Below are 138,395 nucleotides of genomic sequence, written 5' to 3' on the forward strand. Positions count from 1 at the left end.
CGAACCCGGGTCTCCCACCTTGCAGAGATGCTTTACCGTCTGAACGTATAGATGCGGCCCAATCTGTTGCTTGCAGGGTGAATGACTGCCCTTGTATAACCATCAGAGACTTGGGGAGGGAAAGAGTCCCCAGCAAAGCTCCCCGCCTAACAGGAGAGGGGTTGTTGAGTAATGACTACCTCGCAGAGTAACTGGAAGAAATCTATGTTTCATTCTCTCCCTTAAGTAAAATGCTCTGAAATGCTCTCCGGGGGTCAAACACTGTGTCGGGACGGGGATGGCAGTCCAGTTAGCCTCTGATGAGCTGCTTGGCTCCCCTCTCGCTACCCCTAGGTCCCCTCGTATCCACGCAGGGCTCCGCGCCCCGCTTCCAGGCGACTGTGGGGCCCTTCCCGGGCCGCAGGTGAGCGGGAGCGACGGGGAGAGGGCCCGCAGCTGCGGCGCCTCCGCGGCCGTGTCCCCTCCGCGGCTGGTCCTCACCGCGCACGGAGGCGTAACCACCACGCCCCCTGCTTCCCTCCCCAGCTGCTTGACGAACAATGACGGCAGCCGCCCCGCCCGCCTTTGACGTCACGGTCAAACTGCACCCCCCCCCCCCCCCGCCCTTGACTACAAGTCCCAGAGGGCCAAGCGGCGGCGAGAGCGCGACCGCTCGGGTACAACTACATCTCCCAGAGGGCCTCGCGCGGCCGCGCCTTCCCTACTGCGCAAGTGCGGAAACGTTTGTTTCCGGCGTGGTCTCGGTGAGCGGGTCTGGCTTCTGGGCTTAGGTCCTGTGTTCTTGGTTTACAGGTTTGAGCTCGTGGCTGTACAGGTGAGGTAGTAAGTTCAGGATCGCAACCGCCGCCTCCTTAGAGCCTGCGGAGATTTCTGTGCCTGGGGAGGCTGGGACGAATGCTAGACCTGGAGCTGCGATCTGCATCGGAGATAATTCTTTGCTGTTCCTCGGCGCTTTCTAATTTTTTTTCTTTCCCTCCGACCATCCCGGTTAACCCCCAGAACAGCACTTTAGGGGAACTGTAAGCGCCTCCAGTTGACAGTGGAGGAAAAGGTTTAGACGAGCTAAGTGATTTGTTTAAAGACACTGCTAGTGGTTGCTGAACGGTTTCCTTGATGCTGTTTGCTTCTGAGTCCCAACTCGGTATTCTCTGCTCTGCCTCCAGATTTCTGACTCCCTTTTTTGTTGACCCAAGGGTTAGGGACTGGGCATCTGTAGCTTTTTCAAGTCTGGAGTACCCGAAAGCGTGGTAGTGACGAAGGGAGCAACAAAGGCGCTGTAACCAAGTCTGCGGGTATGTAGGTATCTTGTTTTCCGCCGACGCCTGAGTCAGTTATTCACTCGGTGTTTTTAGAGAGGTGCCTTTTGGTGTCAGGCTCTATTTTAGGTACTGGAGTTACGGGCAGCAAACAAAAATGCCCAACCCTTACCTTCTAGTGAGGGTGGATAGACAATAATCAGATATATAGTGGGTCAGGTGGTGATGAGAGATAAGGGGGGAGAATAAAGCAAAGTAAGGAGAAACATCCTCTGGAGGATTTTGAACCGAGTCCTAACTTCTGTTTAGATCTGATTTTGGTGTTCCAGACAAAAGCAGCCACACGGGAAAGATGGGAGAGGAGGCCAATGATGACAAGAAGCCAACAACTAAATTTGAACTGGAGCGGGAGACAGAGCTTCGCTTTGAGGTGGAGGCGTCGCAGTCAGTTCAGTTGGAGCTGCTGGCTGGCATGGCAGAAATCTTCGGCACAGAGCTGACCCGAAACAAGAAGTTCACCTTTGATGCTGGCGCCAAGGTGGCTGTCTTCACTTGGCACGGCTGTTCGCTGCAGCTCAGTGGGCGCACCGAGGTGGCTTACGTTTCCAAGGACACCCCAATGTTGCTTTATCTCAACACACATACGGCCTTGGAGCAGATGCGGAGGCAGGCCGAGAAGGAGGAGGAGCGGGGCCCCCGGGTGATGGTCGTGGGCCCCACGGACGTGGGCAAGTCCACCGTGTGCCGTCTGCTGCTCAACTACGCGGTGCGTCTGGGCCGCCGTCCCACGTACGTGGAGCTGGATGTGGGCCAGGGCTCTGTGTCCATCCCCGGCACGATGGGGGCCCTCTACATCGAGCGGCCGGCGGACGTTGAGGAGGGGTTCTCCATCCAGGCCCCGCTGGTGTACCACTTCGGCTCCACCACGCCTGGCACCAACATCAAGCTTTATAATAAGGTCGGAGCCCGGGGCAAGGTGGGGTGGAGGGAGGGGGCCGGCGTTTGCTGGTTGAAACTCTCTGTCCCCTCTCAGTGGCTATCACTTCCACGGTGATGGGTTTTGGTAAAGACCGTTTCAAAAATAGTTCAATCTCAGATGGTCAAAACGTTTCTAGGGACCTATTCTTAAGTAGGTCCTATTCTTCCCTGGTGGCTCAGACGGTAAAGCGTCTGCCTACAGTGTGGGAGACCCGGGTTCAGTCCCTGGGTTGGGAAGATGGGAAGATTCCCCTGGTGGAGGGCATGGCAACCCACTCCAGTACTCTTGCCTGGAGAATCCCATGCACGGAGGAAGCTGGCAGGCTACAGCCCATGGGGTCGCAAAATGTCGGACACGACTGAGCGACTTCACTTCACTTCACTCTTAAGTAATTTATTACATTTCAACTTGGGACATGAAACACCACTGCCATTAAGAATGTCCTTTTCCCTGAACCTGATACCACTTAGGCTCAGGAAGGATTGTGTGGCCGAGGGTTGGTTTTGTGCCTTTTCTTTCTCACCTGGACCCTTTCTTCTGCAGATTACATCTCGTTTAGCCGATGTGTTCAACCAAAGGTGTGAAGTGAACCGCAGGGCCTCGGTGAGCGGCTGTGTCATTAACACCTGTGGCTGGGTCAAGGGCTCTGGTTACCAGGCCCTGGTCCACGCAGCCTCAGCCTTTGAGGTGGATGTCGTCGTGGTTCTGGATCAAGAACGGCTGTACAACGAGCTGAAGCGGGACCTGCCTCACTTTGTCCGCACGGTGCTGCTCCCCAAGTCGGGGGGTGTGGTGGAGCGCTCCAAGGACTTCCGGCGGGAATGCCGGGATGAGCGCATCCGTGAGTATTTCTATGGGTTCCGGGGCTGTTTTTATCCCCATGCCTTCAACGTCAAATTTTCAGATGTGAAAATCTACAAAGTCGGGGCACCCACCATCCCAGACTCCTGCCTGCCTCTGGGCATGTCTCAGGAGGACAATCAGCTCAAGCTGGTGCCCGTCACCCCCGGCCGAGATATGGTACACCACCTGCTGAGCGTCAGCACCGCCGAGGGCGCGGAGGAGAGCCTCTCGGAGACCAGCGTGGCGGGCTTCATTGTGGTGACCAGCGTGGACCTGGAGCACCAGGTGTTCACCGTCCTCTCCCCCGCCCCCCGCCCGCTGCCCAAGAACTTCCTACTCATCATGGATATCCGGTTCATGGATCTTAAGTAGTGATCCGCAGGCAGCCTTGCTGCCTGGGGCCTGAAGGCCTTCTGGCCATCACCAAGGGCAGACGGGCTGAGGGATGAGCACCTCCTGCGGCCAGGCTGCTCGGTAAATGGTGGACTACTGGAAAGCATATGTTCTACCTCTTAAAAACAGGTGGTGGCCACCTAACTCTTCCAGTTGTGAGCCAGAGGTTTCTTGGGTCCCCTAAGGCTCCACCAGAGAAGCCCCCTTTCTTGCACTGTGCCACCATATGGGCTCATTTATCACCATTTTAGATTCTGCATATACTGCTTATCTCGTTTGTTTGGGATGAAAGAGTGAATTCAAAGGACTCCTCCCAATTAAGTTCATACTTGGAAAAAAAGAAAAAACTATTTTAATAAATATTTTTGCCATAGCACAGGAGTTGGTATAATTTTTTAAAGCTTGGGTTTTTTTCCCCCTAAGCATTATAGAAACATTATTGGAATGATTTATTACTGAATGCCTAGAGAAGAAGAAAGCCAAGAGCCCACCTGTGAGCTAAGCAGGTAAATGTTTATGATGGTTTCCTTTACCTCTGCACTTGGGTACATAGATCCTAAATCTGTTGTCAGTGATCGGTTTACTATGAGGAACTAAACAGGTGGTGGTAAACTTGGGGTGAGATTTCAGATTTGATATTATCCAGAGGTAGCTCATTTTCTCTCAGCTACAGCTCTCTGCTTTCTTTCCTGTTGTCTGTTTAATTGGAATCCGATCCCAAGTCAAAAAGTAAATTTGAGCTTTCAGGTGATAAGCTGGAACAGCCCATTCTCTTTGATCTCTTGCAAATAATTGGTTTCTCTAGTATGGACTTGTATTATTGAGTAAGTATCATGATGACCTTATCCATTGATTCTTTCCACAAATTTTTATCATGCACCTACTATGTGACAGGGACCTTTCTAGACGGGGGATGAGCTGGACAGTCTTACAGAGCTTATAGTAAACATAAAAAGTGAGGTGCTGTGCAGAGAGGCTTAAGATCGGGCCATAGGAGGTGGAATGGCCAGGAGGCTTTTTAAATCAGGTGGTCAGGAAAGGCCTCTTTGGAATGGCTGTGTGCAATTGGGACAGAATCTTCCTGGTGGAGGAAGCAGTGCAAAACCCTAAGAAAGGAGCAAGATGAGTGTGTTGGATAAAGGGAAAGGCCAGCATGGTGGGAGTGATACAGCAAATCAAGGGGAGAGGGAAAAACTCAGGCCGAGGTGGGAGGCAGCAAAGACCAGATAGTGTAGGGCTTTTGTAATCCAAGAAGAGTGGGAAATGATGGAGAGGCGTAAGAAGCTCCAATACTCTGGCCATCTGACGCGAAGAGCTGACTCACTGGAAAGACCTGATGCTGGGAAAGACTGAAGGAAAAGGAAGAAGAGGGTGGCAGAGGATGAGATGGTCAGATACCATCACCTACCCACTCACTCAATGGACATGAAATTGAGCATACTCTTGGGAGATAGTCAAGGACAGAGGAGCCTGGTGTGCTGCAGTCCATGGGATTGTGAGAATCAGACACGATTTAGGGACTGAACAACAACAAAAACACGGACTGGGTAACTTAGAAACATCTGAAAATGGTCAGGTTTCTGAAGGCTGGAAAGGCCAAATTCAAGGCACCCAGCATAGTCATGCTCTGCCAAGGGCTCTCTTTCTTCCAAGTTGCAGATGGCCTGCTTCAACTGTGTCCTCACAGAGTGAGAGGGGCGGGGAACTCTCTGGAGCCTTGTTTATAAAAGCACTAATCCCATTCATGAAGGTTTACATTCATGATCTAAGCATCTTTCAAAGGGTCATCTAATATTGGGGATTTCGGCATAAGAACTGCGGGGGTGGGGGCCCCAAAATTCATACCATTGCAGGTGGTAGAACACAGGAATGGCATGTTTTAATTTACATTGAAAAGATTACTGCTGGGCAGAAAATGGATTATAGAGGCAAGGAAAGAAGCAAGAACACAAGTTGGACTTTTGAGGTAGGGTCAATGTGAAAATTAATGATTCAGAAGAGGGCAGCAGAGAGAGTTGAGTAGATTGCCTCGGGAGATTTTGGAGGTAAAATTGATAGGACTTGCTGATGGGAGTGGTAAGGAAAGGCACCTTTGGAATCAAAGGTGATACCCACATTTTTTACTTGAGCATCTAGATTGGATCTGAGATTGAGGAAACTTTGGGAGAGAGGATAAAAAAGTACAGATACTTTGAAAAAGTACTGATAAACTACACCAGGAAAAACTCTGCGGTATTACTTGACGTACAAAGCAAAGTAATGTATTTGAAGTTTGGTGGTCTGGATATCTCATTGTCTTCGTCTAGATTTTACTTCGAAATACTTTTCAGAAGTGGCTATCAATTTAAATCTTGTGTTCTATTAAACATCCTTTCCAGGAAATATCTTGCACAATTCTAAGGAAAATTGGAAAAGAAAATGGAATCTCTCTCTAAGCCTGGGATAGTGATTATGCCACTGGCAGTACTCATCCAGCTAAGAGCTTGGCATTCAGTAATCCGGTGTCCTAGGGGAGTTTAGTATATGTGATTGGTCAGTGGAATGTCCAACGCTTATTTCCATTTAGCACTGTCTAGCCAAGAGACAAAACAATTTATAGGTTCTTAGACTGTTGAAAGTGGGAAAAGGAAAATGCCTAATTTGTGAACTTGGAGAAATGAAGTCTTAAAAGTCCAAGAAAAAGGACTTCCCTGACAGTTCAGTGGTCAAGACTCCATTCTTCCAGTGCAGGGGGCACAGGCCCGATCCCTGACTGGGGAACCAGAATTCTGCAGGGTGTGCCAGGTAGCCAAAAAATAATAACAACAAACCCAAGAAAAATACAGATAAATGAACTTTTATCTTTCCCTAAGGAAACAAATTAAGCTGGTTTACAAATAGGAAAGCCTCTACAAATATTTTATCTCCAATAAACTTTACATACCATAAGGCAGAAAGTTAAAAAATTTTTCATTTTTAAAAAGTACACACTCACTAAGAGAACTCTCCACTGTGCTGCAAGAAATGGTAGATGAAGCCTTTAGCCGGAATGAACGACAGCCTGTTAACGCATGCCATGCCAGAAAAGGAACTAGGCTAGACCTCAGAAGACAGAAGGCAGACCTTCTCCTCTCCCTTGCTGCTCAGCTTCTAAACATCAGAGCAGTTAAAGCAGCAACATGTGACACCAAAGCCGAGGACGGGCAGCAGGATTTAGAATCACACTTCACAGGTGAGAACCCTTGGCTTCGGAGAACTGGCTGGTGGAACCCTGTTTTTGAAAGACTATTATGTAACAGCCAGAGCAGAAATGGCCTTGAGCTAAATCGGGAGAGAACACGGGGCCTTGCTCTTGGGTTCACAGCTGTGTAGGACTAATTGGGGCAAACCCTGGCCATGAGATCTAGGCGGAAATGGCCAGCAGCTTGCCATGGACAGTGCCTTCTGGAGAACCTTCTCCTTCCTTTGGCCTGTATTTCCGGACTGCCCAAGGTTAGGCATGAGGTCGTCCAACCCCTGTGCTACAGCGAAACACTAAGGGAATTAAGCGAGGCCCAACCAGTCCATCCTAAAGATCAGTCCTGGGTGTTCTTTGGAAGGACTGATGCTGAAGCTCAAACTCCAATACTTTGGCCACCTGATGTGAAGAACTAACTCATTGGAAAAGACCCTGATGCTGGGAAAGATTGAGGGCAGGAGGAGAAGGGGACAACAGAGGATGAGATGGTTGGATGGCATCACCAACTCAATGGACACAGGTTTGGGTGGACTCTGGGAGTTGGTGATGGACAGGGAGGCCTGGAGTGCTGCTGTCCATGGGGTCACAGTGTCCCACAAGACTGAGAGACTGAACTGAACTGAGTTTCAGGTGTACAGCAAAGTAATTGAGTTATACATATACACATATCTCTGGTGGCTCAGATGGTAAAGAATGTGCCTGCAATGCAGGAGACCTGGGTTTGATTCTTGGGTCAGGAAGATCCCCTGGAGAAGGAAAGGGCTTACTCACTCCAGTATTCTTGCCTGGAGAATTCCATGGACAGAGCGCCCTGGTGGGCTACAGTCCATGGGGTCGCAAAGAGTTGGACACGACTGAGTGAACGAACTGAACTGAAACTCTTACTCCAGGGGCCGAGGCTGCCTCCACGCGCACTTCCGGCGCCCCCTCCCACGGGTGGCCCTGGGGCCCCAAGGCTGTTGCCCGCTCTCCTCTCTCTTCTTCCCGGGTCTTTGGCTGGAACTTCGCCCTTCTTAATAGCTCAGCTGGTGAAGAATCCGCCTGCGATGCACGAGACCCCGGTTTGATTCCTGGGTCTGAAGAGCCGTTGGAGAAGGGATAGGCTACCCACTCCAGTATTCTTGGGTTTCTCTGGTGGCTTAGCTGGTAAAGAATCCCTGGGCGTCCTGGGTTCGATCCCTGGGAGGGGAAGATCCCCTGGGGAAGGGAACGGCTGCCCACTCCAGTATTCTGGCCTGGAGAATCCCATGGACAGGGGAGCCTGAAGGGTCCATGGGGGTCACAAAGAGTCAGACACGACTGAGTGACTAACACTAACTCACTCGTCCTCTAAACTGACTCTTCCAGTCGCGGCAGACCCTCCAAGCAGAAGCGACAGCCCAGGCCTTGCCATCATCCTGCACCTCTGCTGGTACCGGGGAACTCGCGGACTGGGTATGGCGACATCAAGATTGTTTTAAATAAAGTTTTCTCCATCAAAAAGGGGCGGGGTGGCCGGGTTGGCCAATGCACAGAGGGGCTGAAAGAGGAAGACGCCGGGGCCCGAGGGTGATTGGTTACCTCAGAAGCCTGTCTGGCTGGTACCACAGTTATGGGGGTGGGGGGGGTTGGCGACTTCGGGAAGGTAGCGGCTTGTTCTTGAGAACTTTCAGGAGACATAACTATATTTTGCTTCTGAGGCTTTCTGCGTCTATACAGGAGGGGCGGAAAGTGGGACGCAGGAAAGCGGGAACTACTCGCCCGGCCATTCCCCCATTTCTGACTCCCGCGCAGTACGCCCACCCTCCACGGGCGGTCGCCGGCGGAGCCCGACGGCCCTGCGCGCGGGCGCTCTCGTGTGTTCTCGCGTGGCGCGGCGCTCCGCGCCCGCAGCCAATCAGGCCGCGAGGTCGCCGCGGTCGCCGGGGTGAGCGCGCACGCACTAGGGCGGCGTGGAGGGTGGGGGCCGCACGGTGAATGGGAGCGCGCGCGGGGGCGGGCGCGGCGGCGTGAGCCGCATGAATGAGAGAAACGCGCCCCGCGCGAGACGCAACGCGCGCCCCCGGCGCCAGGAGCCAATGGGAGCGCAGGGAGGGCGGGCGACCCGGCCCTGAGGGCAACGGCCGCGCGCCGGCTGGAAGGCGAGCGTCGCGGGGCGGGCGCGGAGCGTGCGGGGGCCGCGCGCTGCCTCTCAGAGGCCGGACGGCACTGCCGGGAGGCGGCGGCGGCGGCGGCGACGCGGGGCCGGCCGCGGGTGAGTGCCGGGGCCGCTGGCCCCTGCGGAAGCGGAAGTGCGGGGTCCGGGGGTGGGAGGGGAGCGTGACCTCTAGGGAAGGGGTACCGAGGAGGGGCGGCGGTGGGAGTCCCCGCTCCGTGTCCGGGCCGGGTCCTCCGGCCGCGGCTGGACCTTCGGGCCCCGGGGAAGGGCGACCGGCAGAGGCCGGGGCTCCCCTCAGGGCCGGGTCGTGAGGGGACCCCGGCCCCCGCGGGCCCCCTCAGCCCCGGGGGCCCCTGCGGCTGCCGACCCGGTCCTCTCGGTGTGGGCCGGCCCTGCCCCGGACGGCGACCCTCGGCGCCCCGGCCCCGGGATGGGGACTGGGCGCCGCTCTCTCCCTGCGGCTCGAGTCCGTCGCCCCGCTCTGCCGACCCTCGTTCTGGTCCAAGCCTCATCCTGTTACCTGTCCCCTCGCATCCGCCCGCTTCCATCCCTACCCCCACCAGCCTGGAGCTCCCTGCTTCCAGTACTTTGTACTTTTCACGAGTGGGAGCTCCACTGCGCTGGCCATTATTTTGCCTATAGGAATCCCGTGGGGCAGGAAGGTTGAAAGTGTTTCACCTACCTGGCCAAATGGAGACGTCGAAATGAGAAGTAAAAGTTCTGGAAGGAGGTGTGGGATCAGATACAAGTTATTCTCTAGACAGCGTCTCTGCCTTGGCGTTTTCGCTTCTTGGTTAATGCCATCTTGTCTAGGTTGACCTTATATTCGCCTCCCTTATTATTATTATTTTTTAATCCCAGGATCCCTTTGTACAATATTAAGTCTCTTCAGAGTAGTCATTATAACCTAGTCGTTAAAACCCACCTAATACTTGCAAGATTTGTATTGCCACGTACCTTGCTACCTCGATTTATGACGATCACACCCATATTAAACCTCTGACTGTTCAGCGGGTGTCTTGACATGTGGATTATTCCACATGTACTGACAACTTTGTCTTCGGATTTACAGCGTTACACTATTATGCCGCTTCATCTTCACAAGCAGGACTTGGCGCTGTCAGGCTTGCGCCCTGTCCATCCTCCCTTTAAGGAGGTGCTTGTGTGAAAGCTCGCCTGAAGCCTTGAAGCACAACAGTGCGCGTGGTCGCCTTCCGTAGAGCACTCCGCCTGGCGGGGTCCCACACGCGCTTGTCCGCCTTGGTTGCACGGGTGTGGGTCCAGACTGCTGGTTCTGCTGAACCGCACGCGCCCTGCAGCCTCATCTCGTTACTCACAGAACGTCCTTCTGCTCTGGCCTGGTGCGTCTTCAGTGGCCCCAGTGCCTCCTCAGGTTTTGTCTTGTCGCTTCTAATATATATCCTCTAAATATCTCAGGCTGATCATTTTTGTTTCCTAGTACTGTCCTCCCCAAATGGCTTGGCCTTTTATGACTCTGAATTACTTTGGCAATATTAGCCCATGTGACTTTTTTCCTGTCAGAAAAATATAATCTGAAATAACATATGGTATCTAAATGATATCCTACCCTAGATTAAATATAAGCAGTGCAGTTTTCCATCTTCCCTAATCTTGGAGGCTTTGAGGGAAAAGTTTAATAGTACTGTCTGCAAACTAAGAATTTGCTCCTCACTGTTAACAAAGTTACCGAGGCCTAAATTCAGAAAGTTTGGCTTTGACTCCTGCAGTAATCAGTCTATTCTGATAATGCTGTGTGGCCCTCTAAAACTACATTTTGTGTGTGTGAGAGAGAGCACGAGCGCATCTTGAAGGAAGATTTGTCTCCCATGCCATGGAAAGGAGGAAGTGATCGATTCCAGGGTACATTCATATTTCACTATTCAAAACTTCTGATATTTTCATCTCTGTCTTTGGTATACCACACCTCTTGGATGGGAAAAAAAACAAACAAACCTTAAGTAAAATGTTTGGTCTGCAGATTCCAAGTTGTCTTTAGCGGACAGGTAGTGTAGTAGATGAGAAAGGTAGGAAGGGTTTGCTTTGGCAGAGGGGCCCTGTGAACTGTGAGTTCTGAACCTGACTAGTTAGTAGATGGCTGCAGGTGTTCTCTCACCTTCAGTTTTATGGAGTGGGATAAGGAACTGTGTCATCAGATAATGTGAGTTAAGTGCTTTGACATCACTGGATGAAAAGCATCCCATACAATGCAAAGTGTTATTTTGCTGCTACCATCAACAGAAATAATTGCTATTCTTAACCATATCAGGGAAGGTGGAGTCCCTTAACTTCCTATTAGGCCAGTACAGTAGCAGCAAACTGTTGACTTGGGAAGAGAAAGACCAGCCCCTCTGGTTGACTCAGTTTCTCTTAGAGGGCATCTCACCTTTCAGTGCAGGGACATTTCTTATCCAGGTCTTTTCATGAGTTATTTCAGAAGACCAGAAGTTCAGCTTTCGCCTCTCTTAGGGTTGGAACTAGAAAGCGTGGAATGATAAGAGCGAGAGAGTCGTGCGCAGAAAGGAAATGGGACCTGTCCTGATTTAGTCCTACTTTTTTCATTGTAGCAATGAGTGTTCTCTTTGTTCAAAGGGAAATCTCTTTTCTAGGACTGCCCTTCTCTGCTGTGCCTCTGTTTGTTTTCAGATTTTGATATTCTTGGTATTTGTTACTGGCCATCGGTATCGGCGGAGAAGGCAATGGCACCCCACTTCAGTACTCTTGCCTGGAAAATCCCATGGACGGAGGAGCCTGGTAGGGTGCAGTCCATGGGGTCGCTAAGAGTTGGACACTACCGAGTGACTTCACTTTCACTTTTCACTGTCATGCATTGGAGAAGGAAATGGCAACCCACTCCAGTGTTCTTGCCTGGAGAATCCCAGGGACGGGGGCCCTGGTGGGCTGCCGTCTGTGGGGTCGCACAGAGTCGGGCGCGACTGAAGCGACTTGGCAGCAGCAGTGGTGTCAGGTGGGACGGGCCCCATCTGTGTTGAGAGCTCGTTCTCTGATGATCTTAGGCCAGGTGAAGCCATGTTTTTCTTTCTTCAACATGAAGAGCACTTGGAAGAGGGAAGAATTCTGAGCCCACTGCCCTCCCAGTTCAGAGTCCTTCCCACATACACATAGTGAAGTGGAAAATCATCTTTCAGAGGGCACATTTTAATAGAATACCTTATGAGGTGTTAGCCTCAGTGTTCCTAAGAAATGCTGTGAAAAAATTTCTCTTATCAAGGTATTTCTTTTTCTCCAGGTGAGGCACTGTAACCCCGTTGAACTCTGTATCTAGAAAGCCCAAGGTTAAAGAAGATCAGAGACGCTGACCAGCCTGGAGACAGGGGCCTCTTGGGGATTTTGCTGTCACCCACCGTGACCTTTCAAAAGTATCATCAAGTGGAATTGATTGTCTTCATTTTATTTTGCTTATTGGAAAGAACATGGCTTCGGGAATGTTGTGTCTCCGTTCAGTTTTGCATGAGCTCTGCAGGAAGCGGAGCCCTTGAAGGGTTTGGGAGTAACAAGGAGAGACTGAAGACGGACAAGCTTGTGCTCGTTCACACTCTCGGCTCTGTTTTCCCTCCCCCCCTTCAAAGAAAAGGATTTACAACTCAACCTTGTAACAGCTGCTGCCCAGCTTTAGCCATCAAGAGAAAGTAAATAAAATTAAACCGCGACTGCCGGACGACAAGCCCTGAAGTCAAGGTGTGGGAGTGGTGGCGTTGAGAAAACTGCCTGAGAGGGACAGGACTGCAGTGACGTCGGTTTCTCTTTAAAGCCGGGAGGGGCCCCAGGTCCCTTCTTGGATTAAAAGAGAAACACAGGGCACCCCTCTCTCGGGTGCTGCTCACCCTCCAGTGGGAGTGAGGTGGTCGTGGTGTCTCCTCCGAAGACATTTTCCTCGCGAGAGGTGTTCTGTGCTCCCCGCCTCCTCCCCTCTCCCCTTCGGAGGACCTGCCTCCCTCCGCGCGCTGCGCCCGGCCTGTCCAGCTGCCCGGGTTCTCTCCCTGCAGCCGTCTGCATGCGTGCGGCCTCCTGTGTGTCTGCGGTTTTTAAACTGTGCCGCTTGTGTTTCTTAATCGCTCCTTCTGCCTTGTTCTGGGGAGGTGGTTATTCATCATCTGGAGTCACCTTTCCCCCTCCCATGTGCTTTCCTTCCTTGGAGATCTCTTGACCTTTGGTTTTATTTGGGAGGGGGAAGGGTGGTGATTCTAAGTCCCCTGTGTCCCTGGTTTCCTTCGGCCCTCTGCCCTCCGTGGCCACCCTCGCCCCGTTTTCTGGTCTGTCCTGCCGCTGTGCGGGCCTGTGCTATGCGGCAGGGCAGGTCTCCCAGCAGAGCGCCAACATGCCCGCAGAGTCTGCAAAGAGATTCAAACCCAGCAAGTATGTTCCCGTCTCAGCAGCCGCCATCTTCTTAGTGGGAGCCACAACCCTCTTCTTTGCCTTTACGTGAGTTTCCTCCCAGCAGTGGTGTGGGGAGGGGTGGGGAGGGGGTATGTTTCCTCTTGAGTTGGGCTCCTTACTGGCAACGCCGAGTGACTGAGAGAGTCCGAGGTCTGATACAGGTAAAGGAAACCCAGAGGGGTGGTAAGAAGCGGTGAGGCCAGGCCCACCTCCCTGCTCGGTCCTCTGCCTTCCCTGCCTCCCTTCCTCTGGAATCACAGATGTCTTCCTCTTTCCCTACCCATATTCATCGTTAGACGATTCTGAACTAGAAAGGAGGTGGGAGGGAGTGACCGGAGAGGATGAAGCAGCCTCGGCAGTCAGTTCTGTGAGGGAACTGCACTCGACAGAAGGTTCGTCAAGTAGTCGTTGGTTTTCCCACGGCTCAGGTTTGCCATTGTGGGGACTCAGAGTCCTGGAGAATCTCAGGCCTGATTTAGAAGGTCTCCCACTGAGATGGTTTTGGCCTTTAGTGTTGCTCAGGTGGTTTCCGTGGTGGTGGTGGTGGTGTGGGTGTGGTTTTAACTGCTGTGTGATGTGCAAGATGGTTCCCCGGCCAGGGATCGAACCCAGGCCCCACGGTGCAGGCACTGAGTCCTCGGCCCTCAGCCCCCGGGGAAGCCCTGGCTTTCCTCGTGTTCTTAAGGGCCGAAGCTGGAGAAGTGAAGGCCGCTGGGAAAGAGCAGGTCTCGTTTAAGAAGAGAGGCCTAGGAGGCTTCCTTTACTTGGGCTCCTGCTGAAGGGGATGGCAGGCGGGTCTCCCCTTCCATGGTCCTTTAGGAAAGCAGTTGGCGTTGAAAGACTTCGCACTTGGGTATTCAGCCTTTGTTCATCTGCTTGTTCCTGGAGGGCATCTGAATGGTGTGTCTTCGTTCTTTCCCTGTTACTTCAGCTGTCGACTACCTGGCAAGCATCTCTGCTGTCACCTGTTCATGGTCTAACATGCACCAGGCTTCTGAGCCTTAAACTGTTGAGTCACTGAGTTAGTGTTCCAGTCGTAGCTCTCGGAGCAATCGGAGCATGCTAGGTTTTCTGAAGGGTTGACTCTGCTGTGATTCGGGCTCAAACCTGATTGTGGGGTGCTGGTTAGAGCCAGTGTGAGGTGGCTGGCAAGAAGAAGATGCATTGGAGTGATCTGGAATAAAAGCAGTTTGGACTCACTGAAGGGTGACTGAGGCGGGCAGTTACTGTTATGGGGAGAAAGTAGAACAGAAATTAAGTCTGTGATAAGAGGGAAGGAACCACCTCCTTCCAAATAGAGCTTCTGATGCCAAAAGGAATTCTCCAAAGTGGGTTGTTTGGCCAAAAGAGTAATAATGCAGGAGTAGGGTAAATGCAGTGGTTTTCTCTTTGGTCTTTAAACCAGGGAAGGGTGAACCTGTTACCTAAGGTATGAGCATCATCCCGCCTCCCACCTCACCCTTGGAAGAGCAGACAGGTCACAGATTCTCTGGGCCCGGCTCTTCGGCCTGAGCACACCTGTGGAGTCCCTCAGGGGTTCGACCCCGCCTTCCAAAAAGGAGGACTGAGTCTCCGGTGTCAGGCTTGTTTTGGTCTCTGCTGTTAGGACCACCGCGTGGAGTCGGCGTTTTAACCGAGGGATGAGATCTTAGTATCTTTGTTGGAATTGTGGTGCTGTCAGGAGGGACAGGTTCAAGACTAATCTGACACCTTCCGACCCGCCTCATGGGAGAGGGAGTGTTTTCCTTTAAGAGGCAAAGCCTTTGGGAAGTGAAGAAACTGGGGACTGGCTCTGTGGTTTCTCTTTCAACCTATCCATTCCTGAGTTGGGGCGAGCAGAATCCTCGAATCCTCGGTCTTAATTTGCTCCTCTGGAGCCATTGAAGTGTTTGGCTGGTTCTGCCAGTTTTGCCACTAAGAGTTGTCCTGCCAGAGGCATTTTCTCAACTGATAGTTGAGGCTGCCTAACCTACTTTCCTGTTGCCTGGTGCCAGAAAAGCCAGGGCCCCTCCTCACTACCTGCACTCTCAGCTCGAGGAGAAAGGGCTCTGGAGGACAGGCTGGACTCTTCCTTGCGTTGTCGCCTCTAACCCGAAGTGAGAAGCGCGTTCGGACTTCACTCGAGTTCCCCCGGCAGGCTCCGGGACGCGGGTCTGGCTGGCCTTTGCGCTCCGGGTTCGCCCCGCCCGCTTCGTGGATGTGATGGACGCCCCGTGTGTCTCACGCCCCTGGCGCTTGTGGCCTCTGCAGTGCTCTTCTCTGCATCTGACCGTCGCAGCACCTGTGCAAGCAGGTGCCTGGCTCGAGGTAGCACTCTTCTCCCGAACCTCCCTGTCCCTTCTGAGGTTCAGTGCTCCTTTTAAAACCATATACAGCCTCGAAAAGACTGCTATTAGATAGGCTGCAGGAAGGCCCTTCTGGAACCAGCCCCTGCTGCACCTCGAGTCGGCCCCTGCTGCCACCCCGCTCCCCTCCCCAGGCTGCCGCTGTCTGTCCTCACGTCAGGGCAGGCCCCAGGTGAGAGCTCCTCTGGGGCCTACAGGCCTGGGAAGAGGAAGACGGGCCCTCTCGATTGGCAGGTGTAGTTCGTGGAGAACTAGGCGCGGTTCACCCTCCGTGTTTCTTTGTCAAGCAGGGAAAGCTGAGCAGAAATTAGCAGTTGGGTGTGGTCAGCAAGATGTGATGTTCTGCTCCAGAGGAGCTCGCCTGGAATTGCTGAGGTCTCCCCTGTGACCTCTCATTTACAGCCTTTGTCCAGCACTGAAACCAAGCAGGGGCTGTCGGGGACCCTGTGGCTCTTCACTCTTTCCTCTGTTTGGGAAGTCAGGGGCCTGCTAAAGGAACCTCCCGGGCCCGGTTAGGTAATAGACCTTGCATTTAAGGTCACCGGCCTGGACCCCACCTGGCTTCGCTGAGTCTCCTTTTGTGATGGGCAGCGGGCAATTCCAGGGGAGAGGAATTAGCCCTGTTTGGGGAAGCTGGCTCTGGTAAAGTCGGTTAGCTGTTGCGGGCCTCTGTCTTCTCTGTATAATGAGGAAGTTGACCTAGAGTTTATTTAAGCAATATGCCCTTGTTTTTTTTTCCCCCCACTGAGCTCTTCTGTGGAACCCAGTATATAAAGTGTAAAGGTAGGACTGCTCTGGATCAAGAGAGGCTGGCGCATAGAGGCCCAGACCCTGGGTATCTCCTCTTTGCCTTCCTGGGGACCCCGAGACCTCCTTGGGACTCCTAGCAATACCATTAGAAATAAGTCCCTGAATCGTATCCTCTAAAGTCTCCTTGAGCTGTGGTGTTATGTCAGCTGGTGTCCGAGGTGTCTGTTTCTAAAACCGGTGGGGCAGGCATGGGGGTAAAGTCTGGGCCGCAAGTCATCCTCTGCAGGAAGGGAAGTCAGGGTTGTCCAGAAACCCGTGCTGGTCCTACCAAGGCCCCAGCTGAGGAGGAGCTTCCGCCTTTCCCGTCGCTGCGTCTCGCCCCTCCAGCGTCTCACCCACTGAGCTGGGCAACCTCGGTGACTCTCCCTCTGGGTTTCTTTTTCATGACTGCAGAGGTGCTGGCACCTGATTTGAGTGGGAGCAGCCGCGTGATCTAGGGCATTAATTGAGCAGTGGCGGTTCTTTTCCTTCCCACGTTGTTTTCTCATCCAGGAGTACGTGCCCAAGTCCTGCACCTTGTACTGGGCTGCTTGGCAGTCTGCAGAAGACAGGACAAACCCAGTTTCATGAGAACTTTACCCTCCTAGAAGGGAAGGGGTCTTGAGGATCCCCCGGGGCAAGAAGTGGGCTGTTCTTTCTAGGCTTGCCTCGTCACCAAGGAACACTCCACTTATGCTTGGAGTAGGTGCTAGGCATGGCAGGAATGCGTAGACCTGTGCTTTAGGAGCAAATACCTCTGTTGTGTTCTTGAGTTTGATACCTCAGACCGAGGAAGTGCAGTTAGGGAGGGAGGCGGGGCTGGAATGATAATTGATGATGATGGAGATGGTTAATAATGTTTTTTTTGTTTGCTGCTTCTGTCTTGTGAATGCTTATATTAAGCCAGCTAGTTTAGGGAATTGTAAGCTCTTCTCAGACACTGTCTCTTTCATTCTCAGATCTGTATGATGTAGCTGACGCAACAAGCTTGCAGAGTTTCCTGTCAATCACCTAAGGCTACACTAGCAAAGCATGGGTGAAGACAGGACTGGAATCCAAAGCCCCCTGCCTCCTACTCTAGCGTTCTCACCAGGAATTTAGTTATGTGTATAGATTAGGAAGAGTCAGGGCTGGGGAGCAGGTCTTCAGTGCTGTGAGTATTGAAACCCAGTCTCCCAGTTTTGGAGAAGGAAATGGCAACCCACTCTAGTATTCTTGGCTGGAGAATCCCAGGAACGGAGGAGCCTGGTGGGCTGCTGTCTATGGGGTCGCACAGAGTTGGATACGACTGAAGTGACTTAGCAGCAGCAGCAGCAGCAGCTTCCAGCTTTATTTGGCCTTGGAAACAGGAGTGCTGCAGCGGCGGGCAGAAGAACCTGTTCTCCCCGGGGTGGTGTAGGTCTGGGAAACTCACCCGTGAGTCAGCCAGCCTTCTGAGCGACGCCACTCCCTGCGCTCGGAGCTCTGTGATTACCGCCGTCGGCGGAGGACGAGCCCCAACAGCTCCTCAGCTCAGGTCTCACCTCCTCCCATCAAAGGCAGCAGATTGAGACAGGCCACTTGAGGAGGTCACCTAGGAATCTAGCAAAGTACTGTAGCAACGGCAAGCCCCTCCTGGAGCCAGGCAGAATGTGGGGTATGGCAGGAGCAGGCCCTGCTCTCAAGGCCTCTCCTTGGTGGGAGGTTCCTGACTTGGAGTGCTCAGGTTGGAAGCAGTAGTCTTTGATTTGAATCTAGGAGCAAGGCTCCCCCATGCCATGGAGTTATTTGCATCCTTTCTAGATACTTGCCACAGTGGGGATCGGCTTTATTTTGGAACTTTTATTTTTTATTTTGGAACAGACATGGAAACTTGATTCTAGAGTCATACACTTCAGCTGGGAGGGGTTGATATGCAGACGGTTGTAAGGGGTGAAGTCCTTTACCTAGGGGCTGGTGGTTGGCAGGCTGTCCTCGGAAAGCAGCGACTCTCCCCATTCGCGTCTGTGTGCACCAGTCGTTTCGCTCAGATGAGGGACCCTTACTGTTCCCAAAGCTCCAGAGGCCACAGATGCCAGTTCTAGGAATGAGACTTCTAAATCACAGAGACCTCGGTGTTCTAAGGAGTTAATTCCTTTTTCCCTTCTAATTATCTTCCCAGGCTGTAGGAGTCGAGTCACCCTTTCTCCTCTTCCCTGGGCGGAAATTGAAGTGACAGCTCAGAAGCAGGGAGGGGCTCTGACCTGGATGACTGGTTTTCAGTTTCTCTACCCCTCTCCGAGGAGCCTAGGAGGTCATGCTTTGGGTGGGGCTGTGTGAAGACTCTGCCTTCTTGCTTGTGTTCCACCCCAAACCCTGCCAAGGTGTGGGGTCAGCTTTTTTGAATCAGCCCCCAGAGGAAGAGGCTTCCTAGGAGACTTTGGCAGAATAAAAGTAGAGCTGTGTCTGGGGGTCTGTTTTCCTTGACGTCACTGCCCTCGCTGTAGCTTCATGGTTTTGTGTCCCAAGTAGGTACTGGCCCAGCAAGAGAGGCAGAGTTAACTGATGGTTACTATCTAAACAAGCCTGGCCCATCGTGAATGTTCACTTCAGTCTTTTTCTGATGGCTGGCTAAATGGGATTTGGATCGATAGACGGTGGTGGTAGAGGCCCGTGAGGCGCTCTGTGGCATCGGCTTGCCCTCTTGCCATCGGTTTGCTGTTGTGTTGTTGAGTTGCTCTTAATAGCTGGCTAAATGGACTTGGGACCAGTAGACGGTGGTGGCAGAGGCTCGTGAGGCGCTCTGTGGCATCAGCTTGGCCTCTCATCATTGGTTTGCTGTCGTGTTGTTGAGTTGCTCAGTTGCATCCGAGTCTTTTGCAGCCTTGTGGGCTGCGGCCCGCCAGGCCCCTCTGTCCATGGGATTTCCCCAGGCAAGCATCCTGGAGTGGTTTGCCATGTCCTTCTCCAGCGGATGTTGCCAGCCAGGGATCGAACCCGCGTCTCCTGCGTTCGCAGGTGGACTCTCTATTGCTGAGCCACCAGGGAAGCCCTGTTGTCGGCTTACTCCTCACTGAGGAGCTCTGCTCGTTTGAGCTCAGGGCTGTGCTGCTGTTCGGATGGAGGCAGATCCGCTCTCAGCAGGATCCAGGCCTGCCGTGGACCAAGTCTCCGGAGTCATTTGCTGTCTTGCTCTGCTCGCGCCTCTTTCTTTCCTTCAGCGAGCTCTCCCTCTCCTTCCGGCTGCGCTGGGTGAAGGGGGACGGGGACAGATGCTGGCCTAATTCTGGAGATTAAGTTCTCAGCCACAGAGCAGATCAGGGTGTTCAGCCACTGTCTTGTAGTGGGAAGTTCTTCTGAGCTGAGCCGGAAGAGAGGGTGTTGGATACCAGGGACCCCGCAGGCAGCTCATCAGCTGTTCTCCTGACACTTGCAGGAACCACCCTCGGGGAAAGGGAGAGCGGGCTGCATTCCTGAGGCTTCTGTCCTGACGGAAGCCGAGGGCCCGGCTCGCTCTTAGTGTCAAGGAGAAGTTCCCTAGAGCCTCTCGTGGTTTGAACCTGGACTACTCGATAACGTGTGGCCCGTTTCTTTTCCCTGCAGGATTTAGGGCCACTTTGGTCTGGTACCTTCTCTCTCTCTCTCTTTTCGCCTCCACTCTCTGCTTCATTTATTGATCTCAGGGTCTTGGTATCCTTCCTTATCTATGAGTGGTTTCCTTTTGTTTACCCTGAGAACTAGCCTCTAGTTGAATAAAATTCTAGAAAGTTTCTGATACATATTTGTGTCTATAATGGATCTGAAGAAACTCCAGGCAGTGGCAGTGATTTGGAGCCAGAGAGGCAGGTGGTGCTGTCTGCTCTGGGCCAGCGTGCGGGTCAGTGGGGCATGGCTGGGGCCCAGGGGCCGCGGGCTGCCGAGGAGCAGGGCTGCAGCTGCTGGCGGGGACATTCTTAGTCCCTGCTCCTGGGCCTGGTTAAGAGGAGGTCAGGACAGAGGCCGTGACACATGGGCGGCCCACAGGGTAGGGGTGAATTTGAAGAACACAGACCTCAGTGCAGGGGCGTGCGAGTCTTGTACCTCGATCTAAAATGAGCATTTCCCTGGGGAACTGGACCCACTTGCTGGGGAGGACGAAGATGATTTGGGACAGCGAGGGTGAGCCACACGAGATGTGCATAGAGGTGTGGGGTGCGCCCAGCTACATTCTTTATGCGGCCGCTGCCCCGAGTGCTAAGGCAGCCCCTCACTCTGCTCGTTGTCTGTGCAGCTGCCCGGGGCTGAGCCTGTCCGTATCGCCTGCAGTGCCCGTCTACAATGCCGTGGTGTTTCTCTTTGTGCTGGCCAACTTCAGCATGGCCACCTTCATGGACCCAGGGGTCTTCCCTCGAGGTAAGAACTCCCTCTTCTCTCTCGGAACTATCTTTGAGAAAAATTAGTTTCCGCATGCACGATTGTTCTGGGGCCTTTGGGGTCTTGCATTTTGGGATGCTCCTGTAGTTTAATGGTGAAAAGCGCGTCAGGGTTTTATAACTTCTAGGCCTGTGATCCACTTTGGGTCAACTCTGGTGTTCAGTTACTCATTCAGCAGAAATTTATTTCAGGCGTATGGGTTGGGCATTATTGCTAGCTTTGATAACATCTGAGGTACATCAGAGAGTAACACTGTGATACAACCTGTAATGGAAGCATGAACAAGGTTCTGTGGGGCCTTGGAAAGGGTGCACTTACCCTGCCCGGGCAGATGGGGGACATGCTGCTGGAGGCGGGGAGGCAAGACCTTACCAAGTGGAGGATGGGAGGGGAGGACGCTCAGGCAGAGGAGGTAGCGGATGCTGAACTGTGGCCGGGAAACAGAAGCGGCGGGCGGAAGACAGCGCAGAGTCGGGCCAGGGCCCAGAGGCAGGCTGGAGCCAAGGCTGGGTGGGAGGCTGTGTGCTCCGCAGATCCCAGCTCTTCCTGTGGACAGCAAGAGGCCTCGAAGTGGAGGAACCACAGGGTCAGACTTCCTTTCACAAAAGTAATTCTTGTAAGAACAAATAGATACCTTTTGGGAGCCTACTGCAATAATGCAAACCAGATGAACTTGAATTCAAAGCTGGATTTACAGATTAAGACCCAGGAGAATTTTTCACGACTAATCACTTACCAGGTGAGAGGGAGACGGTAAAGGAATTGTCTAGGGCGGTTCCACTGTCCCTAACTTGAAAGACAGGCTGGATGTTGATTTTTATGAACTAAGACCCAAGTTACAGGAACGTCGAGCAGTTTTGGAGGGAAGACAGAGCATCTTAGACACGTTGAATTTGGGATACTTAATGGATCGTTCTGGCTTCCCTCATAGCTCAGTTGGTAAAGAATCCACCTGCAGTGCAGGAGACCCCAGTTCGATTGCTGGGTCGGGAAGATCCCCTGGAGAAGGGAAAGGCTACCCACTCCAGTATTCTGGCCTGGAGAGTTCATGGACTGTATAGTCCATGGTATTGCAGAGAGTCAGACACGACTGAGCGACCTTCAGTTCACTCCACTTCACTTCAGTGGAGCGCGAAGGTGCAGTTTACCCAGTGGCAACGGAGTAGTGAGGCTCGTGGCGGAGTCCTCAGCCACGTAGTTTGTCAGCAGCGGGAGCGAGGTTGTCTAGAGAAGGTAGGAGGAGGTTAGGAAAGAACGCGTGTCAGCCTGACCAGCCTTGATTGATGACAAGCAGAGCAGAAGGAGCCATTGAGGAGCCTGAGCAAGAGAAGCAGGAGGAGGAGCCGCGCAAAGTGGGGGCCAGGGCAGCTCACGAGACAGCCAGCGGTGGGCGTTACCAGAAATGAAGCTCAGCAGTACGGAAACTCCGAGTTGCCCGTTGTCTTAGTAACTAAGAAATTAGCGGTCTTAATAAGAGCTGTTCGAGACGTGCCTGCTGTTCAGTAGTTAAGACTCTGCGTGTCCGCTGCAGGGGCACGGGGTCGGGCCCTGGTTGGGAAACCAAGATCGCAGAGCTTCCATGGCGTGGCCAAGAAGAACCCAGCGCACACCCAGGAATCTTTAGTTTTTGGTCCTTCTGTGCAGCTTGTGGGATCTTAGTTCCCTGACCAGGGATTGAACCCAAGCCCCAGCAGCAAAAGCGCCGAGCCGTGACCACTGAACCACCAGGGAATTCCCAACAAGAACCGTTTTAATCATGTGTTTACGTATGTGGGAGAGAGACAGTGAAGTTACCGAGACTGCAGTGGTTCGGAAGGCAGGGAATGGGACATGAGGGAGCAGCGTCCGTGAGGATTAAGGTTTTTCTTTCAAGAAGTTGAGCAGAGAAGGCAGAAGGTGGAGTGTCTTGGGTGAGAAGGAAGGGTCTCGTTTGTTCGTGATGCAGAAGGCGTTAGCGTGGTGGTAGCAGGAGGAGGTGGAGCCAGAGGAGAGAGAGGCTGAAGTTGAGGGAAGCGGGTAATTGAAGAGTGACCGGGAGGAGGAGCGGCTCCCCTCTCCTGGGGGAAGGGTGCTGCTCACAGAGCCGGGCTGCTTCTGGCACAGGAGGCGAGAGTGAGACCCAGCATCGCTGGAGTAAGGTAGAAAGAGAAGTGGCTGCTGACGGCTGCTGCTGCTGGCGTCTGACTTTCTCTCGCGTGTGCGGTTGCCTCGTGGAAGAGGCTGGGGCTGGGCAGCTGCAGCGCGGAGAGGTGTCTGAGACTCGCCACTCTCAAAGCCCATGTCGCCGTGCTCTGCGGCTGCTGTGTCAAAGGCGACCATAGTAGGAGGCGCGTTGAGATCCTAGCGCCAAAGAAGGCTGCTGTACCAACGTTTAATGGCCATTTATCAAATATTTACTGATGATTATGGTCATTTGGGATTTTTTTTTTAAGGTCCTTGCTTTCAAATAGCTCAGTCTAGAAGGGAAGATAGGGAAGACATTTACATAGATATATACACCGGTGACTTTTAAGAGTAATCAAAAAACTGTAGAACTGTAAGAAGAGAAAGAGCTCACTTCTGATAGACGATGGTGTGGAAGGATCAGTTCTTTCAAAATAAGTAGTGTTTGAATTTTTTCCTTAAAAAAAACAGAATTTTCGTAATGTAGAAAGTATAAAATAGATAGTGAAAGTCGCTCAGTCGTGTCCGACTCCATGGAATTCTCCAGGCCAGAATACTGGAGTGGGTAGCCTTTCCCTTCTCCAGGGGAGCTTCCTGCCCCAGGGATCGAACCCAGGTCTCCCACATTGCAGGCAGATTCTTTACCAGCTGAGTCACCAGGGAAACGCATAAAGTGGATAAATGGCATCTGTAATTTCACAGCTCAGGGATAACTACTGTTATATTGTCATATATTTTCTTTTAGTCAATATTTTGAAGACTTACACATGTAATGTTTATACATACCATACACCTGTAGCACATACATGCCTGTCTATTTTTGTTTTCCAAATGGGATCTTTTAGTTTGTACAGTTCTTTACCTTGTCCTTTTTCACTTAGTTACATTGTTAGCATTTCCCTTAGTCAGTAAATTTGAAAACTTTAATAATTACTACACCATCACTTACTTAATTTTTCCTTCCGACAGGTATTTTTTTTTAGATTAATAATTTAAAGTAATGGAAATTGCTTACTATAGATGAAGGCAAATAATGTTTCAGTTTTGAAGTGGGGTGGTGAGTGTTTTATTTTAATAGTTGATTTACTGTGTTGCATTGCTTTCTGCTGTGTGAGTTTCTGATAGCTGAAAATTGAAAGGGCGTTCAGGGAAACAGAGTGTCTGGAACCAAGAACAGTACTGACATGTACAGGGAATCAGGGGACGACCTCTGACAAGGGGCTTTGTGCATGGAGAGAAGGTTCACGCTAGTTCGTTTCTCCCCATTTGGATTTCTGCAGTTCAGTCGTGTACTTGTAAATATTGAACTGTTATGCAGACTCATTATATATGTACTTTGATATGTAAATCATCTATTTCTTTCAAAATATATTCATAATACGTAAACCAAGAATCCCAGCCTGTCCATATCAGAGCCGCCTCTGAGTCATCCTCTTCCCCGCTTTTCCCAGTGTAGAATAAATTACTTCCTCATTTCCATGGTGGTGTGTATAGAGCTGATCACCGCATTCCTTGAAGGCAGCGTCACTTCGCCCATCCCCAGGGCCTAGTACAGTTGCGGCACCGCCGTGTTTTCAGGAACGTTTCCTCTCTACAGCTGAAGAGGATGAAGACAAAGAAGACGACTTCCGGGCGCCGCTGTACAAAACCGTGGAGATCAAGGGCATCCAGGTGCGCATGAAATGGTGCGCCACCTGCCGCTTCTACCGGCCGCCCCGCTGTTCCCACTGCAGCGTCTGCGACAACTGCGTGGAGGTGAGCACCGCGCGACGCCTCCCCCAGGCCATCGGCGGCCCGCCCGCGGCATCGGGGCGAGTCCTGCGGGCTCTGGGCCGAGGCCGGCTCCTGGGGCTATTCTCGCTCTGCCAGAGTGCTGGCAGCCGTGTACATGGAGAGGCGGCCTGTGCGTGTCCTGCTGCGGGCGGGACCCTGGGTGGGCAGGTGCGGGCCCTCCCACACCCAGCCAGAGCTCCGGCCCTGGCCCCGGCCCACCTCCTTGGCTACTGGCCCTGGCCCCGTGCTCTCTGTCTCCCACGTCATGCTGCTGCACTCAGGTTCTACAGCAGGGAGCTGCTGCGGGCCCACAATCCGGCACAGGGAGCTCTGCTCAGGGCCCTGTGTGCCCTCGGCGGGCAGGGCCCACACAAGGCGGCCCATGGCTACAGACGGCTGTTGCGCTCGCTGTACAGCAGGAGCCGGCACAGTATGGTAAAGCGCCTGTACTCAGATAAAAATTAAAAAATAAATGTGCAATTTTCAAATTAAAAACACACAAAACAAATTGTATAATTTCTCTTTCTGTCCTGCATTCCTTGTCTTATTTTTAACCCTTTTCCCAGCCCATTTTTACTTGGCTGTAAGCAGTTGCCTACTAGATGTTTTTTCCAAAGAAAAATCTTAATGTATCCTCAAGCCTCTGACGGTTGTGCCTGTCAGAGCTCCTTGGTCACACAGGATAAACTGTGGGAGATGGCCTTGGCCTTTGATCAACCTCTGGAAGGTCTTTGTTACAGATTGATGTGTTAAGTCACTTCAGTCGTTCCAATTCTGTGTAGCCCTTTGGACTGTGGCCTCCCAGGCTCCTCTGTCCGTGGGATGCTCCAGGCCAGAGCCCCGGAGCGGGTTGCTGTTTCTTCCTGCAGGGGGCCTTCCCCACCCAGGGATGGAGCCCGTGTCTCTCGTGCCTGCTGCCTTGGCCGGCGGGCTCTGTGCTATTCTCTCCCACCTGGGAGCCCTACAGAGGCGATAGATAAGCCGCAGGAGCCTGTTGTTACATTTTGCAACTAAGTGGTGAACGCGATCACACGTTGCTATTGCTAAAGCAGCGTCTGGTTCTGTCTGCCGTGGCCCCAGCCTGCCCTGTCCGCCCGCAGGAGTTCGACCACCACTGCCCCTGGGTGAACAACTGCATCGGCCGCCGGAACTACCGCTACTTCTTCCTCTTCCTCCTCTCCCTGACGGCCCACATCACGGGTGTGTTTGGCTTCGGCCTCCTTTACGTCCTCTACCACATGGAGGAGCTCTCTGGGGTCCGCACAGCCGTCACGTATCCTTCAAGGCCTGTGGGTCGCCGGACTACTGGGGGTGGGGGGTGGTGGCAGGGAGAAGGCGGAGGCCCGTGGCAGTGGGACGGGGGCCGGGGGGGTGGTCACAGGGACGGCGGCCTCAGCAGGGGCCGGGGCAGGCCAGGCCATGGGGCTCTGCTCTCCTTGACCGCTGGCTTCAGGATGGCCGTGATGTGTGTGGCTGGCTTGTTCTTCATCCCGGTCGCTGGGCTCACGGGGTTCCACGTGGTGCTGGTGGCCAGGGGACGCACCACCAATGAACAGGTAGGAGGAGACGTGATGGGAAGGCGGGCTTGCGTCTCGGCCTTGGGATTAGCATATGCTTTTTGTGATGTGTCCACGTTCCTCATGTAAGCGTGAGGACAGGCCACGTCTGTTAATGAGCATTTACAGAATGTGTCCTCGGTGCTGGATGATTGGGGCTCGGAGCCAGTAGAGACGGCGGCGACCTGGGCCAGCCCTCAGGAAGCTTGTGCTCACCTTCCTGCATGTGGTGATAGCTGATGTTGCTTGCTTGCTCTCAGTAGAGGTCCCCACTTCACATGAAGAAGCTGATGTTCAGGGTCAGGTAGCTGCTGTGAGGTAGACCTGGAAATCGAACCGGTGGCCCTGACCAGAGTCCCATTCGCAGTCACCGCAAAGACGTGCTTCTCTGCGGCAGGGTTGCACGTTGCTCTTCTCATGTCTCCCAGGAGTGGGCGCACAGTAGGCTGTCACTGGTGGTGTGTTGGCTTCTGGAGGTCACGGTCCCCTTGTCTGGCTGACCTGGTCCTTTTTCCTCCGTCCAGGTCACGGGTAAGTTCCGGGGAGGTGTGAACCCCTTCACCAATGGATGCTGTAACAACGTCAGCCGTGTTCTCTGCAGCTCCCCAGCGCCCAGGTACAGCTGCCCCGTGCTCTGGTGCTCACCCTCGGTCACACACGTCCGTCGTCTCTGGGTTGGCTTCGGTGTGGGGGGCTGCCTCTTAGGGCAGGCTCTCCTAGAATGGGAAGTGCTGATGGGCCGACCTTCAGACCCTGTGAGTTCAGTGCGTTCTTCACATGTACTCCCTTTGCAGAGGCAAGAATGAGATTTACCCCAGAGCGCCTTGAGCTGGTTGTGTCTGCCCAGAGGCCTGGTCTTGCTGTTGGTCTTGTACTTCATAGAATTGGAGAAATCAGTTCAGTTCTGGTTTTTCCCCTGGCCTGCCAGGACTGTTTATGCATCTGTAAAAGTGCTTTCCACAGGGTAGGCAGCCAATAGATATTTTTAAATGACTGAATAAAAGCCCTCTTGCTCTTGACACTCAGGTATTTGGGGAGGCCAAAGAAAGAGAAGACGATTGTCATCAGACCGCCCTTCCTTCGGCCTGAAGTGTCAGATGGTCAGATAACCGTGAAGATCATGGACAACGGCATCCAGGGGGAGCTGAGGAGAACTAAGGTAGGGGTGCAGGGGGTAACGCCGGGCACCTCGGGGAGCCGCCCCCACGGCAGAGGTGGAAGCTTGCTTTGTTTAAATCTCTTGCCGTATGTATCCCTTTCCGGTTTGTCTTGGAGCCACGTAAATACATAGCTGCTTTTCCCATTGCGTTTCCAGTTCATTAGCAGTAGAGACTGAGTCCCTTCCTTTGCAAGCCTTCCAGGACTTAGCCCAGAGCTTATGGATGGTGGGCGCTCAACAAGCAGCTGTTGGTGGGAGTAAGGACAGAATGAAGCCCTTGTTGAGCAAAACGTCTCTCTCCAGCACCATCCCCAGAGTGCCTGGTTTCTCCTTTCCTAGTTGAGAAGCACGTGATGACGCCCCCCGCCCCTCTTCCCCCAGTTTCGTACTTCAAGTCGCCCTGACGCTCCCTTCTGCCTCATTTCTCCAGTCTAGAGGCAGCCTGGAGGTAACAGAAAGCCAGTCAGCAGATGCGGAACCGCCCCCACCTCCTAAGCCAGACCTGAGCCGTTACACGGGGCTACGGACACACCTCAGCTTGGCCACTAACGAGGGTGAGTGCGGCCGCAGGAGTGAGGTCACTGCAGAGATGGCGCGGGCAAGGGCAGGGGTAGGCCGCTGCGTTGTGACTGAGAAAACCCTGCAAGCGGTGCTTGAACCACTTCTGCGGACAGCGGGAGAGGGGTCCCACTGAGCTTGGGCTGTGAGGGGCCGCCGCGCACGTGTGCCGTCAGCCTCTGGGCAGACCAGGGCACAGGCCAGGCGCGCTCTGTGCGCTCACTCACTCTGAGTTCTGGGCTGGCTGAGTCTATAGGCTTGGTTTCAGCAGACTCGTGGTTGTTCCTGGGCCTTCCCTTTTGCTCAGTGTATCTGTGACTACCTTGTCTCCGCTGTACTTTAAGCAGCAGCCAAGTTAAGGGAGTGGCTTAGAAGGTGGTGCCCATGGGCCTCTTTTCCTGCAGAGAGCAGCCTCTTGGGCAAGGACAGCCCCCCCACACCCACCATGTACAAGTACCGGCCGGGCTACAGCAGCAGCAGCGCGTCAGCCGCCATGCCTCATTCGTCCAGCGCCAAGGTACTGAGCGCTCACTAGAAAGTAGGGCTGGGATGTAGGCCACCCGCTGTGGGCAAATGGGGACGGGCGTAGGGGAGGGAGCACCGAAAGGGGGCGGAGAGAAGCAAAGGCGGCTTGCTCCTTGTCGGCGCCACTGCCGAGTCTCCTTGCTGCATGTCCTTCACCCCAGAGGGGTCCCTGTGGCCCCGTCGATGAGGCCCTGAGGACAGCCTCAGCTGAGCTCAAAGCCCAGCTCTGCCGCCGCAGACGCTCCTTAACCTGCCTGCGCCTCACTCCCTGCTGTTCCTAATCAGAGATGAGCCTCGGGGGTTAAACATGGGAACGCAGGTGAACACTAAGCGTGTTGCTGGCGTGTGACACCCACCGATGTTGATGACTCCTTGGGCTCCGGGGCCTCGCGTCTGGCAGGAGGGGCAGCTACAGCCAGCTCTGCTTTCTCCCTCAGCTGAGTCGCGGGGACAGCCTGAAGGAACCGCCCTCCATCGCAGAGAGCAGCCGCCAGCCCAGCTACCGCTCGGAGCCAAGCCTGGAGCCCGAGAGCTTCCGTTCGCCCACCTTGGGCAAAGGCTTCCCCTTTGACCCGCTGTCCAGCGGCTCGCGCTCCTCCAGCCTCAAGTCTGCCCAGGGCACGGGCTTCGAGCTGGGCCCGCTGCAGTCCATCCGCTCCGAGGGCACGACTTCCACCTCCTACAAGAGCCTGGCCAACCAGACGCGAAACGGGAGCCTGTCCTACGACAGCCTGCTCACGCCCTCCGACAGCCCCGATTTCGAGTCTGTGCAGGCAGGTCCGGAGCCAGAGCCGCCTCTGGGCTACACGTCTCCCTTCCTGTCGGCCCGGCTGGCCCAGCAGCGGGAGGCCGAGCGGCACCCCCGCCTGGCGCCCAGCGGCCCAGTGCCCCGCGAGCCCTCGCCCGTCCGCTACGACAACCTGTCACGCCACATTGTGGCCTCCCTGCAGGAACGCGAGAAGCTGCTGCGCCAGCCGCCACCACCCGGCCGCGAGGAGGAGCCGGGCCTAGGGGACTCGGGTGTCCAGTGCACGCCCGGCTCGGGCCACGCGCCGCGCACCAGCTCCTCCTCTGACGACTCCAAGCGCTCGCCCCTGGGCAAGATGCCGCTGGCACGCCCAGCGGCCCCCCGGTTCGGCAAGCCGGATGGGCTGAGGGGCCGGGGACTCGCGTCCCCTGAACCAGGCCCACCTGCCCCCTACCTGGGCCGCTCCGTGTCGTACAGCAGCCAGAAAGCCCCCCCTGGTGTCCCCGAGACGGAGGAAGTGGCCCTGCAGCCGTTACTGACGCCCAAGTAAGTGTCCGTGGCCTGACCTCCATACGCTGCCTCCAGGCGGCCTCGGGGTTCCCGGGTGCCTTTTAGCGCATGGACCCGGCTCAGCCTGCCCCGGGGAGAGCCCTGCCTTCCTGTTCCTCTTGCTGCCTCCCTGGGCCTCGCCTCTCGAAAGGCTGAGGAGAGGATGTTTCCCCTGGCCTCGTCTCCCTAAAAAGCAGTTTGCCGGAGAGGAAGTGAGCCATGTAGCTGCTCCTGGAGAAGGAATAAATGGGAGAGAGGGAAGCAGGCTGCTTGTCAACAGGGCCATAAGATGGGAGGGGGTGTTTGGGTCAGTGGGGTGCATGTGGAGGGCACAGCATCCTCTCTCTCAGCCTGTTTCAAAGGGCGTCCCTTTGCTGTGTCGTGTCCCACGCTGACCCCGCTCTCCTTTCCTTCCCAGAGATGAAGTGCAGTTCAAGGCCGCCTACAGCAAATCCAACGGACAGCCCAAGAGCATAGGTTCAGCCGCCCCCAGCCCCGGCCAGCCGCCTCTCAGCAGCCCCACAAGGGGTGGTGTCAAGAAGGTGTCAGGGGTGGGGGGCACCACCTACGAGATCTCGGTGTGAGCCGGCCTCCTGCCTCTGCGCCTGCACCAAAGGGCCCCCGGGGCCACCTCCCTGCGCAGCGGCCCCTCCCCCGCACGGACACGTGAAAACCAGGGACTCCAAGAGGAAGAGGGGTGTTTCCTAAGATGCAGGGGGGCTGGGGGTCGGAGCGTGGGGGCCCCGAGACTGGGGTAGCAACCCCCCTTCACGTGTCAAGACCCTCCCTCCCTCACCCCCTGGACCAGACTCAGTGGACATGTGTGCAATTGCTCACCCTGGAGGGAACCAGATCATTTTTAAACCAGAAATAATTTTTTTTATTATTGTTACGGATTCTATTTTTTTCCTCTTCTGCGTTACCAGGTGTGTGTGTACATATATATATATATATATATATATATTATAAATATCAAAGAAATTATATATCTATCCTGGGACGGGAGGATGAGGGAGGGAGATGTGTGCGGGGGCCCCTACTCTTTCTGTTCCTCAGACTAGCGGGAAGAGGGGAGGTGTCACTGAGGTCTTCCTCTTCCCCACGGCTCCCGCTCTTGGTCCCAGCTCCCATCTAAGGACCCAGCACCCCGCTCTGGTGGTGCTGCTGCAGCGCTGGTGGTGCTGCTGCGTGGTCAGGAAGGACACCCAGGGGGAGGAGGGGCGGGGCAGGGTCAGACGAGGAGGGCGCCTCAGCCCTGTGACTGGTGGTGGTGGCGGGGTGGTCAGAAGGGCTTGGTGGAGCTCCAGCAACAATACTGAGGTAGCGCCCCCTTCTTTGGGGAGAGGGGGCAGAGTGGGCTTCTTCAGCGGGCCCCTCAAAGCCCTCCTCCCCTGTTCACACGGTTAGCGTTATTTTTAAACTCAAGGCCGGGAAAGAAGAATCCAAAAAGCAATATTTCTCATCACATGCCAAAAATGGGATGGAGAGAAGGAGCGGCAGGCCTAGGCCCCTCCAGCTGTCCCTTGGGGGTGCCCCCTGCCCACCTCAGTATGGTGCTGGGTAGAGGGGATACCTGGGTTCTCACCTTCAAAAATAGGGGTGACCCCAGCCTCTAGACAGAGGCCCTTTTATTTTTTATTGATTAGCCATTTTAAACCAACAAGGAATAAAAAGAAATCCTGATCTAACCAGTCCCCCCGACTTGCGTTGTTTTGTGCGCTTAAGGCAGGGTGACTGATCTGACGGGAAGTTAACAAGGACGACCTCCTAAGCGTTTCTGGTCCGGGCCCATCCTCAAGCAGGACTATGGTGAAGAGAACCACTTAAGACAAAACAGATCCTGTTTTTATTTCAGTGATTTAATTGGATGTTTCAGAAAAGTCTTTTAATGACCAAAACTTGGCATTTCAGAGTTGAGAGAGCTCTTGACTTTTGCCTATAATCCCTTAACAGAATTTTCTCTGGATGGTAAAGCTCCTTTTGGATGCAGCCAGAGGCAAGCCAGTGAATGACGACGGAGTGAAAGGCAGACCACAGGGATGTACAGGGGCAGTGTGACCTCCCATGCCGTCCCCTGTCAAAAGCAGAAGGCTGTGTCCTCATTTAAATAGGCACCCTTAGACACTCATCTCAGAAAGCTGGCCTTTGTTTCCCCGTCTGTAACTGAAGTCTGTAAACCCTCGCTCTGAAATCCTAGGTTAACACGAGCGGAATGAGTGGTTTTCCGTCTGCTGCTCTAGGACCAACCCTGGCTTGTCCCAGCAGACTCCAGCCATGTCACACTGGGCTTAGGTCAAGAGGCCGTCAGCTGGGGCGCTCCTGTGGCGGCCTCTGCGTACCTGGCCTGCTGCAGACACTGCAGGGGTTTGCTTTGCCTCGTGCCGGTTCTTTCAGTCACTCGGTCGCATCTGACTGCAGCCCCTTGACCTGCAGCATGCCACACTTCCCATCCTCCACTGTCTCCCCGAGTTCACTCAAAGTCACGTCCGTGAGTCAGTGATGCCGTCCAACCCTCTCGTCCTCTGCCGGTTCCTTCTCTTGCCCTCAATCTTTCCTAGCATCAGCATCTTTTCCACTGAGTTGGCTCTTTGCATCAGGTGGCTAAAGATTTGGGAGACTTTTTTTTTGCTGTCTTAGAAGCTTAGGCATTCACATCAGCCAAATAATTTCACTGTCTCAGGGAGTGACGAATATCAAAAGTAGTTCTTATTATAAAGAATCATTTACCTTTGCTTGCCAGAAATTTATTTAAAAAAAAAAAAACCACAGGGTTGACCAAGAGGCAACCTTGCTGAAATTCACTTCTGACTGTGGGTGCTTTCTCCATCGGCTACCGAGTTTCCACATGAAACTGACCTAGGACACAGCCGGCCTTAAGCAGGAAGGTCATCCAGGCACTAGCTGGCAGCCTTGGGGGCAGGGTGGTATCAAGTCTGGGGCAGGAAGGCGTCGGCGCGCTCCGCTCCTGGACCCTGCTCCCTGGTCTCGGGTGGCTGCCCCGCCTGCTGAGGAGACCATGCCACGCAAGGTCCGAGCCCCCTCAGACCCCCGCACGCCCTGGCTTACACCCTGACTCCCACGGAAAGGCACTTACCTCCTGACAGGCAGCCACGCTTCAGCCAGTTTGATAAATGCAATTTTAAGAGAATAAAAATCCTAACAAATCAGACCAAATCCTACATCAGACAAACTGCACACAAGAGGTGAACAGAAAGCTTCCTGGGAGGGGAAGAGGTGTCCATGAGAAAGCGAGGCGGGCGGAGGCCGCCGGGAGCCCTGCCCATCTCCCCCTCGGCTCCTCCGGCCGCGCGGCTTCCGCCCCCGCACCCGGCGCCGACCAGGGCCGCCTCCGGCCCAGCAGGGAAGTCCTCCTGGCAGGGTCCACCGGCCCCTTAGCGGAGGCTGCTGCTGCTGCTGGCCTGAGAGCTGCCCATCCCGGGGTGCTCCGGGCTGTGTCGGTTCTGGAAGGAAAGGAGGGCAGAGGAAGAGGAGGGGGCTCTACCGGGGGCCTGGGCGAGACGGGGACTCGGGCCGCCGCGGCGGGCTCCTACCGCACCTTCTTCTTCTTCTTTTCTTTCTTCTTCCTCTTCCGCTCAGGGTCCTCTTCTTTCTTCTTCTTCTTCTTCTTGTGATCTGAATCAGACGGCGTCTCTGGTGGGGATACGAGGTGCCCGTCACGGGTCGGGCCCCGAATCCTGCGCCGCCAGAGCTCTGGGGCGCGAGGAAAACCCCTCGGCCAGAGCACCGCTGCTCTCCGCGCAACCAGGATGCGCTCAGAGGCTCCGCCGAAGCCCCGGCCCGCCGTCCCGCCTGCCCGGGCGGCTGCATTCCGTCAGCTTCTTCTCCAAGGAGAAGCGGGGAGCCCAGGGCTCGTGAGGGACTCCACTGGGCTTCTCACTGAGCAAGGCCAAGCGAGACTCAGCGCCCGGCCCCGCAGCTCGGGAGGCAGCCGCGCCTTACCTGGGGGGACGGGGTCCTGGGCGCGGCTCTGCTTGTGCTTCTGCTTGTTCTTCTTCTTCGGCGGCTGGATGTGCAGCAGGCGGCACTGCTCCGGCAGCTGCAGGGCCCAAGGCAGGGCCGGTGAGCGGCGGCCGCGGCCCCCTTCCTCCTCCCAGCACCTGCTCTGAGCAGTACTTGAGGGAGGGCAGGACGCGGGGCGACCACCACCGCCAAGCCCTCGCGCCTCCCCCTGCCCCACCTCACCCGGGGGCACGCACGGGGCCTCCCCACCCCACCTGGGGGGCACGCACAGGGCCTCCCCACCCCACCTGGGGGGCACGCACAGGGCCTCCCCACCCCACCTGGGGGGCATGCACAGGGCCTCCCCACCCCACCTGGGGGGCACGCACGGGGCCTCCCCACCCCACCTGGAGGGCACGCACAGGGCCTCCCCACCCCACCTCACCCGGGGGGCACGCACGGGGCCTCCCCCTGCCCCACCTCACCCGGGGGGCACGCACGGGGCCTCCCCACCCCACCTGGGGGGCACGCACGGGGCCTCCCCACCCCACCTCACCCGGGGGGCACGCACGGGGCCTCCCGCTGCCCCACCTCCCCAGGAGGGCACGCACGGGGCCTCCCCACCCCACCCCACCTGGGGGGCACGCACGGGGCCTCCCCACCCCACCTGGGGGGCACGCACGGGGCCTCCCCCTGCCCCACCTCACCCGGGGGGCACGCACGGGGCCTCCCGCTGCCCCACCTCCCCAGGAGGGCACGCACGGGGCCTCCCCTCTGCCCCCCACCTCCCTAGGAGGGCACGCACTGGGCCAGTGTGCAGGCGGAAGCCAGCCAGCATGGTCCCTGTGATGGGATTGAAAGAGCCCCCAAGGATAGGGGGCTTCTCAATGAGGGAGCGCAGGCTGCTGTTGTCATGGGAACCAGGCAGATCAATCATCCCGGGCAGGTCGGGCAGGAAGTTACTCAGCTTCTCCTTCACTTTCTTCCCACAGAATTTATTATAGGCATGCTCCAGGTTGTAATGTGTGATCAGGTTAGTGCTGCCTGTCAGCTCGGTGCTGCCTAGAGCACACGGGGAGAAGAGAAAGGAGAAGAATCAGTTCCAAGAGCTGTTGCGTAGCTCAGTTGCATCTGACTCTGAGACCCCCGTCCTTCACCATCTCCCAGAGCTTGCTCAAACTCATGTCCACTCAGGCGGTGATGCCGTCCAACCATCTCACCCTCTCTCGCCCTCTTCTCCTGCCCTCAATCTTTCCAAGCATCAGGGTCTTTTCCAAGAATAGAGATTTTTTTTTTTTAATTCACTGACCTAGAAGGGAAAGTAAAAGACTATATTCTAACCTAAGTGAGGGATCTTTTAAGTTAGAATTACCAATACAGAAAAGTTATTTTTGAGTAAGAAATAGCAAGAATAAATAATAACACACAACAAACACTAAAAATACTGTACTATAGAATGGTAGGTTGGAAGGAGGGGAACAGGCAAAAATCTAAACAGGGCAGCGGTGGAAACCACTTTAACCCAATAAAGGAGACAGTCAGTGTAACCAGGGTAACAAGGGACACCGTGCTTATAGCCTGTGCTACACATCGCTGTGTTCCATCAATATCCTAATGAGAAGTTAATACTTCTGGCTGTGACTAGAATAACATAACCTCACAGCTCAGCTACAACCATGCTTAAGGCCGACTATAACCCAGTGGTGTGAGTGTCTTGCTTCCTTTTTTTTTTAAAAAAACTAGCAAGAAACTCCAGTCACCTTTACAGAGAAAAACAGATTTTTCTAGCTACTGCTGGTAACTTTTGTTACCACCATCTTCACTCTTCCCATAATACCATATATGATAGCTTTGCCTAGAAAAAAAGAAATGTTTAATTAGAAGTTGGGCAACTAAAATTGTAATCCTTTGTATGCCTGTTTCTGCTTACCTATGGAATGCAGGAAAAGCTATCACAATTACGCTTAACGTTTTTTCAAGGTTCAATTGAAAACATATTGGAAAGTATAAAGTCTGTAAGTGGGAGGCATCATCGGTCTCAACATTTCACGGCTGACTTTTTTCAAAGAATCGCGGTTGTTGCTGTTCAGTCACAAAGTCGTGTCCCACTCTTTGAGACCCCGTGGACCACAGCACGCCAGGCTCCCCTGTGCTTCACTGCCTCCTGGAGTTTGCTCAGACTCGTGTCTATCGAGTCAGTGATGACGTCCAACCATCTCACCCTCTGCCGCCCTCTTCTCTTGTACCTTCAATCTTTCCCACCATCAGGGGCTTTTCCAATGGGTTGGCTCTTTGTATCAGGTGGCCAAAATATTGGAGCTTCAGCTTTAGTGTCACTCCTTCCAATGAATATTCAGGACTGATTTCCTTTAGGATTGACTGGTTGGATCTCCTTGCAGTCCAAGGGACCCTCAAGAGTCTTCTCCAACACCACAGTTCAAAAGCATCAACTCTTCGGTGCTCAGCCTTCTTTACGTCCAACTCACATCCATATATGACTACTGGAAAAACCATAGCTTTGTCTAGACAGACCTTTGTCAGCAAAGTGATGTCTCTGATTTTGGGTACATTGACTAGGTTTGCCATAGCTGTCCTTCCAAGGAGCAAGCGCCTTTTAATGTCACGGCTGCAGTCACCATCTGCAGTGATTTTGGAGCTCAAGGAAATAAAATCTGTCACTGCTTCCACTTTTTCCCCTTCTATTTCCCATGAAGTGATGGAACTGGATGCCACGATCTTCATTTTTTTGAATGCTGCATTTCAACTCAGCTTTTTCCCTCTCCTCTTAGTAATTTAACTAGGGTCCAGTGGTGAGAGTAGAAATATCTAACCTACAATTTCATAGTCTAGTTATGATGAACATTTGGGGTACAAACGACAAAAGTGACTTGTTGATAATCATTCACTTGAGAAAACTCAGCTCTGAGCTATCAGGCCACTGAGGGCTGAGAAAAATGCTTTGTTCATTCACATCTCACTGGTGCTCAATAAACATTAAATGAGTAAGGTGTTTTTCCTCCCTATTGACACGCCACCCTATTCTGCTGCGTTGTCGTCCGCGCCAGCTGTCGCTGAGAGTGGGCTGTGTGACGGCAGGAGGCTCGGGGACCCAGTGCTTCTCACGTCAGCACCGCCTCCTTCCATTCTCCCCACTCTGTGCTTTTGCTAAATTCTTTACCTAAAAGAGTCCATCCGATGTTCTGTTTTGCCATCAGTTCTACGAAGATGATTTATAAATCTCTCTCCTCAGTCCTGATTCCACTCCTGAAAACTAATCTTCCATTTCCAACATTCTCTTAACTAATTCACTGCAGATTCAGTTTTCTTTTTTTTTGGCTGCACCAGGAGGCTTATGGGATTGTAGTTCCCTGACCAGGGATCAAACCCCTTGCAGAAGAAGTATGGCACCCTAACCACTGGACTGTCAGGGAATTCCCTTGACATTTTTTTTTTTTTTTAAACTCCAAATCTTCCCCACCTCACTCATGGTTCCTTTATTTTAGTACACGGCACCCATGCTCTCTAGATATCTTTAGAAGCTGTACTCAGTTCAAAAATCTTAATGGTTTCCCATTCCCTCAGGAAAAAGCTCAAATTCCTTCAACTTGCATTTGTGGTTGAAGGTATAAACATCTTACTGAAACATCACTAGCTGGAATCAAGATTGCTGGGATAAAGAGCAACAACCTTAGATAGATGACACCATTCTAATAGCAGAAAGTGAAGAGGAACTTCGGAGCCTCTTGATGAGGGTGAAAGAGAGTGAAAAAGTTGGCTTAAAACTCAACATTCAGAAAACTAAGATCATGGCATCAGGTCCCATCACTTCATGGCAAATAAAAGGCGAAAAAGTGGTGGCAGTGACAGACTCTATTTTCTTGGGCTCCAAAATCACTGCAGACAGTGACTGCAGCCATGGGATTAAAAGATGCTTACTTCTTGAATGGAAAGCTATGATAAATCTAGACAGCATTTTAAAAAAGCAGAGACATCATTTTGCCGATAAAGGTCCGTACAGTCAAAGCTATGGACGTGGGATGAACTGAAAGATGTCCCTGAGACTAACATGTATGTCTAAAATGACTCTTGATTTCCACCTCCTCAAACTTGTTCTTGCCTGACCTCAGCACTACCATCAATCCTGTTATTCAAGCCAAAAATTCGAAATCACCCTCGATTCCTCTCTCCTCCACTTCTATATTCAATCCTTCATTCCTGTCAGTTCTACCTCTAACATTTATCCTGCATGCATTTACTTCTTTCCTCCATTGCTATCGCCTAGTCTAAACCACCTCTTTCCTGGACCACTAAGCAATAACATTATTGAAAGGGGGATTTTTGTAGAAACTAACGCAATAATTAATTCAGCTATTTCACTACCACTTTGCATTATTACATTCAATAGTTACAGCTGACACACCTGTAAAGTCTTCTCCAGCACCATGAGTTTCATTTTCACTTTCCGTATCAGAAAACAATCACTAAGGTTTTTTGTCTCTTTGTTGGTCTAATAGTCACATCATCTGAATCAGAACTACATTCGGAACAACTATCATCTTCTGCTGCTGCTGCTAAGTCGCTTCAGTCGTGTCCCACTCTGTGCGACCCCATAGACGGCAGCCCACCAGGCTCCCCCGTCTCTGGGATTCTCCAGGCAAGAACACTGGAGTGGGTTGCCATTTCCTTCTCCAATGCGTGAAAGTGAAAGTGAAGTCACTCGGTAGTGTCCGACTCTTAGCGACCCCATGGACTGCAGCACTAGTTGCTGCTCGGACAATAAGAGAAAGTATCTGCATAAAATTCACTGAAAAAATTTTCTTCACTCAAAATTGCATGATGTGTCACTTTTTAAAATTTTATGAAAATAAACTTGTGTTTATAAGGTACACAAGGTTGGAATAAAAACCTAACAGAGCAAAATGTGAATGATAATGTCAATGATAAGCTGTATGATGAATCCTTGATCAATTTTAAGCTTTAACAACTTCCCACGGTGATGTTAATGGTTTCACTCTCTAAAAAAGGTATTGACATGTTTCTGGTCAATAATATGTTAAAACCTAAATGTCTAACACAGGCCTCTGCCTGCACTCTCACTTTACCTATCACTCCTCTGTTCACTTCACTGGAGTCCAGCTGATCTTCTGTTCCTCAAACATTACAAGATTTTTCTCACATTGGGGCTGTTGATTTCATTTCTTTTTTGTATCCAGTTATTCCTTCTCCCACTCATAAATGGCTAGCTCTTTCTCTGCGCTTACATTTTAACTCTAAAGTAACCTACTCAGAAAGAGCTTCTCTGATCACTCTAGCTAAAGCAGTTCAGCTCCCTTAAATCTTATCACATTTTTTTTTTCCTATAGCCATAACTGCTATGTGATTTCACCCTGTTACCTTCTGCCTCCTCCTTGGGCACGTAAATTCCCAAACAGGCAAGGATCTTGTCAGCCTTATTCACAGTTCTATCTTCAGTGTACAATACCCCCTGGTACATAAAATAGGTGCTCAACGAAATAAGTTTTTGAATGAAAGAGTCTGGTCCAATTCTATTCACTTGTTCCAACAGATGAGGAAAGGCCCAGGCCCAGAGAAAAAAGAAAGGCAACAAACCAACAGGAAGTCGGAAGCAGATTTGGAACTAGGTCCGCAAGGATGTTAAATAAGGACTCTCAAATTCCAAACTTGAACCCCTGGGTGCTTTTTCAGTTAGCCACTCAGTCGTGTCCGACTCTGCGACCCCATCGACTGTAGCCCTCCAGGCTCTTTCGTCCACGCAATTTTCCAAGCAGGGATACTGCCTTTCCCTTCTCCAGGGTTCTTCCCACCTGAGGGCTCAAACCCAGGTCTGCCGCACTGCAGGCGGATTCTTTACCGTCTGAACCTCCAGGGAATAACTTTTAGGGAATCATAAAACCACCATCAGCGTCAGAGGCAGGGCGGAGCGTGAAAGGCGGCCACAGAGACCCATTCTTCTCATTCCCAGTCCATCCTGAGAATTCCTGTCGTGCCTTTGGCCTTGAATTCGCAGTCCTTTCCGACACGGAGCTCCGAAATCCCCGCACGCGCCGCCCGGGCTTCCCCTCACCTCCCTCGGCGTCTAGGAGCCACGCCCAGCCCCACCTCGCGGCGATCTGATTGGCCGGCTTCGGCCGGGCCTCGGACTCACCTGGCAGCTCCCTCATTAGGTAGAAGGGGCCGCAGCCTGCCGCCGACTTGTCGCTCCCGGGAGGGGCCGAAGCGGCGGTCGGGGGCGGGGCCGGACCCGGCCCTCCGCCCGGAGGCGGTGGCGGCGGGGGGGGCGGCTTTCCGGGTCCGAAGCCGAGTGCCGCTGGGGGAGGTGGCGGGTCAGCCTGGGCCCCGAACAGCGCCGTGAAATTCTCCATCGTCCCCTCTGCCCCGGCGCCGTCCCGGTGTCTGGCGTTAATGATTCTCATTGGTTAATCTTTTCACGGGGTACCGCCCTTTTCCTCCAGGAGTCGTTTACCATTGGACTGCCTCTGGCCCTGCCTACCTTCTTCCGGCAACGACTTCCGTCGCCTTCTGAGAACGTTCAGGAAATACTCCTTAACATTATTAAATTTTCCGAGGCCCCCGCTCGCAGCAATCGCTTAACCAATGAAATGACTTAGGTAGTAAAAGCGACAGCTAGGTTAGCCAATAACATATCAAATCCCTTTCTCACCTTCCTTACCTGCAGTAGAGGGCCAATCAGAGATCTAGTTCCGGGTCTAGAGGCGGGGCATCTGACACTTGGCCCAATGGAAACCTTCAATGGTGAGAGAGGCGGGACCAGACCTACGGAAGCCGAAGAGAGCGGCCGGTGCCTCAGGGGGCCGAAAAGATGGCGGTCCTAGCGCCTTTGATTGCTCTCGTGTATTCAGTCCCGCGACTTTCACGATGGCTGGCCCGACCTTACTACTTTTTGTCAGCCCTGCTCTCTGCTGCCTTCCTACTCGTGAGGAAGCTGCCCCCTGTCTGCGAAAGTCTCCCCACGCAACGCGAAGACGGCAACCCGTGTGACTTTGACTGGGTGAGCGACCCTCCTCGGGACCCCACGACCTTGACTGTCCCCGCCCTGGTGGTCGCAGCCGGGAGCCCCGAGGCTGACCGTTCTGAGAACGCCTCAGGTTCCGGGCCTCTTAGCGGACTTGACAGACTGCTAAGAGTGTAGAGCGTGGATTGTTACCGAGCCTAAGCCTCCTCTTGTTTAGGGTGAGAAAGCAGCCGGTTAGCTCGCCCAGCAGTCTCAGCCTTCTGCCTTTTGAGGCCAAGCTCCTTCCCACCTCCCAATCCATGCTCGACCAGAGTCCTCCCCAGACTGGGCCCTCGCACTCTCTTCCAGTGTTGCTCGTTAATAAAGCCTGTTGAGGAACCAGTGAGTTGTACAAGGCGAGTAGTATTTGTAGTATTCTCGTTTTATTGATGAAAAAACGGATCTTGGCGTAGTTAGGAGACTCGTCCAAGGTCACCCAACTAGTGAGCGACGAGGATTTGCAGCCACTCTTTAGCCACGGTAACAGCACACAGCCATTTCTTAAAATTAAGTTAACAGTCTCTCAGGGCGGACTGTGTGCTGGGCTGTGTGCCGCATACTGGGGATGTAAAAATAAATAAAACTGTTAGGCCTATGGAAATGGAATTGTAAAAAAAAGAAAAAAACGCTGTAAAGAAATCTGTCTCAAGCCTCTTGGAGTTCTCCCAGAACTGGAATGGAGGGACCACTCAGAAAAATAACTTGAGGGGCTTCCCTGGTGGTCCAGGGGTTAAGACTGCACTTCCCTTGCAGGGGGCCTGGGTTCCATCCCTGGTCAGGGAACTAAGATTCTGCATGCTTTAAGGGGAAAAAAGAAAATGTAAAATAAGTTGAAGCTCTCGCCCTCTACTGAATAGCCACATACATGTTCTGAGGAAAGACAGTCACCTGAGTTTTTGTCTTTTTTTCCCAAAGCCCCAAATGAGTCTTAATCTTTAACAGAACCTGCTTCCTTACTTTTTATTCTTCACTCCACACTTTTTCATACTCTATCCTTTCCTGGTGTTATTAATTAGCTCAGATGTAGCCATTTTCTTCAAAAGATCCTATTTTTATCTATCCAACTTTAACCAAAATAAGACTTAAACACATAAGTGGATGAAAATAAAGGTTTTTATAAAAGGGACTTTTTATGCAATTAATTTCTCTGAATACTCTTCCCTAATTATGTGCAAAATACTGGAAGGTGTTATGTTTTGTTTTTACTCTTTTTTTATTTTTTTAACTATATGGTACTCATAACTGTTTGTCTTCCTGGGAAATCTGTGTTTTACTCATTTACCCTGGTGATTTGGAAGTTATAGTATTAAGGTAGATGGTGTTAGCAAGGATGTGACTTCCCTGGTGGCTCAACAGTAAAGAATCTACTTGCCAGTGCAGAGACTTGGGTTCGATCCCTGGGTTGGGAAGATCCCCTGCAGAAGAAAATGGCAGTCCATTCCAGTATTCTTGTCTGGGAAATCCCATGGACAGAGGAGCCTGGCAGGCTTCAGTATATGGGGTTGCAAAGAGTCAGACAGGACTCAGTGAGTAAGCACATAAACCCACAACCTTTGAATTTGAATAAGGGCCAAGTATTAGATAACAACAAGGAAGTGGTATTAGTTTTGTTAGATATGATGATGGTATTTTAGTTTAAGAAAGAAGTTCTTATCTGTAAGCAATGTGTATTGAAATCTTTACAGCCGAAATGATACAGTTGCAATTTGCTTGTAAGTTTCTCCAGCAAAAGAAATGGGTAGCGTAGATGAAATATTTTGCCAAATATTACTATTGAAACTGAGTATTAGGGGTTTACTAAGGTATTGTAGGAGGCGGGAAATAATTTTCCCTTTGCCCTTCTGAGGTCTTGCCTGAGACTACTGTAATAAAAGACAGATTGAAGTTAATTAAAATAAAACACATTTATTAACATGTGATGTGTAACTTGTGTACAAGGGAGATACCCAGGGAAAAATAAGTGACAAAAAGGCTTAGAATTCCAGCTTATATGGCATCTTCAACAAAGAACAATAAATTTGTGGAGAAATGACAGGATGAAGAAGGAGAGTTTTAGGTTTGCAGGAGCTGAAAATAAAGGTAAACTAATGGTAGATGAAGGTGAGTTTGTTACGGTAGATCCCTCTGGCGTTATCTCCAGGCTGATAGCGTCTAAGTTATCTCCCCTGATTAGTTTTGCCCTTGGTAGGGAAGGTAAATTTTTGTCCTACTCTTAGACACGTAAGGGAAGGGCATGGAGCTTTTCTTTATTTTACTTCTCATCAGTTGCCTTTAGACTCAAAATAATCCTTATGCCAAAATGGTGTACTTGGGAGTGGCATATTCTGCCACCCTTCAGTATCCTCTCTGATTTGGTGTGTGTTTGAGAATTTCCTTAATAAAAAGTTTGAAACAGGGCTACGCTGGTTACTCAGTGGTAAAGAATCCACCTGTCAATGCAAGAGACACAGGTTCGATCCCGGTCAGGAAGGAGTCCACTTGCTGTGGAGCAGCTCAGCCGGTGCACCCAGCTACTGAGCCTGTGCTCTGGAGCCCGGGAGCTGCACCCACTGAGCCTGCCTGCGGCATTTACTGAAAGTCCACGTGCCCTAGAACCCGTGCTCTGCAACGAGGGGGCCGCCGCAGTGAGAAGCCTGCTTACCCCCACGAGGGAAAAGCCCGCCTGGCAACAAAGGCCCGGCACAGCCAAAACCAAGTAAAGATAAAATTAGCTTTAAAAAAAGTTTGAAATGGTGAATAAACAAGCAAACAAACAAGGGAGCTCTTGTTTATGCAGTTATTCTGGAACCCAGTCTCGTCCTGTCTTCTACTGATGTCCTTAAGATCATCCCAGCATCATGCCAGCAGGTGGAGAAAGAAAGCTGTCCCGCAAGGATGTGCATCCCCTTTCTTAACTGCCTGGGCACAGAAGTGGCGCGTCACTTCTGCTCACAGTGCGTTTAGGAGTGCTGGTCACACAGTTCTCCCTAGATGCGGTATGTCCCGGAGAAAAAGGAAGTAAGGTCTGGAGTATACATGGCTAGTCTTTACCACAGACCCATTCTGTCTTTCAGTTCAGTTCAGTTCAGTCGCTCAGTCATGTCCAACTGTTAACAACCCTATGAATCGTAGCACACCAGGCCTCCCTGTCCATCACCAACTCTGGAGTTCACTCAGACTCATGTCCATCAAGTTGGTGATGCCATCCAGCCATCTCATCCTCTGTCGTCCCCTTTTCCTCCTGCCCCCAATCCCTCCCAGCATCAGAGTCTTTTCTAATGAGTCAACTCTTTGCATGAGGTGGCCAAAGTACTGGAGCTTCAGCTTCAGCATCATTCCCTCCAAAGAAATCCCAGGACTGATCTCCTTCAGAATGGACTGGTTGGATCTCCTTGCAGTCCAAGGGACTCTCAAGAGTCTTCTCCAACACCACAGTTCAAAAGTATCAATTCTTTGGCACTCAGCTTTCTTCACAGTCCAACTCTCACATCCATACATGACCACTGGAAAAACCATAGGCTTGACTAGACAGACGGACCTTTGTTGGCAAAGTAATGTCTCTGCTTTTGAATATGCTGTCTAGGTTGGTCATAACTTTCCTTCCAAGGAGTAAGCGTCTTTTAATTTCATGGCTGCAGTCACCATCCACAATGATTTTGGAGCCAAAAAAAATAAAGTCTGACACTGTTTCCACTGTTTCTCCCATCTATTTGCCATGAAGTGATGGGACCAGATGCCATGATCTTTGTTTTCTGAATGTTGAGCTTGAAGCCAACTTTTTCACTCTCCTCTTTCACTTTCATCAAGAGGCTTTTTAGTTCCTCTTCACTTTCTGCCATAAGGGTGGTGTCATCTGCATATCTGAGGTTGTTGATATTTCTTCCAGCAATCTTTATTCCAGCTTGTGCTTCTTCCAGCCCAGCATTTCTCATGATGTACTCTGCATATAAGTTAAATAAGCAGGGTGACAATATACAGCCTTGACGTATTCCTTTTCCTATTTGGAACCAGTCTGTTGTTCCATGTCCAGTTCTAACTGTTGCTTCCTGACCTGCATACAGGTTTCTCAAGAGGCAGGTCAGGTGGTCTGATATTCCCATCTCTTTCAGAATTGTCCACAGTTTATTGTGATCTATACAGTCAGAGACTTTGGCATAGTCAATAAAACAGAAATAGATGTTTTTCTGGAACTCTCTTGCTTTTTCCATGATCCAGCAGATGTTGGCAATTTGATCTCTGGTTCCTCTGCCTTTTCTAAAACCAGCTTGAACATCTGTCTTTAGAGTATATTCCTTTTAGCCTTGTCTTTGGTCTTCTGATTGGGCATAATTCTCTTTTAAATCATCTTTCCATAATTATAAAAGCCACTTTAAAGCCAGTTTCATTCTTGAAAACTCTTCGTAGTTTCTACTCAGATGGAATATATAGTAAGGTCTGTCATATTCCCTACCCCACCCCCCGCCCCCACTTTCGATGTCCATTTCTAAATCCAGTCAGTTGCTTTTTGTTGGAGATTGAGGCTGAAAACCTAGGTCCCTGATTGCTGGCCGTAAATCGCAGTTAATTGGTTTTGTCTCAAATAATGATTTGGATCCTGTATGACTAACAGAAAGGTGTGGAATGCCTCAAACCCCCCAGTCTACAGAAGGCCCTCCCCGTGTGCAACCGCTCACCAAGTCTTTGTCACTCTTCACTGAAGTCTTTACTCTTTGAAGTTACCTTGCTTATGTCTTTGTCGTTTTTATTGTCTGTCTCACTTAACTCACATGGAACTTACCTTCTAGAAGGTGAGAAAGAACAGTAAACTCATGGTACTGAAAAGTACCTTTGAGAGGTTTGAAAGGCCTCCTTCAGCTCTCAAATTATATTCAAAGTGCATGGGTTATCACCATGAATATTAGGTGGAGAGGAATGTTTTAACTTACAACCAAACAAATAGAATGACCATCTGTTGTATTGATGGGAATGATTGAGAAAGTTTACCTGGAAAAGGTTTATTTTACCAGGGTCACGCTGAGCTGATTGTAGTGTCTTACAGTTTTACACCATATACTTTATGTCCCTGTTTCACACTTCTTATCTTCTTTAATCCTCAGTCAGGGAAGCCAGTGTTCCCTGGTTCAGTGCCTTGCTGAAAGGCAGCAGGCAGTTTGTGATAGGGGTAGAATTGGAACCTGGATCTTCTGACTGGTGTTTTCCCCACTACCCCTTGTGCTTGCTAAGTCACTGCAGTTGTGTCTGACTCTTTGTGACCCCATGGACTGTAGCCCTCTAGGCTCCTCTGTTCATGGGATTCTCCAGGCAAGAATACCGGAGTGGGTTGCCATGCCCTCCTCCAGGGGATCGTCCCGACCCAGGGATTAAACCCGCCTCTCTTGTGTCTCCTGCACTGGCAGGTAAGTTCTTTACCACTAGCACCACCTGGGAAGCCAGCGCTGATCCTTAGCTGACTCCAGTTATTTCTCTACTGTCACCGTTCCCAGTCTCAATCTTTGTTCGGTTTTTCTCTGTTGGTTTGTATCACATATCTGGCTCCCTTGGTCACCCAAATCGCTTCCGTTCGTGGCCTTTCTGACGCTCTGATTCTGTTCCAGAGAGAAGTGGAGATCCTGATGTTTCTCAGCGCCATCGTGATGATGAAGAATCGCAGGTCCAGTAAGTGTGGTTTCCCGCGGTTCGGACCGACAACCTCCGGAGTGTTCCTCTCATGTTGTGAGAGGGGCATAACTTGGTGAACTTGTCCCTCGTTCTGTGCCAAGGCTGAATTTGACCTTAGACTTTGATCCTCTCCCCCTCTCCCATTTCAAAGTATTCCAAGGAGAGGGACAAATAATAGGACACGGGAGCACGCGGCCCGGCCTGACCTCTGACACCTTTGTGTTTCAGTCACCGTGGAACAGCATATAGGCAACATCTTCATGTTCAGTAAGGTGGCCAATGCGATTCTTTTCTTCCGCCTGGATATTCGTATGGGCCTGCTTTACATCACACTCTGCATAGGTAAGGAGACTGTAAGACTTGGTTGTGGGAACCAAATTCCAACACCACACCAGTTTCTCCATTCCTGTCTTCCATAGCTTATATGTAATTAATTGTGTGAGGCTCAGATAATGAGAACCTACAGAGATTGTATTTTAAGAGGAAGGGAATGTGTTTATGTATGTACAAAATGTACTCTTTGGTACTTGAAATCTTTGGGTTGGTTTGAAAGTAAATCCCCTACTCAAGCCCTTACATGTTTCCTGTGTTGACTTAAAATGCGCAACATGAGAGCTGCAAGTTAAGTTTTAATTGGGGCGAAACGAGGGCTGCAGGCTGGGAGACAGCACCTCAGTTAGTTCTGAGAAACTGTTCCAAAGAGGTGGGGGGAAAGGACAGCATATGTGTGATTCTGGCGAGGGGGCGCACATGCAGTCGGCGTGTATTTTTTACAGAAAGTGTGTGCTAGAGTCATGAAGCTTTCTGCCAGTCACGAGAAACTGTTGTCACCATGAAGGATCTTAGTGGTTTTCTAGATGTGAGGAGATACACAAATTGGGCTCATAAAATCGGCTCCTGAGAATATATAACTATCGGAAGACCTGTCCTGCCAGTTTTTCCCTGAGCACAGGGCGCCTCGTTTCTGCTCTGCACCCTGAGCTCCTTCAGGGGGTGTTGAAGGTCGGCAGCTGCGGGCGCACGTGACTTAATCCTTACAGAGGTAGATGGCAAGTGCCCCTTGGCAGTTAACACCTGTGACATCCTTTTTCTGTGTTCAGTGTTCCTGATGACATGCAAACCCCCCCTGTATATGGGCCCTGAGTACATCAAGTACTTCAGTGACAAAACCATTGATGTAAGTGCTCTTCTTCCCTGTTCCTTGGGTGCCTTGGGGGTGGTTTTGTCGTGCTCACTGCTCAGAGGAACAGCCGTACTTCAGAACTGAAGTCAAGGGCATTGGTTCACTGTGGGCTCCAGAGGAGCATCAAGGGCACCAGGGTCCATTGTGGGGTCTACAGAGGTGTGGGAAGCCGAGATGAGGAATTAGGTACTAAAGTCTGTATCTTCCAGGAGCCTGTGTAGTCCAGTTCACCGTTTCCTCTCTGTGTGTGGCAGGAGGAGCTGGAGCGGGACAAGAGGGTCACTTGGCTCGTGGAGTTCTTTGCCAACTGGTCTAGTGACTGCCAGTCATTTGCCCCTATCTATGCTGACCTCTCGCTCAAGTGAGTGGGACAGGGGTGGTAGAAGCTGTCCCCTCCCTCTCATTGGTTTGTCCTTGGTTTGTCCTTGGTTTTTGCACACTGCAACCCAAGGCACTCCCGCCCCGCCCTCAGGCATCTGTGCCTCTGCTTCACTGACTCCTTCTCTCTCGTCTTGTGAACCAATACATTCCTCCCAGGTACAACTGTACGGGGCTGAATTTTGGGAAGGTGGACGTTGGACGCTACACTGACGTTAGTACACGGTATGTGAGGGCCTGGCAGGGGGGTCCCTTGTGGGGATACACGAAGATGCACTTACAGAGAACTTCTGGATCCTGCAGGTACAAAGTGAGCACGTCACCCCTCACCAAGCAGCTGCCCACCCTGATCCTGTTCCAAGGTGGGAAGGAGGTCATGCGGCGGCCGCAGATCGACAAGAAGGGCCGGGCTGTCTCTTGGACGTTCTCGGAGGTGTGTGAGTGGGCAGGTGGTTTGCAGGAGGGTGTAGAACGGGAGGTCAGTTTGGAGCCCACCCTGGGTTTGATTCCTAGTTCTGCTACTTGCCCACAAGCTTTGAGAGTGTGGACTGTTTCTTAGGTCTCATTCATGGATTCACTCAGCGAATTATTCTACCATGCGCCAGACGTCCGAATAGTAGGGAACGATCATTAGTTAAGATTCAGTCTCGGTGGCTCTTGTCCTTATAGTCTCCTTGGCAGTAAATTGGAGAGGGTAACATTTTCGTACAGGTTTTGTTTTGCAGATTACATTAAATAATGTAGCTGTAATTCTTGGCACAGTGACTGGCACATAATAGGTGAATATTAATTGACTTTTTCAGGTAGCCCAAGAGAAGAGATCTGGGTTAGATTCCTGTCCTTTGCTTCCTCCCTTCCTAGACTGTGTAAATACAGTTGGCCCTTGCACAGACGAGTCAGAACTCTGTCGGTCCGCTCGTGTGGATAGTGTTCAATAGTAAAAACTACAGTGCTGCGCACCCCACATGGTTGGCTGGAGCTGCACACAGGGAGCCACAGATTGGGGGGGACTGTGGTTGCGGAAGGCTGACGATAAGTTATAGGTGGATTTTTGACTGCAAAAGGGTTGGTGCCCCAACCACACCCCTGTTCAATGGTCAACTGTACTTCTTCCCAGACACCACTCTCCCTTCCAGCTTGAACCTGATGTGTGCGTCCCTTTTGCACAGGAGAATGTGATCCGAGAATTCAACTTGAATGAGCTCTATCAGAGGGCCAAGAAGCTGTCAAAGGCTGGAGATAAGATCCCCGAGGAGCAGCCTGTGGCCACGGTGCCCACTGCCGTGCCAGATGAGGAGAGCAAGAAGGACAAATAGGATCCCTGCTTCAGAGCTTCCTCTCCGGTCAGTCCCAGGCACCTCAGAGGCCCTGCTCTTTCTGTAACCACAAGCCTTGCCTGAGGCCCGGGCCTTCTATTTATGTTTCCCCTGTTTGGCTATGCCTAGATGGGGAGGGTATTGCTTCTGATTTTTAAGAGGCATCCAGGGCAATGACAGGTACCCTCTAGGAAGGCCCCCACTGTTGCGGCCTGCTGTTTCACTGGAGGGAGGGAAAGATCTTGTCTGGCGGAGGGAGAAGGCTTGCCCTCCACGCTGGGCCAGCACACACCACCGTGTGCTGTCCGACGTCTCCATCAGGCTCTGGTCTCATCATTCCTCACGGTGGCGCCATGCAGCCTACTTAGACTAGATTAAACCCTAGCGTAAACAGGCCGAGGTGCAGAGTTAGTGCTGAGATTTTCCCCTCATGGAATCTTACTCCTTTAGGCCCTTCTGGCTTAGTCTGTGGTCTGCATTTAAAAAAGTATAAGCCTGTGACCGGTCGCAAGGGGAACCCTTTAACCACAGACTTTTCTCTTTGAAGATCACTGAACGGTCTACCTATTTCATGAGATTGGGAGGGAGGGGAATAGAAGTTTGAGACTTCCTTTGTGTGGTGGGCCCTGGACGGTGGCTCACTTAACCCTCCTGCACCCTCCCCACACCCAGTTGATGGTTTTGCACAATAAACAGACTGAGAATCACTTTTGTGTGCCTTTGTGTGTGATTCATGCATCACAAGTGGAAGTGTTGGTCACTCCTGCGTTAGAAAAGCCAGGCAGCGCGGAGGACTCCTCCAGTCTTCATTTCACAGGCCACCTGCCTAGCTCATCAGGCGCTGCACACAGGCCCCTGGGCTTGTGGGCAGCTGCGGAAGCTTGGGTCTCCCGTTGGTGCTTAGTCTCTCGGCATCCTGTGGACTAGTCTGCCAGGCTCCTCCGTCCACGGCATGTCCTTGGCAAGGATACTGGAGTGGGTTGCCATTTCCTTTCTCCAGGGGATCTTCCCGACCCAGGAGCACACCCATGTGTCCTGCATTGGCAAGTGGATTCTTTACCACTTGGCCACCTGGGAAGCCCTTTTGAAGAGTAGGTATCCAACGGAACTGCAGAATCTAGATTATGATATGACAGTACAGACCTTAATGAAAGAGAAGGGGGAGGAAATGGGGGATGAGCAGGACTTAAGAAATCCCTGGGCATCTTTTTCAAAATAGACATTAGGTAAGCTCGTCAAAATCTCAGGACCTTTGCATGCATTTAAAAATGTTCCTCAAATGGTCTTGATATTTCTAACACCCTACTATCCCACTTGAAAGTCAATGATGTAAACAATATAGTGAATTTACTTACTATTTATTCATATTAGTTAATGAAGGATCCTGAATGATTACCGACGTTAGAAAGCAATTAACTGGGAAGAAGCTCAGAATGAAGTGGAGATACAATATTGGCTTGGCTCTAAAGACTAGGAAACAATCCAAGCTTCAAATCAAAACCCTGCACCCGTAACAAAGTTCACTTAATCCCAGAGGTTAAGCTGCACGCTTGGTCTGGGACTGATCCGTGGGTCCCAGGAGCGAAGTTTTGGGTAGCAGTCCTGATGGACACCGTTCAAGCTGGCGCCGCGGTTACAGGAAAGCCTGCGCGAAAACTTGTTTTCGCAGCGACCCGGCCCCCCAGCCAGGTGGTTGGGCGCGGCGCCGCGCACCTCCCCGCCTCTGCGCGCAGCGCGCCTTCGCCCGAGGCCCCGCCTCCAGACCACGTGTGCGCCCTGCGCCACGCTTGCCGCAGCTTGAGAGAGGCTTCGCGTCGGGAGCCGAGTTCCTGGGCTGCGATTCGGCGCTCGGAGCCCGGCTGGTCTGCGCCCGGTGGCCGCTCCTGTGCCCTGTCCCCAGCCGGGCCCCAGGCACCATGGCGTCCCGCGGGAGGAAGCGGAAGGCCGAGGCGGCGCTGGCCGCTGCGGCCGAGAAGCGGGAGAAGCCGGCCGGCGGCCGGGAGGGGGAAGTGGAGGGGCCGAGCGTCGTCATCGAGCACTGGTGAGCGGCCCGGGGCGCGAGGGCGCGGGCGCCGCAGGCCGGGGCCCGGCTCTGACCTCGCTCCTCTTCCCGCAGCACGAGCTGACGAGTCTACGGGCGCAACGCCGCGGCCCTGAGCCAGGCGCTGCGCCTGCAGGCCCCCGAGCTGGCGGTGAAGGTGAACCCCGCCAGGCCGCGGAGGGGCAGCTTCGAGGTGACGCTGCTGCGCGCCGACGGCAGCAGTGAGTGCGGGCCGGGCGCGGGGGCCGGACGGCGCGGGCCTCCAGACCGCCGCCTCCGGGTGGCTTCGGGGAACGGCTGCCGGGTTCCAGAGCCGTTGCGCTTCCCGTGGCCTTTCTTCCCAGGCGCGGAGCTCTGGACGGGTCTTAAGAAGGGGCCCCCACGCAAACTCAAGTTTCCGGAGCCTCACGTGGTGCTGGAGGAGCTGAAGAAGTACCTTTCGTAGGGAGGTGGGGCAGAAGGCGTCTCGCTGAGGCTCGAGATGGCAAATGGGGGGCGTGGGCTGATCTTGGTGCGGCTGCTGGCGAAGCAGCCCTTCCTGTTAAAGCCCTGATTTCACCCAGGACCTACATCTCCATAACTCGCTTCTGCTCTCGAGATTTCCTCTAGTGGGAATACCTCGTCCTCTTTTTCCTGGTGGAAAAACTGAAGTCGCCCCACCCCCCCCTAAAATTTCCTATTCACTGTGCCCTTTGCTACAACCTTCCTGTTTCACTCCAGTGTCTCTAAGTCGTGGAATGCCGTTGGTAATGTAAATGACTATGCAAATTGTGTCCTTAGAGGATGCAGCGAACTGTGTCCCTTGGAGTATGGGCTGATGTTCCGTTTTAAAAACAACCGCTCACTTTCCTGTAAATCCCACCGACGCCCTCACTTATGTGTGTGTATGTTGCTTCTCCCTGGCCACATCTCTGTGTAGTTTCAGGTGTGCCTGCTGCCCTCCGTGTTACCAGTATGTGCTGCCAGCCCTGCACGGTGGTGCTGGCACTCCTGGTCGCAGAATCCGACCCTGTCTTTGTCCGAGTGCTGCACACAGGGCTTTTGCATGTTGTCAGGCACTTGATGTTGAGTGAGATGGGGGCAGTGTGTGTGTACACCCCTTGAGCTATGTTCAGTGGTGGAGGGCTGGCTAGGATTACCTGGATCCCTTCTCTAATTCTTTTCCTTTCTCCTTTTCACAGCCTCTGTCCCTGGTGATATTGGAGCGTTTATGACGGGACGTGGCCAAACTTCAGTCATGTCCCCGAAGCTGTGGTTTCCTCCCCTCCAGAAACGATGGTTCAGTTGTGAGCCAGTCCTCTAGTAAGACATTGAAAAGTTCTTGGATTTGGTTTAATAAAAATTAAAGGATCTGAGTTGACATAAAGCCTGAGTCATGAAGTGAATTTATTAATATGGGAAGGGGGCCCTCAGCCAGCCTTCTGGGATTGGTCCTCATGTTCTTCATAGCCTGAGGTCACCAATTAACTTGGGTCTCCTATGCTCCCTTATTAGAGCATGAGAAATACTTCTAAAAACTATGGGGGAAAAGGAAATAAAAGGAACTATTTTTCTCACCTCACTTCTCAGAAGTGATGGTGCAGGACACCTTCCCAGCCCCGTGGAGCTTTTGGCTACATGTCCCATGCCGGCAGTGACTAAGCCATACACACCAGGTACTAGTGATTAGATGCCTGCTGCTCGCGGAGACTGGCTTTGCTGTCACCTGTGACCCACTAGAGTTGGTGACCACACAGTTTATTGTTTCACTTGTCACTAACTGGAAGACAAGATTATAAAAGAAGTAAGGGGATTCAAGTTCATAATTCTCTACCTATCGAATGACTTCTCCCTGGCTCCAAAAGCCTGCAGAGGGAAGGAGAGCTACGGGTATGCCTGCCTCTGGTGCTAAGAGGACAGGGGCGTGTGCGGGCCTGGCGGTGACCTTCTCTCAGCCAGCATGCCCCACCCTCCCAGTCCCTGCGGCCTGCCCTCCCCGCTCTGCTACTACGTTAGTATGTCTACCTCCGTTTCTGACTCTGAGGAAGGGTCAGGCCACACGCAGAGAACATTCGTGGGTAGAATCCCCTCTGACAGTGAGCCTACATCAATCTCCTCTTCAGGGCTGGCAGGAAGTGGACCCGCCCACTCAGAGCTGCCAGATCCCTCCTTGCCTGCCTCTGGAGCTGGGTATAATACCTCATCCATTGATAGGGACACTTCCAGGCCAGCGTCCACCCAGTTTGAACAGGGAGGCGAGAGGTCTCCATAGGACCTTTGGGGAGGGTCAAGGGAGTCCATGTGGAGAAGTTTGTCTCTCTGACCTTCCAGTGGCTGGGAGCTGCTAATTTCCAGGTCTGGAGTCCAAGAGCCTCCCACTGAAAACACCTCCCCCTCACTTACCTCGGAGGGCATGACAAGGGGGCTGAAGGGCTCAGCTGGCTCTTTGTTCTCAGAGGGCAGGTCTAGGGGGCTGAAGGGCTCAGCTGGCCCTTTGTTCTCACCAAGAGGTTCCTTTTCCAGTCCCGTAAGCTCCCTGGGCCAGAGCTCCACGTCCGGCAAACACCATTCTTCCCCTTCAATCCAGGTCTTGCCTGTTTCTGTCAGGTGGTAACTCGGGGTCCTGCAGCCCTCAGCCCGGGGACTCTCCAGAGACTCTATAGGCGGCTCAATGTCAGAGCCGCAGAGCATGAAATCCAGGATCTCCTCCAGCTCACTGGTGGCGGCAGCACTGGTGATGCGGTACTCCTCAGCTTCGCAGGGCTGCCCGAGCAGGGCTGGGTTGAACGTGTAGGACTCTCTGCAGTCCATGTCCAGTCCAGGTTCCTTCCCTACCAGCTCTGGGCTGGACCCAAACTTGGACTTCTCCACTGGGTGGTCTGGGGAGCGGCCCGCAGAGAGCAGAATGTCTTGTAGCCTGGAGCACACGGGTGAGTCCTCACACAGGTTTGTTCTTGCGGACGACAGGTCCAGCTCCTTACCTGGGGATGGCTGTGTCCCCAGAAGCTCTCCTGAGTCTTTGAGTTCTGGGATTTGAGGGCTATCTTGAGAAATTCTGAGGGGAGGCTCCTGAACGACCTCCCAGCAGGTCCCGTTGACAATCTTGCGAAGCTTCACTCTCCCAACCTGCCCCTCCTCTGCAGAGTCCGGGTGTGGGGCCCTGGCTTCGGGGCTCCTCTTCTTGTTCCCACCCGTCTTCCCAAGACCCGATGCGCTTGGGCTGCTCCCGAGGGGACTGGCTCGCCCTGTTTTCTGCTTGTCCTCGGGTGCTTCTTTATCTGTACTCTTCTGCCGCCACAGACGCCGGCCAGGGGCTGTGGGCACTGAGCTGGCTCCACTGAGGAGGCTGGCAGGCTTGGATGTACAGACATCGGGAGATGGCTTTGAGCGGCTCAGCTTGATCTTCCTGGGTAGGAGTCGCTCGTCGACGGAGGGGTACAAGCTGGGTGGGGAGAGTGCAACAGGACCGAGGGTGCGGTCACTCCTGTTCTCTTTAGGTCCCTGACCGTGGCTCGATGGTGAAGCGATTGTTTCTTGTGGAGCTGGGCAGGCCCTGGCCTTCCTCTTGAGTAGGAGAGTGCCAGATGAGTTCTCCGGGTTCTGTCGGTGATTCTTCTCCGGGGGCCCCTCCTCCTTCCCCGAGGACTTCAGTCTCGCTGCCCCGAGAGGACAGGGCACCTGGGTGACAGGCAGGGGGGCTCGAGGTCGGCGGCTGGAAGCCACCACCCTGGCAGAGATTGGCGCGGGGCTGGGAGGTTGCAGGCACTCCCTGTTCAGCCTTCGACCCTGAGGGGCCTTCACCAGCTTCCCACCCTCTAGCTGGAGGGATTCGAGCTCAGACACACGGAGCTGGCGGGCTGCGGAAAGCACATCCTGGGCTTCTTCCCTAGATAATTCCATCTCGGAGGTGTACAGGAAGTCCACCAGCTTCCGCAGGGTCCTGATCTTCAGGCCCCCCAGCTCAAGCACCACCTTCCGACCCTGGGCTGGCTTCTCCCGCTCCAGGCGCTCTGTGAAGAAGGGGCTGCAGGCTGACAGGATGCAGCAATGGGCCGGGACTGCCTCACCTGGAGGGAAACCCAAGTATTTATCTCAGGCCGACTGGCACGCTCGTGGGTTAAACAGACACTGTACCTGAATGTACCGTCCCTTCTGTTTCCCTCATGGAGGTTCAAGTAGGAGAAATCTGTTTCTTCTGCCTACCTGGAACATTCTGCCATTACCCAGCTAACTCAGTTTTTATCCTTACAGGCTTATTTTAGACTTTCAGAAAGCCTTCCGCACCCCTCCTCTGCCATCCCGTCTGGGTTAGCTGCGCTGTAGCTATCACAGCATCCAGCTATCTGCATTGGAATTGTCCATCTCCTTCACTAAACTTCTAAGTTCCAAGGACAGGGACTGTCTGTCTGACTCACTGAAGAATACCCAGTACTTGACACAAAGTAGGGGATCAAACACTTGCTGAATAAATGTTTTTGACTCACCCAAGAGTTTAAAAATTTGTACAGAAGCTGCTTGTGATCTAATCAAAAGATCATGCGCTTTGGATATGGATAATCAGGATAATCAGGAAAGCTTGCTTCCCTGGTGGCTCAGACCAGTAAGAAATCTGCCTGCAACGCAGGAGACCCAGGTTCCATCCCTGGGTAGGGAACATCCCCTGGAGGGCATGGCTACCCACTCCAGGATTCTTGCTTGGAGAATTTCATGAACAGAGGAGCCTGTTGGGCTACAGTCCATGGGGTCGTAGAGTCAGACATGACTGAGCGACTTTTCACTTTTCAGTCAGGGCTCATTCTCCTGAAATCTCTCCACTGCCTGGTATCCACTGTCCTGAGCCACCTTCTCATTTTATGGGCACTTCTGGAGAAATTTTTCCCTCTCCCATGGCTTCCATTAGCAAAAGCTTGCTGATAATTCTCAGATCCAACCCTGCCCAGATAGCTCTTCTGAAATACTAAGCATGCCACAGCCTGCAAAACAACATGGATGTCCCACAAGTACCTCCAATGCAACCTTTCTAGAAAGTAAACTCACCATTCCCCACACTTCAAAACTTCCTGATTTTTACTTCAAAATAAGAAAACACATTCACCCAATGGCCCAGGCCTGAACACTAGAAGTCATATTTGATTCTTCCTTTTCTCTTACCCACTGCATCCAATCAGATATTAAGTTTTCTTTAAAAAAAACACTAATAACTCTTGAGTCCTTATTATGTGCCAGGCACCTAAGGCTCTTACCAGAATTAGTTTTAATCTTCACTGCAACCTTGTGAGGTAGTTGTTATTACAGATGAGTAAACTGTGGCACAATGTGCAAAATTACAGTTAGACGCTTACTCCTTGGAAGCAAAGTTATGACCAAACTAGACAGCATATTAAAAAGCAGAGACACTATTTTATCAACAAAGGTCCATCTAGTCAAGGCTATGGTTTTTCCAGTAGTCGTGTATAGATGTGAGAGTTGGACTGGAAAGAAAGCTGAGTCGAAGAATTGATGGTTTTGGTGGGGTTTTGGTGGTGTTGGAGAAGACTCTTGAGAGTCCCTTGGACTGCAAGGAGATCCAACCAGTCCATCTTAAAGGAGATCAGTCCTGAGTGTTCATTGGAAGGACTGACGTTGAAGCTGAGACTCCAATACTTTGGCCACCTGATGTGAAGAGCTGACTCATTTGAAGAGACCCTGATGCTGGGAAAAATTGAGGGCAGGAGAAGGGGATGATAGAGGATGAGATGGTTGGATGGCATCACCGACTCAATGGACATGAGTTTGGGTGGACTCCAGGAGTTGGTAATAGACAGGGAGGCCTGGCATGCTGCGGTTCATGGGGTCGCAGAGTCGGATATGACTGAGTGACTGAAGGAGCAGGGACAAGATTTGAACCCAAGGCTACCTTAGTCTATGTTCTTAACTGCAGCAAGTTTTGTAAATTCTTTTTGTTGCTGTTGTTCAGTCGCTAATTTGTGTCTGACTCTCTTCAGTCCCACGGACTGCAGCACACCAGGCTTTCCTGTCCTTCACTACCTCCTGGAGCTTGCGCAAACTCATGTCCATTGAGTCAGTGATGCTATCCAGCCATCTCATCCTCTGTGGTCCCCTTCTCCTCCTGCCCTCAATCTTTCCCAGCATCAGGGTCTTTTTCAATAGTCAGCTCTTCGCATCAGGTGGCCAAAGTATTGGAGTTTCAGCTTCAGCATCAGTTCTTCTAATGAATTCAGGGTTGATCTCCTTTAGCACTCACTGGTTTGGTCTCCCTGATGTCCAAGGGACTCTTAAGAGTCTTCTCCAGCACCACAATTTGAAAGCATCAATTCTTCGGTACTCTGCCTTCTTTATGGTCCAACTTTCACATCCATATACCTCTTAAATACTTCTCTTTAATAGCTCATAAACCATGTATTTCTTTCTATTCTCAATGCCTTAGTTCAGGCCACAGCTCCCTTTCTCCTGGATCCCAAAACAGCCCCTATCTGGACTCAATAACAATCTAGTAATTCCCCTCATTGCAGCCTGAGTGCTATTTCTAAACCAGTTATGACCTTCTTCTTTAAAATCTACAAGTGTAATTCCAGTGTTCTGAGGACAAGACCAACTTCCTTGGTATAACACTTCAGACCTGCTAATTTCTCTAGCAACAGCTCTGATCAATACTTCTTATAGTCTGTGCTCTAGCCATAATGAACCACTTGCAAACCTCTGGTCCATACCTCTAAATCTCAGTACATGCTGTTTTCTCTGCCTGGGAAAATCCTTCCCCACTTCTTCCTACGTCTATTTGTCCTTCACAACTCATCTAAGAGGTTATTTCCTCCAAGAAAATCTCCCTAACCCCCATCTCCCAACCTCCTCAGGTCTGTGAAGTAGGTGCCTCTTTCGCGCTCCTGTAGCAGCCTGTATCTACCCCAGTGTTATTTATTACACAGCCCAGTTATGTGAATGCACTGGTTACTGGAATATCTCCCCCTTATACGGTTTCCTTGCAAGGACGGGCTTTATCTTCATATACTATGTGCCCATGCTAGCACAGTATGCTTTCTTGGTTTACTTTGAATAAAGGAATGAAACGCCACTCTTACTAAGAGAACCAACAGGCAAGTCACTTAAATCACTGTGTCAATTCACACATCTGTAGAACTGGAACCATACAACAATATTCTTTATCTCACAAGGCTGCAGTAAAAATCAAGATGAGAAACTAAACTATACTATATGTACGTGGTAAACTGGAGAGTGTTACACAATGTTGGTAATGAAGAAAGTGAACTGCCAAGAAATGAAGTTACTTGCTTGGCAAGACGATAGGAAAAAGGGGCTTCCCTGGTGGCTCAGTGGTAAAGAATTTGCCAGCGAATGCAGGAGACACAGGTTCAGTCCCTGGTCTGGGAGGATCCCACATGCTCAGAAGCAAGTAAGCCATACTATTAAGCCTGTGCTCTAGAGCCCAGGGACCCATCTACTATTAAGCTCGTGCACTCTAGAGCCCATGCGCTGCAACAAGAGAAGCCGCTGCAACGAGCAGCCTGCACACTGTGATGAACAGTACCCACTCGGCGCAGCTAGAGAAAAGCCGGCGCCGCAATAAAGACCCAGCGCAGCCCAAAATAATGAATGAAAAAGGAAGCAGAAAAGTACGTAATAGGACCATCTGATACTTACATTCTGCTTAGTACAACATTAAAAGTACCTTTCTAAGTGTCTTACATATGTTAAACTCAACCTTCACAATCACCCCACTACCATATTATCCACATTTTATAGAATTTCTACACTTACGGAGCTTTATAATTAGTTCATTTTTTTAAAGAGGAGTATAATCTCACTTTCACTTTTGAGAAATGTACCCGTCCTAGAAGAAGCTCTTTACCAAATAGGACTCAAAGGCAATCATTACACACATTCCTGGTTTTGTCCTTCACTGCCTGGCCCTAAAATCATTTTCTCTTAGTCTATGGTGAGTTTTCAATTGAGTCCCTACTAGTCTCTTACCTTCTGCCTGCAGAAGGACATCACAGAACACACCACTCTGTTGCTGGTGATAAAGCTGCAGAAAAGCTAACCGGAGGAACCGGGGATTCCTGTACAGGATTTTGGGACTGGCAGGAGAGCACATGTTGGTCTCTTAACAACCTTTCTGGGTTTTCATGGATCAGATTCCTGTGGGTGAGATAACACCTTTCAGAGGCATGGTTATACCTAATTTTTTTCTTTTCATGTTTAAGATGACAGGGGAATTTTGAAAGTAAGAGACAAAAGCATGAATTGAGGAACCATAAATCCAGGGATTGTGCCCCCAAGTGTACCTTAAGAATATCCTAGTGGTTACAGGTGGGAGCTCATTGATAGTCTTAGATTTGAATCTCAGCTCTGTTATTTATTAGCTGAGCTATATAATTTCAGGCAAATGATCTAACTTCTCTGACTCTTACTTTTCTGATCTAACTAGGAAATGGGAAGTATAACAGTCCTGTACTAACCTCATAAGGCTGTTTGAGAAATTTAATGAGTCAATTTCTACCAAGCTGCTTAGCACTGTGAGTGCCTGGCACAGAACTAGCACTACAAAAATGGAATTTTTGTTATCCTTAAACCTTCGTCATTCATATTAGCAGGGACTCAACTCCTATGGTGCCGACTACTCATATTCTTCCTGAGCATCACATTTCTGAGTTTCATGGGTGTACTTCCCACATTTAACACATTTTAACAAAACACTTCTTGGGTATTAAATGATCTCTAAGAAGTCATACACGCCTTATTTTCTCCAAGCTCACTCTATCACACTAACCAGCAGAGGGTGCACGGCAAAGAAGAGAAGCTGTTGGGCTTGGTGAGAAGGCCTCCAACCGAAATAAGACTGCCACCCTTGGTTCAGACGTTCTTGTCCAAAGGAAGCCTGTTTCCGCCTGGAAATTGGCACAGAATTTAGTCTTTAGGTTTGTCAATCCGGTTAACTATCTGGCTAACAGTGAAGCAGAGATGATTATGCTAGATTCTACCCCTTCCCAACACAAGCTGGGTATCCAGACTTCCGGCTTACCACGTTTCCAGTTTTCTGCACCGAGATCCCCACACGCTGCACAGGTGGCCTTCCTTTCGTGGCATGCAGGTTCACGTCAAACTATCGGTAAAGAAAAGAGTGGAAAAGGTAAATTAAGAAACTGTAGGTTCCATTCCATCCCAGCCAGAGAGCGGGTGCAAGGGCCCAAACGTAGGCCCTGGGGGAGACTTCCCGACCCACCAGCACTGGGCCTTGCCCCCAGACCCAACCTGGAATAGCTCTGCGGGAGGAGATGATGCTGCGGTCGTCTCGGTGCTTGGGTCCTCGATCCAGCCTGCCTTGCTTCCTCCCACACTCCAGCCTGGCGCGGGGAGGCTTAGCAAAGCTGCACAACGTCCTGAGGTCCCCTTCCCTGTCTAACACCAAAGGAATCGGGGTTGGCGGAGCGGAGAACGCAGGGCTTCAGGGAAGGCCCTGCAAAGCGGGGCGCTCCACAAGCTCCGGGCGCCCGGGGCCCAACTCCTTTGAAGAGAGACCTCTGGGCGCGAAGGTTTCTGGGAATGGAGCGTGGGGGTCCCTGAGGCCCGAATCCAAGGCTCGCCTTCACTGTCGCCTCCGGTCGCAAGGGCTTTGCAGCCGCCCCCCGAGTGCCCTCGTCCTGCCGCGGGCCCCGGCACACGCGTGCACCAGGATGGGGGGTGACAGCGAAAGCCTGAGGCCACGCAGCCAGCACCACACACCTCGCGCCACCGTCCGCGCGCACCACACGCACGCACGTCGCGGACCCGACGTGCTTCCTCCTCCCCCAGCCTCGCAGGTTGACGCCGGGCGATACGTCATCCCGCATTGGCCAAGGCCCCTCAGACAGCCAATCGCAGGGCGAGGGGCGCTTTGGGCGGGAAGCTAAGTCTCGAGGGACTTGGGGGCTGGGGGCAAGAGGGGTCCCACGAGGAGAGACAGGGGGCGGGCCCGCCGGGGCGGGATTCTGTAGGAGCAGGCCTCATCCTTGGCACCCGACGAAAACAAATGGAAAAGAGGCTCCAAGGAGGTGGGAGGACATCTCTGGCTTCCCGTGGAGGAGGCTGCCAATAGCCTCGGTGCTGCTAAGAGCGCCCCAGGCGTGATGGAGGCGAAGGCTTACGGGTGGCGCCGGTCGCACCAGGTCCCACATGTCTCACACTAGGTGGCTCCTGAGGCCAGGGATGTTCTGGAACGAGATTCCTGGGCTAACTCCTGATTTCAGGTTTGTCATAGACTCCACCCCAGACCCACATCTGGGAAGACCTGATAACCCGAGGCGGGGGGCAGAACTCTCCATCCGGAGGGATCGCGAGTGTTGAGGTCTTTAGCGCACTTCCTGGTCGGAAACACGCTGTTTTCAGGGATGAGATCAAAAATTAAGTGAACTTGAGATCACACATTCTGAGAGCACGCCAAGCCGCGTCGGAACCGCACAGCAGTTCTCTGCCCGGTGCGTGTTAGGACCTGGGTCCTGGCTTCAGGTAGCTGTCCGGTGTCGTCCTGCGCTGGACGGAGCCTGCCAAATCCAACGCCACTGGGGACAAAGTGTGGTGCGGTCACGCGGCCGGAGGCAGGAAGGACGGTACCTGAGAGACGGGGAACCTGTCCAGGGACAAAGCGGAGAAGGGTGAATAGTACTGGGCGCTCAAGTGTATCTTGATTGCTATTTTACATCTTTTCAAAAGGATCTGAGGTGGTTGATTGAAATATGGGGCGGGGCATGGATTGCCAAGTCAGGTAATATTTTCCCTAGTTTGAGCTCCCTGCCCTTGAGATGACGAAAGAAACAAGGAACAGAACGACATTTGGGGTTGCTGTCAGACTTTTAAGAGGTAGCAGTTCGTCAAAGGACATAAAACTTAGCAGAAGGAGGACAGATTTTTAGATGCTGCCAGCGCGTCACACACGCACGCACGGGCACACACACACGCAAGCAAGCAAGGGGAAAGAACGGAACAATACTTGTTTGCAGCATTTGTTACTGTGGAAATGGAGCCTTGACTCGGCAGGTGCGGTGCCACCGTAGGTGATTCTATGGCGTTTGTCAAGAAAATAGAAATATTGCATCTTCTCAGAAATATATTGTTATCAGGATTAGACTAATTTTCAAGAGGTAGAGAGGACTCACTTCTTTTGTTTGTTTGTTTGTTTTAAATGCAACAACAGTTTAGTTAAATCTTGTGTTAGTCAGTGTTATAAAGGGAATGAAAAATGGCCATCCTACCCAAGGCTTCAAAAATGGCAAACTTAGGATGGTAATGTGTTGCCATCAGAGCAGAGAAAGAAGTAAAAAATGTTTTGTTTTCCTTTGTATGCGTAGCCAGTGTGGTTTTTTTTTTTTTTGGAGTTGGATTTTTAAAAATTTCTTCTCCTTGGCATTTATAGTTTTAGGCTGTTTTAGAAGTAAAGTCATCACAGCACAATGCTCTGCCCTATATAATAATTTTAACATTTCTTTTTAAAGTACAGTTTTATTTCATAGTTCAGTTTATGATATCTTTTCTTTGTGTGTATGTGATGATGGTTGTGGGTGGAGAAGTTAAACTCAGAGTTGTAAAAATGAGTACTGAATGTAGTCTTCCATTCGGTAACACCAAATGAAAAACAGAAAAAAGGAAGGGGGAAAAAAAGCCTCCAAGAAAAACAACCCTTTTCCTCTGAACACATCCATTGATTTCTCTCCATTTTTACTGCTACGACTGTAGTCAGCTCCCTATCACTGCAACTTGACTTTCAAACTAATTTCCTTGCTTTCACTCTTCCCTCTAGTTTAATCCATTTGTCACATAAGCAGCCAGACCTTTTCAAAATGTTGATTGGATTATGTCATTCGGCAGTTTGAAATTTCCACAGGCTTTCTTTCACCTAGAATAAAATCAAAACTCCTTTCTCTAACCTATAGATGCCTTTATACTCTGATTCCCACCTCCACCTCCCTCATTTCCAACATGTTCTGCTGGATCCAGTATATTTCAGGCTCACACTTTAGGGCTTTGGCATTAGTAGTTACCATTGTTCATATTTTCTCAAGGTTGGCTGCTTCTTACCATTCAGATGTCTCCTTAAATGTCACTTGTCCAGAGAGTTTGTCCCTGACATCCAATCTAGAGCAAGCCACAGGTCCTTCTCATCAGTCTGTCTCATCTCTGCATAGTGTTCCAGCTGGCATCTTATTTGCTAACCTTCTGCAATTTCCCCTGACCCAGGTAGAATGCAGACTTATTGAGAGCAGGGTACTTGTCTGTCTCCTTGTCCGTGACCTCTAGAAGAGTGCATGAGCAGTAGGCGTCCAGAATAACCCAAAAGGAACACGTCTTTTTATTTTCTTTTCTATTCACTGAGTATAAACAGTTTTTCTCTCAGTGAGTGTTAATCCTTATGATTCTTTATTTGAAGATGGCTGTTTCGGATAAATTTAACAACTTTTCAGCACTGAGTTAACTGTTTAAATTTGTATATGATTTTTTTAAATTTATTTTTTATTGAAGGATAATAGCTTTGCAGGATTTTGCTGTTTTCTGTCAAACGTCAAAAATTTGTATATAATTTTATTTTGAATGTTATCTACAAATTCATTAATGTTAAATGACTTGTCCAGGATTATTTAACTAGTAAAACAGCAGACTTCATTATTCGTGTGTTGCTAAATATGATATACAAGGCTGAGCTCTGGGGATACACTAGAAAGATAATTTTTATCCCTTCATGGAGCTTATCTTCTGGTGGGGGAGACAGGAAAACACACAGACACATACGCATGAAGGAAGGAAGGAAGTCAAAATATTTGCAATCTGTTAGTGATGGTTTGAAGGAAACGAGACTAATCCATCTCTAGAAAATCATAGCTTATTCTAGATAATAGCTCTCATCTAGGAACCAGTGAATCAACAAACTGGTTGATTTCTGGTGTTGTTTTCCTTTGACAGTCATCTTTGGCTTTTAAACTTGCTGTACAGGACTAGGAACAGATGGAAAGCAGAGGTAAAAGAGGGAGAAGGCAATGGCACCCCACTCCAGTACTGTTGCCTGGAAAATCCCATGGACGGAGGAGCCTGGTAGGCTGCAGTCCACGGGGTCGAGAAGAGTCGGCACGACTGCGCAGCTTCACTTTCACTTTTCCCTTTCATGCTTTGGAGAAGGAAATGGCAACCCACTCTAGTGTTCTTGCCTGGAGAATCCCAGGGACGGGGGAGCCGGGTGGGCTGCCGTCTATGGGGTCGCACAGAGTCAGACACGACCGAAGCGACTTAGCAGCAGCAGCAGTAGCAGCAGAGGTGAAAGATGTGATAAGGTAATTGGAAAAGATTCTTAGGCAATGAGAGTTAAAGGCTGTTTGTTTCTTTGTCAAATGTATTCATTTCCCATTCTAGTTTGTTTAAAGCCCATCAGATAGGTGCTGTGATGTCTGCTTGGTCTTCCAGCGCTTCGGAGAGAAGTTCTTTTTGGCCACATTAGACCAAATGAGAGGGTCTATGAGACTGTAGAGCAAATATGAGGGGGTGGATAATAATCAGATAAACCTGATTAGAAGGGCACTTTCATACTGAGGAGTGGAATTCCAGTTTAGATAGATAAGGAAGGTCAGATTATGGTTAGTAAATGTTACTTTAATGTATTGGATGAATAAATATGGATCTTGAAAACAGATGAGGAGCTTGGCCTTTATCCTGACCACAGTGTAAGGTAATGGAAATAGCATGGGTTTGGAGTTAGACTGATAAGGGTTTACTCCTTAGCTGGATGAGCTCAGGCAAGTTTCTTAAACCTTGCTGAGCCTTGATTTTCTCATCTGTAAAATGGTGGTAATACTATCTCCATGGTGGTATTTTAGAAGTTAGGGATAATGAGTGCAAAGTCCCTTACATGATGGATGGGTCATCATTGGTTGCTATTTTGGGGCAATGGTGAGCTATTGAAAATTTTTTGCCAGGGTAGATATTGATAATCATAACTTACTGAGTTTACACTGTATGCCATGTATTCTTTTAAGAACTTTATGTGTATTTTAATTCTTTTAACAGTCCTATGAGGGAGATATAGTTATTATCTCCACTTACAGTTAAGAGACTGAGTCACAGAGAAGCTCTATAACTTTTCCAGGGGTGCAGTGTGTAGCATGTGTGTGCTGCTCGCTGAGTCGTGTCCGACTCTTTGAGACCCCGTGGACTGTGGCCCGCCCCAGGCTTCTCTGTCCATGGGATTCTCCAGGCAAGAATACTGGAGTGGGCTGCCATTTCCTTCTCCAGGGGATTTTCCTCAGCCCAGGGATCGAACCCATTCTCCTGTCTCTTGCATTGGCAGGCAGATTCTTCACCACTGCGCCCCCTGGAGGGCCACGCAGTATGCCCATTTACTTGATTAGGTATACTTAGCAGAAACGGGTGCAGCCAGTCAGCCTTACTGCAGAACCTAATGCTCTTAACCACTATTTTAAATTATGAAACCTTTATGAAGATTCATTTGGTAGCAGTCTTCAGATTTTTAGATTTTTCAGTAAGAAAGAAAGAGGAAATTTTCAGTTTATCATTATCATTTTCATATAGTTAATGACCATAATATAATATTCTTTGTAAGCATAAAAAAATTTTCAATCTCTGCCCTTCATGGCCTAATAGTCTAAGAACATATTAAAGATAACTCTTAAGAGAAGAAGAATACCTGTTACAATCCTTTATTTAGGTCGAGCAGAAAGAGAGCGCATGGACTAGACCTCCTTAAGCCCGAACTTCGCAAATGGATTGAACTTTCTTGATGTGAGAGCTCCTTTTCCTTACATGTGCTGTTGTCTCCAAATATATCACTTGTTTATGGGATATCATTTACGAGGCCCCTCAAGCCCACATTATTTTGATTTGGGGCAAATGAGAAGACTGATTTTCTTCAACAGCCTAGTGGATTCAGCTTCCTTCTAGTTGAAAGTATGTATGTGTGTGAAAGTAGCTCAGCTGTGTCCAACTCTTTGAGACCCCATGGATACACAGTCCATGGAATTCTCCAGGCCAGAACACTGGAGTGGGTAGCCGTTCCCTTCTTCAGGGGATCTTCCCGACCCAGGGATCAAACCCAGGTCTCCCGGATTCCTTACCAGCTGAGCCACAGGGAAAGCCCAGTTGAAAGTATAGATGCTAAAAATGTTAAGTCGAAGTATTTGTTTTTCTAATTAACTCAAATGCATTTAAACGAAGATAAAATTGAGGATTTACCTCAGATATCCCCTACCATCCCAGTCAACACACTGTAGCCCTGTTTCTAGTGTTGCTTGCTCCTTCCCTTCTTATCTTCCTGTGGGAACATGGTTTGGGGTAGAAAGCAACAAACCAAATAACAGCAGGCGAATAAAATCAGCTTTTTTTCTTCCCTACCCGGAAAGGAAGGAGGGAGCAAGAACTCCACCATCAAAGAGAACCGTGGTTCTTAGGCATGCCGTTCTAGAAGGCCCTGGTTCCTTCAGCCCCCTTCCCCGACCCCTCCCAGCTCTGCAGTAATCCCTTAGAGATTATATAGTCTCCACTTTAAATATAAATATATATATAAAACTTCCCCCTGTCTCTTTTTCTCCTCCTCTTGCTTTTTTCCCCTGTTTCCTATAATAAAGTTTCCTATTGGATAAAATCAGCTCCCTGATTTATGCCTAGCTCCTATTGGAAGTTCTCAGGGGCTGACATCACTTAGGAAAGCGAGGGGGTAGGGCTGCCAGATCAGTTTGTCACCACCCAGGCTCCCTAGCCTTTGGCTGGGTGCAACTTCCATTTTAGGTGTTGGATCTGAGAGAAAAAAAAGGGGGAGAGAGAGAAAGAAGAGCAGGAAAGATCCTGAAAGGAGGAAGAGGCGGCGAAAAAGCAACTGCCTTGCTGGACTTGTCTTTCTCAGCGCGTTGACGGAGCCTTGGTTTTCTCCCTTAAAGAAGTGGTTTTCAGAAGTCCACGTTTGAGGTGTGTTTCTTTTTAAAAAATATGTGTATAGACGGGTAAAGCAGGATAAGCCAAGTTGAATTTTTGTCTTATGGTAACCGAGGGAATTTGAAGACGAGAGGGTCTGTTTTGCTGACGGGTAACTTTTAAACAATTATTAATTTTTCTTTCTACTTATTTGGGGGAATTTTGGTATTTTATCGTATTTAAAGCAAAGGAAGATATTCAAGACCCAGAAACAAACTTCTAGGTCTAATATAGGGAGATGAATAGATTCAGAGGGGTGAGAGCTGTTGCATAAATTTACATTTTGGTGTGGTCTTTGTATGTGTTTTTTTTCTAGGCTAGGCTAACAAACTTCTGTTTTCAGAGCCCAAACCAAAAGTTGGTTTTTTTTTTGGCATTTTGTGTGTGGGTTGGGAAAGGAATTTGTCTGGGTCGGAAGCATACAGATGGTTCTTCATATGTTTCAAAACTTTTTTTTCTCCCTTTTATCATTAAATTTGTGAAAGTGGAAAGTTGCAGGGAGCTTTGCAGCTTAAATAGTGATATTTTTCCCCTGGAGAGTTTGAACGGCCCAGATCGGTTTCAGCCCTGCTGTTCCTGGGTGGATCCCTCTTTTACTTTTTCAGGTGTGGTGGGTGGGAGCCTCTTTCGCCTTCTAGACTTAGCCTCCCTGCTTTGCCTTGTAAAAGAAAACAAGCAGACCCTTGGTAACTGGATTGCCACCCCCTTCCTTCTAAAACTACCTTTGATGGCAAAGATTTGTGGAGGTGTTGTATGTTCAGTCTGCATATACAATAATGTCTGGTTTGCGTGCTTAAAGGGATAAGGAACCTCTAGCCATGCGCTTTAGCTCACCTGAGTAAAGTCGCACACAAGAGACATTTCCAGCTTTGTGCTCTCTGAAAGAGGCTGGGATTTAAAAAAGGTCAGGCTAAAACACTTAATACAGACCCTAGTGTTTAGGGTGTGTTTGCGAAAGAACAGGGGGAATTCTTATTTTTAAACCAATCTGAAAGTTGTTTTTTGGAGGTGCATTTTTTATTTGGTTAACTTGCTGTGAAACCAGAAATCTTTTAAGATCTGAAGGCCCATGGCTGTGCTTTCATATCTTATGTTTAATCTTAAGATTTGTTTTTGTTTTGCACATACATTCCTGCAAAAATACTAGATAAGCATATAGCCGGCTCCTCGGTAGCTGAAAACTGGATGTTCCCTTCCTTCTCCCTTTGAAAATGCGAATCATCTGCAAAATTATAACTGCAATAGACACTGCTCTCATTGTAGCAGGATGGTCCTTAATATGTAAGCTGCTATTAGATTTAAACTGGCATGTATCTATAATAATCCTCTGATTCTGAACCCCCCACCCCACCCCGCCCCTTAATTCTTTTCAGACTAGAACACTTCCTTGAATTTCTTTTCCAGGACAAGACTATTTCTTGAAAGATGATTTCATTCTTGTGAGGTTGTAGCTTCAGAGGAAACTGAACTTTGTCCCTTCTTTTAATCTAATTTATGCAAGGGCTACAGTAAGATTTTAATGTCTGGATCATCTAATTATAGCAAGTGCAGTTAAAAAGAAAGAGAAAGGACAGTGTGTATATTTTGTGGGCTGTACTTACATCGTTTCCAAATTTTCGAATGCTCCCTTCAGCCTTGACTGCAGCCTAGGGGGCTTTCTTGGTGAATCTTTGGAGGATTGGTCATGTTGCTGCCAGAGTGTCAGTTTCCCACTCAGCCTTTAGGGGGAGGGATGAGGGAGTCTGAGCGAATACAAAGGCAGTTTGAAAATGGGTTCTGGGTGACTGAGTGGTGGTGGTTTGGGTCCAGCTTTACACACTGGGCTTTGTATGGCTGCAGTGAGCATCCTCGTTGCAAAGCGTCCAGGACTGTCTCCAGGAACTGCGGCATTGTTGTGACTGGTGTGTGCTATTGGCCTTTTGAATGATAAGATGGAAGGCCCGTCTTTTACCTCACCTCTGCTGGTTCTTCCAGGACACACAGGAAGAGTGTGAACAAGCAAATCTGTTACTTGTTTCGCTCCTCACTGTGGTTTGGGGGTAGAAAATGACGAGTGAGCATGAGTCCTGCGGATTTTCCTGTCCTTGTTTGACTCCTCTGTACTGTTGGTTTCTTTGTTATAAGACTAAGGTACGGTCTGTGTTCCAGGTGGGGGCCTCCTTTGGGTGTTTAGAGTCTTAATTCCTTTCTTAGGGTTCCCTTTTGGAGAGCCAAAGGGGTTAGAACGCGTTCTTTCAGCTAGGATAAAAATGGGGAGTGTTGGAAATCTCAAAAAGAAGCTCTGAGTAATTGCAATTTCAGCCTTGGGTTTATGAGGTAGATGATCTCTAGAGATGAGTGAGAGAGGATGGATGCAAATAAATTAAGCATAGATCATTCTTCAGTTGGAGTAACAGCATGATTGGCTCGGCATAACCCCTCGCCTCCGGTTTCGGTGCTTGGCGCCCCTGCCACTGAGAGCCAGCCCTGCCTCTCCCACCCCCGACCTTGTTTTCTCAGTGAGTGCTAACCATTTTGCATGAACTATTAATTTCCTACAGTAACTTTCTGTCTGTTTTCTGGTTTATGTTTTGTTTTTTAAGGAATTTGAGCCTCAGAGAAGCTGAGGTTTGCTAAAAATTTCAGTGCTTGTAAGTGACCAAGGATTAAACCCTGTTCTGACTATATAAAGTTAGTGGATTTAACCGCTAAAACACTGTTCTCCAGAGAGGACAGAAACAAGAGCCAGAACTAAACTGAGCCCTTGCAAGAGGCAGGAGTGCTTCATCCGAGGAAGGTCAGTGCTCGCTTAGAGTTCCTGCATGCTCCGAGGGAGAGTGGCAGTCCACGTAAAAAATCAATTTTCCAGAAAGCTGTAAGGAGCTAGATACGTTAGAATGGATATTATCTCAACCTTTATTATAGGGATCTTTCCATGTGCACATCATTACTGCCCTGTAATTCTTAAACCTACTGGGAATGCCTCAAACTTTATTTGATTGTCAGTGAAATTTCTTCCAGAGAATTTTCTGACTTGGGTTGGAATGAGTTGCCAATTTGCAGGGAGAGGTTTGTAGCAGGTAGTTCAAGTGCTGTCTGTCACACTGTGTTACAATTGTGTGTCTGTTTTTTGTCTTTTCCCCTATACTGACCTGCTTGAGTGTAGATGCTGCCTTATCTCCGTGTCCCCTTAGCACTTGGCTTGGTGTCCAGGATATACTGAGGGACGTGACGTGAAGTCGCTCAGTTGTGTCCCACTCTGCGACTGCCTGGACTGTAGTGTAGCCCATCAGGCTCCTCCCTCCATGGGATTCTCCAGGCAGGAGCACTGGGGTGGGTTGTGCAGTGGGTTGCCATTTCCTTCTCCAGGGGATCTTCCCGACCCAGGGATCGAACCTGCGTCTCCCGCATTGGAGGCAGACGCTTTAACCTCTGAGCCGCCAGGGAAGCCCTGTTGATATGTGGAGGTGCGCAGTGAATCTTGGTTAAATAAGGCTCTATGGGAATCAGTGAGAGACTTTTGTGGGGAAGGCCGAAAGGAAGTTGAGATGGGAAGAAGTTCAACAAAGGTTAATAAAACTGCAATGTAATTTTGAAATTTAGTCTGTAGTTTTAACTTTTTATACATTGCCTACCTTCCATTTTTAAATACAGTTTTTAGAAAGAATTGAAGGTTTAAAATTTGAATTTTTCTTTAATCCTGTTTCTTTTCTGGGCAAGTAGTACAAATAATAGTGTAGATAGTAAGGATCCTAGTACGTTCATTTCAAATTATAGGCAGCTGTTAACTTCAGCCACTGAAACCTTATATGTAACCATTTTCTAGAGGGGAGGAACTGGTTACCCAGAACATATTAGGGCAGCAGCGGGGAAGTATTGCTTTCAGCTGTGTTGGAAGTAAATGGTTTTTATACTTGTTAATAAAAACATAAAAAGCTTGAAATGATAGTTTGAACATTAGTGCTTCAAAGAAAGTATGTTTGGACATTATTGTATTTTTTTTTTGGTCACTGCTTTCGCTATGAAACTAGGAGATTTTGTTCACAAAGTGTATAAGTTTATGAGTGTAAGAACCCAAGTTAATTTTCTGGGAAATTAGGAATAACAGTAACGAGAAATTTGCCTGAAGGAATGAGCCGTAGGTTATTACTATTTGATTTCATGTTCTCTTTCCTTGCAAAAGCGGTTAAAAGCTGTGAGACTCTGAAGTAGGGATTGCTCTGCCTAAACGCAGCTGCCTCCAAGGCTTGTAATAGACGGCATTGATATCGCCTGGCAGGTAGATTGCAAAGGCGGGAAGAACCACTGTTCAGTTAGAACTCTCCAGTGGGATATGAGGGTATGGGTTGATTTGTATTTAGTTTTACTGTATAATGTATTTTTGGAAGTAAAGTCCAACCCCCCCCATTCTACTTGGAATTGCATGTTATTGATTGTTAAATGTGGACCCTGTTCTCAATACTTAATATTTATTATTCTGGTTCAGGGACAGTATTTCCTATTTTAAGGCCATTTTCCTCTCCAGTGAGTCCTTAAACCTGATTGGAATGATGTGGGCAGTTAGATTAGGCATGTAGTGGGGACATTGTAAAGATCCAGAGTTTTCTTTTCTCAAAGTCTTCTCTGATGGCCAACAGGTAATTTGGTCACAAAACATGTCCTATTTTGGATGATAAAACTTCTTTTGAAAATATTTCAGACTTTCAGAAAAATTGGAAGAGAAATACAATAACTCCTGTATATCCTTCATTCACCTTAACACCAGTCGTTAAAATTTTGCCACAAATGCGTTATTATTCTGTATTTTTTGATCAATATGCTGACCAAACAGGGAATTTCCAATCTAAATGTGCCACAAATACAAAAGCAGGGCAGGTCTGCATGGTAAGAGCGAGGATGCTGGAGCTGGACTGCCTGTGTTCAAATCTTCTGCCACGTAACTAGCGAAATAGCCCTGGGAAGACTGTTTAATTGCTCTATGCCTCCATTTCCTTGTATGTGAAATGAAGACAATGGTATTAACTATCGCATAGGATTGTTGTGATGATGAAGTGCCTTAATACATGCGAAATTCATAGGCTGTTGTCTGGCTCATGGGAACACCTCGTTTTTGCTCTCAGAATGGATAACTTTGAATGAATTCAAACATCATTTGTCTGACTAAGTTTCCTTTAAGGTGTGTTATACGACCTGAGACTCTGTGGTGGATATAGATGCTTTTATTACAGAATAAATGAGTATCCTGGATGAATAGGCTTTTCTTTCTTTCTCTTTTTAAAATAGACAAAAAGTGCCTTTAGTGATAGGCAAGTTTTAAGTTGTGGAGGCAGGTTGTCCAAAATACGGGTGCTGTGGGAATGGATACCTCTGAATAAATCGAGGCGTGGGTGAGGGAAGAGAAGCTGGTGGCAGCCAAAGCTGTGGCAGTATACTGCAGATTTCTTACGAGATTTGGATGCTTTAGGGGGAAAAACAGCAATACAAGTTTCTCCCATCTTTTTGTATCAATAGGAGACAGAACTCTAGCATCCAAGGGTGAACTTCCTTTAATCTTGGTAGAGAGCGGACTGAAAAAGGTTTGTTTGGGTTTTATTCTTCGGACCAGATTCTTTCCCTTGATGTCTCACTTGTCCAACCAGGATTTTGTAGGGTAACGTTAGTTTAGAATGTACAGGAAGCAATTGCGCAGCGATGAAGGTGGTTTTTTTTACTGTCTTCTCTTGAAATAAACCTCACTTTTTAATGTTCAGGAAACATCATTTTCTATTTTCAACCCTTATTTATGGGACATTTGCAAAACGGAGACGTAGAGATTTTGAGTTCTTCAGTGCTTCCTGTGAGGAGTGTGCTTCTGTGACAGCGGTCTGTCTGCTCTTATATGTGGAAAAGCTAAACTGTGGCCTGTGGGAAATACATATGTGTTAACTGCAGCCTTGTCTGGAAGATTTTGGTTTCTTCCAGCCGAAGTTTTTCCTTCCCTCATACTAAATAACCCATGAAACTAGTGTTCTGGAAAGTCTTTACACTTAATTTCTGTTGGCTCTCTATAGCTTCCTATCATGACTTCTCCACCCAGCTCTCCACAGTTGTTTATTTTTGACTGTACTGGGTCTTTGTTGCAGTGTGTGGGCTTTCTCTGGTTGCAACAAAGCAAGTTGGGGCTACTCTCTAGGTGCCGCGCGTAGACTTCTCAATGCTGCGGCTTCTCTTGCTGGGCCCATGGAGCCCTGGGCTCAGTGGCTGTGGCTTGGTCGCCCCTCAGCCTGTGGGCTCTTCCCAGACTAGGGCTCAGACAGACTTGCGTGCCCCGCGTTGGCAGGTAGATTCTTACTCACTGCGCACCAGACCCACGTTTCCCCCCACTGATTCTCCTACGGTTTCTCCTTTCCGTTCGCGTCCCTCTTTTATTTGGTGTCTCCTTTACCTTTTTGCCCCCCCTGTCTTTTTCCCCTTAGGTTGGTGGTCTTCATGGGTATCACTTTGCCTCACTAACACTTAATATGAAAGAAACTTCTGATTCTTAAAATAGAATGAATTGTACTCATGTGGTGAAGGTTCGAGTATTAGGATACTGAATTTGGTTATTTCAGTTAGGTCTAGATTAGGATTAATTGTTATGATTCAAGAAGACTGAATTCTAATTCAGATTAGGGTTTGTTTTTTTCCTCCATTTTCAAATATCACCCACATTTACTAATTACTCATTTTTTATTCAGTAGAGCAGAAGAGTAAAAGTGAGTCACTTATGGGCTATTTATCAGTCCTGTGTGTGTTTCCCATGTTGTTCAATATTGAATACGGTTGTGTATTGAGAGGTCTCTTTGTGGAGTCAAGATATTTGTTTTAGGGAGCTTATATTTGAAAAACCAAAATATATTCCGGTGGTTGAGGATATAAGGCATTGTTATAGGAACTAGGTCAACTTTTCAGTACTTTTATCAAAGCACCTACAGTTTCCATTTCATTGCAAGTGAAGTAAATCTCATTGAAATAAAGTAGCTGGTGTATATTCAGTACACTTTTAAAATAGAGTGATCTGTTTTAGAGGAGAAACTGGTGCCAATCTGATTTCTTTTCCCTGTTTCTTTGTTGGGATGGGGGAAGCTCTGTAGCCTCTTCTCTGTTTAGTTCTCTGCTGACTGCTCTGTAAACCAGGGGAGAATTGGCCACTGAATGTCTACCCTGCTGAAGGTCAGCCGAGTCTGCAGGTAAGGCTACTTGAGACCCCCACTGATGGGCCTAACGTCACAATTAGAAAAAAATTTGTGGAAAGAAAAATGAAATAATGTTGATTTACTTTTCTAAAGTTTAATTTTTTGCGTTCGCTGGAAAAGTGAAACATCTTCATTTGAGAGAGATCCGAGAGCCTGCTGTGCACCGACTGGGACTCACAGAGCTCACATTCCAGTTGGAGGAGATAGGCATTAAAAGAGCAAGTAGATACGCAGTAAGTCAGAGTATGATAACACTATTGAGGGAGAAAATAAAGCCGAATATGTAGAGCGGTGCATAACAAGTGCGAGGGCAGGAGTGGGTGGTTCTAATAGGGAGCAGTTAGGGAGGGCCTCACTTCCAAGTCATGTTTGAAAGAGACTTAAAAGAACTCAGAATGAAGTCACACAGATAAGGGTGCAAAGTGCAAAGGCCCTGACAGACTGGTTGTTACTAGCAGGCAAGAGAGATGGGGCCGCAAACCCCTGGAGGGAGGTCCGTGAGTGGGTGCTGCATGAAGGGAGGCCATAGAGGACTCCTGCACGCACGGCACAAAGAAGTGTTCCCCGCTGCAGACCCCAGAGACGACAGCTGACAGCGGTGTTTTGTGTATGCTTCATAAGGAGCTGAGGCGACGCCTGGCCCAGCCTCCATCTTTGTCCCGTTGCAGAACAGTCGGCACAGAAATTGCGAAGTAGCGGAACTCGCATAGGTGGATGACCCTTGTCTTGGAGAATGATAAAAGAAATGCAGCTATTTAGAATAAGCTTGTGTGTGTGTGGAAACTGAAATCAAAATTTTCTTCCCTAGAGAAATCTGTTTCTCCACCAACTGATCTACAGAGTCAAATTTCTATGAACAGTAGAAGTGACAGCCTTCTTTTTGAGTACGTTTGAGTACATTGAGTTTTTGGTTTTTTTTTTTTTTTAGTACATTTGTTGATTTGGCTTATGACCAAATATCATGCCTACCCTGCTTATCTGCTGCTTTTTGTTTTGCTCATTTGGACCAAAAGTTCCTGCTTCCTCACAGCCCTAATCATTGAGATTAAATTGCTTCAGGGTCCATATTATAGGCCACTGTATCCATATTACTGTCTTGCACATCAGAGGATGTGATCAGTCCTGATAACTAACTGTATGTCTGTTTTCCCTTTTCGTGTATTGACATGTTTAAGCAGTAATGGTGGTAAAACACAGGCTGTACCCCTTGGCCTGGGCGGCTGCGGTGGGACTGAAGGGGCACCAGCTGTGTGGCGGTCGGCGTTCTGTGGCATCCCGTGACGGAAAGGAAAAGGGTGGTGGTTCCCAGAGGAGTCTCGAATCCCATTCTTTCTGTCCCTTGCAAGACTTCTTGTGTTGCTAGTCTGTCCTCCAGTGAAAGAGTGTCCCTGTCTCTGGGTTTCTCTCTGTTTGGGGTTTAACCCTAGAGCTTGACCTGGTTACTCTCTATTCTTCCCTTTATTTATACCTATCTAGTTGTCATTCTGTTACCTATATCATCCTTGGGAGATGCCCTCAATCGGGAAACTTTTTCCCCCTCCTATCCCCTTCTCCTTTGGTCAGATAACTGTGTATCATCTTGCAGGAAATACTCTCGGCAATCAGATTCCCCACATTTTGGAGTTGCTTTAAATCGCTGCTTTGCAGATGTTTATAGTTGTCTTGAAAGCAAGTCTTTTGATGCCATTCTTCTTTCCTAAGTCTCTGGTGACATGCTTCCTTGTGGAAATATTTCTCTTTATGCTCCTTCTAAAAACATCTTACTATTCATTTGCTATTCAAAGCAGAAGTTAAAGTGACTTACTTGGATAACTGTCAGAGGTAACACGTGAATCCAGAGTTTATTATATTGTTAACTGGGCTAAAATTATGTAGGGTCTTGAATGTTAGATTTAGGACTTCGGACTTCTTTTGGGATGGAATGTGGAACCAATCTTAGGAAATGTGGCATAGCTCTTTGTTCCTTGGAGGAAAGTGAAACTGAGTCATTTGAAACAATAATTGGGTTTTCCAATCTGCAGTATAAATAGGGATATCCTTCACTGTAGCAACTCAGGATTCCAAAGAAGTGAGATAGTTCTTCCTTTTAGGTTCTGAGCCTGGAATATAGCATTTAGTATTGTGTCATTCTGGCCATTTATATATTTAATTCCATACTTTCAAAGAAACTTTAATCCAAACTGAATAATCAGCTGTCTGATGAACAGTAAAGCAGGTCCAAATAATGTATTTTATAATCAGTGTCCTTTTTGGGAGAGGAATGTGGTGGGCAGAGGGTTGTCAGGGATAGGCCAGGATGGGGGTTCCAGCAGCTGTCAGAACTGCTTTGAGAGCTTTTTACAAAGATGGATTCTGAGGCACCTAGATAGTAAGGTGTGAGGACTGGGGATGTTTCTAAAAACAGCTTCCCAGGTGATTCTTATCACTCAGGTTTGAGGACCACAAAATCGGAACTTTTGAGTTAAGCTACAGAGCCGTATGGTTTCTCAGATGGGTGGTTACTTAGTATGAGAAGTGGAGGAGGCTAGTTCGTGGTGTCGGTGGAGAGTTGGAAGCTCTCTGCCTCTGCATCCCGTGCTGTTTTGAAATGGCTGATGTCACTGTTGGATTTGGGGGATCTGCCAGCGCTTAGTAGGGGATGGAGGACTTGCCTCTTGGGGGGAAGGGAAGCTTAGACCACATCTCCATTCCCCTTCTCCATTTTGAAATTGTGGACCGACTTCAGGAGAGGATGTTAACACTGAAACTCAGCTGGACCATTTGTTTAGAACTCAGCAGGAAGGGCCAATGTTACTTCCTGTCTGAAAAGGAAGTGCCGGCTTCCTTCCCTTCCTCCTTGGCTAATGCTGGCCCACTCAGAATATGGCTGGGGGAGGGGCTGGTCACAGTAGCGCTTTAACTGGCTATCGTGCCTGGGAGGTCAAGTTATATCAGTGTGGAAGAGCAGAAGCATTTGTTCCCTTCTTAACACACGGAGATGGATGCTGTGTGGACTGCTTTCTACTTGACCTTACGTAATAGCTTTGTGCTGCGTTTGCTGTTGCAGTCCAGGAAGCCTTCCAGTCTCCAAGACATTATTTTACATTAAACCTTATACCTCCCCTGTATTCCCTGACATTTGAAAATAGATCAAGGAGGGAAGAAACTGAAGTCCATTTGATGCTGAGGTGTAGGTTGTGGAAAGGAGAGCATAAATGGGCAGGGGGGAGTGAATGACAAGTTTCGTATTTTTAAATTGAGCCAAGAAAGCATTCCTTCTGAGTGGGGCCAGTTGGCACTCTCCCTGCTATTTTAGTTCCGGCTTCTCCTTACACTGGCCAGTCAATTGTATTAAGTGTTTGATGTGAGTTTGAACTGTGGTCTCTGGGGCCCGGGGTGGGGGGGGGAGGGAGGGCGGGGGAAACAGCTGGTGCCTTCATCAGGCTATCTCCATTACGCTTCTTTTCAGGGTCTTAGGGGGAGGGTGGTAGAGGAATTGGGTGTGTTAGCAGACTCCTAGTGACTCTCAGTAGTGGGGTTGGATTGTTGGGCACTTTTAATGCTATGTGGGATGTTGGCTAGTTGGAATGTAGCAAAACCTTTTCCCAATCACATTCTTTCCTCTGCCTCCCCTCTTTCCAATTCTTTCTGCTTTGGGCTGACTGGGAGAGAAAGGGGTATATGTGAAGTTATATAGCAAAACAGAGTCATACTTTCCCAGCTATTCAATATTCAGCTTAAGTCTCGGTCCCTTCCACTGACTTTCTCCTTACTTCTTTGTTATTTCTTTGGTGGGTTTTCTGACTGTCTGCAAACAGCCAGAGAGAGGAGAGGAGTAGGAGCGGGGCCTTCGGTGAAGTCGTGCTGAACTGCGATCAGTTGGCTTCACAGGTCTGCTTCCCTCCCTCACATTGTGGGGTGACTGTATTTCTGAGTCAGCATGCATTTTCTGTCTCACCTGCTCAATTTGAGGCAGAGAACTTGCTGAGTATCCCTTTAGAGTAACAGAAACACTGATACTGGTGTGTCCGGTTCTCTGTCTGGGGTGTGTGTTTTTTCAAGTATCTTAAAAAAAAAAAAAAGATATCTTAAACTCTCCTACTGTGCGGTTTTATCTGCTTTTCGTATAACCATCTCCCACGAATTTATTTGGCTTGGAGTATGAATGAAGGAGAATTGGGTAAGAATACTAACTTTTAAATTAATACGAATGTTTAAAGTTATTCCTGTTTTTGATTCAGTGCTGTGTAAGAGATTATAAACTGTGTGTGCCTCAGTGATACAGCTTGCAGTGGCAAGGCTCTGGTCTGAAATACAGGGTGAATATGGCTAAATATTCTTTTTTTCTGTCCAGTCCTAGAATGACTTGATTATTGTGTCTATGCTTGCCCCATCTCCTTGTATCTGGTTGTATCATAGCCAGATATGGACTAATTCATTCTAATTGTGCTGTTTTAGACTTATCTCTTTTTGCATCAACATGTACCATCCAAATCAGGTTTCCGCACAGGGAGCTTCTAGCAGCCAAGGAGAAAGGAAGGGGAAAAGATGAGAAATAATAGTGTATTACTTCTTCGTTAGTTGCCCGGAATGTCCCCCTGGTTTGTGAGCGCTGTGCTGTAACCTTTATGCAAGGGGAATTGAGCCCTGGGGGCAAAGGGTGTTACTTTGGATTTCAAGAATCTGGTCAATAGGGCTTGACTTCTTTGTGCATCTTTGCTTTCGGAGTTTAAGGCTAACACCCAGTGGGCTTGTATGAGACAATAGGAAAATGTATCATTTATTCCATTCTTGGTTTGAGCTGAGGGCCCTTATAAAGGGAGGGAGGCTTTCCTTCCTGATGAGGTGCCAAACCTGCAGCCCCGACCCGCTCCGGGGGCAGCAGTGAGCAGGAAACGCTGAGTTTCTAGTGCTGACCTTTCTTGCTGCAAGAGCTACTGTGCAACCCCTAGGAGGCCTCGCTTCACTCCCTGGGGAAATAGAGAACTTCGCTCCCGGCATCTGCGGGTGCCTGTTCCGCCTCTCCACAGGGTGGAGTCTGCTGTCTTTTGTTTGTTCTCCGTGGGGCCTTTTAGAAAGCAGCTTTATGCTGGTGGCGAAGAGTTTGAAAGACTTTGAAAACGGTAGAAATGGGTGATAGAGAGCAGGACAGAGGATGTGTTCTGAAGTAGTTTTCCCAGGGGCGAGTATTCTCCTGACTGAATTCAGATTGGTGATCAGGTTGCCTTGATGGAGCTTTCTGTGAGATGTATCACACACAGCTGAGCTGAGTATGACACCAGCAGCAGCTTTAAGATCCCCAGTCCCCCAAGTGAAAAAACTAGCCAAGAAGGAATCTTGCAAATCGCCCCAGCTCCTCTGAGCCCTTAGGTCCTCACACAGGATCTTTGTAAAGGCCCGAGCTTTGTCCCCTGTGGCTTGGGGCAGGGAGGAGGGTTGTTTTCCCTGAACATGATAAGGAGCTGCACGGGGCAGAGTGGGAGCCCGGGCTGGCGATTGGTAGACAGGATGCCCTGGAATGCGGCTGGCGTGCAGCCCAGAATCCAGCACTTTGTATTTGTTTGTTTCTGGGAGACTGTGGTCTGGTGCTACTGTGACAGGAAGTGAGAAAGCTGGGAGTGGGGGAGCCGAGAGGGGCGATGTCTTTGTGGTTCTCCTGTGAAATCTCTTTGTCCCTGGAGAGCCGCTCTGCTGCCGGGCTCCACCGAGAAGAGAGCAGCCTTTGTGTGTCTAGTGGGTCTCAGGGCAGTGAGCTTCTCCGAGGGCTAGGGAGTGTGAGCTGTGACTGTGCCTTTTGCATTTAGCACTCGAGTTAAATAAATGGCGACCGTCTCTTAATATTGGGGTTTCCCTGACTTTTTTTATGTGTGCTGCTCCTATTTATAGATCTCTAGGATTTAATTAAGGAAGGACTAATAGAAGGAGGTAGATGTTTATTTTATGTTATTCACGGTATATATTGCAGATACGTTGTTGAGTCTGAAAAGGATAGAAACAGGCAATTCCTTTTTTAAATGTGTTTATTTATCTTAATTGGAGGCTAATTACAAGATTGTAGTGGTTTTGCCATACATTGACATGAGTCAGCCATGGGTGTACATGTGTCCCCATCCTGAACCCCCCTCCCACCTCCCTCCCCATCCCATCCCTCTCTGTCATCCCAGTGCACCAGCCCCGAGCGCCCTGTCTCATGCGTCGTAGAAACAGGCAATTCCAATTGATGCCTTAGTCCGTACGGAGCTGGAGAAACCTACTTATTAAAAAGAATGGTCTCTGTATTTACTCACTTCACTGTGCCAGTGACGGGGGGACCCATTGCCTCTGGCCAGGGCCCGGACCTGAGCTGCCTACATCGGGAGCATGGCGCCTTCAGCTCTGGGCCACCAAGGGGAGCGCCCGCCCGCGCCCCCGCTTTTCAGTACTGAGAGGCGCTGGCAGTTCTCTGCACTCCAGTGGGCCATGGTTGGCCGTTTTCAGGGATTTCCACCCTCCCTCGTCTAGACTGAAACAGCACCTGTAGCGCCCCGCCCCTCCCCACCCCCAGCTCCCCTTGGTTTGTGTTTTCCCTGCCCTGCATTCCAGCTGTGAAACAGGCATCTCTTCTCAATTTGTGGATTGGGTGGCTTCAGCTTCTCACGGAGCTGGCTCGTCCCAGAAAACGCACACAAGTGGCCTTTGACGACGCTGGAGGACAGCTGCCCTGGAGGCAGATTGCTGACGTCCCGCTAGAACAATCCCTCCCCTCTGTTCTGATGCTGGCCAGCACAGTCTTCCCCGCTTCTGGTTCCTTCGGCCTTCCATCCCACCTCCGACCTCTGCTATTGGTTTAGAGAGGTGTCACATTAAAATGGTAGTAGGGATATTTGCGATTAGATTTTCTTTCTTGAGCTGTGCTTAGAGAATGTGGCAAGTAGCCAGATTTCAATAGCAGGCCTTTCAGGGGAAAAGGAGGTGATTTGCACAAAGTAATACTTCTTTTGTTTCTCTTAGCTTTTCTCCTGAGTTCTTGTTCCTTTTAAAACGAGAAATCTAAAGGTATTTCAATTCTGGCTATTCTTCTCCAGAACTGAGTAAGGTCTTGCTCTTTAAAATGAAGGCTATACCCGAAGGTCTGGATGCTTCCACCTCACCCTTGGTCACCGCCCCTCCATCCCCCTACCCAAAATTTACCTTTGGTCACCTTCGGTATTTGAATTAGAACGACTTTTAACCGCAAGAAGCATAGAAAGTCCATACTCACTCCAGCCTTTCAAGGGGAAGGAGCATGGACTCGAGCAGGAAAGAGGCGTTGCTGCCACTCACTGGTCGTATTGACCTTGGGCAGGAAACGGAATCCTTCTGATGTGCAGGTTTACTCGTCTACAACAGGGGCCAATGCTACCTCAGAGGTTGTTGGGGAGAGTGTGTGTGTTTATTTATAGGCAGAGGTCAGTAATTAATAACTCACAAATATTCTCCCCCTGTAAGGTCAGATTTTCTTCTTTTAGAGCGAAGCATTTCCTTCAGCCATCTGCCCTGCGGCTGAAATAGGGCCTTCGCACCTCGCGGTTCGGTGAGAAGCTGCCACTTTAAAAAAGGAATGTGAGCTCAAACAGTTGGGTGACCTCTAGTAAACCTTAAGGTTAAGCTTTTTTCCCGTGGATTTTTTTTTTTTCCTAGCCTGTGGTAGTGAAGAGTGTAAGGTATCCTAGTTAATTTTAGCATTTCTCTTTTATGAGACAGAAGTGAAGTTCCGTTTTGACTAGACTTTTCCTAATTTCCTTTTGTATGCTGACCTCCCTCTCTTTCTCCCACTTTTTGTAGAATGGAGAAAGGCATTTGGCCTCTCCCCTTCCTCCAGTCTGACACCTCCCTCTGGTTTTTTTTTTTTTTTTGGCCCCTCCTTCTTATCTTTGTTTTCTTATCGGCCTCTCCCTAAAGCTCTGCTTTCTCCTTATAAGGCTGGCTGAGGTGCCTCTGTCAGGGTTGCAACAGGGATACAGGTAAGTAACTCGACGTGTCTCAGACTCAGGATTGAGAGAAAACTCGGTGCTCTCTGTCCCAGCGGAAGGCCTTGGAGAGGCACGTGGTTAGTGGGGGAGGAGGAGGAGGCAGCCTGGCCCGAGAGATCAGAAGGGCTTGTTAGACCAGTCCTGCCTGTGTGTCATAGGCCCTCCAGAGAAGCAGGTTTTGTTTCTTTCCATACTCTTTCAGTCCTGGGCCCCCTCAGTAGACGAGAGCCACACCCTTACTTTGCTTCAAAGCCAGCCTAGCATTTAGCCATTTTAGTATGTTACGGTTTGGGGGGTTCCAGAGCAATAAGAATGTTCCATCTGGTTTCTGAATTTAGGGTCAAGATGGTGGAGGTGATTTTTTTTTTTTCTTATAAAGTCACAGTAAAAAACATTTAAATCCTGGAACAGGTAACTAGAATATTTAAGGTGTCCTAGTGACCTATAGAGATTGCTAGCTCAGCTGCCTTTTAACAAGGAGTATTTCTTTAAAACAAAACAAAACCCAAACACGTTTCATGTATTTGTTTTCCTTTTTTTTCCTCAGAAACTCCAGTGAGATAGCATGGTCACTCTTTCCTAAGAGGAGGGTGATTTACCAGACTCCCTTAATTCATGAGATTTAGGTGGTGCTGGTGGTAACAAACCCCCGCCTGCCAAGGCTCATCCCTGGGCAGGAAGACGCCCTGGAGGAGGGCATGGCAGCCCACTCCAGTGTTCTTGCCTGGAGAATCCCGTGGGCAGAGGAGCCTGGCAGGCCACAGTCCACGGGGTCGCAAAGAGTTAGGTATGACTGAAGGGACTTCGCATGCATGCAGTGGTGGAGGCGGTGAGGCCTAGTCCTTCCTTTTAGAGACTCCTCGGCCAGCCTTTTGGGTGCTCTTAAGTGGAGAAGCTGGGCCTGTCACAGGGAGCAAGGAAACTGCTAAATACTTGAGGCAAGTCAGGTTCTGGAATATCAGTCCTGTAATTCTGAGAAGGGCGCAGTTGGCAGGAGGTTGTGAAGTGAACATAGTCCTCTCTCCGTCTTATTGCAGATCCTGTCCAGGGTCTGAGTTGGTGTGGGAGCGAGTCTTTCCAGCAGGGAGAAACACTAGAATTGTTCTGACTGAGCTTTGAATTGTTCTCAGTTCAGATGGTGGAACTTCAAGTGGTGGGTGGGGTGCTTAGACTTTGGACTTTGGTATAAGCACTCTGTGATTAAGAAGCCCTGGAAAACTTTTGATTTAACAATTAAGTGTGGGTTTTCTCTCTGTGTGGTTGAACCGGACTATTTTGGTTTGAACTTGGCAAATGCCAGTCGAGGCCAATAGATGCCCTTGCGTGTGTAGAACACCTGCGCGTTTTGGCTTGATTCTGTTCTGTGGGGTCACGGGCGCTGTGCTTCACTGATGTGTGTCCCTCAGGAGGTGGCTCTGTCTGTACCTTTTAAACAAGCTGTCTGGAATCCCTAGGATGATGCAGTTTTTGCTTATCATTGCGTTTAGAGGGAAGACATAACTTCATCTTTGATTCTGTGATGAAGAAATAGAAGGGAAGAGCGCTGCCTATGAACCTGGCTACAGAAGATAAAATTTCTTTTTTCTTGGTTTCTTCCAGAGCCCAAAGACTGTTTTTGGGGGTTTAGAGTTTTCCATCTGAAGACAAATAATCTTCCTCTTCCCACCGAGATTTATATGCCTAATTTTGGTCATCACTTTGGTTATACTTAGCTGAATTGTGTGGAGGTGGGAGAGAGGTTCAGAGTCACCCTGTCTATAGTTTTACATATCTTATAAAGCTAAACTCTGAAAAGTTAACAAAAAGTAAAACTTACATGGGGTTATTTATAATTTCTCCAAGGTCTCACAGTCTGTTTCTGGCAAAGCCAGGTCTTGAACTCCAGGTCCTTTGACCTCTGGAGAAGGAAATGGCAACCCACTCCAGTACTCTTGCCTAGAAAATTCCATGGATGGAGGAGCCTAGTGGGCTACAGTCCATGGGGTCACGAAGAGTCGGACACAACTGAGCGACTTCACAACCCTTAAGAGTGTGAAGAATTCCCATAGCCTGTAGTTTACGGAACTACAGTTAATGGTGAAGGGCTGCCTGCGGGGATGAGTGGTTTCTTCAAATGCCCCAGCAACACCTCCGGAACCAACACCTCCAAACCAACCCCTCCCAAACCTTAGTCCTGTGTGTTAGCTGTTGGTAGTGGTATTAGTCGCTCGTCGTGTCCGACTCTCTGTGACTGCATGGACTGCAGCACGCCAGGCCTGCCTGTCCATCACCAACTCCCGGAGTCCACTCAAACTCATGTCCGTCGAGTCGGTGATGCCATCCAGCCATCTCATCCTCCGTTATCCCCTTCTCCTGCCCTCAATCCCTCCCAGCATCAGGGTCTTTTCAGATGAGTCAGCTCTTCGCGTCAGGTGGCCAAAGTACTGGAGCTTCCGCTTCGGCGTCAGTCCTTGCAGTGAATCCTCAGGACTGGTCTTCTCTGGGGGGACTGGCGGGGCCTCCTTGCAGCAGTGTGGTAGCAGTAGCTTTCTGTGCTTGGGGCATGTGCTGAGTGCTTGCCATGGAGCGCCTCATTTCATCCTCGCAGCCGTCCTGTGTGTCTTGTTTCTCCATTTTACAGAAAAGAAACCTGAGGATTAGAGAGATTTGCCCAAAGTCATATAGCTAAGAAGTGACATAGCTGAGATTTGAACACAGCCAGTGTGATTCCGAAGTTGATAGTCTTAACCTCTAAGAGCCCTCATTCCAGACTGTTTCTGCAGCCTGTTTACAGTAGAGCATCATCGTGGGGATTGTGCTGTAGGCAAGTGACTTTTTGCCCTGATACCTGGTTGACACTGTTGAACTGTTTGGTCTTTCTGGGTATCTAATTTAATTCAACTTTGTTTTTTTGGTTTAGAGTTCTTATAGAAGAGACTGGATATTTACCATTGTCCGTACTTGAATATAGGAACCCTATAAATTCAGGGTCTATAGGTCTTGGCTTGTTAAGAATAAAGAAAGGTATTCTCAGAAAATCTAGTGATAGGTGAATTGCAAGTTGCACCTGTTCACTTTGCTTCCCTCCCCCACCTTGGGAATTCCTCAGTGAGCTTTTCTTCGTGGGGGAGGGGGGGGCGGGTGGTGGTTTTACTGCATATCTTGCAGGATCTTAGTTCCCTGACCAAGGATTGAACCTGGGACTGTGACAGTGAAAGCCCCAAGGCCTCGTCACTGGGCCGCCAGGGAATTCCCAATGATCTTTTTTTAGGGAGGACAAGTGTAATCCATTGAAAATAAAAGTAGCAAACCGGTAAAGGTGTTGGCCTGTAGTCTTGAGGCTTTCCTGACTCTTAACTGCCAAAATTAGTTAATGGTTTGCAGATTCTGGTCTCTAGGATAATTTGTTTCTTATGCTGTGTATGTTTGGCATGAGACTCAAGTCTCAAGAGTTGTGAGGTGATGTCCTGTATAGCTTACCCTAACTGCTTCATTCTCTTCCCCCACATATGCTTTCCTTCCATTTATTTATTTTTTTAATCCCACTTATTTCTTATATGGAGACATTATGGGTAACCCGTTAACCTAAAGCTAAGTAGAAACTTTTTCTTTTCCCTTTTTCCTTTGATATTTGGGAATAAACCTTTTAAGAGTTGTAGGAGAGAGGTGTTGGACTATCATTTTATATTCGACTTAAGTTCAAAATTTGCTATTAACTGAGACCTTGGGTAATTTCTTCACCTGTAGCTTGTTTTCTCATTTGCAGTAAAACTTCCTTAGAGTCCTTGGAAGGATTGCCAGGATAATAAATCGAAAACACTCAGTGATTGCTAGTTCTTTTCACCTTCCCTTTCTCCTTGTTAATAAACTGCTAAAGCCTCAAGTAGGGCATCGAGAGTCGATTATAGCAGATGTGTGATTCTGTGATGGCTGCCAGGCGCTGGAGAGAAGCCCCCTACATCCCAGAAACACTGGTCTAGGTAGGACCTCCTAGTAAATAGTGCTGGAGTAGGGAAACCAGCTCATGCACTCCTTAGAACCCAGCTATGCCCTTGACCCAGTTAATTTCATCTACTAGTTCACAAAATAGTTTTAGGCTGAGGCATTATCATTAAGTAATGTAATTGGGAGATAAAAACTAAATCTTGAAACAGCTTAATACCCCACATTTATATAATGTACGTTGTCTTGGCTGCTCCTCGCTGTGGCTCTGGGCTAGGCTGGGCTGGCAGTGTTGGCACCTTAGAGACGAGAACATGACAGGCCTCGCTGCCGTCGTTGGCTAGTGGCGGAGCTGGGACGGGATGTGTCTTCTGAGTCCAGTTCTGTCCTGCAAAGCTCTGCTTCTGCCCTGTTCCGGGCAGATAAGCCTCCCCCATGCTTTTAGTCCTAGGAATCTGATCTTCTTTCTTCATGTTTCCACTTTCTCCAAATTAGGGCCGGGTGGTCCGCTTTAAAAACCATGGAGATGGGAGAAGCTAATGTCCCAGATCCTGCTTCCCAAGCTGGAGCCCTGGGTAGAGCCCCCTTACCCTTCCTAAAGTCATGGGGTCAAAAGGCGGTGATTTTATGGCAGACTGACAGTTTCTCTTTGCAACAGGGAATGTTGTCACTGTATGCTCGATAGTAGTGGTAGTTTGGTCTTTTATTAGCAAAGAAAATTACAGGGTGGAGACTGCCCGAGTAGTAACTACAGTTCAGACTGACCTGGGAGAAGCTCTTGAGCTCAGAGTCCTCTCTAGTATGGAAGGTTCGTAGGTCACTAATATAGTGGGTAAGCACACTGCTTAAAATTCAGTCATAAAAATGAAAGGGAGGAATATTTTTTAAAAATAAGACTTTTGAGTGGCCTGTTGCTATGTAGGGGATTGAGAAAGCGACAGCGGCCTTTGAACTTAGAGGAAGAACAGGGGTTGGTAAGTGGCTGTGGGAGCCCAGAACGCAGGCTGAAGGACCTCGTTCCTGGACTTAGGGCCTGGACCCACTGGGAGGAGTCTGGGGGATGGAGAATTAGTTAAGGAGTTTGAAAAGTGAAAGTTCCTCCGCCTGTCCGACTCTTCGTGACCCCATGGATGTGCAGTCCATGGACTTCTCCAGTCCAGAGTACTGGCGTGGGGAGCCGCTCCCTTCTCCAGGGCATCGTCCCGAGCCAGGGATGGAACCCGGGTCTCCCGCACTGCAGGCAGACTCTTCACCAGCTGAGCCACCGGGAAGCCCAGGGGGTTTGCTGGGCGCCTGTCTGTTAGTCCCTCTGGGCACTTGTGCTTGCTGAATGCTGCGTGTGCGCTGGAGCAGACAGGCCTGAGCGTCCGTGCTCGGCCGGGGCCTGGGGAGCGTGGGAAAGGGAACTGAAGCCAAAGGCTGAGCCTGACTAGTCCCCACATGCCTTCCCCAGCACGACTATTGCACTGGTTTCCCAACGTCTTTGTGGGCATGCTGGGACTGGGCTCTTGACGTTTCTGCCTCAGGGGTGGGGAGGAGGCGGAAGGGCGTTCCTAAAGCAGTTTTCCCAATTTGGTTGCTGGGAACAGGGGGTAAATGAATTTTCTATCCATATTATAACCTGCTCCTAGTGCTCTGCAGAAGTAGCGGTAGAGAAACTCTGACATGACCGCAGAATCCAGGTTTTATTGAAAGCTACATTCAGGGTCCGCGTATCTGAAGACAGCAAAGTCCAAAGGGGGTCTGTCACATTAAGCAATTCCAGGTCAGGTTTTAAATTACCCCCGTTCCTAGATGTTTTTTCCCCCATATCTGCCCTTGCTCCTTTTTTTTTTTTTTTTTTAATACATTAGATATATTTTATTTTCCTCTCACTCCTGTTTTTCCTCCACGTATTCCTACAGCTCTCTCCTTCCTGCTTCCTCCTTGCTGTGGTGGCTGGGATGCTTCTCCCATGATACTTTGGATCTAGCCTGGGCTGTTTTCTGTTAAACCAATCAGTTTCGACCTTCTCTTAACAGGTGTGTATATAAATATGTTTATTAACAATAACAAATTGTTAAGTGCTTTTTTTCTGGAGGGGTTGATGAGCGGGTGGGAAATAGAGGAGAGGGTTTATTCTGAAACCCACCTTTCAACATAGTGCATCTGGGACTCCCCAGAAAGTCTCCCACTGCCAACTCGTAAGAGAGAGAAGCGCGACTGGACCCAACAGTGCAACTGCGGTGCCCCTCCACTCGCTAGCCAGCTCGGTAGTTCACGGCACAGGGTGTGGGGCGCCCTTCAGTTCTGAACAGCGTATGGTGGTAGTTACACACAAATCCCCTATAGGTGCTTGGATGTTTACCTTTAGTTGGAATAAGTACAGAGGCAAAAATGGAGCCTATTTAGAGCTTTCTTCAGGATGGCAGCGGTGTAGGAAGTCCCAGCCATCAACTAAAGGTTAGTCTATGAACTGCTAGAAGGGATAACTTCATTATAGTTTCATATGATGGCTCCTTTTCCTACTCCACAGCGAGATGTGGAGATCACTGAAAATGGTTCCTTTCTGCGCAGTCTTTTTCATTCTGCTGCTTTCTTGTCCGTTAGCCAAGGCACACATTCTGCCTTCAATATTGTATAGTTTTGAAAAGTAGAAAAGCCCCTTTATATATGTATTCAGTTTGAGGGCCTTAGTTTTATTTCCTGCCTTTGATGGTGGGAACATTTTTTTGTTTTTGCTTCTTCCATTTCTTGTTGGTAGTTTACCTTAGCACGTTCGTTCAGTGTGTTCTGTCACCACTGCCGCAGTTTCAGTGTTCGGACCTGGGGGACGGGAACTTAGGTCTGCCCTGCCCCTCTGTCTCGAGAGGCGGCTAGCCCCGCAGGACCCTGAATGCTTGTCTGTGGTGCGGAGGTGCAGCTTCACTGAGAAAAAGAGCTGACTTTAATCTCGTGTGTGAGCGGTCCTGAGCCCCATCCTCTCTTACTGACAGTGCAGGGCATGGGTCTGGTTGCACCTTTGCTTTCAACGGCTGTTCCGGGCGCGCTGTTGGAGGGTAGTGGGCAGAGGACCCTGCTGCTGCAGGCGCTGGTGGCGGGCCCAGGCTTGGTGGCGGCTCTCTGCAGGCAGACCGCGAGGGGCATCTCTGGCTCTGGGGTGAACCGTGCACCTGTCCTCTCTGACCTGTGCCCTTCTCTCCCCTCTCTCGCCTCCCCGGTAGTGTGCAGTGAGGGGCCTCCTCCCTCCCCCCCTCCCTCAGTGGGCCACCTTCTCTTGCCCTGCCCTCACCTCCATGGACGACTCGGAGGTGGAGTCGCCCGCCAGCATCCTGGCCTCCGTGAAGGAGCAGGAGGCGCAGTTTGAGAAGCTGACCCGGGCGCTGGAGGAGGAGCGGCGCCACGTCTCGGCGCAGCTGGAGCGCGTCCGCGTCTCCCCGCAGGACGCCAGCCCGCTCCTGGCCAACGGCACGCTCACCCGGCGGCACCAGGTAACCCTCCGTCCGTCTGCCAGGCCTGCCCGCGGACACGGACCCCTCGGGGAGGCTGCTCTCCACACGGCGGGCGTGCCGTGCCCCTGCCTCATGATCGCCTTCGCAGGGCGCCCGGGACTGGTTAAGACAGAGGACATTGCCGCTCTGCCGAGTTGCGTGGACGTCTCTCTCGAAACATCCATCTGACTTCCTGTCAGCTGCAGTGGGGTTTCTGGGTCGGGATGCCGTTCTGGTAGTGGCAGATCATATAATTTGAAGCTGTACTCAAGTTACTTTTTTTTTTCCTGGTTTCCCCCTTCCTCCATATCAAAAATTCAGGATATTAAATGCCTGCTTCGTGGTTGGGGAAATTGGACATCTTGCATCCTCATTCTCCCTCAGAGAACAGTTTGCTCAGAGGCGTGGCAGTGTCGGTAAATTGTGTATTCCAGCTCCACACTCTTTTTGTTGGCTGCGCAAGTCATTTTTTGGAGAAGGGGGTCATTGTTAATTCTTTTGGTTAGAGTTGGAGAGGGAGCATCATGCTGCTATTTAAGCCAGATGACCGCAGGAGCCAGTGGTCTCTGGGTTGGCTGACTCGGCTGTGACTCTGAAGTGAGTTGGTGTTCGAAAGGAGAAGTATCTTGTGTTTCCTATGGTTTCTGTAGTCTGACTTTGCTGTGATGTAATCTGTCTGAGGTTTTGTCTGTGTGTGTGCTCGTGTGTATGTGTGCATGTAGTAGGCACTGCCTGATAGACTTCGTCTTAAGAGATCCTGATGGGAGTCGAGAGCAATGCTCATGCTCATGATTGCTTATTAATGTTTGAAATGGAGCAGGTCCCTCAGGCTAAGGAGCTTGTTGAGTGAGAGGATATAATCTCCATTGGGGACGATCAGGAATTTGGAAGCCGTGTGTTTGCAGTGCTTCTAGGATTTTACAGGAACAAGAATAGAGGCTTAGGGTTGGAGGGGTATATATTGCAAAGGAGAGCAGGACCGCTCAGCCTTGGAGGTGGTGGGGAATTCCAGGATTTAGTACATGGAGTCTCTCTCTCTCTTTTATTTTTAACTTCTGCTCAGCAGTGAAACCACACCCTTCCTTCTTCCTGAAAATAATGTTTAACTTCCTTTGCCTACAGCATTACACGTCCTACGTAATGGGAGTAGGGTAGGGAAGAGTCTCTCAAGGTGGCTGCATCTCAGTGCATGCTTTCTGAAGGGGAGTGGTCAAATGTGTTTTACATAGTATAAGGCCATGAGATTATTCCCTGCTGCTTCAGATGGAGCAACTTAACGACATTTTTGAATGTGTTCTGTGGATCTTATAATTGGTGATGAAGATATTGAGACATTTGTTTGCTTAAAGGGGGTTGAGATGCTTATTTTCTTCCTGCTTGGAAAGAGGAACTCATATCTCTTGCTTCTTTCTTTATAAAGCTGCCTGGTGTGGGAGTTTCCCAAGGTTATAGAGTGTGAAGATGCATGAAACACTAAAGGCTTTTGGAAACCCCACACCCTAGCTTTTCCAACTTTCCTATGTTCTTATGGCTTTCCAAACAGATTTCATGGGGAACTTACCTTATTCAGAAAAGAGTTTTGTGTGCCTCGGATGTGCAGGCACTGTTGAGGGCGCTAGGGAGGCGCTGAACAGAGCTGACCAAAGCACGCAAGCACCTCTGCCCTCAGAGCCCTCGCAGTCTCACGCTTCAGGGACGGGCCGCCTGAGCTCCAGGCCCAGTTGCGGGTCTGAGGTGCTGAGTCTAAGGCGTGATGTGGTTCTTTTATCTGTACTGACTCCAGGCCACACATGCCTTCTTGAAAGCCCTTTTCCTGTTTGGAAAAAGGTCATTTGTGTTTGATAGAGCAGAAGAAGGCCGCGAATCGAACTGTCTCTGTGGGCTCTGTTTCAGAACGGCCGCTTTGTGGGCGATGCTGACCTTGAGCGACAGAAATTTTCAGATCTAAACCTCAACGGACCCCAGGTACCTCTTTTGGTTCAAGGTCTGGGTTGCTTGTTCATATCTTTTTTACTTTCCCAGCTTGAGAGCATATTGGTGTCTTCTAAATTACCTGGCACGTTGTAAACTATCATTAATTAGTTTCATTTAGTGGAAAAAAATGGAAAAAAGGGGAGCTTCAAAGTATATATATGGTTTTATTTTGGACTTAATTATGCTGGCCATTGGTTTAGTATTTGACCCCTCAGTTACTGCATCCCTTTTCTAGAGTGGGCATGGTTCTACTTTGCAGAAATCCCTCCCTAAAATCTAGCTGGTCTTGAGCCTTAGGCATATCTGAAAAATAACATTGAGCCATTCAGAAGGTAGCTCTTACTGAGGTTTTCTGGTTCATCTTAAAGGTTCTTATTGGGTAAACTTTGTTTTATTTGAAGGATTACTCAGATACAGATATAGCTGTTTTTTACACAGTTCATGTCCACTTAGATGACTAGAACTGGGGCGTTATATCTGCTCTCTCTGCCACTGGGGTGTTGCTGATGTAGCTACAGCTAACTCAGTTCCTGTTTGTTAGGTGAATGGGACTGGGAACTTATACCTTCTGCCCTTTTGTACAAGTTGGGAAAGTGGGAACAGTCACTCCTAAAAATTCAGAAGATGCATTGTCCTCAGGGAGACTGTGCTGCTAGTTGGGATGGATCGTTAGTGTATATGGCTTAGGCGTGGCTCTTTCCTTTTTCTCTCTTCCGTGTAGGATCACAGCCACCTTCTATACAGCACTATCCCCAGGATGCAGGAGCCGGGGCAGATTGTGGAGAGCTACACGGAAGAGGACCCCGAGGGCGCCATGTCTGTGGTCTCTGTGGAGACCTCGGACGATGGAACCACTCGGCGCACAGAGACCACAGTAAGCTGAGACTTGCGTAAGGTCTGGGGTGACGGTGGACGTCCTCCTGTGGCCTTTATTGAGGGGAAGGGCTGGGCAGTTCACTAGGGTGGCGGAAGGGCCCGTGATCTGTAGTGACGGTGTAGAGAAAGGGCGCCCTGGCTGGACAGGGAAGCTAGAAGAGATGTGAGAAAGCCTGATGGAATGAGGAAGAGTCTCGGCAGCTTTCCTTGAGGCACTGTGACCGCCAGTGCGGGTTTGTTCCCTGCAGACTTCCCGGAAGATCGAAGGGGAGACGGTGAGATTGCTCGGCATTTCCAGGGGAAGCAAGCTGGGAGCAGAGGGTTATTTCTTAGAGGGGTCTAGAGTTTAAAGCTTAATTTGTTCGTGTCATTAACGTTCCTTTTTTCTTTCCTTACTCGAAGGTCAAGAAAGTGGTGAAGACTGTGACGACTCGGACGGTGCAGCCAGTCCCTATGGGGCCTGACGGGCTGCCTGTAGACGCCTCATCAGTGTCGAACAGCTACATCCAGACTCTGGGCCGTGACTTCCGCAAGAACGGCAACGGGGGCCCTGGTCCCTACGTGGGGCAAGCGGGCACGGCCACCCTCCCCAGGAACTTCCACTACCCGCCCGACGGATACAGCCGCCACTATGAGGACGGGTATCCCGGGAGCGGCGACAACTACGGCAGCCTGTCGCGGGTGACCCGCATCGAGGAGCGGTACAGGCCCAGCATGGAAGGCTACCGGGCGCCCAGCCGGCAGGACGTCTACGGGCCGCAGCCCCAGGTCCGGGTGGGCGGGAGCAGCGTGGATCTGCACCGCTTTCATCCGGAGCCCTACGGGCTGGAGGACGACCAGCGAAGCATGGGCTATGATGACGTGGATTACGGCATGATGTCCGATTACGGCACTGGCCGGCGCACGGGGACGCCCTCCGACCCGCGGCGGCGCCTCAGGTGGGCAGGGAGGAGGGCGGCGCGGCGCCTGGCGGGCGGCGGGCGGGCAGCTCCTCCCCGCCGGGAGCAGCGGCAGCGGGCCCCTCCCCCGCCCGCGCCTGTAGGAGACCGGCCTCATCGTCCCTCTTCTGATCTTGCTAAATCCTCACCTGTTTTTTTTTGGTCTCCTTTTTTCATTATAAATATCATGTATTCTAATTATAGAAAACAACCTGTGACAGTTAATTGGTCTGTGTCCTGAGGAGAGGCCTTTGGTTCTGTGTCAAGAGTTTCTTTATTTTCTGCCTAAGATTTGATGCCCCATTTGGAACCTGATATCTGAAGCTATAGAATACTTGTTCTTGTGAATTTCTTCCACTTGTTTGGTGTTAAGAACAAGGTTAAGGATTTTAGGCTTTCAGGAGCTGACTAGACAGTTGAAAGTGAAAGTGTTAGTTGCTCAGTCGTGTCTGCCGACTCCGTGGACTGTAGCCCGCCAGGCTCCTCTGTCCATGGAATTCTCCAGGCGAGAATGCTGGAGTGGGTTGCCATTTCCTTCTCCAGGGGAATCTTCCCAACTCAGGGCTCGAAACAGGTCTCCTGCCCTGTAGGCAGATTCTTTAGGTCTGAACCACCTAAAGGTATATGTGAGAACCCTCCCTGCCGGTGGCTTGAATCTCAAGTTAAAAACCTTGATCTCACAAAAACCCTAATCCTTGTGCTTGGCTTCTTTCCTCTTACGTTGGATTTGTGACGTGAGATGGACTGGCTTTCTTAGAGGGTGGTACTTTACTGACACCCTGAAAGGCTCACTAGTTCTGACTGTACTGCTGATGTGCAAAAGGCCGTAACTGATGTGTGGACAGGTAGATGGTTTACACCGAGAAAACGCTTTAGAATGGAAGCTGCCAGACCTTTTCTGAAAAAGGGAAAGTTAGTTGCTCAGTTGTGTCCGACTCTTTGTGACCCCATGGACTGTAGCCCACCAGGCTCCTCTGTCCATGGGGATTCTCCAGGCAAGGATACTGCAGTGGGTTGCCATTTGCTTCTCCAGGGGATCTTCCTGACCCAGGGATTGAACCCAGGTCTTCTGCATTGTAGGCAGAATCTTTACCATTTGAGCTATCAGGGAAGCCCTAACCCTTTTCTATAAAGGACCGTGGAACTAACTTAGGCTTTACAAATAATAGATTGTTTTTGTTGTGTGTCATTGTTCATTATACAGCCTTTTAAAAATATCAAATTATATGGTTAGATGGCATGGCCGACTCAATGGGCATGAATCTGAGCAAACTCTGGGAAATAGTGGAGGACAGGGGAGGCTGGCATGCTCCAGTCCATGGGGTCAACAAGAGTCGATCATGACTTAGTGACTGAGCAAAACCCTCAAAAAATATGAAAACTGTTCTTAGTTTTGGGGCTGATGTGGCCCATGGGCTGCCACCCTTGTTTTAGACTAAATCAGAGACAGTGTTTTCTGAGCAAAGAAACTAAGAAGAATTATAGGAGAAGATTTACGGATGTCTTGATGGTAAGAATGTCCTCCCAGCTGTTGCTAAACTCCTGTGTGAGGTCATGACTTTCTAGAGCAGATGCCTGGGTGCTCATTTTACTCATATTAGGCAGCTTTGCTTAACAGCAGACGGGGCTGGGCCCGGGCCAGAGGCCTGAGTCACTCACCTTTCAGGTATCCAGCCCCCACGTGACTCATGTTTTATCCCAGGGTGGGGTTGGGGGCACACCAGGTACAGCCATCACCAGAGGAGGCGGCCTCGGGTGGCGGCGCCTTCTCCTGGTGACAGGCGTGCTTTTCCCGACTTCCTCATTAGTGGACTGAGTGGGTTGAGTGAGTGCTGGCGGCCAGGTCATTCTCTTGTCCCTGGTTGGAGCAGTTGACATAAAGAAGGAGGGTTTGGGCTTGGTTCTTGGGTTTATTCCAGGGTGGTACTGGACTTAGAAACCTGCTTGACTAGCCAAGAACATTTGCTGCTTCCTGTTCTCGGCCTCGGAGAGCGCTCCAAGGTCAAGTGAAAACCGGGAGGCAGGAAGATGAGTGAGGAACACTGACCCTGAGGCCTGGGTTCTGGCTGTGCCTCTGCCAGAAGCTGTGTAGCCGGAGGCAAGTCATCTAATCCTCTGGGCACAGCTTTGTTATTTGTAAGACAAAGGAAAGAATGTCGTGACCCACTTGTAAAAGTGACCAAAATCATTATGGTGATTGTTTTACAATTGCTTTATATTAAAATAATAATAAAAGTAAAAACATCTTCACCTCGAAACCAGCCATTGATAAAGAACTTCCCTTAAGTTCTTATGCTTTTCTTTTGTGTTCTTTTCCTTACACATGTAAACACACTCTGACCTTATTTTTCCCTCCTGAAGTGGAATCTTACTTGACCTGCTGTTTAGTAGCCTACTCTGGGAGAAGGCAATGGCACCCACTCCAGTGCTCTTGCCTGGAAAATCCCATGGATGGAGGAGCCTGGAAGGCTGCCGGCCACGGAGTCACTGAGGGTTGGACACGACTGAGAAACTTCACTTCACTTTTCACTTTCATGCTATGGAGACGGAAATGGCAACCCACTCCAGTGTTCTTGCCTGGAGAATCCCAGGGACGGGGGAGCCTGGTGGGCTGCCGTCTGTGGGGTCGCACAGAGTCGGACACGACTGAAGCGACTTAGCAGCAGCAGCCTACTCTTAACACTTAGCTATATAACCTGTGTATTTTGTTTCAGTGATATTAAACAATAGTGAATTTTTTTTTTGATTGACTGCTTTGTCCATTTGAATTATGTTTGAGCGTAATGTTGGCAGCTCTGAGGCAGGCCCTCTGCTCAGGCTAACCTCGAGGGTTTGCTGACAGTGGCAGTGGTTTTGTGGAGTAAACAAGAGGCTTCTTTGGAGTGTTCCACCCAATGGATGCTCCCCTCTCCTACGGGAGCCACCGAGTGAGATGAGCTCTCAGGTCCTGGGTCTCTTCCTTCCTGGCTGTTAGGAATAAATGACAGTGGCAGCCTCACCCTCTAGTGGTGGTCGGCAGCACGAGCAGGAGGCCTGTCTCGGGTTAGATTCTTCCTCACCTGCGGCGGCTCTGGCTCTGTCTCTCTTCTCGGTGCTTGGGTTCCCCAAGTGTGACGGTGGCCAGTAGAGTGCATTTTGACAGAACTGGAAGTGTTGCCTTTAGAAACTGGAGACGAGAAATCCTGTCTCAAACCCATTTGTTGGGTAGCAGAGATGGCCTTGGGATGAACTGTGCAAACTCATGTTCAAGCTTATAAGCTAGCTCGTCAGTACCAAAGCTAAGTCCTACGTGAGGTAGCACGGTGTCCTCTGCTGCTGCTAAGTCGCTTCAGTCGTGTCCGACTCTGTGCAACCCCACAGATGGTGGCCCACCAGGCTCTGCCATCCCTGGGATTCTCCAGGCAAGAACACTGGAGTGGGTTGCCATTTCCTTCTCCATAGCATGAAAGTGAAAAGTGAAAGTGAAGTTGCTCAGTCGTGTCCGACCCTCAGCGACCCCGTGGGCTGCAGCCTTCCAGGCTCCGCCGTCCCTGGGATCCTCCAGGCAAGAGCACCGACGTGGGGTGCCATTGCCTTCTCCATAGCATGAAAGTGAAAAGTGAAAGTGAAGTTGCTCAGTCGTGTCCGACCCTCAGCGACCCCGTGGGCTGCAGCCTTCCAGGCTCCGCCGTCCCTGGGATCCTCCAGGCAAGAGCACCGACGTGGGGTGCCATTGCCTTCTCCATAGCATGAAAGTGAAAAGTGAAAGTGAAGTTGCTCAGTCGTGTCCGACCCTCAGCGACCCCGTGGGCTGCAGCCTTCCAGGCTCCGCCGTCCCTGGGATCCTCCAGGCAAGAGCACTGGCGTGGGGTGCCATTGCCTTCTCTAGTCCTGTACTGCTGTTGCGCTCAAAAAAAGAGAGACTCTAAGAATCTCACTTTCTCTCTCTCTTTAAAAAATAATTTCCAAAATCGGGTGAGGAGAGGCTTACAGGTGAAGTGTGTTTGAGAGTCTTATCCCGTCAGCTGCTTCCTGTGTGTAAATGCCTCACGAGAGCTGGTGTCAAACGTCGCTCCCTGGTCTCTCTGCTGCCAAGTTCACTGGTTTGATTAACTCTGCTGTCTGAAGGTTTACTTCAGTCTCTCTCTGGAGAACTTACTAGGGATCAGGTGCCATTCCAGCACCGAGCAGTCAGGATTCGGTTCTTTTTTTGTGATCAACCGTCCAGATGTTTGCTGCTCCTCCAAGCTAGTAAACGTCACAGGAAAAAACGAAACCTTCAATCTCATCGCAGATGCCTTTAAAATTACTGTCTTATCTCATTAAGAAGAATCGATCAGTATATTCTTTATGCAAAGGAGAGATGAGATTAGTATGCTAGAGCTGGGGTTCTTCCTTCCTTGAAGATGAGGGGTAACGGGAGCTCTCCAAAGAACCATGCATGACAGCTTGGTGTATTCTTTTTTCTCTCTTGGTCCTTCCAACACCGCAGGAGCTATGAAGACATGATTGGTGAGGAGGTGCCATCAGACCAGTACTACTGGGCGCCCCTGGCCCAGCACGAACGAGGGAGTCTGGCGAGCTTGGACAGCCTGCGCAAGGGCGGGCCCCCACCCCCCAACTGGAGACAGCCAGAGCTGCCCGAGGTGATCGCCATGCTGGGCTTCCGCCTGGATGCCGTCAAGTCCAACGCGGCTGCGTACCTGCAGCACCTCTGCTACCGCAACGACAAGGTGAAGACCGACGTCCGGAAGCTCAAGGGCATCCCAGTGCTGGTGGGACTGCTGGACCACCCCAAAAAGGAAGTGCACCTCGGGGCCTGTGGCGCTCTCAAGAATATCTCTTTTGGGCGTGACCAGGATAACAAGATCGCTATAAAAAACTGTGATGGTGTTCCTGCTCTCGTGCGGTTGCTCCGAAAGGCTCGCGACATGGACCTCACTGAAGTAATTACTGGTGAGTCCCAGGCCTGGAGGGGGACCTCTAGGGTTAGGGTCGGAGATCGTGCAAGGTTTTCCAGATTTTAAACGCCAGAGTGGGTTGCCATTCATTTCTCCAGGTGAGCTTGAACTTGGGTCTTCTGTACTGCAGGCAGATTCTTCATTTTCTGAGCCGCCAGGGAAGTCTGATTTTAAAGCATTGTTTGCTAACGTGTTAAACGCAGGCGACTTCCCTTAAAATTCCAGACCCTTGGCTCCCGTTTTAAACTCACAGGAGCTGGTGGCAAGGGGGCCTGTCTCACTGCCCAGTAGTCGGCCTGAGGGGACCGGGGCGCGTTCCGCTAGCATGTGTGGGTCACAGTCAGCAGAAAGGAAAGGAGATGGCAGAGACCGTTAGCTCTCAGTCGGGGGTGATCTTGCCCCCAGGGGACATTTGCAGTGTGCAGGTATTCGGTTGTCATAACTTGGGGAGGTTGGGAGTTGGGAGGGAGTGCTTTTGGTATCTAATGAGTGAAGGCCTGACATTTACTCATTTAATGATGGGCGGGATAGCTCTCCACAACGAAAATTATCTGGCCCAGAATGTCAGGGGTGGTCAGATGAACAAATGGGTACAGAGGCCCCGAAAGTATCGCTTATAGTAATTATCGTGTTAGAAACGCTACTTCATGATGTGCATGTTTGTACTGAGCCATAACGTGAAACACGTCGTCGTGAGTGAGGCTAAATAAAGCTTGAACATCGTTACAAGGCATTTGGTCGTGGGGAAGACTGAGAAGTGCTGGGAAAGGGGCTTCTCTTTGGCATTCTTCAGACATGCTGTCTTGGTGCTGGAGAACTGTCTGATGAGTGGTCTCTGCCAGGAACCCTGTGGAATCTCTCATCCCATGACTCCATAAAAATGGAGATCGTGGACCACGCGCTGCACGCCTTGACGGATGAAGTGATCATTCCCCATTCGGGCTGGGAGCGGGAACCTAGCGAAGACTGTAAGCCGCGCCACATCGAGTGGGAGTCCGTGCTCACCAACACAGCTGGCTGCCTCAGGTAACAGGGCTGGGAGCGCAGGAAGCCTGAGTTTCTAAAGGCTGAAATTGCTTTCAAAGCACTTTAAATCCCGTAGTCTGCCGTTCAGCCTCCCTTGCTGTTCGCGTTGCGTCCACGGCCCCGTCCTGTGTCTCTGCCTGTCGCCACCCCCGGCGTACCGTATGGTTCACTGGCGGTTCCCACACATCTCCCTCACTTTGTGCCTCTTTGACTTTGTTAATATACTTTGTTCCAAACCAACGGTGCTAGTCCTGGGCTTGTGTGTGTCTCTGCCTTTAGTTACTTGTATTTCAAGTCAGACTGCGATAAATGCAGCGAATGGGTACAGCATACTGGAAGGACAGAGTGGGGAAGAGTCCTTCCCTGTCCGGAGGGCACATCTGCTTGTTTCTGTTTTGAGGCCAGACTCAGGTGTTTTGACTCCGTGCACGTTCTCCTGAGCCCTTGGTCTTAGTCTCCCGTAAATGTGCAGCATGCTCTTTCTGTCTCTGGAAGATGCGCCTGTGTGCTCTGTCCCCAGTCTTTGTTTCCACTTCCCCGTGAGCAGTGTCTGCCTGGCATTGTTGCTGTTGGTCTGCTCTGTCTGTGCGCCCCATCCCTGGCCTGGTTATGTGTCCTGAGAGCAGGAACTTCAGCTTCCTGTCAGCTCTAGTGCCGCCCCGAACAGGCACTCTTCATTTGTGACGGTGGAAAGGCATTAAGGAGGCTTGCACAGACTAGGGGTAGTAAGAGAGGCTTTCTGGAGTTCAGGTGTCTCGAAGTTTCCCCTCCCCCCCCCAGGAATGTCAGCTCGGAGAGGAGTGAAGCGCGCCGGAAACTTCGGGAGTGTGATGGGTTGGTGGATGCTCTCATTTTCATTGTCCAGGCTGAGATTGGACAGAAAGACTCGGACAGCAAGGTAGGTTCGCGCGTCAGGTGCCCGTAAGACAGACCTATCATCGCAGGTTCTCAAATAACGTTAGATACCTGTACCGGCCCCTCCTTAAAGTGGGTGTTCATCTTAGAGGAAAACTGTGCCTTTGGAATTTCCTCTGCCCACATATTTTAAAGCTGTTTAGCCATACTTCCATTTTTTTCTAATTAGGAAAAAGTCAGCGTGACATTGAGTTTTATGTTGCACACCAAATGGTAGCAGAGACTTTTATTAGCCTGAGGCTGAAAGAATTCTGAGAAGCTTGGGGGCATTTAAGAGGCATTATGGGAGATAGTGAACTGGGCGACGCTCTTGAGGGTCACTGGTTTAATACCTGAGTCATGGGAACCTGCACATGCCAGAGGGTCACCTGTCGTCCTGTCCTCTCACTGGACCTTTTTCTTTGTGACCCCAAGCTTGTGGAGAACTGTGTCTGCCTCCTTCGGAACCTGTCCTATCAAGTTCACCGGGAGATCCCGCAAGCAGAGCGCTACCAGGAGGCGCCTCCCAATGTCGCCAACAATACCGGGCCGCACGCTGCCAGCTGCTTTGGGGCCAAAAAAGGCAAAGGTGAGGCTTGCTTCCCGCTTCCCCGCTCGTTAGTGCAGGACGGGGAGAGGAAGGTGTCTCTGGCTGTACGTGTGAACGCTTGCTGAGGAGTGCTGGAGTCTGCCTGGTCGGGGATGTCTCCCGTGCCGTGTGCTTCACGCTGGTGGTGCTGGTGCTGGTGCTGGTGCTGGTGCTGCTGGTGGTGCTGGTGGTGATGCTGCTGCTGGTGCTGGTGGTGTCAGCGTCAGCAGCTGGGCAGTGAAGGCTGAGAGCCCAGCTGATCTGGGGCCTTCTCCCCCTCCTCCTCTGTTTCCTGTGTTTGTCTTTTCCTCTGTGCTTCCCTGCTTGTTTTCCCGTGATCCTGTTGACATCTCTCCTGCGTTTTTCTTCCTTCATTTCTCTCCTCTCCTTTCCATCTTGGGTGGCACACTGGAAGATGAGTGGTTCTCCAGAGGTGAGTGGAATCTTTTAAGCTGCTTACCTACCTCTAATTTGCATGTTTGGGTTTTAGCGTCCCTGGCATTTCCTTGCCTAACCCTTCCCTGTGGGTGCATGTAGGGGAACGCACTGGAGGAAGGCCGCTGAGCCCGGTCACGCTCCGCTGAGCGAGCGGCTCAGGTGCGCTGTTCCTGGGCAGCAGCCCCTGTCCCGGGACTGAGGGCGTAGCGGCAGCGGCCATCTTTAGCTCACCCGGCTGCTGCGCGCCTTCTGCTCTTGCTTCCGGAACAAGCTGGGGATCCGGTCTTGTTTTCTTTTTTGTTGTTTTGTCTTATGCCCCTCTCGATGCATCTCTGATGGAAACATTCTGACGGAAGAATCAAGAATATACTGAGTGGACTCTTCCTTTCTTAAACTTTTTATCCCTTCTCCCCCCACTTTCTTTTTTAAATTTCCAAAGGGAAAAAACCCACAGAGGACCCAACAAATGATACAGTGGATTTCCCTAAAAGAACTAGTCCTGCTCGAGGTAAGTTATCTTTTTCTTCCCAGGCTCCATGGTTCTCATAAACATCGTCCACAGATGAGTGTTTGGCAGCCTACCACTAGGTCATACAGTGTGTTCACTGTTCTGTCCCCCTGACGTAAGGAATTTGAAGTGATGATTAAAGTATTTGGGAATTTTAAATATTATAACAGTGACTTTCAAAGGACTTCTTGTTATGGCAGCTATTCAGATTACTTGAGGGTAAGGACTTGATGGTAGTCTAATCCAGGAACTTTTTATGTTCATCGATACGGTGAGTCCAAAATTCACAGCACTCCATGGATATTAAAATTTAGATGTTGTTAAATCTATGAGAGACCCTCTGACTTAATCATAGTTAAGGTGAGCAGGATGACTCACTTAAGTTAGAAATAATTCATTTGAGATGAGGAATCTTTAACTCTTCAGTGCTGTCGATGAGTAAATGCATCCCTTGAGTGCTGGGCAAGACCAGAGTAAACTGTGGCTAGAAAAGAGACTAGGAAGGAGAGAGGGGAATTGCATCGGAGTTGATACGTGTCCTGCTTTTGCCATGGACGAATTATTCTTGAGAAGGCACGTAGTAAAATCTGAGTTTGCGCTTGGGTCGGGGGGTGGGGGTGTTTAGAGAGCCTGCTTGTATAGGAGCATAAACCCGTCAACCCAGAGTCAATCCTAACGCTGGACTGTAGTCAGCCAGAGCCTGCTTCGTAGGCACCGCTAAGCACTCTCTGCTTTCTTGCCCTTTCTTGTGCAGGCTATGAGCTTTTATTTCAGCCGGAGGTGGTTCGGATATATATCTCACTCCTCAAAGAGAGCAAGAATCCCGCCATCCTAGAAGCGTCAGCCGGGGCCATCCAGAACTTGTGTGCTGGGCGCTGGACGGTGAGACCCTTGTACAAGATGCGTTTGGGGATGGAAGGCCTTAGCTTACTCGTTTGCTATCGTTTGTAATCTGTTCTGCTTCTTTCCACGTGCTGCTTGTAGTATGGTCGATATATCCGCTCAGCTCTGCGTCAAGAGAAAGCTCTTTCCGCCATTGCTGACCTCCTGACCAATGAGCACGAGCGGGTTGTGAAAGCGGCATCCGGGGCCCTGAGGAACCTGGCTGTGGACGCGCGCAACAAGGAGCTGATTGGTAAGGAGCGCGCAGGCAGCCGCGGCCCCAGCGCCCGCTGCCGCCCCTGTACTCAGCAGGCACTGAGCTGTCAGCCGCGGCCTCAGCACCCGCTACCGCCCCTTTACTCAGCAAGCACTGAACTGATCGGTAAGGAGCTGGCTGGCAGCCGTGGCCCCAGCACCCGCTGCCGCCCCTTTACTCGGCAGGCACTGAGCTGATCAGTAAGGAGTGGGCTGGCAGCCGCGGCCCCAGCACCCGCTACCGCCCCTTTACTCAGCAGGTACTGAATTTACTTGTTGAAGCAGCTGAGGAAGACTCCTAGTCCTGTGTAGTTTGTGACTCTGGGGCATTAGAGTTATATTCTAATGGTTCTTGGAAAGAGAAGAGGTGATGACTCTTCAAAAGTTGAAAAATCAAATCTTATTTGTTGAGCATGTACTTTGTTACTAGGGATTGTTAAGTATATCTGTATGTTCTTATTTAAATGTCACTGTTTTACAAACATACTTTTTCTTTTTTTAAATAGAACAAGAAAACTGAGGGTCGGTTCGTTAAGTAATTTCTCCAGAGTTAATAAAGCAGAGCCCACTTTTTTTTTTTTTTCCAAATTTACAGTGACTGTTGTATTAAACCACTGTAGTATTCAGTATGGCATTTTCACTAAGAGATCTGACTGGACTCTGTGGCATATTCGACATAAAGTTTCCAGATTGTCCTAACGCGGCTGACGGGGAGAGCAAGTGGACAGACAGGAAGGACGATGCATCCGTGGCTGTTCCTGGTCCTTTGCCCTTCTGAAGTGGTAGTCGTCCAGGAGCATGAAGTGGACTCGCATGGGTGGTCCCTGTACTCGATACGATCAGTGCTGTGAGCGCCGGGCTCCTCAGGCTCCCCCTGTGTACACGCCCCCGTCTTTCCGCTGCAGGTAAACATGCCATTCCTCACTTGGTCAAGAATCTGCCAGGAGGGCAGCAGAGCTCTTCCCAGAATTTCTCTGAGGACACCGTGGTCTCTGTTCTGAACACCATCAACGAAGTTATCGCTGAGAACTTGGAAGCTGCCAAAAAGCTCCGGGAGACCCAGGGTATTGAGAAGCTGGTTTTGATCAACAAATCAGGGTGAGAGTGACACTGAGCCGTCACAGCTGGAGCATGCGAGCGCGGGAGAGGGCGCTGGGGGGCTCTACCCTGTTGATTTTGCAGGCTGTTTCCCCTTTTTTACATGTAATGAGTGAAGGAGAAATTGCTCTCTTTTCTGTCTTAATGTTGATCCATAAATGGATAAGACTGTTCCATCAGACATTTTTTTGTTACTGTTTGAGTTAAAATACTGGACTTGGTGAATACCTGCTTTTACCTATTTGGGGACTTATATTCTTATGTTACATTGTATTAGAGAGGACAGGTACTCAGCTTCTTTCCTGGTCTTACATCCACATTCCATCTGGTTTTATTTCCCTAAAAGGAACCGCTCAGAAAAAGAAGTTCGAGCAGCCGCGCTTGTATTACAGACGATCTGGGGATATAAGGAACTGCGGAAGCCCCTGGAAAAAGAAGGGTGGAAGAAGTCAGACTTTCAGGTAGAGTGACTCTCGGGACTGAGGCTTTCACCCTTCTTCCCCTTGGTTTCAGGTGATGCTTCTTTCTTTGCTTCTTCTGTTTCACTGTCACACCGAGTCTCCTTTTGACCCACATCTCTGTGTGTACAGAAGTCATTTATGGTGCCTGAAATAGTCCTGGTCTTGCACTGTGTCGTGGCGCAGTGTGAGTGCTGGTGGCAGTGTTGGCCGGTGGCCCTTTGGCCTCTTCTCCAAATCTGTCCCAGCCCTTCGAAGGAGTTTGCCGTTTTCTGAGGCTGTGTTTCCTTTTGATAGTGTGAGTGTTTGGTACCTTTGTAATTGGTTCAGAAATGCAAATCAAAGCCATCACATCCTGTTTGTTTCACTATATAGGTGTTTGACCCTCGTGAGTCACCTTTTGGTAAGAATTGTGTTTGCGAATAAGGCCCTAAAAGCCTGAGCCCGTGAAGGAGCAGGGCATGGGTGAATTCGGTACTTACTCTGTGACTGCAGTTTCCGTTTGCCTCCAGGTGAATCTGAACAGCGCTTCTCGGAGCCAGAGCAGCCACGCCTATGACGACAGCACGCTGCCCCTCATTGACCGGAACCAGAGATCAGGTACAGAGCCACGCACCTCTGTCTCTGCTCCGCCTCTGCTGTTCTCTAGTGGGCCTGCTGTCTAGCTAAGTCAGACGTGCGTTTAGTTCTGAACAAGCTTGTCCTCTGGTGGAGGAGAGGTATACTTCACCTCAGGATGATAGCTCGGAGCTTTAGAGAATAAGGGTGCATCAGAAGATAAGACAGGCAGGTAGCCTGGGTGTGGCGCCCGACTCTGCCTGTGGATTCAGATGGTGGGATAGTGAGCCCTGCTCTGCTTCCTCTGCTTAAGTTATAAATTTAAGACATGCAGCGTAATGCCTTGACATGTGTATATAGAGAGTCCTTGATTTAACGATGGTTTGAGCTGTGATTTTTCGACTCTGTGGTGGCGCAGAAGTGATGTGTGTTGAGTAGAAACCACATTTGAGCTTGAATTCTGACCTTCCGCTGGCTGGTGAGACAGCGTGGCCCACGCCCATCCCAGAGCCCTGTCGGGCGTGTGAGGGTGTGCAGCCGACACGCCAAGAACAGCTCTGCGCCCAGCCAGCTGTTCCGCCTTTCACTCTAAGTGCAGTTTTCAGTGTGTTACATTGTGTTACATTATGAGATTCCCGCACTTCATTGTCGGGTAGACTCTGTGTCAGATGGTCTGCCCACCTGTAGGCTGATGCAAGGGTTGTGAACACGTGTAGGCTGGGCTAAGCTGTGACCTTCTGTTTGATGGGTTAGGTGTGTTAAATGCATTTTCAGCTTAACAACAGGTTTCTCAGGATGTAACCCTATCATCAGTCTAAGGGAGATCTGAATATTGCAAAAGGATTTTCCTTCCCTTTTAAATTTTCATATAACACCAAGTAGTGTATGTTTACTGTTGAAAAATTAGAAAATGCAGCCAAACCAGGAAAGGGACAACAAAAAACACTACTTATTTCTGTTGTCCAGAGACAACTCTGTCATTCTGGATTCTGTCTTTTAAATACTGCCATGTGAGCAAACACATTTTCTTCAGAAGACAGATGCTATGTTTTGTTTTGTGAAGTGATTGTCATGTGTGTCTTTTATAATCCTTATTGTCTTAATGACGCTGGGGTTTTGCCTGAAATGGGGTCTGAGGATCATCAGATTTGTTGACGTTTGTGCTGACAATACAGAAGCATGGATGGTGCTCGCTTTATTGCTGGGGGCTGAGCACAAACCAGGGCAGTGACCCAAGACCAAACCAGCTGTTGTAGCCTTTTTGCCATTTACTTGCTGTTACAATAAGAGCCAGTCTGGGGAGGGTGGGGGAAAAAAAGCCAGTCTCACTTAAGAATGTACTTGATGGAGCTGTAACAGTTACTAATTTTATTGGCTCTACTCATGGGGATCCCTTAATATTCTGGGTTGATGATGTAGGGAGCACTCACGTGGCGCCGCAGCACACCAAAGCCTAATGGTTATCTTGAGGCGAAGCACTTACTGCTGTTTGTGTGAGTTACTAGGTGAACTAAGCCACCTTTTTTTTTTGGAAACACCATTTTTACTTAAAAATGACAGACATTTTCTTGAAAATGAATGCAGAAAGCTTGTCAGTTTGGGGAAAAGTAACTGACAACTACTTGCTGCCTGAATTTTCAAGTGAAAAATTTAATTTTGGAAGACTTGTATCTGCCACTGTGAGCCTGGTAAAATCCCAATATTTAATGTACTTTTTGATGAAATCATTGATTTTAGTGAGTGTGATTTTTTTTGATATATTATGTCATGAAATGTGTTAACTTTAGAAGACCTGCATAACTCTGTGAACCAGTATATTTTCCAGGTGACCAATGCGTGATTTTCAAAATCATACAGGGGTACTTGATCCATTCAAAATGCAAAACAGACCAATGGGTTTTAATTTCACAGAAGATGGAGAGCATTGGTTTGGATACAGATTCTACATTGTGCTGACCTTAAAGAAAACTACTTGTTGAGTATTAGTATACTATCAAAGAATAGTCACCGTCATCTGAAAAGACTCTTAAAATTCTCCTCCCTTTTCCAACTTATCTGTGTGAGGCTGGATTTTCTTCATACAGTTCATCCAAAATAACATCCCAACAGATTGAATCACAGAGGCAAATATGGGAATCTAGCTACCTTCTCTTAAGCCAAATCCAAAGATGTGCAAAAATGTAAAACAATGCTTTTTTTAAAAATTAAAAGTATGATTTATGTTAATATGGAATAGGTTTATTGTTATTTTTAAATGAAATGAATATTTAAAATTTCTTAGTGCCATAACTGTTAATACAAGTAACCTGCAGCAACGAACGCTCTTTGGATCCTCGTAATTTCTAAGAACATAAAGGGGTTTTGAGACCAAATAATTTGAAGCCCGCTGGCTTACAGTGAATGGTTTCTTATGTTAGAGTCTGTAGGAGAGGGATCTCTTTTTATCTGGAGCTTGGCACTTGTGGGTGGCGCTCAGTAAAAACTTGATGAGAGGGAGGGGAAGGAAAGACAGACTGAGAGTGATTTTTATGATGAGTGTAAAGTTTGAAGAATTGTTTTTTGACCTGGATAACTTTCTGACTCCCTGTAGATAAGAAACCTGATCGGGAAGAAATTCAGATGAGCAGTATGGGATCAAATACGAAATCGTTAGGTAGGTGATTAACTCGTGCCTAAGCTTATGGAGGAGCAGGTCGCTGGGACGAGGAGGACTGTCCAGCGTGCACCTCTCTCCAGCAGCCTCGCTGTTTGCCGTCCTCAAGAGTGCTGGCTGCACATTTCACTGGAGGGGTTCAAAGAGATTTAGTAAAACCTGATCTGTCTATCTTTCGCCACATTTCCACATGTTCAAAGGTTAAAAAGAAACCACCCTGTGCCCCTGCCATTACCACAGAGTCTCATTTGTGTCCCTGAACTGCGCTCACTGCCTTTCACAGCCTGCGGCCGCCGTTTTGCTGTCCCGCTCGCCATGTGGCAGCCCACCTGGTCTGCTTGCTAGCCTGTCTCTTCACTCCATACTCTTTTTATTCTGGTCTTGTGACATCTCCTGTTGGAATGCCCTTGCCAGCTGCTCTCTAAATTGTCTTCGTCCCCAAAGGCTTGGCTGAAGCCCCGCCTACTTCGTTAGGTCTTGCCTGGCTGTTGCAGCTCGCCTCACCTCTGTCTTCTCCTAATTCCAGCTCTGCATAGACAGATCTCCTGAGTTTAGCTTTGTTGGTACGTGTGGCGTGCGTTGCCCTCCCAGTGAGATGTAAGTTTTTCATGTCCGGGCCTGCCAGACCGTAATGCCCTTCTGGAGCGTTTGGTGCGGTCCAGTGTCCAGCAGCGGCGCCTGGCTCACATTTGTCTGCTTCGTACGCAGTTTACACTGGAGGGGGTGCCGTGCCTCTGTGTACAGTTTTCCTTTTCTTTTTTGTAAACTAGATAACAACTATTCCACACTGAATGAAAGAGGGGACCACAACAGAACACTGGATCGATCCGGAGATCTAGGCGAAATGGAGCCACTGAAGGGAGCGCCCCTGATGGTAAATCCTCTCTCTGTCCTGTTGTCCCTCTAAGGCCAGTTCTGTTTTAAAGCCTGCATGTTCTATGAGTTAGGAAAAAAGGATATAGTGAAAGATGGCATCCTTTTCTTGAGGTTTTTGTTTTTTTTTTTTAGGGAAAAAGTAGGACTTTTGGTTCATGTTGAGATTTCTTGGGCCGTTAATTCTGTGATGGTCGAGATGGGAGAAGCAAGGTTGTGAATGTATTGCATATATGACTCACGCCAGCTGATCTATCCTCACAGTACTCGGCTTTCTGTTCCTGCCTTTTCTGGAATATCTTGCCGTTCCCTCACTACTGTTGCCTCGTTCTGTTTGAGCTTACAGATGTGGGGTTTTTCCCTGGGTCTGGCACTCATTCGTGAGGCTCCTGTTTGCTTACTTTCCTACTAACACATCGCATGTGTTCACAGCAGGACGAGGGGCAGGAATCTCTGGAGGAAGAGTTGGATGTGTTGTTTTTGGATGATGAGGGGGACCCCATGTCTTACCCCCCCATGGTATGTCCTCTAGCCGCCCCCAGGATGGTCCTCGAGGAACGAGGCCTCTGTGTGCCAGCAGTTTGCCAATCATGCTGATCTGACCGCTCTTGGCCACGTGGGGTTTAGGGGCGCTGCTTCTGTGATTGTTGCCTCTTAAGAGGCCGCTGGTGATCTGATTTTCCATTTATGCCACTTCTTCCCTCCAGATTTGTCTGCTGTCGTTTGGTTCTCCTTATGCCCAGCCGTACTGACATGTCTTTCTCTCTTTTCCCTACAGCAGAAGATATAGCGCCGCTCTCTCCGCTGCATCCGGGCTTATAATATATGTGCTTTCATTTTTTGGTGGTGAAATGGACTGATGATTTTCCCTTTCTTCGCTGGACTGTTGTGCCAACTGCCAGGCTGCCTCCTGCCTTGATGGCCCTAAGTGGCTGCCTTCTTTCCATCAACTCCCTAACTGCTTCCAGTGAAGCTTAATTGTCCCTCTTCCCCCCTCCAGACCCCTCCAGTCCCTCCCAAGAAGCCTGACTCAGTTATAGACATATCTTGAGAAACTGCTGAGATTAGCTCTTTTTGCCAGCTCTCCCTGGAACTCTTGGCCTTGGTGGAGGGAGGGAGAGAGTGGGAACCTTCACTGGAAACCTTGGAAAGAACCGGAAGTTACATGCTATACATGCCGTGTCCAGCAGTCTGATAAACTGATGATTCTTCAAGATTTTTCTTTTCCTGGTGGGGAAGGGACTTTTTTTTTTTTTTTTTTTTTGAGAATGGAAAGTGTGAGCTCTTCTTTTATTCCTAATGACTATTTTTGAAGCAAAGAAGGCCGGCAGCGTTGGCACATCCCACTTGGCAAGGGCCCTTGAGTAAGTGAAGGTTTCCTAGAGTGGGGAGTGAGAGGCCTTGCCCTGATCCTCTGCGGGGCAGGACCACCCAAGGACCTGCACCCCCCATCTCTTCCCCAAGCCTCCTGCCAACCCCAGCTGCCCCCGCTGAGGCTGTCCCGAACCCTCCTCCCCCAGTTCGTGGTAATGTCTGCTGATTGGCCTGGCTGTTTCCAAGAGGCTGTAGAGAGAGGAGAACGTGTCAAGGAAGACTTTTTTTGGGTGCAAAGGAGCAGAAAGATGTCTTCGGGGAGGAGAAGCGCCTCTGGGAGGAGCTCGTAGGAATGTACATGATCCGTTTAGTCCGAAACTGGCAGGAAGCGTCCCAGCTGGCTCCCCCGGCCCTGCTTTCCCCTGTCCTCACCCCTGCAGCCCCGTCCTGCCCCCGCCTCCCCCCTGGACTGGCTGGCTGGTTAAAGGACTTGATGTACGTACTCCTGCCCCCTCGACCCTGAAAAGGTGGGGTTCGCCCCTGGCTCTGCCTCGTCTTTGTGCCTTTGGCCTGGGGTGCATCTCCTCCTTCCCTTCCATGTGCCTTTCTTTGCCTCCGCAGTCTCATTTCTCATGATTTTGCAAATTATACTTTGTTGCTTTCTGACCTACTGTTGGCCCCAAATAGCAGAAGGAAGAGACGGGACCTAGAGATCCTCCGTCTCTCCACCGGGAATTGGAACAGCCTCTAACTTTAGCCATAGAAGGTTTTTGCTCAACTGTATATGTTGGGGTTTTGCAAAAGTCCTGTTCTGATAAGTCTCCAGATGAGGTTGGTTGTCCAGGATCACCGTCATCTCTGAAGGGGTGACAGGGAAGGCGTGTCCATCCCCGCCTCCCGTGCCGCCCCACCCCGCCCCTTCCCTCCTCCTGTTAGTGCATATTTGCAGGTTGGGCTAGAGGAATCAGCCGCTATGTGGGTGATTCTTTTTTTTTTTTAACCCTGTCCCTTATTTACTTTTTACTCCTCCCCTCAATCTAAAAGCGCTGTTCAAATGCAACTGGAAATCTTTATTCTCCTCCCTCCCCCTCCCCTAATATATTGAGGCTTTGGGGTAGGAGAAAAGTGCACAACCCACCACCCCCCTTCCCCTGTGCATTAAAGTCCCTTATTTACCCCTTTGCCTCCTCACATTACTTCCCACTCCTTTTCTGGCAAAAAGGAGCTTCTTCCTCTCTGTGATTAAGCGTCCTGCGCAGGGGAGACTGCCCCGTCCAGCCCTGGCTCCACTCTTGGTTTCTCTTGCCGTCTTCTGCTCTTTTCCTGGTGCTCTTCTTGTCGGTGGGGTGTGGGTAATAGAACAGCCATAGGCTTTTGGGGACCTTTAACTGTTTTTTCCTTTTCATTTATAAAAACACTAAACATTCAATTTCAGAGAACCAAAAATCCCACTTTCCCACCGAACACTAAGGGGCGTGTCTTCTGCGCCAGACCTTTTCTGTTTTTCTTTCTCTCTTGTTAATGCTTTTAAAAACAAATGAGTTTTTTATATAAATAAAGTTTTTAAAGTGTGTATGTGGGGGGTCTGTGTCATTTCTTCACTTTTAGCTTGTATCTCTTCTCTCCTTTTCATCTTCAATACTTCATTCTATATCAGTGTCTCTTTTCTCTCCAGAGCACCCAGAAGGGGATTGTACCAGGATGGACTTATTTTGAGCCCAATCCCAGCTCTTAACAAGGAACATTCTTTTAATTATATATGAAACACTTTTCCTCTGAAGATGCTTAAAAATTAAATGTAGAGCATGGGAAGCTTATTGCTTAACTTACAGATAGGAAACTGAAGTATAAAGAATAAATTTCTTAGTCACTGGGATTCTTTTGCCACATCTGTCAAAAGTAACGTTGGATAAAGCTCTGCAATACATGACCCTCTTGAACATACTTACGAGTAGAAGATTAGAAGCTACCAACTCCAGCTGTCATCCCAATAAGTATGGAAATGTAGAATTAAAAGGCTCCCTGGGCCGTGAGGTTGCTTCTCAGGCTGTCTGCCACCCTTTAGTGAGAGGGTAAGGGGCAGGCCCGTTGCTTCCTCCGTGTCCTATCAAGTAGCATGGGTGGGTAGCAAATACTCAGATTACCAGGGGCTGTCTACACTGTGGAGGCCAAGGATTAAGACCTCTGGAAAGGGGCCTTGTTACCTTGTTAAGACAGGAACTGATGTAAAATGCTTCTTGTATGCCCAGTCTTTAGATTAAAGATGTATAGCTATTTCTGGTGATGCTCACGTCTCAGTTTTGTTGAACTAGGTCTCAGGTATGAAAACTTTCTTGGACTAGTAAGATCAGGACATCTTAGCATTGTAGTTGATAACCTTTTAAAGCTTGATTTGTGTCCAACAGTTGTAGTTTTAGAAAGGTGAAGCACAGAGCTGGAAGGCTTTTGGAGTTTGCTTTATAGAGAGATTCGGTAGCCCTGTTTGAGTGTCTTTTTTTAAATGTAGAAAATGCTGGCTATTGGTGAATAGCCTTCATTTCTGTTCTGTTATCCACTGGCATTGAGCTAGACACAAACGTTACTCTCCTCTCCTTGGATTGGTCCATTTGTTTCATCTCATGCAGTAAATATTTCCTCAGCATCTTCCAGGTGTCGGGCATTGTTGTGTACATCAAGTTTAGATGAGAGAATGAAACGGATGGACCCTTTCTCATATCGATAGCAATCCATGAAAATCTGCTCTTTTTAAAAAAAGATTCCTCCACCCTTAACTAAAACAAAGTGTTGAAAAGAAGGATCTATAGAGTCCCTATATCTTGTTTGTTACTGAGTTGGTAACGCTTTTGAAGCCTCTTCTTGTCTCTCAGCACCAGCTTTAGGAAGCCTGTGTATTTTGTCAAGATTTGCCAACTTATTCCCTGATCTTTACAGCCTGAGTTTTTATTCCCCGCTCCCAGCGGAGGTGGTAATAGGTTATGCCCAGCCACTCTTCTGCCTCATCAGTGATGCTTTCTTTGTGAGCATGTTTGTGAAGTAGCTACAGTGAGTCTCACTGTGACATACTTTGTGACAGAGCTCAGAGCTGTGACCTCACTTGGCCGCTGGTTTCTTCCTGAACTAATAAGCTTTGTTACAAATTAGAAATAGCTCATCCAGGAAGAGCTGCTGCTGCTAAGTTGCTTCAGTCGTGTCCAACTCTGCGACCCCATAGACGGCAGCCCACCAGGCTCCCCTCTCCCTGGGATTCTCCAGGCAGGAACACTGGAGTGGGGTGCCATTTCCTCCAATGCATGAAAATGAAAAGTGAAAGTGAAGTCGCTCAGTTGTGTCCGACTCTTCGTGACCCCCTGGACTGCAGCCTACCAGGCTCCTCCGTCCATAGGATTTTCCAGGCAAGAGAACTGGAGTGGGGTGCCATTGCCTTCCCTGCCAGGAAGAGCTAAGAGCCAGTTATTCTAGACCATTATTTCTCAGTTTATTTCTGAAGTACTGGATATTAAAGGTTCATCTTGGTATTTTCATAGGTAGTTGTAGACCACCTACACCTAGTCTTACAGATTGGAGCAAGTACACAGGAGTTACCTGGGAAGCTTGTTACAAATGCAGTTTTCTATGCTGCACTCCCAAAAATTGCTTCCATAGGTGGGACTCAGGAATCCTGAAGTCCTAAGTAACCTAGGTTATTCAAATGCCTGTGGTGAGTTAATTGCGACTTGAGACACTGATCTGAAGCCTTGCTTAAGATTTCAGCCTCAGACATAACAGAACCCAGGATGACTGGCCTCAGCTCCGCTGGCAGTAATCCTAGCTTCATGATGGGTGTGGTGACAGCCACAGAAGAAGAGTTCGTTGAGGAAACAATTTATCTCAAAGGTGTGAACTGACTGTAGGATTTGAGATGCTAGCGACAGGCTGGTCTGTTTCATGTAGGTAGGAGAAACTTCTTTTGCAAAATCATGCCATCTCTGCTATGGGAGATGAACTTCTCCCTTGATATGGGGCCCTCCAGAGCAGTAGAGAATTCCCTAACAAATTTTAACAAAAGTGTCACTTCTGGCTACAAATAGAGTATCCCAACTGGGGAGCAAGTGGCCCAATTGACCAAAACCAGGGAGATGTGTCTGGAAATTTAAATCACTCCCAAGGACGACCTATCTAAAGAAAACAGAAAATACATAGGAGCGAAGTTTTTTTGGCTGCACCATGTGACTCGTGGAATCTTAGTTCCACAGAGAATTTAACCCAGGAAATGGCAGTGAAAGACTGAACTAACCACAGAAACAATCAGGGCCTACTGCCCATGAATGGGCTGAGTCAAGGACTTTACACCTGTCCATGTAATCACAGGAGCCATTAATATTGTAAGCATGTGGCAACTAGCTACTTAGCTGAGGCAAAATGCCATGCTTCTCACCGTATATGTTTCTATCTTTATTGTTTGAAAAGACAGCTTCTTCCAGTTTTATTTAGGATACAGAAGGGATTCCTATCTTGCTGTCCCTCCCCAGGTGTTTCTAGTGTTAATGGACGGTAGGGTGAATGCTGTAGGCATTTGTGGTAATGTGCTGGGCACCTCACTGCTCTAGTCTTCATTATAGTCCTTTGCTCCATCTTTAAGGCAAAGTTAGCACTGTCCTTTTGCAAACTTGGCACTCTGGGCCTTTTTACAGCCCACTCTTGTCAGATTCAAGGGCCAGGAGAATGTAGTGTGTATAGCTGGAACTAATTCAGGCTTCCGTTTTTTGGCATTGTGGATTGGATACTCTGGAAAGGACTTTCAGCAAAAACGAGATGCTGGGTAAAATGTATTTGTTAAAAAAAATAATAAACATTGCTGAATAAGCACAAAAGTAAGAAATTCATAGATCTTAGGCGACTAGAGCCAGCTTCTGCCGAGCGCAGCTGGCTTTTAGCAACCATTTTAGTTACTGTGGAGAAAATGTGCTGTGCTCAGCCAGCCATGTCTGACTCTGTGACCCTGTGGACTGTAGACCACCCGACTCAGTCCATGGAATTTTCCAGGCGAGAATACTGGAGTGGGTTGCCATTTCCTACTTCAGGGGCCCTTCCCGACCCAGGGGTCAGACCCGTGTCTCTTGCACCTCCTGCGACTCCTGCATCGGCAGACAGGCTCTTTACCACCGGCACCACCTGGGAACAATAACAGTGGGGGGTATGGGAAACAGGAGACGAATCTAGAAGGTGGCTCCAGGTAAAACTGGGAGACCCTCAGCGCAAAGGTGGACAAGATGTAGAAGGCCGCAGGGAACTTTTTTTTGTCTCAACCTTGATGGTGTTACCCTAAAACTGGACTCGCCTCTTGGTGGGAGCCCAGCCAAAAGGCACAGCCAAGTCAAGACCAGACGGAAACATCCTTCCAGTAAGGGGGGAGAACACCAGAGAACTTTCCCAAAGCAGTGTCTCTCTGAACAGCAAAATTGGGGAAGTTTTAAGCTAAGGGTACATAACATCATCACGAAGGGGCTTGGGCGTGAGGATTCCTCCTAGAATTGGGGCTAGGATTGACAGAGTCCAAGCTTTAGTTGATGGAGGCCAGTTAAAGTCAACTTCATCATCCCCTGGGTCCCAGTTGCTCTGGTAGTTGAGTGCCCTGAAAGGGGAGGGGGGCTAAATTCTGAAAAACAGGTCAAGAAAGAGCTTCAGACTGCTACAACTAGGAACTCTGCAGCTGATGTGTTGCTTTTGTTATTGTTACTTCTCTTGCAGGGTAAGTTTGTTCCGTTCCCTTTAGAGCATTATTACTGTGGCCTGTTTAAGGGTAAGCAAGTGGCCAGGCATGGGTCACCAAATGGCTTAGGCCTGAAATGGCTTCTTTTATGTCCAAAAGCTATATCTGGTTCTTTTCTGGACCCCCCACTCTATCTTACAGTTGCTTGTGCCTTCCGCTGATTTCCAGAAGCAGATGCAATCCCTTGAAGGCCTCAAATCCTGTATATAAACTCCCAAAACACACGAACGGCCCTGCTTAAAAATTATAAGATGCATAAGAAATAAGACACCATGAGTGGACAAGAGGCCAAAGAAAACTTTTTGATTAATGGACTGAAGTCTGACGGTAAGAAATGACAAAAGACAACCCAGCAGATTTTTTGGGGGGCGGGGGGAGAAAAAGCTTTTTTGCGTGAGAAGTGACAAACACAAATTTGAAATAAAAATGAAGATTAAGTTGATTGGAGCAATTGAGGGGGTTCTACTGAATTGGAAAATCTCAAGAAACTGTACAGAATGCTGTCCAAAGAGCCGGAAAGGAAGCCCAGAAAACGGCGACGAAGCTGAGAAGCAGACAAGAGTAAGGTCTAGTGCGGGACCTGGAGCCCAGGAGGAGACGCGGCGACACCGAGGAGGCGACCGCTGGTACATTCCCGCGGAACAAATCCCAGCGGATGCCAAGCAAGCTATAAAGCAGCTCATATCTAGAGACTGAGGTGAAGTTCTCGCTTGAGCAGCTAAACGTAAAATGCAGACAGACATTAAACACCAGCCCCGCTGGGTGACTTGTTACCAAGCCAGAAAACACTGGAGTTCTTAACGCTGCATCCTGTTAACAAAAGAATGGTTATCATGGAAGCTGACACTTATTAAAACTTTTTTTTAAGAGGGCTAATTAGAAAGGTTTTCAGACAAAAGCAGAGTTTGCACAGATGGTAATAATACAGGATTCAGGAGGCAGAAGGAAAACGATCTTATACGGAAAGTCAGAGGCAAGAAGGAACATGGAACAACGTGGTGAATAACGTTGGTAAGTTACCATTAACTGTAAAAAAAATCTATAGTTTGTGGAAGGGAAATATGGACGACAATTAAGGTGCTGGACAATAGCACATAACCTGGGGTGACCAGAACACTAATGTCCATGTTTTCATATTCAGGAGGAAAATGAGCATATTGAGTAACTATGACTTTTGTGAAACATGTATTAGCTAGAATAACCACTAAAAAAATAGAGCTTATCACCTTAAAACAAGTAGAGAAGGAAGAAGGCAAGAAGCAGATGGGGTCTCAGATCCAGCCCTTCCTCTGATAGAACAATCTCAGCTTCCAGGGAAGGGGTTACAGGGAGGGGCGAAGAGCCTTCCTTTACAGGACAGTTCAGGGGCGCTGAGGATCCTTCCCCTCTAATACAGTTCAGGGGCGCTGAGGCGCCTTCCTCTAGGACAGTTCAGGGGCGCTGAGGAGCCTTCCCCTCTAATACAGTTCAGGGGCGCTGAGGCGCCTTCCTCTATAGGACAGTTCAGGGGCACTGAGGGGCCTTCCACTGGGACAGTTCAGGGACAGTGTGTTCAGAACAAGAACAGCCACTGAAGTGTAAGAAGTGGCAGAGAGCAGATCCAAGATAATCTCCAAAGCAACGTTAATATTTAAATAAAAATTATTTGCTGGCTTGTGTGTGGATGGGTCAACCTGATATAAAGACAAGAAGTTCAGGACAGAATATTTTTATACCTTGCTGATGGAACTGCTGACTCCTGGAGTCCTTCAGGATTTGGAACCTTAGTTTTACATCAGAGGGAAAACAGTTAAAATGAAATGGAATAAAAAAATAAAGAATATTGTGTCTATACCCTCCATGTTTCCAAACCCCAGAGCAAGACCGAAATACATAGCATAGAAGATCAGAAGGAAAAAATAAATCCAAAAATGAAACATCAAGGCAAATCCTACTCTCTGAGGCTCGTTATTTCTCTTTGCCTTAGGAAACCATGCAGCTTCTTTTTAAAGGGGGAAAAAAAAAAAAATTGCTCCCCAGCCAGAGAGTTCTTTAGTTTCATCACCGGCATTCTAGGAAATGAATTCTCTAGTTCTTCTCGTCCTCTTTCAGGACCTACTTTCCCTTTTTAAATACTGATGTACCACCAGGGTTCAGATTTAGCTTGCTTCTGACTTGTTGCTGATGGAATTCCCAGTTAGAAACCTGGTTCAACCTGATTCTCGCCTTATCTTCTCTGTATTTTTCAAAGGTGGCCCCCAGGGTCTCCTTGCGGTCGGGTTAAAGTTTGATGGTGGACACTTGGTGACTCAGCTCTACTCTTGTAAAGTGTCTTGAATTCTGCTCTTATTCTAGTGATGGGAATCTCATTGCGTGTTGCTTTGTAACTTGTTTAGAATGTCACCTATATAATGACTTTTCATATATGGATGTGAGAGTTGGACTGTGAAGAAAGCTGAGCGCCAAAGAATTGATGCTTTTGAACTGTGGTGTTGGAGAAGACTCTTGAGAGTCCCTTGGACTGCAAGGAGACCCAACCAGTCCATCCTAAAGGAGATCAGTCCTGGGTGTTCATTGGAAAGACTGATGTTGAAGCTGAAACTCCAATACTTTGGCCACCTGATGTGAAGAGCTGACTCATTGGGAAAGACCCTGATGCTGGGAAAGATTGAGGGCAGGAGGGAGGAAAAGGGGACGGCAGAGCATGAGATGGCTGGATGGCATCACAAACTCGACGGACATGGGTTTGAGTGAACTCCGGGAGTTGGTGAGGGACAGGAAGGCCTGGCATGCTGCGGTACATGGGGTCGCAAAGAGTCGGACGCGACTGAGCGACTGAACTGAACTGAAAGTGAAACCCTGCACATATTTGTTCAGTAAATACCCAGATGCTAGGGTCAAAGCCTGTTTCTGTTTTGAGTCCCAGAGATAGAGGCATTAAATTTGTGAATCAGTGAGATAAGTGTTATTATAATGATATGTTCCTAACACTAGAAGAAGGGTGAAAGCTGGCAGGGAGGGCAGGCTTCACTGAGGTGATGTCTAGGTTGGTCTGAACGGATAGCTAGCGTACGTCAGCTGGAGGAGACGTGCCAGGCTGGGCTGACAGCGCAACACGCAAAAGTGTTGCGGTGTGGGCTTCCTCGCAGGTGAGGGGAAGCTTCTTTTATGAAAACAGTTCACCGAACAGACGGAGTGATTGAGATGCTGCCATTTTGCAATCCTGAATAAACAGGTCTGGAGCACTGAGGATCAGCCGTTGCTAACGTCACAAAAGGAGAAGCAGATAGCATTACAAAGCGGTTTTTCAAAACCAAAGTCAAATCAAACCTCTTTGTCTGATCACTATTTTATGGGGAATGTTAGAACCTCACCATGAAACGCAGTTAGCAAGATGGGGTGAGAGTTACGGGACAGCCTAATTTTTAAAATGAGTTAATTGAAAGAAGGGAAAAGATGGAAGCATGCGTACCTGAACACTGAAAGAGAACAATCTCTAGATTAAAACACGTTGACCACAATGCATGAAACTTCCTTGGATCATGATATGAAAGCATTTTATGAGAAACCTGGAACACTAGCTCAAATCTAGTGTTATCTGAACTCTAGATACTTGATTTTGACTAAGGGGTTATTTTTCAGATGTGACCCTGGTATTGTTGGTTATAATTAATTCCTTGTCAAACCGAGCAATGTCATGAAGTTCTAGTGAAGGGAACGTTAGGAGGAAATTTACTTCCAAGTCGTGTGGAAGTCGATGTTGTTTAATCGCTATGATAGGGAGGTAGAAACAAAACAAGATGGGCTGTGAGCTGATAACCATTAAAACTGGGTTATGGGTAGATGGAGGTTTATTACAGTGTTTCATTGGGTTTTTATGTATGTTTGAAACTCCTAGTAATCAGAGGTTTTGACAAATAGTGAAAAGCCATTTGGGAGCTAATTGTTCTAGGTATTTGCGGCACAGGGGTGCAGAGAGAGTGTCAGGAAATGGTACTAGGAAGGGGGGTAGAGGCGCAGCTGTAATGCTTGGGTTATAAGGACTTTTGCTGCTGGAAGCGGCCGGTGGGTTTCACACCACCCGGGACACCTAGGGCTCTGTGGTGTCGCCTCCAGAGCCGCTATAGGGATGGCACAGTGGTGCCCAGCAGAGGGGATATCAGCTCACCGATGCATTTTAATACGAACATTTTGCTTCTAACTTTTATTAAATGGGGCTTCCAATTTAATAAATTTCATTTAAAAACAGGATTCTAAAGCTTAAAAAATCTCTATTAGGGGAACAATTAAAGACTATCCCTTGAGCTCTAGTGCGAAAGACTGGAAGTAGGGAAATAAGCTATGAAACTGCTGTGATATCACAAACGGAATGAGAAGTTTGTTTTCAGGGGAATTTGGTTAATGAGAATTTGATCCAGGAGGTAAACTGTTTTTTAAACTTTTTATTCTATATTGGAGTATAACCGATTAACCACACTGCAACAGTTTCAGCGGACAGCAAAAGGACTCAGCCACACATCTACGTGTTTCCCTTCTCCCCCAGATTCCCTGGAGGTAAACGTTTTATGATAATAATTTGTGATAGTCATTTCCCAGGCCGCCAAGGACCACCAAGAGGGTGTAGAAACGATGCTCCCTCTTCTAACCGAGCCGGTGTCTCTGAGCATCTTCTAGAGTGTGGGCTGGAACCCCAGCCCCTTCTGCGACCCCGCTCTCAGCAGGGCTCCAGGAGGCCTCCTTGCTGAGGTCCGGCGTCTCCCCTCACAGCCTCTGGTCTGGCCCTGCTGTGCGCCGTGACTGATGGTGTCGGGGAGTTGGGGACGGCGGCCTCTTCCGTCATCGCTGCCCCTTCCCGGCTGAGCTGCCTCGGGTGTGCCCCAGACACCTGCTGCCGCGGGACTCTAGCTTCTTGGAGCAGTCGAACTGCAGACTGTAAAACGCAGCAGGTGACCACCTTTCCCCCTCCTCTCCACAACCTTGCGGTCTCTGCTGAGGCAAACACACTGACCTTCCCTCCAGTTACTGTCCCCTGTAGCTGATGTCTCCCTGACCCCCCCACGCCACACATCCACCCACCACAGTCCTGGGGCTAATAAACGCAGGCTGCTCACTGTCCAGACTCACAGGTGAAAGTGACTTCGGTTCATCCTCGGTCTCCTCCACCTCACTGACTTTGACTTCGCTCGTCCTTGGTTTTGCTGGGTTTCTAAGAGTTTGTTGGTTTGGTTCTTTTTTTTTTTTTTTTTTAATGTCCTTGCTCCTCTGACTTAACGCCTGAGTGAAGCTTCCCTCATTCTTCTTATGCTCCTCAAGACAGGTCTTAGCCATCTTGAATTGCATGACTCCATGAGAATCTGATGATAGCGATGAACTTTCTCCAGAAAAGTGTGCGCACACACACACACAAACACACACACACACAGTGTTTTGCCTATACTTTCAGAGTTTCTAGATTTTTAAAGCTGTGCTCATCACATCGGCTGTGCTCACCACACCCTTTTGGGGGTGGTGGTGATGGGGTTGCTTGTTAAAAATGGAGTGTTCTTTGGCTCGACCCCAAATCAGGCTCTACCCTATTAAATCAGAGTTTTTGGTGATAGAGCTTGGGAATCAAGAATTTAAGCAGGGTCCCTGGTTAATTCTTAAGTGTGGTAAAGTTTGAGGAAATGTGCTCTAGAGACTCAGTTTATCTTGACCGTCTATCTCATCTTCCCCTCTCAGTCACTTACCTGTGGCTCAGTTCAGTCCAGTTGCTCAGTCGTGTCTGACTGTTTGCGACCCCATGAATCGCAGCACACCAGGCCTCCCTGTCCATCACCAACTCCCGGGGTTCACTCAAACTCATGTCTATCAAGTCGGTGATGCCATCCAGCCATCTCAACCTCTGTCGTCCCCTTCTGCCCTCAATCCCTCCCAGCATCAGAGTCTTTTCCAATAAGTCATCTCTTCACACGAGGTGGCCAAAGTATTGGAGTTTCAGCTTCAGCATCAGTCCTTCCAATGAACACCCAGGACTGATTTCATTTAGGATGGACTGGTTGGATCTCCTTGCAGTCCAAGGGACTCTCAAGAGTTTTCTCCAACACCACAGTTCAAAAGCATCAATTCTTTGGCGCTCAGCTTCCTTCGCAGTCCAACTCTCACATCCATACATGACTACTGGAAAAACCATAGCCTTGACTAGACGGACCTTTGTTAGCAAAGTAATGTCTCTGCTTTTGAATATGGTATCTAGGTTGGTCATAACTTTCCTTCCAAGGAGTAAGTGTCTTTTAATCTCACGGCTGCAATCACCATCTGCAGTGATTTTGGAGCTCAAAAGAATAAAGTCTGACACTGTTTCCATTGTTTCCCCATCTATTTCCCATGAAGTGTTGGGACCAGATGCCATGATCTTAGTTTTCTGAATGTTGAGCTTTAAGCCAACTTTTTCACTCTGCTCTTTCACTTTCATCAAGAGGCTTTTTAGTTCCTCTTCACTTTCTGCCATAAGGATGGTGTCATCTGCATATCTGAGGTTATTGATATTTCTCCCAGCAATCTTAATTCCAGCTTGTGTTTCTTCCAGTCCAGCATTTCTCATGATGTACTCTGCATATAAGGTAAATAAGCAGGGTGACAATATACAGCCTTGACGTACTCCTTTCCCTATTTGGAACCAGTCTTGTTCCATGTCCAGTTCTAACTGTTGCTTCCTGACCTGCATATAGGTTTCTCAAGAGGCAGGTCAGGTGGTCTGGTATTCTCATCTCTTTCAGAATTTTCCACAGTTTATTGCGATCCATATAGTCGAAGGCTTTGGCTTGGTCAATAAAGCAGAAATAGATGTTTTTCTGGAACTCTCTCGCTTTTTCCATGATCCAGCGGATATAGGCAGTTGATCTCTGATTCCTCTGCTTTTCCTAAAACCAGCTCGAACATCTGGAAGTTCATGGTTCACGTGTTGCTGAAGCCTGGGTTGGAGAATTCTGAGCATTACTTTACTAGCGTGTGAGATGAGTGCAACTGTGCTTTGGCATTGCCTTTCTTTGGGATTGGAATGAAAGCTGACCTTTTCCAGTCCTGTGGCCACTGCTGAGTTTTCCAAATTTGTTGGCCTATTGAGTGCAGCACTTTCACAGCATCATCTTTCAGGATTTGAAATAGCTCAGCTGGAATTCCTCTGGCTACAGCGGTTCAAACTCTGGATCCTGGTCCTCTACGGCTATAGTGAAGCCGTCCCCCGCCCCCACCATTGTTGGAGAAGCTCTGGAGTCTGATAGTGCAGTGAGGTCTCATTTCCAGGAAAGTCCTAAACTTAGACAGCCAAGTCATGTCCAGGGAAGCCACTTTGCTCCCTTTTCTTCGGTCTGAAACCCATTCTCTGTGTATTCGCTTTCCCCAGTCTCGAATGGAAACGCCCCTGCATCTGGAGATGCAGATCCCTGCCCAAAGCAAGACGTCCTGTGCCTGTGCATGCTTGCCTCATCTCAGACGCGTGACTCCGGTGCGTAGCCAGTGGTTCTGAGTTAGGTGGTCTTGTAAATGCGGTAGAAGGGCACAGTAAACAGGTTTGCGAGATTACTTCTAAAATGCTGGCAAGTCCAGGTGCATTCTTGAGGTTTAAAACTGGTGGCAGAGTAGAGAAGGTCACTGAGTAACTTGGTTTTAACTGATTGTTTTTACTGGCTTTAAGCATTTAAAAAAATATCATAGTTGAAAACAATTTAGAAAGTACAGAAAGTTTTTATTTTTTTTGAGCAGAAGCTATATAAGTCAGTTATAATCTTGGATCCTGTCACCTGGAGGCATGCTTCCATCTAGTATTTTCCTATTAAAAAAAAGACACGGTAGAGCTTATACAGTCCCACCAACACAGTTGCCTGCTTCTCTTGTCTGACATTGTTTCATAGTATTCCCCAGTTAATTCTTCAAGACCATATTTTGTTTTTGTTTTTCATGGCTGCATGGTATTTAATCAAATGGATATACCATTATTTATTTAACTTTTGCCCAGTTGTTGGATACTTAGGTATGCTACTTATGTATAGTATTATAAATATGCTGTAATAAACACCTTTATGCGAAAATCTTTGTCATCTGGACTATTTCCTCAGAAGTGGAATTTCTGGGTCAAAAGCTAAGGGCATTTTCCAGGCTCTTGATACACTGGAACCGAACTATTTTCGAGAAAGGCTATTTCGACCGGAATGTCTTACCACCTATAGAAGTTGCGCTACCTAATGAAAATCATTCAGAGGGTTTGCATACAAGCAGGGTACTACAAGTGTGGGTAAACAGGATCAATGGAAGCGACCCTTGTTCTGTCCCGAGGAGGAGGAGGAGGAGGTCTGTTTTGTTAATATTAGAACCAAATCCTGCACCACGTGCTCTCAGAGCCTCCAGGCGTGAGTGAATGTTTCCTCCGCGTTCGGGACTGTGCGCCCCCGCCCGGGCTGCCCTCGGTGTGCTGAGCCCTCGGGAGAATCGCCTCCTCCGGGCTTGCTCTTTCTGCCCTGGCTGCAGCGGTTTCCCCTTCGGCATCTCTGCTCAGACCACTCCTGTCTTTCCTGTGCTGTTCCTGCCTTGAAATTGCAATAAAATTTCTTCCTTTGGTAAGTAGAAGTCCTCGTTGCCCAACTCTGGATGGTCGGCTCTAGTGACGACCCTCCGCCCACCTAGCCCTGCTCAAGAGTGGCTTTACCCGTCTGCTTTTCCCGTTTCTTAAAGTTCCCTCCATTCTAGAGCTCAGAGACTAGGCTAAGGGACAGGCACAAATGGGTCTCCAGTGTTCTGTCTGCTCCGAGATTTCCTGAGGTTCGCTTGCACATTGGGCCCCCCTGTTTTGGCCTGCTGCAGCCCAATTAATCAAGAACATGTCTCTGAAATTTTCTAATGGTAAACCATTTGAAAAATGGGAAGATTTAGATTATCTTTGACACAGTGGGTAAACACTTAGGCACTACTGCTTTCTCTAACCTGTTGCATGCCCCTACTTTAGTCTCTGTACTCGAGGCCCTCAGTTTCCTCATCGAGAAAGTGAGTCATTCGGATATTGTCATTCAGGTTCCTATCAGCTCTGATAGTCTATGATCTGAAAGGAAATAGAGTTGTTTCTGAAGTTCACTGCAGCAACTAGGGACACAGAAGGCTAAGAATAAACAAACTTACTGGGGGATGAGTAGATCATTTTGAATTTGTAATTCGAAACATTAAATGAGTTAGCACAGAAATAGGTCTTTCTGTACATAAGACTATTATAAAGCTTCACAAAGCAGAGGGAAGAAAAGTCAGTAGATGGTGTTGAGATGATGGAGTTAACAATTAGGAAAAAAAAAATCTGAAGATTTTTTCCTCTCACACCACATACTTCATTTACTTAGATTTTTAAATGTATTGTTTTGACTGTGCTGAGTCTTTGTTGCTGCGTGTAAGCTTAGTTGCCCTGTGGCATGTGGGATCTTGGTTCCCCAACCAGGGACTGAACCTTCGTCCCCTGCATTGGAAAGTGGGTTATTCACCACTGGACCACCAGGGAAGTCCCCATTTTCTTAGCTTTTAAAGTTATATCTAAATATATTTATATTTTTTAGGTTATATTTAAAAACAGATTAATATTGGATTTGGGGGAGAAGAGCTTGCAAACTCTTTGGCAAAAAGTAATGATATGTGTTTCAGAGCAGTTACCAAAAATCTGGAAAGTACAGAGAGCTTCCAGATACCCCGTCACTTACTGTCTCCCTACTTACCCCCAGCCCTCCACCCCCAAGTCAGTTTCCTCTATTATTAATATCATGTATTCATGAGCCAACATTGGTTGATACACTGTTATTAACTAAAGTCCATCGTTTACGTAAGGGATCCCTCTCTGGGTGAGTTTCTCTTTCTGTGGGTTTGACAAATGGATGGTGTTTCCACCGTCACATTATCCCACAGGAAGGTTTCACTACTTTAACACTCCTGAGCTCCTCTAAGGCCTTCCTGCCTAATCCTTGGCTCCTTGGCAGTGACTTTTCTGTTGTGATTTTGTGATTTTTGTTGTTTGTTTTTCACTGCCTCCGTAGTTCTGCCTCTTTCAAAATGTCTATAGTTAGACTCGTGTACGTTTTTCAGATTGTCTTATTTCATTTAGCAGTATGCGTTTGTTTCCTTCATGTCTTTTAATGACTTGATAGCTCTTTTTTTTTTAATTGCTGAATAACCACCACCACCCCCCCCTCCCGCCACCCCCGCCCCCGCCCCATTTACCCTCTGTGACGGCCCACACTGTTTGTGGAGCGTGCTTCTCTCTGAATCTGAATAAATCCACGTCTTCCCTAAAAAAACAAACAAAAAATTACTGAAAAAGATTCCACTGTATTCTTTCTGCATCTGAGTTTCCACATCTGCAGATGCAACCAACCATGGACTGTGTTATACTGTGGCACATGTTTACTGGAGAAAATCCTCATGGAAGTGGACCCATGCGCCATTAGAACCCATGTTGTCTGAGGGTCAACTGTATCTTCACCTTAGTCTCTAATTATACATGATTAAAAAGTGTCAATAGATTATGAACGTTTAAATAAAATTGAAATGTGGTTGACAGACCATGTTTTAGGTGTCCTCCATGGTGATCTGACATTTGCATGTGCTGTGAAATGGCCAGTGTGGTAAGTCTGGCAGCCATCTATCCCCATAACAAGTTACTAAAATATTATTGACCATATGCTTATGCTGGGGGTCATTCTTGTGGCTTATTTATTTTATAACTGGAAGTTCATTTCTCTTAGTCCCCTTCACCTATTTATCCCTCCCTATCCCCTTCCCCTCTGGCAACTAATACCCATTTATTGCTACTATCTGTGAATTTGTTTTTATTTTCTTTTCTTTGTTTTTTAGTTTCCACATATCAGTGATATCATGCACTATTTTTCTTTCCCTGTCTTATTTCACTTAGCATAATGCCCTCTAGATCCATCCATGTTGTTGCAAATGGCAAGATTTTTATTTTTCAACTTAAGGTGCATCCATATCTTGGCTGTTGTAAAGAATGCTTCAGTGAATATTGGTGCACAAATAAATACCTTTTCAAATTAGTTTTTTGCTTTTCTTGGGAAAGTATTCATAAGTGACGTTGCTTGATCAGATGGCAGCTCTATTTTAATTTTTTGAGGAAGCTCCAAACTGTTTTCCGTAGCGGCTGTACCAGTTTACATTCCCATTAACAGTGCACGGGGGTTTCCTTTTCTCTACATCCTCACCAACGCTAGCTGTCCTTTTGATGATAGCCATTCTGATAGGTGTGAGCTGAGATCTCACTGTAGTTTTGATTTTAGTTTCCCTGATGATTAGTGATGTTGAGTATCTTTTCATGTGTCTTTAGCCATCTGTATGTCTTCTCTGAAAACATTCAGGTCCTCTGCCCATTTTTAAATCAAGTTGTCTTTTTGCTGCCTAGGTTATTTTATTTATTTATTTTTGTGTCCATGCCTTGCAGCTTATGGGATCTTAGTTCATTTACCAGGGATCAAACCAAGGCCCTTGGCAGTGAAAGCACAGTCTTAACCACTGGACCAGCGTAAAGTTTCCTGATGTTGAGTTTTATGACTTCTTTGTATAATTTGGATATTAACCTCTTATTGGATATATCGTTTGCAAATATCGTCTCCCATTCAGTAACCTGCTTTTTTGTTCTGATAGTTTGCTTTGCTGTGAAAAAGCTTTTTAGTTTGATGTAGTTCCATTTATTTGCACTTTTGTTTCCTTTCCTGAGAAGACAGATCCTACCCCACTCCCCACCCCTGCCAATTGCTAAGACTGTTGTCAGAGTGTACTTCCTACATTTTCTTCTAGAAGGTTTATAGTTTCAGGACTTAAACATTTAAGTCCTTAGTCCGTTTTGAGTTTATTTTTGTATATGGTTTATTTCTGGCCTCTCCTCTGATCCATTGATTTATGTGTTTCCTTTTGTATCAGTACCTAGCTCTTTTGATTGCTGTAGCTTTGTAGTATAGTTGAAACCAGTAAACGGGATACTTCCAGATTTGTTCTTTATCAAGGTTGACCTGGCTATTTGGGATCTTTTGTGTTTCCATGCAAATTACAGAATTATTTGCTCTGGTTACTTCCAAATTTTAAAAGCTTTGAATAAAGCAGCTGTAAACATTCATTCATGCAAGTATTGTGTAGACATACATTTTCAAAGTCATTTGGGGAAATACCAAAGAGTGTGTTTATTGAATCATATGGTAAGAGTATGGTTAGTTTTGTAAAAAGCTGCCAAACTGCCTTGCAAAGTGTCTGTGTCATTTGCATTCCTATTAGTAATGAGTGAGAGAGTTCCTGCTGCCTTATGTCCTCATCAACATTGGTGTTGCTGGTGTTTCGGATTGTACTCATTCTAGGAGCTGTGTAGGGGTGTTTCATTGTGTTAAGTTGTAATTCCTTAAGTGCTTATCCCATATCTTTATGTGTCACTTGTATATCTTCTTCTGTGAGGTGTCTGATCAGGTCTTTGGTCCATTTTTAAATTGCATTGTTTGTTTTCTTACTGTTGAGGTTTAAGATTTCTTCATGTATTTTGGATAATAATCCTTCTTCAGGTAACTATCTTGCAAATATTTTCTTTAGGTCTGTGGCCTGTCTTTAGTCTTTTTTTTTCTTTAACTTACAAACTTTTAAGTCATAAAAATAAATTTAAAAAAGAAAAGACACACTAGATTACACCAACATTTAAAATTTCTTCATGCAAGTAACCAAGATAAAATGAGACACACAAAGTGGCAAAATTACAGCAAAGATGACAAATGGTTAAACCATTTATTATACGAAAAGTTCATGTAATGTATGCTCAGAAGACTTTATTACCATAAATTAATGATAGAAGTTATACAACTAATAAATTTATGTAAAACTGTTTACTCTTGCCAGTAATAAAAAAAGCAAATGCAAATGATAATAAAGTACTCTCACTCTAGGAGCTTATTAAAGTAGCCAAAATTTTCCAATGCTGATAACTAATAGTGTGCTGAAAGATGCTCATACATTGCTGAGAGATGTCTAAATTGGTGAGTTCAGTTCAGTCCCTCAGTTGTGTCCAACTCTCTGCGACCCCATGGACTGCAGCATGCCAGGCCTCCCTGTCCATCACCAACTTTTGGAGCTTACTCAAACTCATGTCCTTTGATTCAGTGATGCCATCCAGCCATCTCATTCTCTGTCGTTCCCTTCTCCTCCCAGCTTCAATCTTTCCCAGCATCAGGGTCTTTTCTAGTGAGTCAATTCTTCACATCAGGTGGCCAAAATATTGGAGTTTCAGCTTCAGCATCAGTCCTTCCAGTGGACACTCAGGACTGATTTCATTTAGGATGGGCTGGTTGGATCTCCTTGCAGTCCAAGGAACTCTCAAGAGTTTTTTCCAACATCACAGTTCAAAAGCATCAAGTCTTTGGTGCTCAGCTTTCTTTATAGTCCACTCTCACATCCATACATGACTAATGGAAAAACCATAGCTTTGACTAGATGGACCTTTGTTGACAAAGGTCCTGCTTTTGAATATACTGTCTAGGTTGGTCATAACTTTTCTTCCAAGGAGTAAGCGTCTTAATTTCATGGCTGCAGTCACCATCTGCAGTGATTTTGGAGCCCAAAAATAAAGTCTCTCACTGTTTCCATTGTTTCCCCATCGGACCGGATGCCATGATCTTCGTTTTCTGAATCTTGAGCTTGAAGCCAACTTTTTCGCTCTCCTCTTTCACTTTCATCAAGAGGACCTTTAGTTCCTCTTCACTTTCTGCCATAAGGGTGGTGTCATCTGCATATCGGAAATTATTGATATTTCTCCTGGCAATCTTGATTCCAGCTTGTGCTTCTTCCAGTCCAGCGTTTCTCATGATGTACTCTGCATATAAGTTAAATAAGCAGGATGACAATATACAGCCTTGACGTACTCTTCTCCCTATCTGGAACCAGTCTGTTGTTCCATGTCCAGTTCTAACTGTTGCTTCTTGACCTGCATACAGATTTCTCAAGAGGCAGGTCAGGTGGTCTGGTATTTCCATCTCTTGAAGAATTTTCCACAATTTGTTGTGACCCACACAGGCAAAGGCTTTGACATAGTCGATAAAGCAGAAGTAGATGTTTTTCTGGAACTCTCTTGCCTTTTCCATGATCCAGTGGATGTTGGCAATTTGATCTCTGGTTCCTCTGCCTTTTCTAAATCTAGCTTGAATTGGTAAAGCAATTTACTAATATATCAAAGTCTTTAAAAATGTCAATGAGCAAAGCATAGTTGTTAAGAATGATAACTTTGGAGTCTTGGAAACTTGGTCTTTGAGAATTCCCTGCGGGTCCAGTGGTTAGGACTCCAGGCTCTCAGTTCTGGGCCTGGGTTCCACCCCTGGTTGGGTCACTAAGATCCCATGGCCAAAAGAAAAAAAAAAAGCTTGGTGATAAGTTGTGTGTCTGCCCTTATCCTTAATATTGGGATAATAATGCTGTCTATCTCGTAGGAGTCGAAATGAGAGGATACCTACAAAACCCATGGGAGAGTAACATCTGATGGGAGCTCAGTAAATACTAGGTTTTGTTCTTATTAGTAGTAGCACTTGTGTTTTAGTGTCAGTGATATGAGAAGCTGCTCTTAAAAGTTCAGCACACAGACAGTGATCTAGCCAGAAGGGAAAATATTTTTTGAGTGCCAACTTTTCCCAGAGACTATGATAGAAGCCTTTTCATACCTTATCTCATTTATTGACACAGCATCCCAGAAGGCCGCTGCGTTGTCTTTACTGTAACAATGATAAAACTGAATTGGAAAGGCCACTTACCCCAGATCACACACTTACCCCAGGTCACAGAGTAAACGGTGCAGTGAGTTTCCAACTCAGTTCTGTGTGATACCAGTGTTCTTTATTTCCTATTTAGGTGCTTTTTTTTGTTTGTTTGTTTTAAGTATTTTATTTATTTGACTGCACTGGGTCTTAGCTGGCACGTGGGATCTTCGGTAGTTGCATGTAGGATCTAGCTCCCTGACCAGGAATTGAACTCTGGCCCTCTGCATTGGGAGCATTGAGTGCTAGCTCCTGGACCACCACGGAAGTCCGACAATACTTGTTGTTCAGTTGTTAAATTGCGTCTGACTTTTTGTGACCCCGTGGACTACAGCATGCCAGGCTTCCCTGTCCCTCACCAACTCCCGGAGTGTGCTCAGAGTCATGTCCATCGAGTCAGTGATGCCATCCAACCATCTCCTCCTCTGTTGCCCCCTTCTTCTCCTGCCTTCAATCTTTCTCAGCTTCGGGGTCTTTTCCAGTGAGTCAGCTCTTTGCATCAGGTGGCTAAAGTATTGGAGTTTCAGCTTTAGCATCAGTCCGTCCAGTGACGGACTAAAACCATCAAAAAGAAAAAGAAATGCAAGAAGACGAAGTGGTTGCCTGAGGAGACCTTACAAATAGCTGAGGAAGGAAGAGAAGTGAAAGGTAAAGGAGAAAGGGAGCGGCAGACCCAACTGAACGCAGAGATCCAGAGAATAGCAGGGAGAGATAGGAGAGCCTCCTTAAGTGAGCAGAGCAAAGAAACCGAGGAAAACGACAGAATGAGAAAGACTAGAGGTCTCTTCAAGTAAACTGGAGACACCAAGGGAACAGTTCATCCAAAGATGGGCTCAGTAAAGGGAAGGTGGCACTTAGATTCACTTAGTGCCTCCAATGCATGCTAATAATTGAGGCCAATCACAGAGGATAAACGCAGAACCAAAGATGGGCACTCAGTTACTTTTCAGTGAGCAGAAAATTCAAGCAGCACAGAAGCTAATGGGATACCAAAATCTTCCCTTCTTCCTCTCTACCCTCAAACCCATTTTAATTTTTCCCAGGATAAGAAAGTCCACTGTTAAGTATGTCATCCAGAAACTTTCCTGTGTGTTTAAACAGCCTAAAGTAAGGCACCTCTGAATACAGCTTTCTTCCTTATCCCCCTCCCTTCCTCTTTTCTGCTTCCGTTTCTTTTCTTCTCCCTTTCTCCCTTTGTCCTTCCTTCACCGCTTTCTTCTGTGTGTCTTGTTCTGAAGCTTAACAGTATGATTTACAACATATCTGCCCATATCAATCCCCACGCACAGTATTTTATTTTATGGTGCCCTGTGGCTCAGACAGCAAAGTGTCTGCCTACAATGTGGAAGATCCAGGTTCGATCCCTGGGTTGGGAAGATCTCCTGGAGAAGGAAATGGTAACCCATTCCAGTATTCTTGCCTGGAAAATCCCATGGACAGAGGAGCCTAGTAGGCTACAGTCCATGGGGTCACAAAGAGTCAGACACAACTGAGCGACTTCACTTTCACTTCAAATTTCTTTAATCTTTTTTGTATTGTACATTTTTCTCCTACTGATGGACAAATATTTCCCTTTGAGATAACACTTCACTGAATATCTTTTTGCCTATCTTTGTATACATGTATTACATGCTCAGTAATATAGATTTCCAAAATTGGAATTGATTGATCAGGCAAATCTCTTTACGTTATATTGTGTTGGATTTTGATTCTGCTTGGATCACTTGCAGTGATGTAAAGGGAACACGGTTAACCTTCGTAATTTTTACCAGAAAAAATCTCATGACAGCCCTGGGCGTATTCTCTGCAGCTTGTGTCCTCATTCTGCTCTATTCTGGCAAACCTGGGCCTACTCCAAAGGCAGGGAGAAAGGAGGGGCTCTTCCATGAATCAGGGAGCAACAGGGAGGCATTACTACCTGATCACCTCCACTAACCTGTTAGAATGAAAGCCATTCAGAGTTGTCCTTCTAAGCTTCCTACTTACATCTTGTCAAGGAAGTGGCAAGGAGTTGTGATGAGTTTCATGGGGTCATGGTTCAGCTTTTATCCTCTGTGATTGACATGGATTATTAGCATGCATTGGAGAATGCAAAGCTAGCTTAGGTGTATATCCTGGAGTCTCAGAGCAGGATTATTCCACATGCATTAGTAAGTCTTAGGCCCTCGCTTCATTTTTATTTACTTGACACACTGTGCTGCTGACCCAACCACTGACAAGAATCGAGCTGCGTGTCTGTGGCTCTTGTAGCTGACAGACAACATGCTGAGAACAAAGGCTGGAGACCTGTGGGGGTGTGTGGGATGAGCTGGGAGGCTGGGACTGACGCATACGTACTGCTGCCTCTCAAACAGCAACTAATAAGAACATGCTGTATAACACAGGGGACTGCTCAGTGCTCTGTAACGACCTGTGTGGGAAAAGAATCTAAACAAGAGTGGGTGTATGTATGTGTATAACTGATTCACTTTGCTGTAGAGCAGAGGCTAACAGAACATTGTAAATCAACATATGCCAATGAACGTTAATAATAATAAAAAAAAATAAAACCAGACAGCAGCAATGACAAGCCTTAGAGACGGAGGGAAGAGGATAGTATCCAGAGTTGCTGCAATATATTATGTGGAGTGGAGCGTCTAATTTCAGCAATTAGGTAACTTTTAAAGAAACGGGAAAGTGTGACTCATACACGAGATAAAAAATAGGCAACAGAAACTGCCTATGAGAGGGAGAGATGTCAGACTTAACAAAGACTTCAAAGTAGTCATTGTTTAAGTAGTATATTCAAAGAACCATAGGAAACCATGCTTAAAGAAGTGAAAGAGGATATGATAATAATGTCTTACTATCTACAGGTCTACAGAATTTCAGTAGAAGTTATTGAAAGAATCTAATGGAATTAGTGAAGTTTTAAGTAAAATACCTAGAAAACTCACTGGAGAGGATCAAGAGTGGATTTGAACTGGATAAAGAAAGAATTAGTGAACTTGAAAATAGGTCGAAAGAGATTGTGAAATCCAAAGAATAGGACAAAAAAATGAAGAAAATGAACAGCACCTCAAGAGAAATCTGGAGGGGCTATAATATCAGACAATAGATTTAAAACAAACAAACAAAAAAACTAGAGATAAAGATGGACATTTTATAATGGAAGAAGGGCCCATCCGTCAAGACATAACAACTGCTATATATATATCTCTCTGACAACAGAGTCCCAGAATATAGGGAGCAAAAATTGACAAAAGTCAAGTGAGAGCTAGACAATTTGACAATAATCACTGGAGACTTTAATTCTTCATTTTCAGTAATAGATCAACTAGGCAGAAGATTAACCGGAAATAGAGTCGAACAATATAAACCAATGTATCCTGAGGGACATTTATAGAGCACTGTGCTCAGCAGCAGCGGGATACGAATCATTCCCACGTGCACACGGCTCATCCTCAGCACAGCCGACACGCGGACGACGAGCCTCGACACACATGAAGAGGCTGAAAGTAGGTAGTGTTCTCCAACCACAGTGAAGCGAAATCATAAATCAATAACCAAAAGGCATTTCGGAAATCAGCAGATAGGTGGCATTAATATACTCCTTAATCAATGAATCAGAGAGAAATCACAAGAAAAATTAGAAAATGTGAGATGAATAAAATTGAAGGCACAATATAAGAAAGTTTATGGGATACAGCTAAAACAGTACTTTGAGGGAAATTTGCAGCTATCAACACCAATTCTATAAAAGAAGAATAACCTGAAATCAATAACTTAAACTTCCCACTGAAGACATTTAAGGGGAAAAGATGAGCAAAAGCTAAAGCAAGCAAGAGAAACAAATATAGAATGAAAATTAAATAGAGAATAGAAAACTGATAGAGAAAAATACACAAACTAAAAGTTGGTTCCTTGGAAAGATCAACAAAATTGATAAACTTAGTGAAACTGACAAAAAAAGGAGAGAAGACTGAAATGGCTAAATTAAGGATAAGAATAAGGGGACATTGTTACTGACATAACAGAAATCAGTAGATGCAGAAAGAAACCTTTGAGAAAAGTAAAACACACTTTCTTTATAAAAACATTCAACAAATTAAGAATAGAAGGAGATTTCCCCAATCCAATAAAGGACCTCAGTGAAAAACTCACGGCTAACGTGATACTGATGAAAGATTAAATGATTTCCGCTAGGAAAGAGGAAGGAAAGAGAAAATGAAAGGAAAGGAAAGGAAAAAAGGAAAGAGAACAGGATGTCTGCCCTCACAGCTTCTATGGTACAGGAGTTTCTTTCCAGCGATATTAGCAGTGAGGCTAAGGAGTGCTGATGGAGGCGAGGGTTGGCGTGGGGAGAATGAATCCAGATTTTAGAAAAAGGAAATAGCACCATCTCTCTTCACAGGTAATATGATCCTGTGTTCTGAAGAAATCCACCCAAAACTGTTAGAATGAAATAATTCAGTAGGTTAATAAGATATAGGACATACCAAAATCAATTTACTTCTACCATTGAATCACACAACTTTTGAGTGAGATGTATGGTTTATGAATATCTCAATAGAGTTGTTAGAAATAAATGATATTTACATACACTTGCAATGACCAACCCAAAAATGCCATTAAGAAAACAAATTAAGTTCGTGTCAAAAAGAATAAAATATGTAGGAATAAATTAACAAAGAAGTGCAGAATTTAATCTCTGAAAACAACAACATACTGTTGAACAAAATAAAAGATCTACATCAACTGAAAGATGTACCCTATTCACGGGCAAGAAGTTTTACTGTTTTTAAAACAACAATACTCTCCAATTAGAATCCACAGATTTAACTCAATCCTTATCGTAATTCAAACTGGCTTATTGGCAGAAATGGAGAAGCTAAAATTCATATGGAAACTCAAGGGACCAAGAATAGCCAAAACAATCTAGAAAAAAGAAGTTGAAAGACTCACTCTTACTAATTTCAAAACTTAGTACAAAGCTACAGCAATCAAAACAGTGTGGAAACTGGCATAAGAACAGGCATATAGATCAATGAAATAGAACGGAGAGTTCAAAATAAAACCTATGTGGTTATGGCCAATTGATTTTTGATGAATGTCAAGAGTATTTAATAGAGAACAATCTCTTCAGTACATGGTGCTGAGACAAGTGGATATCCACATACAAAAGAGTGAAGTCGAATCTCTAGCTCACACTATATACAAAATGAACCAAAAGTGAATCAGATCCAAATCTAAGCGCCGACACTTAAAGACTGTTAGAAAAAAACATGGAGGTAAATCTTCACGCCTGACAAGCCTCAGAATGGGAGAAAATATTTGCCAGTGAAGCAACCGACAAGGGATTAATTTCCAAAATATACGAACATCTCATGCAGCTCAGCATTTAAAAAAACACAAACCCTAACAACCCAGTCAGAAAATAGGTAGAAGACCCAAATAGACATTTCTTCAAAAAGGACATGCAGATGGCCAAAAAGCAACGAAAAGATGCTCACCATCACTAATCATTAGAGAAATGCAAGTTAAAAGTGCAATGAGATATCATCTCATACTAGTCGGAATGGCCGTCATCAAAAAATCTACAAACAACAAATGCTGGAGAGGACCTCCTTGGTGATACAGTGGATGAGAATCTGCCTGCCAATGCAGGACACATAGGTTTGATCCCTGGTCTGGGAAGGTTCCACATGCCCTGGGGCAGCTAAGCCCGAGCGCCACAGCTACTGAGCCCATGGGCTGCAGCCACAGAAGCCAGGGTGCCTAGAATCCATGCTCCACAGCAAGACAAGCCTGCCCACTGCAATGAAGAGTAGCCCCTGCTTGCCACAACTAGGAAAAGCCTGCATGTGCCAAAAATACACTAAATAAATCATTTAAAAATGGCTGGAGAGGGTGTCTGGGGAGGCCTTACAAATAGCTGTGAAAAGAAGAGAAGTGAAAAGCCAAGGAGAAAAGGAAAGATATACCCATCTGAATGCAGAGTTCCAAAGAATAGCAAGGAGAGATAAGAAAGCCTTCCTCAGCGATCCATGCAAAGGAATAGAGGAAAACAACAGAATGGGAAAGACTAGAGATCTCTTCAAGCAAATTAGAGATACCAAGGGAACATTTCATGCAAAGATGGGCTCGATAAAGGACAGAAATGGTCTGGACCTAACAGAAGCAGAAGATATTAAGAAGAGGTGGCAAAAATACATGGAAGAACTATGCAAAAAAGATCTTCACGACCCAGATAATCATGATGGTATGATCACTAATCTAGAGCCAGACATCCTGGAATGTGAAGTTAAGTGGGCCTTAGAAAGCATCACTACAAACAAAGCTAGTGGAGGTGATGGAATTCCAGTTGAGCTGTTTCAAATCCTGAAAGATGACGCTGTGAAAGTGCTATACTCAATATGGCACCAAATTTGGAAAACTCAGCAGTGGCCACAGGACTGGAAAAAGGTGAGTTTTCATTCCAATCCCAAAGAAAGGCAATGCCAAAGAATGCTCATACTACCACACAATTGCACTCATCTCAGTTCAGTTCAGTCTCTCAGTTGTGTCCGACTCTTTGTGACCCCATGAATCACAGCACGCTAGGCCTCCCTGTCCATCACCAACTCCCGGAGTTCACTCAGACTCATGTCCATCGAGTCAGTGATGCCATGCAGCCATCTCATCCTCTGTCGTCCCCTTCTCCTCCTGCCCCCAGTCCCTCCCAGCATCAGAATCTTTTCCAATGGGTCAACTCTTCCCATGAGGTGGCCAAAGTACTGGAGTTTCAGCTTTAGCATCATTCCTTCCAAAGAACACCCAGGACTGATCTCCTTCAGAATGGACTGGTTGGATCTCCTTGCAGTCCAAGGGACTCTCAAGAGTCTTCTCCAACATCACAGTTCAAAAGCATCAATTCTTCGGTGCTCAGCTTTCTTCACAGTCCAACTCTCACATCCATACGTGACCACTGGAAAAACCATAGCCTTGACTACATGGACCTTTGTTGGCAAAGTAATGTCTCTGCTTTTGAATATGCTATCTAGTTTGGTCATAACTTTCCTTCCAAGGAGTAAGCATCTTTTAATTTCATGGCTGCAGTCACCATCTGCAGTGATTTGGGAGCCCCAAAAACATAAAGTCTGACACTGTTTCCACTGTTTCCCCATCTATTTCCCATGAAGTGATGGGACCAGATGCCATGATCTTAGTTTTATGAATGTTGACCTTAAGCCAACTTTTTCATTCTCCTCTTTGACTTTCATCAAGAGGCTCTTTAGTTCCTGTTCACTTTCTGCCATAAGGGTGGTATCATCTGCATATCTGAGGTTATTGATATTTCTCCCGGCAATCTTGATTCCAGCTTTTGTTTCTTCCAGCCCAGCGTTTCTCATGATGTACTCTGCAGATAAGGTAAATAAGCAGGGTGACAATATACAGCCTTGACGTACTCCTTTTCCTATTTGGAATCAGTCTGTTGTTCCATGTCCAGTTCTAACTGTTGCTTCTTGACCTGCATACAGATTTCTCAAGAGGCAGGTCAGGTGGTCTGGTATTCCCATCTCTTTCAGAATTTTCCATAGTTTATTGTGACCCACACAGTCAAAGGCTTTGGCATAGTCGATAAAGCAGAAGTAGATGTTTTTCTGGAACTCTCTTGCTTTTTCCATGATTCAGCGGATGTTGGCAATTTGATCTCTGGTTCCTCTGCCTTTTCTAAATCCAGCTTGAACATCTGGAAGTTCACAGTTCCCGTATTGCTAAAGCCTGGCTTGGAGAAGTGGAAGCAGTGTCAGACTTAACTTTT

General features: G+C 48.4%; 7 protein-coding genes across 13 annotated transcripts; 5 read left to right on the top strand and 2 right to left on the bottom strand.

The window, feature by feature from the left end:
* The first annotated feature begins 746 nt into the window (after positions 1–746).
* Positions 747–3,760, top strand: CLP1 (cleavage factor polyribonucleotide kinase subunit 1). 2 transcript variants are annotated; one of them, XM_068988783.1, is made up of 3 exons: positions 747–814; positions 1,566–2,214; positions 2,779–3,760. In XM_068988783.1, exons 2-3 carry the CDS (start codon positions 1,609–1,611, stop codon positions 3,448–3,450), a joined length of 1,278 nt encoding a protein of 425 aa, XP_068844884.1. In that variant the 5' UTR covers positions 747–814; positions 1,566–1,608; the 3' UTR covers positions 3,451–3,760. The 2 variants fall into 2 exon arrangements, with proteins under 2 accessions (XP_068844884.1, XP_068844885.1); XM_068988784.1 differs by having other exon boundaries at positions 786–2,022.
* Positions 3,761–8,877: 5,117 nt separating this feature from the next.
* ZDHHC5 (zinc finger DHHC-type palmitoyltransferase 5) lies at positions 8,878–30,700 on the top strand. The gene is made up of 12 exons (XM_068988402.1): positions 8,878–8,921; positions 12,094–13,286; positions 20,604–20,725; positions 24,507–24,664; positions 25,783–25,955; positions 26,136–26,238; positions 26,763–26,854; positions 27,265–27,397; positions 27,828–27,951; positions 28,360–28,472; positions 28,918–29,774; positions 30,196–30,700. Exons 2-12 carry the CDS (start codon positions 13,183–13,185, stop codon positions 30,359–30,361), a joined length of 2,145 nt encoding a protein of 714 aa, XP_068844503.1. The 5' UTR covers positions 8,878–8,921; positions 12,094–13,182; the 3' UTR covers positions 30,362–30,700.
* Positions 30,701–31,657: 957 nt separating this feature from the next.
* Positions 31,658–40,120, bottom strand: MED19 (mediator complex subunit 19). Of its 2 annotated transcripts, none has more exons than XM_068988733.1 (5): positions 39,904–40,120; positions 34,543–34,799; positions 33,738–33,834; positions 33,334–33,428; positions 31,658–33,238 (listed from the first exon to the last, which is right to left on the bottom strand). In XM_068988733.1, the coding sequence occupies exons 1-5, from the start codon at positions 40,118–40,120 to the stop codon at positions 33,170–33,172; spliced, it is 735 nt and encodes a 244-aa protein (XP_068844834.1). In that variant the 3' UTR covers positions 31,658–33,169. The 2 variants fall into 2 exon arrangements, with proteins under 2 accessions (XP_068844834.1, XP_068844835.1); XM_068988734.1 differs by lacking the exon at positions 39,904–40,120 and adding an exon at positions 39,132–39,319.
* Positions 40,121–40,564: 444 nt separating this feature from the next.
* TMX2 (thioredoxin related transmembrane protein 2) lies at positions 40,565–49,797 on the top strand. Of its 3 annotated transcripts, none has more exons than XM_068988474.1 (8): positions 40,565–40,767; positions 46,344–46,404; positions 46,636–46,749; positions 47,508–47,584; positions 47,845–47,951; positions 48,128–48,197; positions 48,252–48,401; positions 49,138–49,797. In XM_068988474.1, the coding sequence occupies exons 1-8, from the start codon at positions 40,579–40,581 to the stop codon at positions 49,282–49,284; spliced, it is 915 nt and encodes a 304-aa protein (XP_068844575.1). In that variant the 5' UTR covers positions 40,565–40,578; the 3' UTR covers positions 49,285–49,797. The 3 variants fall into 3 exon arrangements, with proteins under 3 accessions (XP_068844575.1, XP_068844576.1, XP_068844578.1); XM_068988475.1 differs by having other exon boundaries at positions 48,128–48,193; positions 48,272–48,401; XM_068988477.1 differs by lacking the exon at positions 46,636–46,749 and having other exon boundaries at positions 48,128–48,193; positions 48,272–48,401.
* A 1,298-nt stretch (positions 49,798–51,095) lies between these two features.
* Positions 51,096–52,618, top strand: SELENOH (selenoprotein H). Of its 2 annotated transcripts, none has more exons than XM_068989201.1 (4): positions 51,096–51,325; positions 51,401–51,546; positions 51,670–51,799; positions 52,507–52,618. In XM_068989201.1, exons 1-3 carry the CDS (start codon positions 51,201–51,203, stop codon positions 51,768–51,770), a joined length of 372 nt encoding a protein of 123 aa, XP_068845302.1. In that variant the 5' UTR covers positions 51,096–51,200; the 3' UTR covers positions 51,771–51,799; positions 52,507–52,618. The 2 variants fall into 2 exon arrangements, with proteins under 2 accessions (XP_068845302.1, XP_068845303.1); XM_068989202.1 differs by having other exon boundaries at positions 51,670–51,774; positions 52,507–52,601.
* Positions 52,619–53,311: 693 nt separating this feature from the next.
* Positions 53,312–59,417, bottom strand: BTBD18 (BTB domain containing 18). Its single transcript, XM_068988117.1, has 2 exons — positions 59,294–59,417; positions 53,312–55,371 (listed from the first exon to the last, which is right to left on the bottom strand). Exons 1-2 carry the CDS (start codon positions 59,415–59,417, stop codon positions 53,312–53,314), a joined length of 2,184 nt encoding a protein of 727 aa, XP_068844218.1.
* Positions 59,418–67,063: 7,646 nt separating this feature from the next.
* Positions 67,064–112,133, top strand: CTNND1 (catenin delta 1). 2 transcript variants are annotated; one of them, XM_068988378.1, is made up of 20 exons: positions 67,064–67,258; positions 88,253–88,369; positions 89,552–89,818; positions 91,712–91,783; positions 92,514–92,666; positions 93,071–93,606; positions 98,078–98,541; positions 99,389–99,572; positions 100,353–100,470; positions 100,902–101,055; positions 101,471–101,488; positions 101,933–102,001; positions 102,756–102,883; positions 102,986–103,136; positions 104,044–104,236; positions 104,583–104,697; positions 105,207–105,294; positions 107,843–107,905; positions 108,676–108,779; positions 109,557–112,133. In XM_068988378.1, the coding sequence occupies exons 3-20, from the start codon at positions 89,624–89,626 to the stop codon at positions 109,566–109,568; spliced, it is 2,817 nt and encodes a 938-aa protein (XP_068844479.1). In that variant the 5' UTR covers positions 67,064–67,258; positions 88,253–88,369; positions 89,552–89,623; the 3' UTR covers positions 109,569–112,133. The 2 variants fall into 2 exon arrangements, with proteins under 2 accessions (XP_068844479.1, XP_068844480.1); XM_068988379.1 differs by having other exon boundaries at positions 109,560–112,133.
* Positions 112,134–138,395: the final 26,262 nt, after the last annotated feature.

This window comes from Capricornis sumatraensis, chromosome 16 (genome assembly GCF_032405125.1).
Source record: "Capricornis sumatraensis isolate serow.1 chromosome 16, serow.2, whole genome shotgun sequence".
NCBI classification, from domain to species: domain Eukaryota; kingdom Metazoa; phylum Chordata; class Mammalia; order Artiodactyla; family Bovidae; genus Capricornis; species Capricornis sumatraensis.

What these genes read in the sequence shown, in the direction of transcription:
- CLP1 (XM_068988783.1), top strand. Translation starts at nt 1,609, where the DNA reads ATGGGAGAGGAGGCCAATGATGACAAGAAGCCAACAACTAAATTTGAA. An exon ending in ACATCAAGCTTTATAATAAG is followed by an intron (nt 2,215 to 2,778) that starts GTCGGAGCCCGG and finishes TTTCTTCTGCAG; the next exon opens with ATTACATCTCGTTTAGCCGA.
- ZDHHC5 (XM_068988402.1), top strand. Translation starts at nt 13,183, where the DNA reads ATGCCCGCAGAGTCTGCAAAGAGATTCAAACCCAGCAAGTATGTTCCC. An exon ending in TGCAGCTCCCCAGCGCCCAG is followed by an intron (nt 26,855 to 27,264) that starts GTACAGCTGCCC and finishes CTTGACACTCAG; the next exon opens with GTATTTGGGGAGGCCAAAGA. An exon ending in GGGAGCTGAGGAGAACTAAG is followed by an intron (nt 27,398 to 27,827) that starts GTAGGGGTGCAG and finishes TCATTTCTCCAG; the next exon opens with TCTAGAGGCAGCCTGGAGGT.
- MED19 (XM_068988733.1), bottom strand. Translation starts at nt 40,120, where the DNA reads ATGGAGAATTTCACGGCGCTGTTCGGGGCCCAGGCTGACCCGCCACCT. An exon ending in CCTAATGAGGGAGCTGCCAG is followed by an intron (nt 34,800 to 39,903) that starts GTGAGTCCGAGG and finishes CGTGTGCTCTAG; the next exon opens with GCAGCACCGAGCTGACAGGC. An exon ending in TCCGCCTGCACACTGGCCCA is followed by an intron (nt 33,835 to 34,542) that starts GTGCGTGCCCTC and finishes TGGGCCCTGCAG; the next exon opens with CTGCCGGAGCAGTGCCGCCT.
- TMX2 (XM_068988474.1), top strand. Translation starts at nt 40,579, where the DNA reads ATGGCGGTCCTAGCGCCTTTGATTGCTCTCGTGTATTCAGTCCCGCGA. An exon ending in ACCCGTGTGACTTTGACTGG is followed by an intron (nt 40,768 to 46,343) that starts GTGAGCGACCCT and finishes ATTCTGTTCCAG; the next exon opens with AGAGAAGTGGAGATCCTGAT. An exon ending in GATGAAGAATCGCAGGTCCA is followed by an intron (nt 46,405 to 46,635) that starts GTAAGTGTGGTT and finishes TTTGTGTTTCAG; the next exon opens with TCACCGTGGAACAGCATATA.
- BTBD18 (XM_068988117.1), bottom strand. Translation starts at nt 59,417, where the DNA reads ATGTGCTCTCCTGCCAGTCCCAAAATCCTGTACAGGAATCCCCGGTTC. An exon ending in TGTCCTTCTGCAGGCAGAAG is followed by an intron (nt 55,372 to 59,293) that starts GTAAGAGACTAG and finishes GTTTCCCTCCAG; the next exon opens with GTGAGGCAGTCCCGGCCCAT.
- CTNND1 (XM_068988378.1), top strand. Translation starts at nt 89,624, where the DNA reads ATGGACGACTCGGAGGTGGAGTCGCCCGCCAGCATCCTGGCCTCCGTG. An exon ending in GCGCAACAAGGAGCTGATTG is followed by an intron (nt 103,137 to 104,043) that starts GTAAGGAGCGCG and finishes TTTCCGCTGCAG; the next exon opens with GTAAACATGCCATTCCTCAC. An exon ending in ATCAAATACGAAATCGTTAG is followed by an intron (nt 107,906 to 108,675) that starts GTAGGTGATTAA and finishes TTTGTAAACTAG; the next exon opens with ATAACAACTATTCCACACTG.